Below are 144179 nucleotides of genomic sequence, written 5' to 3' on the forward strand. Positions count from 1 at the left end.
TGATTTTGGGATGTTTAAAAATGTAAAATTGTTATGTTAATTTGCAAAATATTTACATGGGCTGATAGTTAAACCCACAAAATGTATTCAAGCTTAGCTTCTACCACTATATAATCTATTTTATCATTTCTATATTCATAGGTAACCTTTGCTTTTTATTTAGTTTTTTTAGGTTATACTTCATATTTCCAGTTTTATTGAGATATAATTGATGAATTAAAATTAAATATATTTTCCTTGTACAACATAATGCTTAAATATATACATATATTTAGAGAGAGAGAGAGAGAGTGAGATTGTTACTACAATCAATTTAATTAACATGTTTATCACCTCACATTTTATCTTCTTTTGTGGTAAGAATGTTTCTTATCTACACTTGTAGCCAGTTTCACGAATAGAGTACAGTATCATTAACTAGAGTTATCACCCTGTACAGATCTTCAAACTTATTCATCTTTCACAATTGAAACTTTCTCCCCTTTGACCAACATCTCATTTTCCAACTTCCAGCCCCTGCCAACTACCAATATACTCCCTACTTTCATGATTTCAGTTTTGTAACATCTTCTTTTCAGCCTTATGTTACTTTCCATTTTTAAATGCCTCTTCCTTACATAAATAGGGTGTGATATGGTCAGGTTTATATATTTTTTTAAATTACTCTAATTCCATGAATTAAATACTTTAGTAGGGCACATGTGGACATTAGGATACAAGTTAGGAGACTGTTGCATGAATTCAGGTCATGGTAGCCTGTGTTTGATTCTTGAAATTTTAGAACCCTTTGTCCTTTGTGATGTTCTGATATTTTTGGCACTTCTATATTTTGATTCTGTGTTATGGATCTGAATTTTTATTACCCTATAATATGATTTGGCTCTGTGTCCCCACCCAAATCTCATCTTGAATTTTAATCCCCATGTGTGGATGCAGTGACCTGTAATCCTCAGATGTGGAGAAAGGGAGATGATTGGATCTTAGGGGCAGTTTTCCCCATTCTGTTCTCGTGATAATGAGTAAGTTCTCACAAGACCTGATGGTATTATTAAGTGTTTGACAGTGCCTTCTATATGCACACACTCTCTTTCTCTTTCTCTCTGACCTGCTGCCATGTAAGAATGTCTGCTTCCCTTTCCCCCATGATTGTAAGTTTTCTGAGGCCTCCCCAGCCATGCAATACTGTGAGTCAATTAAACCTCTTTTCTTTATAAATTACCCAGTTTTGGGTAGTATATTTATAGCAGTTTGAAAATGGACTAATACAACCTATTACTTAACATCATGTAAACTCTTCATGCATTCAAATGTTTTAAGCTTCATTTATTTATTGTCAATAAAATTTAATTTGGCAACTCTAAAATGAATTATCCTTTGTTTTCCAATTTGCCCAATGGCTGTCATTTCCTTGATTGAGTGGAACAATGTAAGAAAACAGGATCAAGTTTCTTTAGGTTGCAAAATCAAATGAGTGTAACCTAGACTGAAGTTCCAAACTGAAAAAGAAATTGCCAGTCAAGACTGCCATATTTAAGTATATTGAGCAGCATTAATGTTAATTTGGCCCTCTCAATACTAAATATCAGCAAGACTATTTTCAAAAGCATAAACTTCTGATTTTTAATTTACTATATAACTATTTTATTTGCACTGATATATTCTGAATGTGATCTGAGCAGCTTGATTAACGTACCATTCAGCTTGATAGGCTTAGGATGACTATTTAGGCTTGAGCATATACCAGGGGGTGGGGAGGTCAGGATAAAGAAGAAATAATCATGTTATATTAAGTATATAACTTAAAAATTACTTTTCTGCAAATATAATCTCATGTTTGAAAATTCTTAATCAAGTAACAGAAATTCCTAAATTCAGGAAGAATAGTTTCCATCCGCCTTAGGGATATTTTAGCCATGTCACTTGATTGAATTGATATCTGAAATCTGTAAAAATTGTAGGCCCTTCTCTCTCTTGATGATTCTTGATTAACTATGGATGAGTAAGAAAAGAATACAAACATTACTTTCAGTTTGGCAAAGGGAAACCAATGATTGAGGACACCAATTCAAATAATTTCTTTGAGAATCAATGAATAAAATATGTGAACAAGCATGTATCCTATAAAGTGCTGAAATGATTAATAAAAATGCTCATAGTAAAAGTAGTCTCTTTTTTTTGACTTTTTTATTTCACATTTACTCCTCAGTTCTTCAACTCACTTGTCATTGAATGTTATAATTCCTTTTTAGGATTACATCATTGTCAAATATAGTAAATAATTTTTTGTTTTGATTCTCATTAAATTATTTATTACATATGATGTTGCTGGCCACAACTTCTTTTTTTGAAATCCTCTTATCCTGATTTTTGTGGTAAGCATAGCACCTTCTGACCCCCAGCTTCTGTCACTCAGAATAATTATTTTGAAATTCTTTCGTGTAGTTGTGTGTGCTGATGATTAATGATTTTTATTTTTGATAATATTCTATTGTAGAAATATATTATATTTGGTTTATCCATTCACTTGTTGATGGATGTTTAGATTGTTTTTAGTTTTAAATACTACAAATAAAATCATTTTTTTCAAAGAGTGGACCATAATTTTGATGAAGTGTTTTTATTGTTTGTTTTACATTTTACTTTTAATTAAAAATAATTATATATATTTATGGGTACAATGGATGTTTTGGATAGGAACACACCGGGAAATGGTTAAATTCATGTTTATTAATCCATCTATAACTTCATCTATTTATCATTTTTTGTGGTAAAACCTTTAAAATTCTACTCTTTTAGAAATTTCTATGAATTATGGTTTTGGTATATACTTGGAAGTCTATGCTTAACTCACACAACAAAGATTTTCCTATGTTTTACTGGTTTTAAATTAAACTGTATAATTGTGAGTATTATAAATTAGATCCTATTGTGGTTTTAATTTTCATGTATCTAAGGACTAATCATGTTAAAGTTTTATAGTTTTAGGTTTTGCATTTAGACAACGTGTTGAATTAGTAATGTTGAAAATCAACTGACTATGTATGTGTGGGTATATTCTAAACTCTATATCACTGCTACATTATTTGTTTGGATGCCAATATTATTCTGTCTTAATTGTTACAGCTTAATATTAGGTCTTGAAGTCAATTAGTTGACATCGTTAAATAATTTTGATAATACATTCAATGGTATTTCTACTTTATTTAAATTTCTCTAGTTTATTTTGAGGATATTGGTATAATATAGTAAATGGTGTTAATCCTCTCTCTCTCTCTCCTGTTATCTATACCCACAAAGAATACAATTAATTTTTTTATCTTTACCTTAAATCCTGCCATTTTGCTAAACTTACATATTATTTTTAGTAGTTTGTAGATTTAAATTGATTTTCTATGTTAATAATCATGTTATCTGTGCCTAAACAGTTTTACTTCTTCATTTCTAATTTTGATAACTTTCATTTGTTTGTTCTTTATTGCACTGGTTACTGGTAGGAGTATACATCCTTGTCTTATTCCTGATCTTAAGAGAAATATTTCAGTTTTTTTAAAATTATACTTTAAGTTCTGAGGTACATGTGTAGAATGTGCAGGTTTATTACATAGTTATGCACATGCCTTGGTGGTTTGCTGCATCCATCACCCTGTCATCTACATTAGATATTTCTCCTAATGCTATCTGTCCCCTAGCTCCCTACTCCCTGACAGGCCTCTGTTTGTGATGTTCCCCTCCCTGTGTCCATGTGTTCGCATTGTTCAACACTCACTTATAAGTGAGAACATGCGGTGTTTGGTTTTCTCTTCTTGTGTTAGTTTGCTGAGAATGTTGGTTTCCAGCTTCATCCATGTCCCTGCAAAGGACATAAGCTCATCCTTTTTTATTGCTGCATAGTATTCCATGGTGTATATGTGCCACATTTTCTTTATCCAGTCTATCACTGATGGGCATTTGGGTTGGTTCTTTTCTATTGTGAATAGTGCTGAAATAAACATATGTGTGCATGTGTCTTTATAACAGAATTATTTATAATTCTTTGGGTACATAGCCAGTAATGGGATTGCTGGATCAAATGGTATTTATAGTTCTAGATCCTTGAGGAATCACCACACTGTCTTCCACAATGGTTGAACTAATTTACACTCCCACCAACAGCGTAAAAGTGTTCCTATGTCTCCACATCCTTTCCCGCATCTCTTGTTTTTTGACTTTTAATGATGCCCATTCTAACTGGCATGAGACAGTATCTCATTTTGGTTTTGATTGGCTTTTCTCTAATGACAGTGATGATGAGCTTTTCTCATGTTTGTTGGCTGCATATGTCTTCTTTTGAGAAGTGTCTGTTCATATCCTTCACTCACTTTTTCATAGGGTTGTTTGTTTTTTTCTTGTAAATGTGTTTAAGAGGCCTCAGATAATGCCACGTATCTACAACCATCCGATCTTTGACAAACCTGACAAAAACAAGCAATGGGGAAACGATTCCCTATTTAATAAATGGTGTTGGGAAAACTGGCTAGTCGTACACAGAAAGCTGAAACTGGATCCCTTCCTTACACCTTATACAGAAATTAACTCCAGATAGATTAAAGATTTAAATGTAAGACCTAAAACCATTAAAGTCCTAGAAGAAAACTTTGGCAATACCATTCAGGATATAGGCATAGGCAATGACTTCATGACTAAAACACCAAAAGCAATGGCAACAAAAGCCAAATAGACAAATAGAATCTAATTAAACTAAAGAGCTTCTGCACAGCAAAATAAACTGTCATTAGAGTGAACAGGCAACCTACAGAATGGAAGAAAATTTTTGCACTCTACCCATCTGACAAAGGGCTAATATCCAGAATATTTCAGTTTTTAAAAATTAAGTTTGATGGTCACTGTAGTCTTATTTATAGACAACTCTTATTGCATTAAGACACTACTTTCTATTTATACTTTGGTGGGTATGTTTAAGGATACATATATACTAAATTTTGTAAAACACATTTTCTACATTTATTGAGAAAATAATATGGCTTTTAAATTTCTGTTAATATGGTGAATTATTTTTTTATTTTTGAATGATAAAGTATCCTTATCCTTGCCTTCCTGATATAAACCTAACTTCATCAAGATATACAGTCATACATCACTTAACAATGGGGATACATTCTGAGAAATGCATCATAGAGTATTTGAACCTGGGTAGTATAGCTACTACATGCATAGGCTGTATGGTATAGCCTATTGCTTCTAGGCTACAAAGTGTTACAGCATGTTACTGCCTACAGTTAATACGCAGTTATAACACAAAGATAAGTATTTGTGTATGTAAACATATTTAAACATAATAAAAGTGTAATAAAAGTATGATATAAGAGATACAAACTGGTATATTTGTATAGGGCACTTATGATAAATGAAGTTTATAGGACTGGAAGTTTCCCTGTGTGATTCAGTGAGTTAATGAAGAGTAAATGTGAAGGCCTAGGACATTACTGTACCCTACTGAAGACTTGATAAACACTGCAAACTTAGACTATACAAAATTTATAAAAAATAAATTTTTTGATAATAAATCACTCAGATTACTGTAAGATTTTACTTTATAACCTTTTAAAATTTAAAATGATTGTTGACTCGTTGTAATAACACTTAGCTTGAAACACAAACATATTGTACACTTAGACTAAAATACTTTTTTTCTTTAAATTCTTATATTATGGGATGTTTTTCCTATTTTTTTTTTTTTTTTTTTTTACTTTTTAAACACATTAATGATGCTAACACATTAGCCTAGACCTGCACAGGGTTCACATCATCAATATCACTGTCTTTCTCCCCCACATCTTGTCCTATTGAAAGATTTTCAGTGGCAGTAACACACATGGAGCTATCATCTATGATAATATTTTTTCTGAAATACTTCCTAAAACATTTGCCTAAGGCCATTTTACAATTAACTTTTTATCTTTAAAAGGAGTACACAGAAAATAACAATAGAATGTATAGTAAATATATAAACCAACAACATAGTAATACATTATCATTATCAAGTATTATGCACTGCACATAATTGTATGTGCTATACTTTTATGCCACTGGCAGTGTAGTATGTCTACTTATGTCAACCTCATCACAATCATTTGCATTTTGTGCTGATTGTTATGATGCTGTATTTTTTTTATTGCATTTTAGGTTTTGGGATACATGTGAAGAACATGCAAGATTGTTACATTGGTGCACATGTGGCAGTGTGATTTGCTGCCTTCCTCCCCTTCACCTATACGTGGCATTTCTCCCCATGCTCTCTCTCCCCAACTCCCCACCCCCGACTGTCCCTCCCCTATTTCCCCCCAACAGACCGCAGTGTATAGTGCTCTCCTCCCTGTGTCCATGTGTTCGCATTGTTCAACACCCGTCTATCAGTGAGAACATGTGGTGTTTGATTTTGTGTTCTTGTGTCAGTTTGCTGAGAATGATGGTTTCCAGGTTAATCCATGTCCCTACAAAGGACGCGAACTCATCGTTTTTGATGGCTGCATAATATTCCATGGTGTATATGTGCCACATTTTCCCTGTCCAGTCTATCATCGATGGGCATTTTGGTTGGTTACAGGTCTTTGCTATTGCAAACAGTGCTGCAGTGAACATTCGTGTGCATGTGTCCTTATAGTAGAATGATTGATAATCCTTTGGATATATACCCAGTAATGGAATTGCGGGGTCAAATGGAATTTCTATTTCTAGGTCCTTGAGGAATCGCCACACTGTCTTCCACAATGGTTGAACTAATTTACACTCCCATCAACAGTGTAAAAGTGTTCCTATTTCTCCACATCCTCTCTAGCATCTGTTGTCTCCAGATTTTTTAATGATCGCCATTCTAACTGGCGTCAAGTGGTATCTCAATGTAGTTTTGATTTGCATTTCTCTAATGACCAGTGATGATGAGCATTTTTTCATGTGTTTGTTGGCCTCATGTATGTCTTCTTTTGTAAAGTATCTGTTCATATCCTTTGCCCACTTTTGAATGGGCTTGTTTGTTTTTTTCTTGTAAATCTGTTTTAGTTCATTGTAAATTCTGGATATCAGCCCTTTGTCAGATGGGTAAGCTCCAAAATTTTTTTCCCATTCTGTTGGTTGCCGATTCACTCTAATGACTGGTTCTTTTGCCATGCAGAAGCTGTGGAGTTTGATTAGGTCCCATTTGTTTATTTTGGCTTTTGTTGCCAATCCTTTTGGTGTTTTGGTCATGAAGTCCTTGCCTGTGCCTATGTCCTGAATGGTTTTGCCTAGGTTTTCTTCTAGGGTTTTTATGCTGTTAGGTCTTATGTTTAAGTCTTTAATCCATCTGGAGTTAATTTTAGTGTAAGGTGTCAGGAAGGGGTCCAGTTTCTGCTTTCTGCATATGGCTAGCCTGTTTTCCCAACACCACTTATTAAACAGGGAATCCTTTCCCCATTGCTTGTTTTTGTCAGGTTTGTCAAAGATTGGATGGTTGTAGATATGTTGTGTTGCCTCCGACACCTCTGTTCTGTTCTATTGGTCTATATCTCTGTTTTAGTACCAGTACCATGCTGTTTTGATTACTGTAGCCTTGTAGTATAGTTTGATGTCTGGTAGTGTGATGCCTCCTGCTTTGTTCTTTTTGCTTAGAATTGACTTGGCTATGCGGGCTCTCTTTTGGTTCCATATGAAGTTTAAGGTCACTGCTATAGAGAACTAACTAAAAGTGGGAAACTTATGAAGAAAAGAGGTTTAATTGACTCACAGTTCCACAGGCTGTACAGGAAGCATGGTGGGGAAGTTTCAAAAAACTTAAATCATGGCAGAGGGAGAAAGGAAAACAAGCACCTTCTTCATATGGCAGAGCAGGAGAGAGCAAGCAAACTGGGAAGTACTGCACACTTTCAAATAACCAGATCTCATGAGAACTCACTATCTGAACAGCAAGGGGAGAATCCATCCCCATGATCCAATCAACTACCACCATGTCCCTCCTCCAACATTAGGGATTAAAATTCAATATGAGATTTGGATGGGGACACAGAGCCAAACCATATAAGATAGCAAAAATGTCACTAAGTGATAAGAACTTTTTATTTTAATTATAATATTATGGGACCACTGCAACATATGCAATCTGTCAATGACCAAAATGTCTCATGGTGCATGACTGAATCTAGATAGTTCATGGGCATTATTGACCCGTATTTTTAATCCTTTCAACACAATTTATTTTACCCCTATGTATGGGTGTTAGTGTATTGTGCATTGTATAAACAATTTTTTTGTCCTTATTGGGAGAAATATAAGAAACCCCATAACCAAAGTTCATTAGAAGCAGCTGTTGTTGCTACTACTGCTCTCATTTCATTCCATCTAAAACCTTCGTCTTGTTCCAAAAGCCCTTATTAAGTGAGAATTAGATTCAGAAGCAGGGTTCTGGGATATATACTATTCTCACTCCCTTCCATTCTCACATCTTATCTCTTTTTTTCTGTTATTCAATTCCTTTCTTTTTCACAAATATTTAATAAACAGTGTTAGTTTAGTTTGCCCTCTGAGTGTTAGCTCATCAAAAATTCTACCTATTGTTTAATGAAGTTTATAGTTTAGTTAGGGAGGCTTATAAAAATCAACATGCAGAGAATTAGTATAAAATGATTCTATGGTAGGAAAATGCAAGATATGATTATTTATGATTTAGTTCTATGACAAATGTTTTTATGTTTAAATGATAAAGGCCCTGGAGTTAAACTATCTGCATTCCAATCCCGGCTGTACAATTTAACAGTGTTGGGAGGGTGGGTCAGTGGCTCACGTCTGTAATCCCAGCATTTTGGAAGGCCAAGGCAGTAGGATCACTTGAAGTCAGGAGTTTCAGACCAGCCTGACTAACATGTTGAAAACCCGTCTCTACTAAAAATGCAAATATTAGCTGGGCGTGATGGCAGGTGCCTGTAATCTCAACTACTCGAGAGGCTGAGGCAGGAGAATTACTTGAACCTGGGAGGCGAAGGTTGCAGGGAGCCAAGATTGCACCATTGTACTCCAGCCTAAGTGACAAGAGCTAAACTCGATCTCATAAGAAAAAAAATAGTTTGGGGAAGTGCAAGATATTTAACCCCATGTATTTTTCTTCATAGTTGTAAAATGAAGATAGTATCTATCCCAAACATCATTGTGAGAAATGCAATGGGATAAAACATGTAGTATCAGAAAAGTTTATGGCATGAAAAATTCTCAATAAATGTTAATTATTAATATTATTTCATTTCTATACTTAATACCTGCTCTTAGACTTTTCTGATAAAAGATACAAAGGCTCCAATTATTTTGATATTTAATTAGTGCCTGCTCTGTGTATCTTCACCTGGCTCCTCTATGCTTAGATATTTGGTTATATTCTATAAACATGGACCTCAATTTTGATCTTGGTTAATAGTTCTGGCCGCTATTTTAATTTGGGGCTTACTATAAATACTTGTCTATAACTCAATCTTTAGTTGACTTCAATAATTTTACATAATACCTATTCCATAAATCTGAGCCTTTACTAATATACTACCGTAAAAGTCTTCATTACGAAAACTGCATGTCTATTAATACGTTTATTTTTAAACCAGTTTCATTACTTTTATATATGTGATAAAAAGATATTTTTTCTCATTTCTTGGTGTTTCTAGTACATACATATGGACACTTCTTCTCAGTTCTTTTTCCCTGATAATCATCCTTTCCATTCAGATAAATTTTGGCTTAAGCCATGATCATGTTTTGTTTGTATATTCCCAGCTTTCTGGTTATATCTACACAAAAGTTGACAGCTGTCTCCAGTTTGTCCAACTGGATCTCTTTTTATGCATAAAACTGTAAATTGGAAACTAAGTCATGTTACTCATAGTGAAATCAATCACAGGTTCTTGAGTTCTATAAGTATTTACTGTTGTAAATGTTGGTCAAATATAGAAAAATTGTCCATCAAGTAGAAAAGGGAAGTCATAATCATAATTTGTAACCTTGTGATCAGTTCAGAGATGAAGGTTGCTGTCTCCAGTGATATTCCCTGTTTTCTGCTACTGATGTGTATATCACTTCTAATACACAGACACACAGAGAGAGAGAGAGAGAGTGAGAAACACATCATTTCCTCTTTTCTTTACCTCACTATGGAGAATAGAGAAAGTTTATAGTGGTTAGTATGCTCAGTCTAGTAGTGGAATAACAGTGGAAATAGAGACAGATTGAAAGTATAGTAACATCTTGAAACTAATGATAATGGCCCTGTGATATTTCTGAATGCAGAAGTTGGATGTGACTTCTAGTTGTCTCCATTTGGGGAGATATTGAGTGCATTTATAGTTGTATATGGGCTAACGAATGCATGTCAGGTGGAGAAAGTTCTTCAATTATGTATAGAAATATATGTAGATGGAACAACTAAGATGAAATACTGTGTGGAGTAATTAAAACTTCCCAACTTATCTAACAAAATATCTCCTAAACAGTCGTGTTTTTACTTGTTCACTAGACAAGTGTTGAATAATGAACATAAATTGTCATAATTAAATTTATCCTCTCTTTCTTTGTCTTTACTTATCCCTACCATTAGCAGCAGATATTTAAAGTGAGAGACAAAGAGAGAGAAGTTTGTCAGAGGACTTGAGATAAGTTCTGTCTCTTGTTTGCTGACATTATTAACATTTCACTACTTTTAGTCCTTACTGAGCTTTAATTGTTCATCTATTCTGTGAAATGTATGAATTATTTCTTCATCCCTACATTACTATTAAATTACCCTTCATGTGTAGTCCAATACAAATTTGCATCTGATACATGCAAGAAAACTAGCATATTCTGTTTCTGGTGTTAATGCTGATATTGAGGTGTACAATATTGGGTAAGTTGATCCTGGTATTGGAATAGCCATTTCCTAAACTCCTGTAGATTAATCTTACACATTAATCTTATATATTAACACATTAGAATGCAATGGAGGGTTTTATCTATCTTATTGAGATATATCTATTATTATGTAGGGAAAATCAGGGAGAGAGTAAAATAATAAAGGAATAAGAAAATTTTCAGAAGTAATGCAGTTATTATCAGGCATTTATGTCTGTTTTATCAATGGTGACTTATACATGTATTTGAGACAGAAGCTTTTAATAATAAAAGCCAAGTTTCCCTAGGGTTGATGCCCTGATGGAGCTTAACAGCCACCTTAGATACAGTCCTGCAGCACCTATGCTCTTTAAATCAGTGAGCTGCTTTTATTATTTTTATTTTGAATTTTTTTTTTCTTTTTTTTCCCTTCTCCTTCAAGTTTTCCTATCACTCCAATAAAGGAAACAATTACATACACTCCTTTTTTTGGCAGAGTAACATTTGAAAATAGAAGTTTTTATAAGGCATTCCTAACAGCACTGGCCATCCTCCCTCATGCACATTCCATCCACTCCTCAACAAAAGAATTTTTTTTATTATCCCGTTTGCTATATGTTTTCAGATAATAATGTAAATATAAGTATACACGCATTACAGAAAATTTGGAATTTATAAGAAAGGAGAGAATTAAGAACTATTTATTTTTCTCCATCTAGAAATAACTAGTCTTAACACATTATGTTTACTTTTTCCTGTACATGTTTAGCTATGCATAGCTATTTAGAAATTTGAGATTATAATATATATATTTACTTATATTATCTGTTTCTTCTTACAATAGATTGTAAATATTTCTTATAACATAATAAATTAAATAAATCATTTAATTTATCCCATATCATTGAACATTTGCAATACAAAGTGCTTAAAAGGAAACTATGACTGAATTTCCCATCCAGAGAAGATCGTATAGGCCCCTTTTCCCCTACTCTTCCCCAAGCACAATAACATATTCTGAAAATAGTAAAAGAGCCTACCAAAGGAAAACTCTAATAAGTAGTAAGAAGAAAGTGAGCTGGTTTGAAATCCCGAGACTAGAACAACACAAACAGCACAGCAGCGATGTTTTATCTTACTACCAAGACACTGAAAGTTAAACTGACCCTGGAACCACATCCTAAAAATGTACGTCAGTTCCCACATGCTAAATCTAAATAAGGTGGATTGCCTTCTAAAATAAAATTTTAAATAGGAATCAGAGGACCTAACATAATAGAAAATATATCCAGGATGCAATAAAACATCACTATTGTACCAAAATCCAGAAAGTCACAACTTGAATAAGAAAAGACAATCAATTGATGTTAATACTTAGATGATTTAAATGTTTTAAATAACTGTTGGGATTTTAAAGGCACAGTTATAAAAATGCTTCAGGAATCAGCTATAAATTTTCTTGTAGTAGATCAAGTACTAGAAAATTCTGCAAAGAATTAGAAGTTGTAAAATACAACCAATGGGAATAATAAAACTGAAAGATCCAGTGAGATCTGTTTAAAAACTCACCAGAAAGGCTCAATAGTAGTTTGGTGATGACAGGGAATGCAATAAGGAAAACTGAGAATATATTTATATGTTTAATACAATATGACAAAACAGAAAGAAAACCATCTTAAAAATTAGCACAATTCAGGGAGCTGTTGGGCAATAACAAACAATACTTGTATTATCTGAGATACAGGAAAAGAGGAAAATAAGAACAGGATTCCAAGATATTCACATACAAATCCAATAAACTGAGAATTTCAAATAGAATGAATCCCCAAACTATATGCCAGTACACATAATAATTAAACTTCTAAAACTAAAACAAAGCATCTTAAAAGCAGACAGTGATCAGAAACACATTACCTATATATGGATGCCAATTTGAAGGACAGTGGTTTTCTTTTCTGAAAAAATAGACACCAAAATAGACACCAAGGTCAACATTATTCTGTGATGTAAAAGAAACCTCCACAAATGTAAAATAATTGAAGTCATACAGAGTGGGTTCTCTGACTGTAATAAAATTAAAGTAGAAATTAATAAGAGACAACAGGACTATCTTGAAACATGGAAATTAAATAACATACTTCTGTATACATATGTAAGAGAAAAATTTGAAGATAATAAAAACATACATAGAATTGAACTAAATTGAAAATACAACATATTTAAATATGTGAGATAAAGTCAACATTAGTGTTAAAATGGAAATATGTAACACTAAATGCTTTATGGGGAAATGTGAGAGATCTCAAATTAATAATCTCAGTTTCTATCTCAGGCAACACAAATAATGAGAGTAAAATAAATCTAGAGTAAGAAGAATGAAAGAGATAAAGAAAACAAGTGCAATAATCAATAAAATCAAAAATAGAAAACATTAGACAAAAGTCAGTGATATGAAAAGCTTGTTCTTTGAAAAAAAATAATAAAACTGACAAAACTCTACCAAGACAAAATTACAAAGAGAGAAGACACAAATCACTAACACCAGGAATATAACAGAAGATTTCACTAAAGACTGTACCACTAAAAAAATAATGAGGGAATATTATGAACAGCATTGTACTCAGAACTTTGACAAGTTAAATAACTTAAGCATTTCCTCAAAAAGTACAAACAGCCAAAGCTTAACCAAGATGAAACTGATAATCAAATAGAACTATAATTATAGTGAAATTGACTCATTACTAAAACACTTCTGAAAAATAAATTTCCAGGCCCAAATAATTTCATTAGAGAATTCTAAATATTTTAAGATTAACACCAATTTTGTATAATTTCTTTCATAATAAAAGAATATGTTTCAATTCAATTTATGAGTCTATTATTACTCTGAAACCAAAATCTAACAGAATACAATTAGAAGATACCTACTGATCATTACATCTCATGAACTTAGATAGAAATTTCTCAACATATTTGCAAACTGAATCCAACATTGTGTAAAATATATTCTATAACCTAGTAGAATTTTCACTAGTTATGCAATGTATTAAAATCAGTCTGCCAAAATCCTGAATGCTGACAACCCTAAATGTTGGTGAGAATGTGAAATAGTAGGATCTCTCATGCATTACTGATGGAATGCAAAATTGTACACCCACGTTGAATCAGCTTGGTAGTTTTTTACAAAACTAAACATATTTACTATGTGATCCAGTAATTATAAACCTTGGTGTTTACCCAAATGAGTTGAAAATTGATATCTACACACAAAAACCTGCACACAGATATTTATGGCAGCTTAATTCATAATTGCCAAAATTTGCAAGTAACCAAGATTCTAATTCTTCAGCATGTGGATGAACTGTTGTAATCTAGACAATGGAATAGTATTGAGTGATAACAAGAAATGAACTATTAAGCCATGAAAAGACAAGGAGGAACTTTAAAGGCATATTACTAAGTGAATGAAGCCCATCTGAAAAGGCTATATACTGTATGATTCCTAGTATATGACACTCTGGAAAAGGCAATACTATAAAAACAGAAAAGAGATAAGTGATCACCAAGGATTAGGGAGGAATTAAATTCTAATAATGTAAACCATGGACTTTGGGTGATAATGATATATCAATGTAGATTTATCAATATATATCAATTATAAGAAATGTATCACTCTGGTAGGGATTGATAATAATGAGGAAGGCTGTGCTTACAGGGCTGGAGGCAGGGGCAGGTACTCTGGAAATATCTGTACTCTCTGTTTGATTTTGCTGTGAACATAAACTTGTCCATCAAATAAAACCTTCTGCTTAGGATTGCTTTGGCTATTCAGGCTCTTTTTTCATTCCATGTAAATTTGAGGACTGTTTTTTCTAATTCTATGAAAAATGACATTGATAATTTGATAGAAATTACATTGAATGTATATTGCTTTGGGCAGTATGGTTATTTGAATGGATATTGATTCTTCCCAGAGCATGAGATTTTATTTCCATTTGTTTGTGTCATCTATGAATTCTTTCATCAGTGTTTTGGCATTTTCCTTGAAGATATCTTTCATCTCTTTGATTAAATGTGTTCCTAAGTATTTTATTGCTTTGTGGCTAGTGTAAATGGGATTGAGTTCTTGATTTAATTCTCGGCTTGAACATTATTGGTTTATGGAAATGCTACTAGATTTTATACATTGATTTTGTATCCTGAAACTTTACTGAAGTTATTTATCAGGTCTAGTGGTCTTTGGAGTAGTCTTTAGGGTTTTCTAGATATAAGATCATGTCATCTGTGAACAAAGACAATTTGACTTCCTCTTCTCCAATTTAGTTGCTTTTTATTTTTTTCTTTTGCCGGATTACCTGGCTAGGACTTCCAGTACTATGTTGAGTAGGAGTGATGACAGTGGGTCAATGCAATACTGAGCAAAAATAACAAAGCTGGAGGCATCACATTACCTGACCTCAAATTATACTACAAGGCTACGGCAACCAAAATAGCACACTGCTGGTGCAAAAACAGGTAAATAAAACATAATAAAGAATACAAAATTAAAGTCACATACCTACAAAGAACAAATAGTTGACAAAGTTGACAAAAATATGCAGTTGGGAAAGGACCTGTATTCCATAAATGGTGCTGGGAAAATTGGATAGTCAAATACTGAATGAAATTGTACTCCTATCTCTCACCATATACAACAATTACTTCAAGATGGATTAAATACTTAAATGTAAGAACTCAAACTATAAAAATCCCAGAAGAAAACCCAGGGAAAACTCTTCTGGATATTGGCTTAGACAAAGATATTATGACTAAGACCTTAAAAGCAAATACAACAAAAACAAAAATAGACATATAGGACTTAACTAAATTAAAGAGCTTCTGCACATCAAAAGTAACAACAAACAGCAAACAGACAACCTACAGAATGGGAGAAAATATTTGCCAATCATACGTCTGACAGATAACTAATCTTTAGAACCTATAGGCAACTCAACACAACAAGAAAAAAAAAAGATGGTCTCATTAAAAAGTAGGGAAAGGACATGAACAGACATTTCCCAAAAGAAGTCATACAAGCACCCAACAAACATTAAAAAGAAATGTTCAGTTATCACTAATCACAAGAGAAATGCAAATTAAAACCACAAGAAGACAACATCTCACACCATTTAGAATAGCAATTACTAAAAGCAAAAAACGATAGATGTTGACAAGGATGCAAAGGAAAGAGAATGCTTATGTAGTATTGGTGGAGATGCAAGTTAGTACAACCTTTGTGGAAAACAGTATGGGTATTTCTCAGAGGGCTAAAAAGAGAACTGCCATTAAACCCAAGAATCCCACTACTGAGTGTATACCCAGAGAAAAATACATAATTACAGCAAAAATACGTGTTCACTTGTATGTTTATTGTCCAATATTTAGAATAACAAAGTCATGGAATCTACTGAAATGTCCATTAAAGGCTGGCTGAATAAAGAAAAAGTGGCATATAAACCATGGACTACTATGCAGTCATAAAAATAATGTCTATTGCAGCAACATGAATGGAGCTGGAGTCCATATCATAAGTGAAATAACTTAGAAACGGAAAGTCAAAAACCCTATATTCTCACTTAAAAAAAGGAGCTAAGCATTGGGTACACATAAACATACAGAGGGAAATAATAGGCACTGGGAAATTCAAAAGGGAGGCAAGGGTTGAAAAATTATTTGATACAGTGTTCACTGTTCCAGTGATGAGCACATTAGAAACTCAAATCTTACCGTTATATGATAAAATGTAACAAAACTGCATGTGTACCCCCGGAATCTATAAAAAGATTAATAAAAATCATTAAAAATCAACTTGTTTCATCATCCTATTAATAAATTGAAGAAAAATTATACGGTTATAATGATTGCTGCAAAAAATCTATTTAAAAATTCCAAAATATGTTTACGATAAAAATGACCAAGAAGTTAAAAGTAGAGGGGAATTGCCACAACTTGATTCACTTAATGTGCCCTCAGCTAACATCTTATTTAATGGCAAAATATTGAATGTCTTTCTCTTCTCTAAGATTTGGAATAGGAAAAATCTGTTCAACCACCAGTTTTATTCAACATAGTAGTCCTAGCTACTACAAAAAGGCAGTAAAAAATATAAAAGCATACAGACTAAAAAGTAAGAAAAAAATAGTGAATATTTGCAGATGATATGATTGTCTGCATAGTAAATCCCAAGAAACCTTTGGGGTTTAAGAAAAAACAGCAAGAATGTAAGAGTAAGTAGTTCATCAAAGTCAAATGATAGAAGATCAACAGGTAAAAAAAATCAACTATCTAGCTACTAAAAATAAACATACAAACCAAAATTAAAAACATAATATCAATTGTGAATGGCAGTTCATTCTTGATTTGGCTCTCTTTAAGTCTATTATTGGTGTATAGGAATGCTTGTGATTTTTGCACATTGATTTTGTATCCTGAGACTTTGCTGAAGTTGCTTATCAGTTTCAGGAGATTTTGGGCTGAGATGATAGGGTCTTCTAGATATACAATCATGTCGTCTGCAAATAGAGACAATTTGACTTCCTCCTTTCCTAATTGAATACCCTTTATTTCTTTTTCTTGTCTGATTGCTCTGGCTAGAACTTCCAGTAATATTTGAACAGGAGTGGTGAGAGAGGGCATCCTTGTCTAGTGCCCGATTTCAAAGGGAATGCTTCCAGTTTTTGCCCATTCAGTATGATATTGGCTGTTGGTTTGTCATAAATAGCTTTTATTATTTTGAGGTACGTTCCGTCGATACCTAATAAAATACCTAGGAATACAACTAACAAGGAACGTAAAGGACCTCTTCAAGGAGAACTACAAACCACTGCTCAACGAAATAAGAGAGGACACAAACAGATGGAGAAACATTCCATGTTCATGGTTAGGAAGAATTAATATCGTGAAAATGGCCATACTGCCCAAAGTAATTTACAGATTCAACGCTATCCCCATCAAGCTACCAATGACCTTCTTCACAGAACTGGAAAAAACCACCTTAAACTTCATATGGAACCAAAAGAGAGCCCGCATAGCCAAGTCAATTCTAAGCAAAAAGAACAAAGCGGGAGGCATCACACTACCGGACTTCAAACTCTACTACAAGGCTACGGTAATCAAAACAGCATGGTACTGGTACCAAAACAGAGATTTAGACCAATGGAACAGAACAGAGGCGTCGGAGGCAACACAACATATCTACAACCACCCGATCTTTGACAAACCTGATAAAAACAAGCAATGGGGAAAGGATTCCCTGTTCAATAAGTGGTGTTGGGAAAACTGGCTAACCATATGCAGAAAGCAGAAACTCGACCCCTTCCTGACACCTTACACTAAAATTGACTCCAGATGGATTAAAGACTTAAACATAAGGCCTAACACCATAAAAACATTAGAAGGAAACCTAGGCAAAACCATTCAGGACATAGGCATAGGCAAGGACGTCATGACCAAAACACCAAAAGCATTGGCAACAAAAGCCAAAATAGACAAATGGGACCTAATCAAACTCCACAGCTTCTGCACGGCAAAAGAAACAGTCAATAGAGTGAATCGGCAACCAACAGAATGGGAAAAAATTTTTGCAGCCTACCCATCTGACAAAGGGCTGATATCCAGAATTTACAACGAGCTAAAAAAGATTTACAAGAAAAAAACAAACAAGCCCATTCAAAAATGGGCGAAGGATATGAACAGATACTTTACAAAAGAAGACACACATGAGGCCAACAAACATATGAAAAAATGCTCATCATCACTGGTCATTAGAGAAATGCAAATCAAAACTACATTGAGATACCATCTCACGCCAGTTAGAATGGCGATCATTAAAAAATCTGGAGAAAATAGATGCTGGAGAGGATGTGGAGAAATAGGAACACTTTTACACTGTTGATGGGAGTGTAAATTAGTTCAACCACTGTGGAAAACAGTGTGGCGATTCCTCAAGGACCTAGAAATAGAAATTCCATTTGACCCAGCAATCCCATTACTGGGCATATATCCAAAGGATTATAAATCGTTCTACTATAAGGACACATGCACACGAATGTTCATTGCAGCACAGTTTACAATAGCAAAGACCTGGAACCAACCCAAATGCCCATCGATGATAGACTGGACAGGGAAAATGTGGCACATATACACCATGGAATATTATGCAGCCATTAAAAATGAGGAGTTCGCGTCCTTTGTAGGGACATGGATGAACCTGGAAACCATCATTCTCAGCAAACTGACACAAGAACACAAAACCAAACACCACATGTTCTCACTCATAGGAGGGTGTTGAACAAGGAGAACACATGGACACAGGGAGGGGAGCACTATACACGGGGGTCTGTTGTGGGGGAGTGGGGGGGACAGCCGGGGGGGGAGTTATGGAGGGATAGCATGGGGAGAAATGCCAGATATGGGTGAGGGGGAGGGAGGCAGCAAATCACACTGCCATGAATGCACCTATGCAACAACTTTTCATGTTTTTCACATGTACCCCAAAACCTAAAATGCAATAAAAAAATAAAAAATAAAAAAAATAAAAATAATAAAAAAAAAACATAATATCATTTACAATTGCTCCAAAAAATCAAATATTTATGTGTACACTTAAATAAGTATATATAGAAATTATATGCTCAAAATCAGAAAATGCTAATGATGGAATTAAAAAAAAAACTAAATCAAGAGTGATACTGTGTTTATATGGAAAAGGCTCAATGTAATAAAGATGTCAATTCTCCCAAATTTAATTGCTTCATGGCAATTCTATCTAAATCACAGTAAAGTTATTTTTTTTGTAGACTGACTAGCTTATTCTGCACTGCAAAGGCACAGGCTGTAGAATAGCTAAAACCAATAAAAAATAATAACTACTATAGCTTTGCAGACATAGACAGTAAAATAAGATATAAATAGAAACAAGCCAAGCATGATGGCTCATAGCTGTAATCTCAGCACTTTGGTAGGCTGAGGAGGGCAGATCACTTAAGGTCAGGCATTCAAGACCAGCCTGACCAACACAGTAAAACCCCGTCTCTGCTAGAAACACAAAAATTAGCTAGGCATGGTGGTGCATGCCTGTAGTCCTAGCTACTCAGGTGGATGAGGCAGGAGAATCACTAGAACCTAGGAGGTATAGGTTTCACTGAGCTGAGATCCTACCAATGCACTCCATCCAGGGTGACAGAGCAAGAGTTCATCTCAAGAAAAAAAAAAAAAAAAAGAAAGAAAGAAAAGAAACAATGTAAATAGAAACAAAAAAAAAGTTGAAAAGCAGGGGGATGAAGCTAAAGTTTAGAGTTTTTATTAGTTATTTTTGTTTGTTGGTTGTGTTGTGTTTTATACATGTTAAGTTGTTATTGGGTTAAAATAATGGGTTATAAGATGATATTTGCAAGCCTCATGGTAACCTCAAACCAAAAAAACATAGAATGGGTACACAAAAAATAAAAAGTAAAATACTAAAACATATCACCAGGGAAAATTACCCTCACTAAAAGAAAGGCAGGAAGGAAAGAAAGAAGGAAGAGAAGACCACAAAACAACCAGAAAACAAATAACAAAATGCAGGAGTAAGTCCTTATTTATTAATAATAACATGGAATGTAAATCGACCAAACTCTCCAATCAACAAACAGTTGCTGAATGGATAAACAAACAACACTGAGTCATCTGTTGCCTCTAAGGAACACACCTCCCCTATAAAGACAATTGACTAAAAATAAAAGGATGGAGAAAGATACCCCATGCCAATGGAAATCAAAAAAGAACAGGAGTTTCTATATTTATATCAGACAAAGTAGGTTTCAAGACAAGAACTATAAGAAGAGACAAAGAAGGTTAGTACGTAATGATAAAGGGGTCAATTCAACAAGAGAATATAACAATTTAAAAATATATGCACCCAACACTGGAACACTCTGATAAAAAAAGGCAAATATTATTAGAGCTAGAGAGAGAAATAGATTCCAGTACTGAAACAGATGGAGATTTCAACACCCTACTTTCAGCATTGGACAGATCTTCCAGACAGAAAATCAACAAAGAAACTTTGAACTTTATCTACACTATAGATGAAATGGACCTAATAGATACTTACAGAACATGTCATCCAATGACTGCAGAATACGTATTCTTTATGTCAGCATGTAGATCACTCTCAAAGATAGACCATATGTTATGTCACAAAGCAAGTCTTTAAACATTCAAAAAATTGAAATAATATAAGGCATCTTCTCTGACCACAATGGAATCAAGCTAGAAACTGATAAGAATAGAAATTCTGGAAACTCTGTAAATACATGGAAATTAAACAATAGGTTTCTGAATGACCAGTGGGTTAGTGAAGAAATTAAAAAAGAAATTGAATAATTTCTTGAAACAAATGATAATGAAAACACAACATACCTAAACCTATGGGATACAGCAAAGGCCATACTATGAGGGAAGTTTATAGCTATAAGTGCCTAATCAAAAAAGAAGAAAAAACTTCAAGTAAACAACCTAATGATGCATCTTAAATAACTTGAAAAGAAGCCCAGTGTGGTGGCTCACACCTGTAATTCCAGTACTTTGGGAGGCTGAAGTGAGCAGATCACTTGAAGCCAGAGGTTCGAGACCAGCTGAGCAGCATGGCAAAACCCCATCTCTACTAAAAATACAAAAATTAGCCAGATGTGGTGACATGAACCTGTAATCCCAGCTACTCAGGAAGCTGAGGCATGACAATTGCTTGAATCCAGGAGGCAGAGGTTGCAGTGAGCCAAGATCATACACCTGCACTCCAGCCTTGGTGACAGAATAAAACCTCATCTCAAAAACAAAACAACAACCACCACCACCACAACAACAAAATCCTTGAAAAGGAAGAGCAAACCAAACCCAGGGGAGAAACAAATGAAATTTAAATGAAGAAAACAATGGAGAAGATCAATAAAACAAAAAGTTGTTTTTTTGAAAACCTAAACAAAATTAACAAACCTTTAGCCAAACTAAGAGGAAAAAAAAAGAAGATCCAAATAAATAAATCACAGATTAAAAAGGAGTCATTATAAGTGATACTGCAGAAATTCAAAGATCATCAGTGGCTACTGCAGACAACTATATGCCAATAAATTAGAAAATCTAGAAGGAATGGGCAAATTCCTACACAAATACAACCTACCAAAATTGAACCATGAAGAAATACAAAACCTGAATAGACCAATAACAAGAAGTGAGATCAAAGTTTTAATAAAAACTCTCCCCAGTAAAGAAAAGCTTACGGTCTGATGGCTTCACTGTTGAATTATGCCAAACATTTAAACAAGAGCTAATTCCATTCCACTGAAACCAATCCAAAAAATAGAGGAGAAGGCAATACTTCCAAACTCATTCTATAAGGCCAGTATTACCCTGGTATCAAAACCAGAGACAAATACATCAAAGAATGTACTATAGGCCAATATCTCTCATTAACATTGATGCGGACATCTCAACAAAATACTAGCAAATTGAATTCAACAATACATTTGAAAGATAATTTATCATGACCAAGTGGGATTTATTCCTGGGATCTAAGGATGATTCATCATATACAAATCAATCAATGTGATGCATCATATCAACAGAATATGAAGGACAAAAGCCATATGATCATTTCAATTGATGATGAAAAAGCATGTAATAATATTCAATATTCCTTCATGATGAAATCCTCAAAAAACTGGGTATAGAAGGAAAATACCTCAACATAATAAAAGCCATATATGACAGACCAACAGCTAGTATTATACTGAATGGGGAAAAGCTTAAAGGCCTTTCCTCTAAGATCTGGAACATGACAAGGATTCCCACTTTCACTACTGTTATTCAATGTAATATTGGAAGTCCTAACTAGAGCAATCATACAAGACAAAAGTAAAGGGCATTCAAATTGGAAAGGAGGAAATCAAATTATCCTTGTTTGCAGATAGTATGTTCTTATATTTTGAAAAACCTAAAGACTCCACCAAAATACTATTAGAATTGATCATCAAATTCAGCAAAGTTGCAGGATACAAAATCAACATACAAAAATAATAGCATTTTTATATGCCAACAATGAAAAATCTTAAAAAATAAGTAAAAATGTAATCCCACTTACAATAGCCACAAATAAAACTAAATACCAAGGCATTAACTGAACCTAAGAAGTAAAAGATCTTTATAATTAAAACTATAAAACACTGATGAAAGAAACTGAAGAGGAATCATTTAAAAGGAGCTCTTTCCAATTGAATTATTAAGGAAGATTTTAGAGAAGAACATAATTTGACCTAAAACTTAAAATCTGAATGGGGTTTCAATAGTTTATAGAAGTGAGGAGGATTAAAGGAAAATTTCCAAGACAAGACAAGTGTATCTCAGTAAAAGATGTTCTTAGGGGAAAAATAGGTCATGTAGTGAATGGAATTTAAGGACTGTGAATGGATAGGGTGTAAATTGAAGCTGAGTATAAGACTGAGAAGATCTGGCTCTAGGTTTTCTAACATTTTCAGTCTTGTTCCATATTGTAGGATTGACTTGGGGAAGTGGCTGCTAAAGCAGAAACTTTATTTTTTTTGCCTAGTTTGAATCTAAATGAGGTCACGTAACTGGTTCTTAACAATGGAATTTGAGTGGTGATGTGTGTCACTTCCATCTAGCATGATCACCAGGATGAAAGCTTTCTCTGCTATCTTTTTCCCAGTTCTTGGCCAAAGAGGACAGAATTCTGAAGTCCTAGCAGAAGATAGTGCCAAAAGATGGAAGCCTGTGTTTTGGCTACTCTACCTAGTAATAAAAGCAATTTCAAAATTATTCCGATAGTCTACTGAATGCCTTCTATGAAATAAATTCAAACAGTATTGCAGAAGAAGGCTGATGTTAGGGACAGACTGTTGAGACATTTAACTAAAAGGGAAACTACTAAGGAAGTTATTAAACTAATTCTGATAGAGTTGGGAAGTATAAAATTAGGGAGGTGGCACAAGAAAGGATGGAAGGAGGGAACAGATGCAAAGAAAATTATTGGAGGCAGAACTGATAGGACTGGGTTATTGGACCTGGGGAATGAGTGAGAATGAAGAGTGTGAAAGAAACACTGGCGATGTCTTGTCTCTGTGACAAGCACGTAAAAGGCATAGGCTAGAACATTTTGGCTTAACTTATATTGGCTAATTATAAGTGCTGCGAAAAAAGTGAGTAGCCTCAAGAGGCAATGAGTTCTTCGCCACTCAAATATCCACAAGGATGGTAAATAGCCATTTGCTAAGTATGTTATAAAGGACTTTTTCCATGAGGAACAGATTCTTGTAAAAATCTAACTTCTTAAGTTTCTGACAATTTAAAGTTTCATAATTTCGCAATTATACTGGGTGGTATTTATACTATTTCAGTGATTCATATAAAAATTGAGATAAATTTCAAATAACAGAAATGTATAGATAAGAAATACGTTTTATGTCGTGTTCATGACTGCCCACATCTTCTTTACCTCCAAATGATTCTAGTGACTCATGAGCACGGCAGAATTACGTTGTCCTTAGGCTTAAGGTATTGTCATTATCCTTTATTTTTAGTTCATGAGTGTTCAGGAATTATATTCATATTTCAACTAACATTGGCACTATTTACATAATCTAATAGAACTTTCTTATAATGATGAAAAATTATAAATTTTAGATGTGGCACATATAGTTTCTGTTTTTTCCTAAAGTAACTACCAAAATATGTTTTGTGATTTCTATTCAGTGTACAGATCATATTTTACAGTATAACCTTCAGGGTTCCAAATTTTACTCTTTCTCTCTCTCTTTCTCATTCTTCACACAGTCTTTGATTTATCTACCTGTGAAATTTCATCTGCTGCAGAATAGCATTGTTTCCACCTTATGTAGTGTCAGGAGCTATACAGGTATATACATTATAGCTTCTGTGAGCACATATTTTGTGTCCACTGATGATTTGCATGGAGTCTGCTGTCACTTTGTTCTTCCTTTATACTTTTTTTTTTCATTCTTGGATTGGCCGTGATGAGAAAAAGATACGACATGTTCAGATTCTGATGACACAGCAAACTGCAAATTACCCATTGGCAAAATGAAGTCTATCGCTGGCAAATAGTCTCTGGAATTTTGTAATAGGCAATCTGGGCATTGCTGTACTCCAGCACAGCAGATGCTGTTGTGTGTAACAGTTCCATTTTCTAGTAGTCAGAATGGTAATCAGCCATAGCAAGGTATTCATGACTGCCCACTGTAAACAAACACATCCTTCCCTTACTCCAAGTGACTCTGGTAATTCATGAGCATAGCAAAGTTATGTTGGTTATAGGCTTGAGGTATTTTCATTACCTTTATAAATTCCACATTTATATTTCTCTTAAGCTTCATTAGTTGGTGATTATGGAGTTTCTCTAGTGTTGGCTATACAAGATAAATCACTTCTGAGCCAATAAAAGCATTGATTTTAATGAAATAAAATATTTCAAATTATATAATCTTTCTTTTTTTATTGTACTTTAAGTTCTGGGGTACATGTGCAGATCTTGCAGGATTGTTGCATAGGTACACACATGCCATGGTGGTTTGCTGTCTCCATCCTCCCATCATCTACATAAGGCATTTCTCCCAGTGTTATCCCTTCTTAACCTCTCCATGCCCCCTGTCCCTCCCCTGGCCCCCCACCCCCTAGCAGACCCCAGTGTGTGATGTTCCTCTCCCTGTGCCCATGTGTTCTGGTTGTTCAACACCCGCCTATGAGTGAGAACATGTGGTGTTTGGTTTTCTGTTTCTGTGTCAGTTTGCTGAGAATGATGGTTTCCCGATTCATCCATGTATAATTTTTCTACCAAAGTTTAGCATGACTACAGTTTGCCTCAAAGATTAGAAATCCTTTATAGCAATCAAGATACTGTGTGAGAAAAGTGTTCTTACACCCTTGTATGAGAGCTTTAAAGGCTTGATACAAATAAATTTAAAGACACTTTAATACAAAATGTATAAATATTATTATATCTTCTAAACGTGTGTGGTAAGCTTCTTGAAAGCAAGAGAGGTATCTTGATCACTTGTTTATACGGTAAGTATACAGTATAATACATAGAATATTGATTTCATAGAAAAACTAAATAGTATAAAGACTGCTCTCAACTGTGCCATAACATATCCTGACCTTTGATAATATTCCATTACTAAGTAAAAGAAAAAGGTTTTAAATACATAGTTGTGTTGAACCACAATTACAGGTTTATCCCTTGCTCTAGCCTTCTTTGAAATTAGTACAGACAGGAATAACCACAGTACTATTTGAAAGGGTGAGAATCACAAAATCAACAGAATTTTTCCATTAACAAAACACAGCTTAAAATTTAAGGGCCAGGTTAATTTCTGGTTTTAATGAGTAGTCTTTGCAGGAGGCAAGTTAGAATATTATGCTCTCAATATATGCAAACAGCCTGATGTTTCTTTACCATAAGTAACTAATTTAAAAGAATTTTGAAAATTGACTAGGTTTATACTGAACTACAAAACAAAACTCTTTACTCTGTTTGAAGGTCGGAAACAATGGACTTTGAGTGGTGACGTGTGTCACTTCAGTCTAGCCGTTATACAGAGAGATTTACTTCCTTTTTAGAATTCCCAACATTCAAAATGCCAATTATTTCAGCAAATCAAATTTTGGCCAGAATGGTGTAAATATCAATTAAATTTCAAAATTAAATTTGCAAAGGCAATCTCTTTTGCTGTTCTTGTTTCAAGTGCTAGCCAAATTGCACATTTGTATTTTGGGGTGCTTACCAATAAATTAGTTGGAAAGAAATAAGTATTTCATTGAGAAGAATGTGTTGGAAGGGATAAATATAATTGTTAGAATCAAGTTTGGAAAGTATGATATGAATCCAAGAAAAGAGAATAAGTCCAGGAAAGTGCTGCATTTCTCTTTAGCAAAATTTATAACCCTTACTCCAAAAATTACAAAGATAATCAGGACAATTAATTTGCCTTCTTTGTACCTTTTAAATTTTCATTTATTTATTCATTTTTATCTTTCCATGGTTATTTTGCTTACTGACTTGACTTTTTGTTGTGTTTGGGGTAGTGAATTTAGGAATGAAATGGCTCAATTAATTTGATATATTAGGTCAATGATAACTAAGAAATACCAGGTCAGTCTTTGTTGCTGAATCCATATGAGGTAAAAAGCATTTCAATCAACTCTTTGTGTATCTTGGAAGCATGCTGGCCTGAACTCTAAAGCATCAGGAAAAGAGGAATGTGAGAGGGAAAGGAGATGATCCCTGGTGTTTGTTGACACTGTGCATAGTTGCAGGATTATGGTGAGTAATGGGAGAACTGTGGATTAGAGAAATCTCGGAGATAATGGAAGATTGTAAAATTTAGCTTCATGGTAGAGTGTAAGATAGAAAATTTAATTATTAAATTGATTTTAGTCAGACCTTTTTATTTATAATTTTATATTGGTTTTAGTTTTATTATGTTTGAATCACAGAGATTTTCTGCTTTGGTGAAATAAGAATCCAAAGATAAAAATTAAATAAATTTGATGAATTATAATATATTCAAACAGTAGGAAATATTTATTTAAATTTTATACAATTATAAGTATTTTGAAACCAATTATAACTATTTCTAAAACTAGAATAATTTATTCTTAAAAACCATATGTTAGAAGTGTTTTCATATATGAGACTGTGTCTTCTAGGCTCAGTGAAGGTACAGCTGGTTAACTGCTTTAGATAAAATAAAAACAAAATGAAAGTGAACAGCAACAAGGAAGCAGAATGAGAGTTTTTTAGGCTGCTTAAAAAGAGAGAAACAAACGAGTTACTGCTTTGGCATTCAGAATTTGGAAGTACAATGTGTTTTCCACACTCACTCTTCTGCCTTTTAAAAAAAAAGACCTTTGGAAACAAAGAAAATATTTCTAAATATGCTAGAATATTTAAGAAATAAGTTGTAAGATGAAGTCAGAGTCATGTTTCTTCAGATTACAGCATCCCAAATTCCAGCTCAGAAAAATTGAGGGTATTTATAATAGAATTCTGCCTTGGATTCCAGAGTAATAAACTAGAATGTATTGCTGTGTATTTAGTTGTGAAATTAAATTGTATTTAAAATTGTGACGTTAAGAAACAGAAAGGTATAGATTCAAAACTCTTTGTACAACATATTACCTGTGTAACTTTGAATGAGTAAATTATACTTTTAAACCACAGCTTTCTCAGTGGTGAAATATGAATAGCTATAGAACTTACATTTTAGTTATTGAGTAGATTAAATAATATGATGTGTATAAAACACTTATCATAGTACTGTTGTATAACTATATTTTAAAAACATAACCTATTATTGTTATAGTTTCTAAAATGATTTGCCTAGATTCAAGTAAAATGTACAGCTATATTATATTGCCTTCTACATTCAGTTCCCAGATACATAGAGATCTTGTTCATATTTTGCTTATACAACTGATAATTATAACTAAATTCAATCCTTAGCATTTCAATCTTATAATTCTTAAACTATTACAACTCTTTTATTCTCCTAAAATCATTATTAGCACTAAATTGATCTGATAGATTAACCATTTCTACCCAACAAGCAAATTTTCTATGCCTTAATTGTTAGAAACATTCCATAGAGTTTATAAAGGAAATCTGTGACTTACTACAAATGGGGTTCTCTTTAGATTGACATAACTCTTAATCTGTAAACTTGTTATAACATCAGATAATTGTACTATCTTCTGGTATTTCTATACTTTTAACACAAGTATAAATAAATGGTTATTTTGCCTTTCAAATTGCTGAAATCATCCTTCATGTTCCACTGCCATCTAATCCTGTGAAAACAGAAATGAAGTTACTCCCACGATTTGTTCTCAGTGAACCTTTATTGGTCCTAGTGTCAACCTTTCCATTTTCCTCTCCATATTTTATGTTGATGTGTTTTACAAATATTAATTGATAACTGCTATATTTTAAGCATTTTACTATGTAATGAGAAAAATGTACAAACAAGGAAAACACAGCCATTTTTCTAGAGTTATGAGTCCAGTTAGTATTATGGGAAAGAAAATAATTATAATGTAATAAGTCCAGTTGCAAAAAAAATTCCATGATGTATGTAACCCAAATTGTTTGTGTGGGGGTGGGGATAATGACTTAATGAATATTTTATAGAAAATGTAAAAGTAAATATTCCAGCAAAGATTTGAAGGGTGACCTCAACGGGGAGAAAGAGAGTTTAGTAGAAAGAAAGTAACATTTAAAAAACACACAAGCAAAGGAAATAGGAACTATAACCAGAATGAGTACATTTAGTATAGTTGGAGTGAAGAGAGTATGCAAGTGGGGAAAATAAGAGGCTGAATGATAAACTGAGCACTACATGAAGCACTGTGCAAATCCATGCAGCTCATCCATCTGCAGCTATCGTAATCAATCTTCCAAGTGCCACAAGTTTAGAACAGTATTGGCACATGTGCATGTCACAAGAATACCTGCAAATTCAGTTTTTATTAATTAACTTTCATATAACTCACAAGTTTCATAATTGGAATATAATCAATTGATTACTTCATTTGAAATATCATCTATCCCTCTATCTCTCTATATCTATCTATCTATTTAGCTATCTATCTGTGTCTGTCTGTCTACCTACCTATCACAAGTTGAATTGTGTCTCCAAAATTCCTATGTTGAAGTCCTCATCTCCAGTACCTCAAAATGTGACTGTATTTGGAGATAGGTCCTCTAGAAAGGTTGTTAAGTTAAAATGAGGACTTTAGAATGGATCCTAATCCAAATCATTGATGTTCTTATACGAAAATGAGACTAGAACACACAAAGAAACACCAAGGATGTGCATGCACAGAAGAAAGACCTGTGAGGACACAGTCAGAAGGTGACCAACTGCACACCAAGAAGAGAGTTCTCAGAAGAAACCAAACCTGCCTTATCTTGGACTTCTAGCTTCCAGTACTGTGAGAAAATAAAATTCTGATGCTTAAGCCACCTAATATATGGTATTTTGTTATGGCAGTCCCAGCAAATGAATTCTGTGTGTGTGTGTGTGTGTGTGTGTGTGTGTGTGTGTGTGTATGTATTTAACATGTGTTTTATTCCCTGCACTATTCTGTTGACTAAGGATATAAAGAAGAGAGACATTAATTTTAAATTCTAGGAATTTAAGGATCAAGGTAGAGATATACTAGCAGTAGAAAAATTACAAAATGAGTATGTACAATAATACCTATGGTATGAGGCAACTGCTAGAAAATTATCTCAACACAATATGGGGATTTCTTAGAGGTGATGGTGCTTCAACAAAATCTTTATTCAGCAGAAGAAAATACTGATATAGCAGAAAAAGTGAAATTTGCAAGATGTAAAGGGTGGTTTTTGGTAGAAAAATGGCTTTAGTTTTCTGACTGGTCAATGAGGTGTGAAGGAGCATGGCCGGTTTCATGCCTGGCAATGGCATGGTGCTGCTGGCACAGGCATATATGTGCATGGAGTGGCAGGCAGGAACCCCTTCAGTGATCTTGAAGTGAATTCTAATTATCTCCTATTCAGGGCTTCTCTTCCATGATGACACTTTTTATCATTTTCATATATAGATTGTTGTCCTTTCTGAAAGGAAGCAAGTTGGAAATTAATTAATCTTGTCCAACTCTGTTATCAGTTTCCTTTTTCTGACCTTTCTCCCACTCAATAGTTCTTGCATTTCTTGGTCCACTTTTAATTTGAAAAGCATATTCTAAAATACAGCAATGCTTTTTCAGTTTTTGGTCCTTTTCTTGACTATCAGTTTATGTTAAGGTTCTTCCCTCAGATTTAACCTATTTTAGTCTGGTGAAAGTTAATGATTAATTCCTCCACCAGCTGTTACAGGCTCTCAGTACACACAGGATCACAGAAGCACTCACCAACCCTTAGCCATAACACTGTGGCATATTTACTTCCCTTTCTTCCCATCCTCCACACTTGTTTGCCTTTTGGATCAGTTCCCTTATGATAGATTTTAGCTTTTCCCCCTTGGGCTAATCATTCTTTACTATATATTAAACTCATCAGCAAGGTGTTATTAACAATGCAGTCTCTCAAAATGTCCTAATTGAAACTGAAGGAGTATTACATGAAAGGAGAAATCTTACCTAATTTTAAATCTTTAGGGTGTTTATTAGGACTCCTTAGCAGCAGGTATACTTAAACCCTTTAATGTCAACACTGTGGTACAATGTTTCTTTTCCCCTGTGCTCTTGAGTACATAGTTCATGAACACAAAGCAGCAGGGCACCATTTGTAGAATGATCTGAAGATGCATGAAGGGTATTTAATAGAAAACTCTTGGATTCCTTCTAGTTGTAAACCATGCATGGAATCCTATGGATACCACAAACACTAAATTCTTGTTTACGCACTCTGTTTACTACAATCCATGCTTTGTAGCTGGACAATTTTGATGGCAATCATTAAAACAGCAAATCAATTTTCTATATGAAGCTTAGATTTAAAACTTTTGAAAGTATTATAGTTCTTATAGTATTCAAAATTCTCCCTAGTTACAGAACTAATAGGACATACAGATACAGATAATAAACATATTTATTATACGGAATTGGTTCATGTAATTGTGCAGATTAGAAAGTCCAAAATCCACACAGTCAGTATCTCAGTTCTAGCTGCAAAACTAAAAGCTTCTGTAGAACCAGGAAGAACCAGTGCTGCAATTTGAAGGCCGTGAAACAGGAGAATTCTCTTACTTGGAGAAGGGTCAGCTTTTTCCTCTATTTAGGCTTTCAAATGATTGGAAGGGGACTACACACATTATGGCAATCTTTACTCAATCTATAACTTTAAATGTTAATCTCATCAAAAACACCATCACAGAAATACCCAGACTAATTCAAGGAACTATCTCGAACCCTGTGGCCTAGTCAAGTGGACTCATAAAATTAACTTCCACAGGTTCCATGGGTCTAATCTCAAACTCATGGAAAATTAATCTGAGAATAATTTCTGTATGTGCTCTTTAGTGTGATCTCATTAATTGGTTTTTGTAAACAGATAATGTAGGGAATTTCTTCCTCTATTTTTTTCATATGATATTTTCTCAACACTATTAATTATATTCTGCATCTTTTCCCTATTTGACTTCCAAAACAGACAAACAATTGAACAAAAAATGTAATATTTTAAATTTCAGTATATGGATGATATGTTTTTAGACTTCTGGTTGTGTTTCATTGATCATGTTTTACAGTCTTGTGCCGTAACATTGACGTCTTAATCACTTTCACATAATAATTCTTGATATCTAGAATAAGTCTTCTCACATTTCTCTTTTTCCTTAAGAATCCATAGCTACTCATAACTTTTGATATTCCATATAAAACTTAAAATCAGCATGCTAATTTTTAAGGACAAATATTTTATTTGGATTCTGATTACAATTCATTCGATCAATATATCAGTTTGGGAATAATTGCCTATCTTATGGCATCGAATCTTCTTGTCTATGACTAAACTCAATCTCTCCATTTACATAGGTCTTATTTAATTCCTTTTATTAGTTTAAAAGATTTTCTACATAAAGATCTTCACATATTTGGCTAGATTTATTCCTGGGCATACTTTTTGTTATTATTCAACATATCTTAGAGCATATTTTATAATAATTTTTTAAGAATACATTAAAATGCAATTAATGTTTGCACATTCATCTTTTTTAATGAGGCCCAATTCATTTTTTAATTTTTATTTTTTATACTTTCAGTTGTGGGGTACATGTGCAGAGCATTCAGGTTTGTTACATAGGTATACACGTGCCATGGTGGTTTGCTGTATCCATCACCCTGTCATCTACATTAGGTATTTCTACTAATGCTATCCCTCCCCTATCCCCCACCCCCTGCTATCCCTCCCTTAGCCCCCTACCCGACCACTGGCCTCAACGTGTGATGTTCCCCTCCCTGTGTCCATGTGTTCTCATTGTTCAACACCCACTTATGAGTAAGAACATGCGGTGGTTGGTTTTCTGTTCTTGTGTTAGTTTGCTGAGAATTATCGTTTCCAGATTTGTCCATGTCCCTTCAAAGGACATGAACTCTTCCTTTGTTATGGCTGCATAGTATTCCATGGTGTATATGTGCCACATATTCTTTATCTATTCTATCATTGATGGGCATTTGGGTTGGTCCCAAGTTTTTGGATACATACGTGTGCATGTATCTTTATAATAGAATGATTTATAATCCTTTGGGTATATACCCAGTAATGGGATTGCTGGGTCAAATTGTATTTCTAGTTCTAGATCTTTGAGGAATCACCATACTGACTTCCACAATGGTTGAACTAATTTACACTCCTACCAACAGTGTAAAAGTGTTCCTATTTCCCTACAGCCTCTCCAGCATCTGTGGTCTTCTTACTTTTTAATGATGGCCATTCTAGCTGGCATGGCATGGTATCTTAATGTGGTCTTGAAAAAGAAAAAAAACAAATTTGGAGGCATCATGCTACCTAACTTCAAACTGTACTACAAGGCTATAGTAATCAAAGCAGCATGGTACTGGTACAAAAATAGAGAAATAGACCAATGGAACAGAACAGAGCCCTCAGAAATAACCCCATACATCTACAACCATGTGATCTTTGACAAACCTGACAAAAACAAGCAATGGGGAAAGATTCCCTATTTAATAAATGGTGTTGGGAAAATGGCTAGCCATATGCAGAAAGCTGAAACTGTATCATTTTCTTACACCTTATACAAAGTTAACCCAAAATGGATTAAAGATTTAAACATAAGACCTAACATCATGAAAACCCTAGAAGAAAACCTAGGCAATACCATTCAGGACACAGGCATGGGCAAGGACTTCATGACTAAAACACCAAAAGCAATGGCAACAAAAGGCAAAATTTAAAAATGGGATCTAATTAAACTAAAGAGCTGCTACACAACAAAAGAAGCTATCATTAAAGTGAACTGGAAACCAACAGAATGGGAAAAAATTTTTCCAAGCTACACATCTGACAAAGGGCTAATATCCAGGATCTACAAAGAACTTAAACAAATTTACAAGAAAAAATGCACATTCATCTTATATCCAGCACACATACAACACCCTTTAAGATGCTAGTAATTATTCAGTTTCTTCTTTGGAGTTTTCTATGTTAGTGAACATGTCAATTGTGACAAATGTTTTCTCTTGCTAGTCACAAATTACATGCAGTCTGACAAACACTGCCTTTTCCTTAGAGTCTAGTCACTTACATTTATTATTATAACTGGCATAAATGACTGTTTTGTCATTCTTTTCTAGAAACTTTAAATTTTTTACATCTCTCATAATATTGCAGCATCTGGTTATTTAGTACTTCTTTGGATTGACCACATGGTTCACAAGGTCTTGCACTTAGATTATTGTCCTGAAGGATGAATTTTTTGAACCCAGTTTTTAGACATTGTTTGATCCTACTTTCTTCAACTGACTACTCAGTACCATTTACATTTTACAAAATAATTTAGTGTATCAATTTCTGTTTGCAGAAATTCTTCCAAGTTCTGTTCTATTAACTGGATAACTTGAAACAATTACTTCTTGTCTTCTCCTTCAACATGCCACTTTTCTATTCTACGTCTCTCTCACCTCTGGAATTTGAGTGGCTTGGGGACACGACAACCTTTTCTCAAATACACAATATAAATGTTTAATATAGCCAAGAAGTTAGCCTACATCCTGGCCATAATCTCTTCGTTTTAAGATATGTGGCTCCTTTTTTTTTTTTATTTTATTGTGTTTTAGGTTTTGGGATACATGTGAAGAACATGCAGGATTGTTGCATAGGTACATACATGGCAATGTGGTTTGCTGCCTTCCTCCACATCACCTATATCTGGCATTTCTCCCCATGTTATCTCTCCCCAACTCCCCAGCCCCTGCTGTCCCTCCCCTAGATCAACCCCTCAACAGACCTCAGTATGCGATGCTCCCATCCCTGTGTCCATGTGTTCTCATTGTTCAATACCCGCCTATGAGTGAGAACATGTGGTGTTTGATTTTCTGTTCTTGTGTCAGTTTGCTGAGAATGATGATTTCCAGGTTTATCCATGTCCCTATAAAGGACACAAACTCATCGTTTTTTATGGCTGCATAGTATTCCATGGTGTATATGTGCCATATTTTCCCTGTCCAGTCTATCATCGATGGGCATTTGGGTTGGTTCCATGTCTTTGCTATTGTAAACAGTGCTGCAATGAACATTCATGTGCATGTATCCTTATAATAGAATGATTGATAATCCTTTGGATATATACCCAGTAATGGGATTGCTGGGTCAAATGGAATTACTATTTCTAGGTCCTTGAGGAATCGCCACACTGTCTTCCACAGTGGTTGAACTAATTTACACTCCCACCAACAGTGTAAAAGTGTTCCTATTTCTCCACTTCCTCTCCAGCATCTGTTGTCTCCAGATTTTTTGATGATCGCCGTTCTAACTGGCGTGAGATGGTATCTCAATGTAGTTTTGATTTGCATTTCTCTAATGACCAGTGATAATGAGCATTTTTTCCTATGTTTGTTGGCCTCATATATGTCTTATTTTGAAAAGCATCTGTTCATATTCTTCGCCCACTTTTGAATGGGTTTGTTTTGTTCTTGTAAATCTGTTTTAGTTCTTTGTAGATTCTGAATATTATCCCTTTGTCAAATGGGGTAGATTGCAAAAATTTTTTCCCATTTTGTTGGTTGCTAGTTCACTCTAATGATTGTTTCCTTTGCTGTGCAGCAGCTCTGGAGTTTAATTAGATCCCATGTGTCTGTTTTGGCTTTTGTTGCCAATGCTTTTGGTGTTTTAGTCATAAAGTCCTTGCCTATGTCTATGTCCTGAATTGTTTTGCCTAGGTTTTCTTCTAGGGTTTTTATGGTGTTAGATCTTATGTTTAAGTCTTTAATCCATCTGGAGTGAATTTTAGTGTAAGGTGTCTGGAAGGGGTCCAATTTCTGCTTTCTGCACATGGCTAGCCAGTTTTCCCAACACCATTTATTAAACAGGGAATCCTTTCCCCATTGCTTTTTTTTGGTCAAAGATCAGATGTTTGCAGATGTATGGTGTTGCCTCTGAAGCTTCTGTTCTGTTCCATTAGTCTGTATCTCTGTTTTGGTATGAGTACCATGCTGTTTTGATTACTGTAGCCTTGTAGTATAGTTTGAAGTTAGGTAGCATGATGCCTCTAGCTTTGTTCTTTTCGCTTAGAATTAACTTGGCTATGTGGGATCTCTTTTGGTTCCATATGAAGTTTAAGGTGTTTTTTTCCAGATCTGTGAAGAAGGTCTTTGGTAGCTTGTTGGGCATAGCATAGAATCTATAAACTACTTTGGGCAGTCTGGCCATTTTCATGATATTGATTGTTCCTAACCATGAGCATGGAATGTTTCTCTATCTGTTTATGTCCTCTCTTATTTCATTGAGCAGTGGTTTGTAGATCTCCTTGAAGAGGTCCTTTACATCCTTTGTTAATTGTATTCCTATGTATTTTATTCTCTTTGTAGTAGTTGTGAATGGCAGTTCATTCTTGATGTGGCTCTCTTTAAGTCTGTTATTAGTGTATAGGAATGCTTGTGATGTTTGCACATTGATTTTGTATTCTGAGACTTTGCTGAAGTTGCTATCAGTTTCAAGAGATTTTGGGCTGAGATGATGGGGTCTTCTAAATATACAATCATATTGTCTGCACATAGAGACAATTTGACTTCCTCTTTTCCTAATTGAATGTCCTTTATTTCTTTTTCTTGCCTGATTGCTCTGGCTAGAACTTCCAATACTATATTGAATAGGAGTGGTGAGAGAGGGCATCCTTGTGTAGTGCCAGATTGCAAAGGGGCATCCAGTTTTTGCCCGTTAAGTATGACATTGACTGTGGGTTTGTCGTAAATAACTTTTATTATTTTAAGATACGTTCCGTCAATACCTAGTTTATTGAGAGTTTTCAGTATGAAAGGCTGTTGAATTTTGTCAAAGGCCTTCTCTGCATCTATTGAAATAATTATGTGGTTTTTGTCTTTGGTTCTGTTTATATGGTGAATTATGTTTATAGGCTCTTTTTGTGTTTCTGAGCCCCATGCATTAGAGCAGAATCTTTGGGAGGAGATCAGGTTCCCTCCAGCTTCTCTCTCTAAAATGTTGGCCCTTTTAAGGAAGAGAAAAGTATAGTGTAAATTTATTCTCCCAAGGGCTCAGAATGGTTTACTGAGTTTGGCTTTATCCTAGTGACCTAGTGTCTACCCAGTTACAGTCAAGATTCTAACAAGGTATGTCTCTTTGAAATACGTTACCAATGATCATAGTGTAATAAAACAGTCACTCCTGTTTAAGTCTGAAGTTCTGCCCTATAGTTTTATTTAGAGCAGGGAAGCATCTCTTCCATTTTAAGGGGAATCCTTAGCTATCTTTTCTATCCAAGTTCCTGTGTCCCTGGAGACATGAATGTCTGCAGTACAGTTTTATTGTCCCAGACCACCCCTATAGACTGCAGGATTTTTTAAATCACTGTGGTTTAATTGATAGATTGGTCACATCTATTCTGTAATAGTCATTTGATATGTACCAGAAGCAAATTGATGAGACTAGCTAATTCCAATTTCCTAGGATTTTGAGTTGTTAAGGACTTCAACTTACATATTGGAATCATAATCAACTCTATCTCCACTCTTCAAATTTTACCCAAAGCTTTCAGTCTCAACTCTGCTCTACTTTGCTGTTTTGATTTGTTTCCTAAGAACAAATAATGTTAGCTTGCTTTTTTATTTCTTCAAGTTACGTGTACTAACAAGAACAGTTTGGTAAAGTATTTAGTTTCCTTCAGCAGGATATTTCTTTTTCTTAATTTTTTTATTATGTATTAAACTTCTTGTTGGTATATATTAGGTATATATATTCATGGAGTAACTGAGATGTTTTGATACAGGCATGTAATGTGAGATAAGCACATCATGAAAAATGGGGTATCTATCCCCTCAAGCATTTATCCTTTAAGTTGCAAACAATCCAAACACATTCTTTAAGTTACTTTAAAATGTAAAATTAAGTGATTATTGACTATAGTCATCTGTTGTGCTATCAAATAGTAGGCCTTCTTTATTCTTTCTATTTTCTGTATTCATTAATCATCCCACCTCCCCCACAAGCCCCCACTACCCTTATCAGCCTCTGGTAACCATCTTTCTACTCTCTATATCCGAGTTCAATTATTTTGATTTTTAGATTCCACAAATAAGTGAGAACATGCAATATTTGTATTTCTGTTCCTGGCTTATTTCACTTAACATAATGATCTCCAGTTCCATCTGTGTTGTTGTTGCAAATGACTGGATCTCTCTCTCTCTTTCTTTTTTTTTTTTTTTTTGGCTGAATAGTACTCCATTGTGTATAAGTACCAAATTTTTTTTTTTCATTCGTCTGTGAATGGACACTTAGTTTGCTCCCCTCCCAAAATTTAGCTATTGTAAACAGTGCTGCAGCAAACATAGGCATGCACATATCTCTTCTATACGGATTTCCTTTCTTTTGAGTATATGCCAAGCAGTGGATTCTTGATCATATTGTAGCTCAAGTTTTATTTTTTTTTTGAGAAACTCCAAGCTGTTCTCCATAGTGGTTGTACTAATTTACATTCCCACAAACAGTATACAAGGGTTCCCTTTTCTCCACATCCTCACCCACATATGTTATTGCCCAGCAGGATATTTTTTTTTCAGATGAATTTCCCTATAGAGAGTATAACTAATAACTTGTAATACAGTATAACTTTACCAATAATGTCTTTCTGTACTCTTCTTTGAAAAAGACTTTGCAAGTCCTGAAATATTTTCATCTTCTCAAATATCAAAAATTTTATTTATGCTTCCCAACTTATCTTCACTCTTTAATTTATCAATTCAAAAGCTAGATATACACATTAAATAATTTGTGGCTTTTGAAATGATATGTTGAATAGGAGTGGTGAGACAGGGCATCCTTGTGCCAGTTTTCAAAACTGCTTCCAGCTTTTGCTCACTCAGTATGATGTTGGCTATGGGTTTGTCAAATATGACTCATTATTTTGAGGTATGTTCCTTTAATACCTAGTTTATTGAGAGTTTTTAACATGAAAGGATGTTGAATTTTGACAAAAGCCTTTTCTGCCACTATTGATAATCAAGTTGTTTTTGTCTTTGGTTCTCTTTATGTGATGAATCACAGTTATTGATTTGTGTGTGTTGAACTAACCTTGCATCCTGGGAGTGAAGCCTACTTGATCATGGTGGATCAGCTTTTTGATGTGGTGCTGGATTTCATTTTCCAGTATTTCCAGTATTCATTGAGGATTTTTGCATCCATTTTAATCAAGGATATTGGCCTGAAGTTTTCTTCTTTTGTTGTGTTTGCTCAGGTTGTTTTTTTTTTTTTTTTTTTTTTTGAGACGGAGTTTCCCTCTTGTTACCCAGGCTGGAGTGCAATGGCGCGATCTCGGCTCACCGCAACCTCCGCCTCCTGGGTTCAGGCAATTCTTCTGCCTCAGCCTCCTGAGTAGCTGGGATTACAGGCACGCGCCACCATGCCCAGTTAATTTTTTGTATTTTTAGTAGAGTCGGGGTTTCACCATGTTGACCAGGATGTTCTCGATCTCTTGACCTCTTGATCCACCCGCCTCAGCCTCCCAAAATGCTGGGATTATAGTCATGAGCCACCGCACCCAGCCTTGCTCAGGTTTTGAAATTAGGATGATGCTGGCCTCATAGAATGAGTTAGGGAGAAGTCCCTCCTTTTTTATTTTTTGGAATAGTTTCATTAGGAATGTCACCAGCTCTTCTTTATATTCTACACATAGTAGAATTCACCTGTGAATCTGTCTGACCCTGGGCTTTTTTTTTGTTGGTAGGCTATTTATTACACCTCAATTTCAGAACTTATTATTTGAGTGAATTTCTTAATCTTGAGTTCTAATTTGGTTGTGCTGTGGTCTGAAAGTGTTTATTATGATTCAGTCCTTTTGCATTTGGGAAGGAGTGTTTTTCATTGATCATTAGAGAAATGCAAATCAAAACTACAATGAGATACTACGTTACACAAGTTAAAGTGTCTGTTATTGCAAGTTAAGAAATAACATGCTGGCGATGTTGTGGAGACAAATGAACATTTATACACTGTTGATGGGGGTGCAAATTAGTTCAACCATTGTGAAAGACAGTATGGCAATTCCTCAAAGACCTAAAGACAGAAATACCATTTGACTCAGCAATCCCATTACTGTGTATATACCCAAAGGAATGTAAATTATTTGTTATAAAGACACATGCATGCATATGTTCATTGCAGCACTATTCACAATGGTAAAGACATGGAATCAACCTAAATGCTTATCAACGATAGACTGGTTAAAGACAATGTGATACATATATACCATAGAATACTATGCAGTCATAAAAAAGAATGAGATTATGTCCTTTGCAAGGACCTAAATGAACACACATTTACCTATGTAACTAATATGCACATGTACCCCTGAACTCAAAAGTTAAAAAAAGAAAATATATGTAACTCATAATACTCATATAATTTCTAAACTTCTTTTTTTCTTTTCTGGGATCTTATTTTCCATAAAATTTCATGGACCTACTCCTAGTAAAATTCATAAATTCCTCCCTCTTGTTTCAGGCACTGTCCCTCCTGAGTACATTTCTACTTTATTACAGGCTCCAAATGATATAAGGCAAAAGCTATTGACTATTTCAAACATGTATCACTTACTGTCATTTCTCTTCCATAAGAGACTCCAGCCCTGGATTGACTCATAATTTCCAGTGTTGTCACTTCTCATTTTTAACTTGTGTTTTGTTTTTATTTAACAGATCATAATTGTACATATTTATAAAATACAGTGTGATGTTTTGATCATGTATACATTATATTGTGATCAAATCAGAGTAAATAACAGATCTATCACCTCAAACATTTGTCATTTCTTCATGTTGAGAATATTCAAAATCCTCTCTTCTAGCTATTTTGAAACATATAGTAAATTATTTATTGTTAAGTATAGTCACCATACTGTGCTGTAGAACACCAGGACTTGCTCCTTCAATCTAACTGCAACTTTGTACCCGTTGACCAACCTGTTATCATCCTCCACACCCCCTATTCTCCTCAGCCTCTGGTAACCAATATTCTACTCTTTATTTCTATGATATCTTTTTTAGATTCCACATATGAGTGAGATCATGCAGTATTTTTCATTTTGTGCTTGGCTTGCTTCATTTAACATAATGTCCTCTAAGTCCCTCCAGGTGGTCATAATGACAGAATTTCATTCATCTTTATGGTTAAATAGTATTCCATTGTGTGTGTATATATATCACATTTTAAAATTTATTCATCTGTTGATCAACATTTAGGTTGATTTCATGTTTTGCCTGTTGTGAATAGTGCTGCAATGAACATGGTATGCACATATCTGTTCAATGTATTGATTTCATTTTCTCTGGATATATTCTCAGTAGTGGGATTGTCAGGTCAGATGATAGTTCTATTTTTTAATTTTTGAGGAACATTCATACTGTCATCCATAATGGCTGTACTAATTTGCATTTCCAAAAACAGTTTATATGAGCTCACCTTTCTCCACATCCTCAGAAGCATTTATTTTTCTTTTTGATGATAACCATTCTAAGAGGGGTGAGGTGATATTTCACTGTTTTTAATTTGTGTTTCCTGATGATTCGTGATATTGAGCATTTTCTCATATACTTGTTAGCCATTTGTCTACATTTGATAAGTGTCTACTCAAATCTTTTGCTCATTTTTAAATTGGCTTATTTGTTTTGTTTGGAATTGAATTCCTTACATATTCTGGGTATTAATTCTTTGTCAGATGAAAACTGAAATTTTTCTCCCATACTGTAGGTTGTTCCTTCACTTCATTGATTGTTGCCTTTGCTGGGCGGAAGTTTTTAGTTTTATGTAATTCCATTTATCTATTTTGCTTTTGTTGCTTGAGCTTTTGAGGAATTATTCAAAAAATGCTTTCCCACTCAGTAATGATTAGCAAATCTACAAGGCAGATGTTATGCTATACTTTTCTAAGATACAAAATAAGATCTATTGTATTACAACAACAAAATAACAGAAACAAAAAGAAAAAAAATTTTGCCAGGAAAAACGTCATAAAATATTTCCCTTATTTCTAGTAATTTCATAGTTTTAGGTCTTAAATTTAAGTATAATCCATTTTGAGTTGATTTTTGTAAGCAGTAAGAGATAGGGGTCTAGTTTCATGTTTCTGCATATGGATATCCAATTTTTCCAGAAAGTTTTATTGACAAGACTGTTGTTTCTCCAATCTGTGTTCTTGGCACCTTTGACAAAAATCAGTTGGGCATGGATGCATTAAATTATACCTAGGTTCTCTGTTCTTTTCCGTTGTTCTACGTGTCTGTTTTTATGCCAGAACTATGATGCTTTGCTTACTATTGCTTTCAAAAGTCATGTATTGTGATGCCTCCAGTTTTGTTTATTGCTGTATTTTCTATTTTCCTCATGATTGTTTTGCTATTTCAAGTTTTTTTTGTGGTTCCATACACATTTTAGGATTGATTTTTTTTTTATTTCTGTGAAGAATCTTATTGGTGATTTGATAGGGATTTCACTGAATGTATAGATCACTTTGGATAGTATGAACATTTTAATAATATTAATGCTTTCATTCCATGAACATAAGATATCGTTTCATATGTTACTGTTTGTAATTTCTTTCATCAACATTTTACAGTTTTCATTGTAGAAATATTTGACCTCCTTGGTTAAATTTACTTCTAAGTTTTATTTTCTTGGTAGTGACTGTAAATGGGATTGCCTTCTTTTTAAAAAAAACTATTTTGCTGTTGGCATACAGAAATGCTGCCTATTATTGTATGTTGATTTTGTGATTCTGCAACTTTACCGAATTTGTTCATTAGTTCTAACAGTAGAGAGTATAGAATTTTCTATATCAACATGATATAACATCATGCAGTGTACAAACAGGGACAATTTGACTTTCTTCTTTTTACTTTGCATGCACTTTATTTATTTCTCTTGCTCAAATACTTTAGCAAGAACTTCCAGAACTATGTGGAATGAAAGTGCTGAAAGGGAGCATCATTGTCTCATTCCAGATTTCAAAGAAAAAATATTTCAAATGCTCCCTGTTCAGTATGATGTTAGCCGTGGTATATGGTCTTTATTACATTGAGGTATGTTGCTTATATCCCATATCTGTTCACAGGTTTTATCATGAAGCAATATTAACTTTTATCAAGTACTTTTACTCTATTGAGACCGGGTTGTTGCTTTTCTTATATTGTATGAGGGAACTCTAGTAAATGTACAATATCACACCCATCTGCGTTTCTGGATGGATCACCTAGTCTCATTTGCTGAAGCTTTGAATGCTCCTAGGATCTGTTTCTGAGTGGTTTCTAATTTTTTTTTCTCAATATGAGGAGTTATTTTCAGTGCCATCATAGACAGCCATGGCAATTTATACTGTCATATTTCTTGCTCCATCAGTCAATTATTTGGTATTCAGGCTGGGAATGATTCCTGGCTGATGTGTAGGGTATTGATTTAATTCAAGCTGCATCCAGGTCTTGTTCCAGAGTTTAGATAATCCTGAACAACATTTTAAAATAGGATCCAAAATTAACTAGGCCTCGGTTCCTAGAGATCTAAAGAGTACTTGAAACCTATACTTAGTATCTTGTGAACTGTCCTCAAGTTTCTACTAATTTCATGTGAATTCCACTTTCTAAATTCTGCTGGATTCCATTGAGTGTTCTTTTGGCATATAGAATTTCACTGACTTAAATATGTTGTCACTCATTAAACTACACTGAACTACGTGGTTCTCAAACACTTTCCTCGACTGCGTAAAGCACTCACACATATATCTTCAAATAATGTGCTTACTGAAATTTTGAGTAAACAAATCTTTGCCGCAGTACTACAAACCAGGTAAAATCTGAGACAACCCTAACATAAGAAAGAAAAAAAATCCTAGACTTTCTCACAGTTTGCACGTCTGTCTTCTACTATGTTGGCCAGTCCTCCCATTCCATTGAGTTGTACAGAACATTTTGATTTTCCTAGCCTGTATCACATAGTTCATTTTGTGCCTTGTCTTTCCAAATCCATGTAGTGGAATTGCCTCTACTGTCTATGAGCTACCTATTTTCATTGGAAATAAAATGAAATAAAAAGAAGAAAGCATTATGTGAATTTTCACTGATGTAAATTGGGCCACCTATTTCCGTTGGAAATAAAAAGAAGAAAGAATTATGAGAATTTTCACTAATCTACATTATGATACTCCTTTTAGAAAATGCATATAATTGAAGACAGTTTGAGTTTTTTTAATAATTACTTTCATTTGGCCTCCTGATAATTTTAATAATATAGCATTATATTTACATATTAGACTGAAAGCTAGCTTGCCTACTTGTCTTTGACCTTCACTGGCTACTCTCTTCTTTCTATCTTTCCTTCTTTTTTATTAGGTGAAAGGTTTCTTCTGTCCTCTTTTCTTCTCCTCCCATTACTTGCTTTCCTCCATTTATACCGCATCTTACTTTATGACTTTATTCTTCTATATTTTATTCTTCTTCTTTCTCCCTTCTTTCCCACATATCCCCTCTCTGCCTTTTTCATTAGGTTTACAAAAAGAGCCAAATATTATTACTTCTGATAAATTATTTACTATTATATTTTTGGAGATAAAATATTCATCTCCTGAATACAAAAGCTGACATTTCCATTAGTAATCATACAAATGTATACAATTATCTCCATGTGTTTCACAGGTTATAAATCAGATTGGTTCTTCTTTTGGATGTAATTGGACTGCAAAATATTCCAGCATGAGTTGGAGGTGGGAATGGGAATAGCTTTTTGCCACCCTTGTGAATTGCATAAAGACTTTCCTTTCTTGAGTGATCTGCTAGGTCAGAATCCCTCATCAGATTTGTCAATGTGAGTAGGTCTTTACTACATTTATCAGCTTAAATCTCAGCCCTCTCGTCACCATTTAACATTTCTCTGGCATGATTTAAGTGAATTTTGACGGTATTCCAATATCATAGAGCATATTCTGCCAGTCTAAAACATGTTCAGTAGCTACAATCACAAAACATCTAACTTTATCCAACTTCTCTTCTTGGATGCTTTTCTCCCCCTCATCCTACATGCCAGACGAAGCCATTTTTCCTGTGTAGTGGCACAAACAGGCCCCAAACTATCCAACATAAAAATGTTGAGGTGTATTTAAGGCCTCAAATTATCCAAATTAAAATTTTTGAAACTGAGTTAATGATTTTCCCTTTGTTTCTCTTATTCTTGTGACCACATCCTCAAATACTCAAGGTGATATTTCACTAGAAATTGTATGTTGGTTGTGATAGAAAATATTTTTAAAATATTAATACTCATTTATAATAACCATTTTCCAATCATGCAATCTTACAGAGGAAGAAATGTAATGAAGAGACTACAAGAGTTTTACCCTGAACTATACTCCTAGAGAATAGCCAAACTGGTCATAGGAATGTTTCTAGGCTCTGTTAATCACCATTAGTATACAGTGTGGAGTACTGCAAATGTTGTAAATATTTTGGGGTATGAATGTTGGCTATGCATTAGAAAATATTAGATAATTCCTAGAGATTACTTACCAGCTCACAAGCATGTCTTTATAAATACACATTATTGATACTATAAAATCTCTTTGATTGCTATATAATGTATATAATTATTGCCCATTTCACAGGCTTATTAAATACACATTATTTTGGGAGTGCCCTAATTCTAGCTTGAACCATATGAAATCCCTAAACTGTTTTTGACCTAAAAATTATGTCAACATTCTATAACCTAATATTTTGATGAAGTAGTAAATGGTGTTTGAGATTAAAATAATGTCAAAATCTGTAGTATTTTATTCCTAAGTATTAAAGTATAGATTGGGTGGGAGTGGATAAAGGCAAATATGAATCTGGCCAATTGGAATAGGAAAAATAATCCAAAATGAAAAAGTTTCTTTATAAATTTTTCAAGAGAGAATTGCAACCAAGGAGAATAGGCATAAGGAATTAAAACATGAGCATACTAAGTACCTGATAAAGCTTCTTTAATAGCTTCAGATTAATTCGTTTTATCCTTAGTGTACCAGCTTATTCACTTCTTCATATATCACTAGCTTGACTGACTCCCAATTCTTGTTGATGTAGCATGTGGGAACTGGCTTCATAATCTTTAGTTTCCCGGACTATAAAATATCTAATAAACTTAGCAACCAGCAGCCAAGTATATGCACTGCAGCCAGCTGGTAAAGTCTTGCTGTGTATTAAAGTGAAATTCCACTTTCATTTTTACATGAAGCTTTGGAATCCTTTCTTTTATATGTAATGTCACTTAGAGTTTTGGAGTCATTAATCTAAAACTTCTCATCTTAACCAAAGCTTTTCTGTCTGCTGCTACAAACAGAATACAAGTCAATTACAGGCAGTCCTTAATGTTAACATTAAAAAAAATTTTTCCATGAGATAGGAGAGTTTTAAGCCTAAACATTTTTGTGGAATTGCCTTTATCATGTAGGAAATAAGTATCATACAGGTGTGAAGGGACCAAATGAAGAGACTGAAATAAGATCTGTCCCAATATCCCTGATATGTTTTGGAATTTCCAAATAATGAGTAAATATACAGTGATGTAAACTGTACATTCAATTGGAACCCTGATTCCAAAGTTTTTAAAGATGGCTTTAATTAATGTGGCACTTGGGTAGGACTCTAAATAGTAATAAGCATAATTTGTTCTAGAGCTATCACAATCTGAATTCACAAACTGAGACACAACAAGGAGATTTAAAAAGCTGTGACCATGTGAATTAAATACAGGATCTTGAGAATCTGCCTACTGTTTGGGAGAGAGCAAATGAAGAATAGATTCATGGAGAGAAAGGTGTATTTGTGATAACATAGTCCAACTCCTTTCAATTTTTGAAAATAATTATGTGGTAAGGGACATTTTTAAATTCTGGAATTAGTTTGTATAGTCAAATTTTGAATGTATGTTCCCTAATTTCCAGTTGAATTTTCTTCCACTACATCATAGAGAGGTAAAATGATCAAGACAAAATTATTTCTGACTCACTGAAGGCACAAGAGCAAGTGCTATTATTCTCTACAGGAAAAGATAAAGGTCAGTGTAATAGTCAATATTGAGTGTTGATATGGTTTGGCTCTGTATCCCCACCCAAATCCCACCCTGAATTGTAATAATCTGCACATGTCAAGGGTGGGTCCAGATGAAGACAATTGAAACATGGAGATGGTTTCCTCCATACTGTTCTCATGATAGTGAATAAGTCTCATGAATCTTATGGTTTTATAAATGAGAGTCCTACTGCAAAAGCTCTCTTGTCTGCCACCATGTAATATGTGTCTTTCATTCTTCTTTGCCTTCTGCCATGATTGTGAGGCATCCCTAACCCTGTGGAAATATGAATCCATTAAACCTCTTTCCCTTATAAATTACCCATTCTCAGATCTGTCTTTATTAGCAGCTTGAGAATGGACTAATACAATGATACCAGATAGTACCAGATAGTAAGGCATTGCTGTAAAGATAACCCGAAATGTGGAAGCAACTTTGGAACTCAGTAATAGGCAGAGGCTGGAATAGTTTGGAGGGCTCAGAAGAAGATAGGAAAATGTGGGAAAGTTTGGAACTTCCTAGAAACTTGTTGAATTGCTTTGACCAAAATGCTGATAGTGATGTGTACAAAAAGGTCCAGGCTGAGGTGGTCTCAGATGGAGATGAGGAACTTGTTGGGAACTGGAGTAAGGGTCAATCTTGCAATACAAAGAGGCTGGCAGCATTTTGCCCCTGACCAAGAGATCTGTGGAATTTTTAACTTGAGATGTTTTAGGGTATCTGCTGGAAGAAATCTCTAGGCAACAGAGTATTCAAAAGGAAGCAGAGCATAAAAATTCAGAAAGTTTGCTGCTTGATAATGTGATAGAAAGAAAAATCATTTTCTTAGGAGAAATTCAAGCCTGCTGCAAAAATTTGCATAAATATCAAGAAATGGAATATTAATCATGAAGACAATGGGGAAAATGTCTCTAGGGCATGTGAGAGACCTTTGCAGCAGCCCCTCTCATCACAGGCCCCAAGGCCTAGAAGGAGAAAATGGTTTACTCTGGCTAGGCTCAGACTGCCTCTGCTAAGTGCAGCCTCTGGAGTTGGTGCCCTGTGTCCCAGCTGCTCCAGTCACGGCCTAAAGGGGCCAAGGTACAGCTCAGGGCTGTGGCCTCGGAGAGTGCAAGTCCCAAGTCTTGGTAGCTTCCATGTAGTGTTGAGCCTGTGGGTGCACAGAAGTCAAGAATTGAGGGTTGGGAACCTTCACCTAGATTTCAGAGAATGTATGGAAATACCTGAATATCCAAGCAAAAGTTTGCTCCAGGAGAAAAGCCCTCATGGATAACTTCTGCTAGGGCAGTAGAAAAAAGAAATGTGGGCTTCCCATCCAGAGTACCCACTGGGGCACTGCCTAGTGGAGCTGTGAGAAGAGGACCACCACCCTCCAGACCCCAGAAGGGTAGATCCACTGACAGCTTGCACCATGTGCCTGGAAAAGCTGCAGACATTCAATGTCAGCCATAAAACAGGAAGGAGGAGGCTATACCCTGCAAAGCCACAGGGGCGGAGCTGCCTAAGACCATGGGAACCCACCTCTTGTACCAACATGACTGGGATGTGAGACATGGAGTCAAAAAAGATCATTGTGGAGCTTTAAGATGTGACTGCCCCACTGGATTTTGGACTCGCATGGGGCCTGTAGACCCTTCATTTTGGCCAATTTCTTCCATCTGGGATGGGTATATTTACCCAATGCCTGTACCCTCATTGCATCTAGGACATAATTAAATTGATTTTACAGGTTCATAGGTGGAACAGACTTACCTTGTCTCAGATCAGACTATGGACTTGGACTTTTGGATTAATGCTGGAATGAGTTAAGACTTTGGGGACTGTTGGAAGGGCATGATTGTGTTTTGCAATGTGAGGACATTAAATTTGGGAGTGGCCAAGGGTGAAATTATATTATTTGGCTCTGTGTCCTTACCCAAATCTCACCTTAAATTGTAAAAATCCCTGTGTGTCAAGGGCGGGGCCAGTTGGATATAATTGAATCATGGGGACATTTTTCCCTCATACTGTTCTCATGATAGTGAATAACTCAGAAGATCTGATGGTTTTCTAAATGGGAGTTCCCCTGCACAAGCTCTCTTGTCTGCTGCCATGTAAAATGTGCCTTTGCTTTTTCTTTGCCTTCTGCCATGATCGTGAGACCTCCCAGCCATATGGAACTGTAAGTCCATTAAACCTCTTTTGTTTATAAATTACCCAGTCTCAGGTCTGTCTTTATTAGCAGTGTGAGAATAGATTAATACATGCATCAACTCGATTGGATTGAATGATGCAAAATATGTCTTCTGGGTGTGTCTGTGAGGGTGTTGCCAAAGGAGATTAGTATTTGAGTCAGTGGACTTGGAGAGGCAGACCCACCAGTCTGGGCGGGCACCATCTAATCAGCTGCCCATAAGGTTAGAATAAAGCAGGCAGAAGAAAGTAGGTAGGAAGAGCAGACTTGCTGAGTCTTCAGGCCTTCATCTTTTTTTCATGCTGGTGCTTCGTGTTCTAAAACATCAGACTTTTAAACTCTGGGACTTATACCAGTGGTTTCCCAGGGGTCCTCAAACCTTCAGCCACAGACTCATCTGTTGGCTTTCCTACTTTTGAGGTTTTGAGATTCAGACTAGCTTTCTTGCTCCTCAGCTTGCAGATGGCCTCTTGTGAGACTTCACCTTATGATCACGTGAATCCATACTCCTTAATAAACTCCCCTTTGTATATACATCTCTTCTATTAGTTCTGTTCCACTAAAGAACCATGACTAATACAGCTGGAGAAAACTGATTTTTGAAAACAGCATATTATAGCATTTTCTGGGCATCCTAATATCCTCATATAAGGTGCCCAAGAGGGCAGCTGCAGAAATTTCAGCTAGTAAGTGTGTGTCAATGATAAACACGATGTCTATGATAGACTTGTGGTCTATAGAAATAAGGCAATATGATTTCTGTAGTGTGCTTGATGATTTGAACATAGAGCATAGCAAAGAATATTCATTCACTGCAGCTACAAGAATACACCAACATCTTCTTGCTCATTGATATGATTTAAAAATCGATACGATTTTTTAACGAGGTAAATGTTTAAAATGTCTATGTTTTTGTCATGACTATGGACGTTGGATTAATAAACAAACTTTTCCTCGCCATCACAGGCATAATTATTACTTGATGACTACCTAAAATTGCTTTGCCTTAAAACAAAGAAATTTTTTAAAAATCCAGGTCATTGCAGAGCTAAGAATAATGTTTACCTTTTGTTTGGAAAGAAAGAAAGTGATGGCAAGGAATAGTAAAGGTAGGCAACTTTCAAGAAAGAAGAGAGTAAAGGTTATGAGGTGAAATTTAAGATTATTTTTATAAAAGGAAGAAGAGATCATCCTGGTTAGAAAACTGGACATATATACTATGTGGAAGTGGCACTGAGAAACTAGTTGAACGGAAGCTATCCACATTAAGGCTTCTAAAGTTTTTTCTTTTTTTTTAAGAATAGACTGAAAAAAAAGTTGAGGGGTTATTATTTTAAAGTAGATTATGTATGGGCACATGGTGCTACAGGAATTTAAAATGTGACAGAAGGCATGGAACTGAGAACTATTTCAAAAGAAATTTAAGAAGTTTTTAAAGTTCATTGAGTGTATGCTCTGATAAGAATGAAACCCTGCTTGTTTTGGTCTTGCTTGTTTTTCTGACCTATCTTTATAAAAAGAAAACTTTATAGTAAAAGAGTGTTTAAAAATAAATATTTGCAGTTTTATTATTAGATGTTTCTCTGTAAGAACTTTTTCTCCCTCAGTCCTAAAGCTTCTTGGCAAGAGATGTTTGCAGTTCGAGGTTACTTTAAATCAACAGAATTAGGTGGGGGAAAACTTGCACTATTTGCAGATTACAAATAGTAGCCCTTTCTCCAATTATTTCTATATCTTTCTTTTACATCTTATGAAGTAGATCTCACGGGTCCTAAAGAATACAGGAGCATTAGCCACACAGTCTTGCTGCTAGTCCATAGTCTTTAAAGTATACACCCAAATATATGGTAATTTCCTCACACACAAAAAATTACAAACTATAGTTTCCACATGGATATTCGTACACCAGTTGAATCTTCACATCCCCAACCCTAACTTCACCTCTGTGATGATGGGATTTGCACTTATTTTTTTTTCTACTAGCATTTCTCAAGGAATGGATCAAGGCAATTGCCTAGTCTTATCTAGTTCTGAAATCTCATGATTTGAGATTACTCCATATTTTCCCCTGACTGCTACAATTCTACAATATGACCAAAATGTTTGTGGAAATTATTACTGTCATGTATTAGGTATAGAGAAAGCAAAGCTTTTTGACTACTAAGGAAAGAATGGAGCCCATAATATTTGCTGCAAGCAATGGGAGGTACTGGTGACATTAACATAGGATGATATGGAATCTATTTCGTTGGATACAGCCCTTCGAATTTCTATACTTGTGTTATTTTTTTCTAATTTTCAGGGTTATTCTGAATTTTGTAGCTATCAAAACTTGGAACACATTTCAGCAGAGACTATGCAATCATGAACCAGATATCGTTTTGCAATTATCCTAGATTTTTTTCCATCTCTTACTGTTGCTATGCACCACAATTGTTGGTTTGCTTTTTCTTCCTTTTTGTGTCAATACAGTGACAGAATTGCTGTGCAATTTTGTAGGGCTTTATGATTCTAGCTACCCTTTTTGGGAAAGAAGACTCCTCACTATGGGTGGTAGCATTTCTAGCTATTTTATTTATGTTTATCTTCTATTTTAATTTTTGTTTTTTGCCATTCTTGAGAGAAAAGCATCCTTTTTTTAACATGCTTCATTGTCAGGAGTTTAGAAAGTATTTTCATAAGAATGATTAGTTTCAGGGTAATTCTCATCATGTAGCATTTGTATAAGTTTTACATCCAAAGCAATTTATAAATTAGAAATTAACTCATTAATATGCCCACCCTGTGTCCCACAGATAACTGCAGTCTTGCTGTCTAAATATCATAATCCAAAATTTACCTGTAAGTGATATGTTGTTTGATACATTTAACATGTATAGGGATAAGAGATTATAAAAGAACTCTGATAGCTAAACTTGTTCATACTCTTGGACCTGCATTACCCAAAGTGTACCACTAAACACTTATCCTGAATAATGTTACTTTAGGGGAAATAAATTGGCAGAGGACAGCAAGGAAGGCATTCTGTGGAGTGACAAGGCTGAGAAACACTGGGTTACTTAATACAAAACAGACAACTCAGAATCTTGGAAATACTACAGTTTATTTTGGTAATCTCAATGAGTTTATGATATGACATGAATTCCCAAATAAAATCACAGTATGACATTCTTTTATTTAGCAGAACATTCTGTTATACTAATATTCAGAATAATATATTTGTAAAAACAAAATTTTAGACAATTTCCTTACTTAGAAATCATCCCTTGCCTAGATCCTGAACAGGTATCTGAACCCCCTCTACCCCTCACTTATCTCATCACACATTGCCTAGAAATCATCCCCTGCCATCGTATTTTTTTTTAACACTAAAAGGATACTTTTCTTTCTAATCCAACTAAAGCTATCTGTAGACAAAGCTGTGAATATGCTAATTTGTTCCTGGGTTTGTCTTCTTTTAACTTTCCTAGATTTTTATTTGACTCCTCAGGACTCCACACGAGCAAAGCCTGTGACATTCCCTGTACTCTGTTCTTACTTTTGCTCTACTCCCTTGGCTCTGTCTAAATCTGAAATAGGATTTTTTGCCTCAAAACGCAACTCTGTGCTATGATTCTGATAAATTCTAAAGACCTTTATGGAGACTCACAAAGACCTCTATGTTCACCTATGTAATTGATTACCATCAGAAGGCAGTGCAGCCACTTTTGTTTTGTGTGACTCAAGGCAACATTTCGAGTTGGAATTTCAAGTTAAATTCTATGCCAGAATGACTTCTAAAAAAGAAGCTCAAGACATGAGTTCCATTTTAGTCCAGCCAGTAAATATGTTTATTTGGCTATCAGCAAATCAATGCATCTCTTTGAATCATTTTCCCCGATCCTTCTGTATTCAACAAATATATATTGAGTTCCTTTTCGGTGTAATTCCTGAAATAAGTGTTGTGGGTGAAATTACTATGATAATCACTATGGCATCTTGTTAGTGGATTCCTAGGGAACTAGATGTACCTTAGTAGAGGAATAGGGAAAAGATAGGGGGAAAAGATTGGAAATGATTGATCTTAGGACATCTCAAAAATAATTTCTAGTGGGAGAGTACTTAAACTAGAGGGATTTACGTATCATATAGGATTGGTTTTTTTCCTAGTGAACTAAACACAAGATTAGAAAATTATTAAAGACATAACACAGAAAAAGAATGTATTTGATATTTTTAAAGAAGCATTATAATATTCCTCATGGGAAACATTAGAATTTTATTGAGTTTTCAGGTACTTATTTTATCATTCACTATTGTTCCATTTTAAATTGTGTAAGTTTATTTGTTCTCTAGGTCTGCTACAACAAAGTATCACAAACTGAGTGGCTTAAAACAACCGTAACTGATTCTCTTACAGTTCTGCAGTCCAGAAGTCCAAAATCACAGTGTCGGCAAGACCATACTCCCTCTGAGGTTATAGTGAAAAATTGGTTTCATCCCTCTCTCTGAGCTTTTGGTGGCATCTGCAATCCTTAGTTTACATTGGCTTGTAATTTCATCCCTCCAATTTCTGCCTGCATCTTCACTTGACCTCCTGTGTGTTTGTTTGTCTGTGTGTATGTCTGCCTGTGTGCCTGTGTGTCCAAATTTTCCTCTTAGAAGCACAGAGCTGTAATGCATTTAGGGCCCATCTTACTCCAGTATGACCTAATATTAATTTGATTACATGTGTAAATAACCTATTTCCAAATAAGGTCATATTCACAGGTTTCAAGTGAACATAACTTTGAGGTGGGGTAGGGGCACTATTCAACCCACTACAAGTGTGATATATTTAATCAAAGATCAAAAATGCCAGTAAAATAAAGAGCTAACAGAGAGTTAGCAGAAATATTTTGAGTCAATGTAATGATGCTTCTTAAATAACTACATCCATAGTTTTGTTTTTTATAACAATATTGAGGGCATTCTTTTAATAACATCATACAAACACTTTATTTGTATTTAACCTTATTACATTTTGTTCCTACAATTAGAGCTACAAACCAGTAGGGATTTTTTTCTTTTCAAGGAAAAAAACAAAAATCCAGAAAATATTTGGCTCATTATAATGATTAAATAAATATTGGCTGAATGTTACAAAAATAATTACTAAAATTAAAAAATGATATTATAAGTATCATTTCTAACCTTTTATTTTTACTCATATTTTTAAAGAAAAAATGTTAATTTACTTAAATTTTCTTAAATATTTCCAACTATATTTATACATTTAACATATTTGATTTTTTCTTTCATGTACTGCCTAAACAAACAAAATGTTCCCATTTTCTTAGATAAGTTAATAGCTAATAAATTAAACCAATAACATTTCAACTTAAAATCATGAGCTAAATCAGATGCTCAGCTACACACTTAATGATTGAGACTTACAAAGCTAAAATATTACTCTAAAAGGCCAAATTCTCTTAAACATTTCCATATCAAATATGTACAGTTTCTTTAACCCAAAAATATTTATGTATAGGTGTAATTTCTCCTAAACATTCCTATAATTAATGTTTTCTGAGGGTGAAAGATGCTTACTCACCAAGGAAAAAATTTTGTCATTCCATATTCTTTGCAGAACACCGGAGGTTTTAGCCAGGTTGAAGTCCATTTTGTAATTTCTATAGTTTTTTATGCCATAACTTAAAAAGGGCATGGTCACATACAGGGCTGACTTATTCATTAGGCAGAAGGGCATAGTATCTAGAACCTATGATACTTTCAAATGCCCAAAATGTGTTTTAACTTACATTTCTTTTAAAATTGGGACAAAAATTAATAAAATAATGCACATATAACATTGAATCCAGTTGGATTATGTTTATCTATGTATCAATGCAGTGGTAAAATATAATTTCTAATTCATTTTCCCACAAAGGCAAAAGTGCCCAGAACCCATGAGAGTTATAATATGCCCCTAGTGACTTAGCCCACATCCCTGAGTATGAGTCCTATCACAACCTAATTCTTTTTTCACTTTATCTACTTTAGGTTCTGGGGTACATGTGCAGAATGTGCAGGTTTGTTACACAGATATACACATGCTACAGTGGTGGTTTGCTGCATTCATCACCCCATCATCTATACTAGGTATTTTTCCTAATGCTATCCCTCCCCTAGCACCCTAGCCCCCACCCCCCTGCTATCCCTCCCATAGCCCCCTACCCCTAAACATGACCCATTGTATGATGTTCCCCTCCCTGTGTCCATATGTTCTCAATGTTCAACACCCACTTATGAGTGAGAACATGCAGTGTTTGGTTTTCTGTTCTTATGTCAGTTTGCTGAGAATGATGGTTTCCAGCTTAATCCATGTCCTTGCAAAGGATATGAACTCATCCTCTTTTATGACTGCATAGTATTCCATGGTGTATATGTGCCACATTTTCTTTATCCAGTCTAGCATTGATGGGCATTTGGGTTGGTTTCAAGTCTTTGCTATTGTGAATAGTGCTGCAATAAACATACATGTGCATATGTCTTTATGATAGAATGATTTATAATCCTTTGGGTATATACACAGTAATGGGACTGCTGGGTCAAATGGTATTTCTATTTCTAGATCCTTGAGGAATCGCCACACTGTCTTCCACAGTGGTTCAACTAATCTGTGCTCCCACCAACAGTGTAAAAGCATTCCTATTTCTCCATGTCCTCTCCAGAATGTGTTGTCTCCAGATTTTTTAATGATTGCCATTCTAACTGGTGTAAGATGGTATCTCAATGTGGTTTTGATTTGCATTTCTCTAATGACCAGTGATGATGAGCTTTTTTTCATATGTTTTTTGGTTGAATAAATGTCTTTTGAGAAATATCTGTTCATATCCTTAACCTAATTTTTGATGGGGTTGTTTTTTCTTGTAAATTTGTTTAAGTTTTTGTAGATTCCTGATACTAGCCCTTTGTCAGATGGGTAGATTGCAAAAGTTTTTTCCCAGTCTCTTGGTTGCCAATTCACTCTAATGATAATTTCATTTGCTGTGCAGAAGCTCTTTAGTTTAATTAGGTCCCATTTGTCAATTTTGGCTTTTGTTGCCATTGCTTTTGGTGTTTTAGTCATGAAGTCCTTGTCCATACCTATGTCCTGAATGGTATTGTCTAGGTTTTCTTCTAGGTTTTCTTTTTATGGTGTTAGGTCTTAAGTTTAAATCTTTAATCCATCTGGAGTTAATTTTGTAGTAAGGTGCAAGGAAGAGATCCAGTTTCAGCTTTCTGCATATGGCTAGCCAGTTTCCCCAACACCATTTATTGAATAGAGAATGCTTTCCCCATTGCCTGTTTTTGTCAGATTTGTCAAAGATTGGATAGTTGTAGATGTGTGGCATTATTTCTGAAGGTTCTGTTCTGTTCCATTGATATATATATATTTGTTTCCTTAGGATTGTCTTGGCTATGCAGGCTCTTTTTTTGTTCCATATGAAAAGTAAGGAGGTTTTTTTCCAATTCTGTGAAGAAAGTCAATAGTATCTTGATAGGGATAGCATTCACTCTATGAATTACTTTGGGCAGTATGGCCATTTTTACAATATTGTTTCTTCCTAACCATGAGCATGGAATGTTTTCCCATCTGTTTGTGTCCTCTCCTATTTCCTTGAGCAGTGGTTTATAGTTCTCCTTGAAGAGGTCCTTCACATCCCTTGTTAGTTTTATTCCTAGGTATTTTATTCTTTTTGTAGCAATTGTGAATGGGAGTTCACTCATTGTTTGTCTCCTTGTTTGCCTATTACTGATGTATAAAAATGCTTGTGATTTTTGCACACTGATTTTGTATTATGAGACTTTGCTGAAGTTGCTTATCAGCTTAAGGAGTTTGAGGCTGAGACAATGGGGTCTTCTAAATATACAATCATGTCATTACAAATAGAGATAATTTGACCTCCTCTTTTCCTAATTGGATGCCCTTTATTTCTTTTTCTTGCCTGATTGCCCTGGTCAGAACTTCCAATACTGTGTTGAATAGGAGTCGTGAGAGAGGGCATCCTTGTGCCAGTTTTCAAAGGGAATGCTTCCTGTTTTTGACCATTCAGTATGATATTTGCTGTGGGTTTGTCATAAATAGCTCTTATTACTTTGAAATAAGTTCAATTGATACCTTGTTTATTGAGAGTTTTTAGCATAAAGGGCTGTTGAATTTTGTCAAAGGTCTTCTCTGCATCTATTGAGATAATCATGTGCTTTTTGACTTTGGTTCTGTTTATGTGATGGATTATGTTTATAGATTTTGTATGTTGAACCAGCCTTGCATCCCAGGTATGAAGCCGACTTGATAGTGATGGATAAGCTTTTTTATGTTCTGTTGGATTTGGTTTGCCACTATTTTATTGAGGATTTTCACATCAATGTTCATCAGGGATATTGGCCCCAAATTTTCTTTTTCTGTTGTGTTTTTGCCAGGTTTTGGTATAAGGATAATGTTGATGTCATAAAATGAGTTACGGAAGATTCTCTGTTTTTGTATTGTTTGAAATAGTTTCAGAGGGAATGGTACCAGCTCCTTTGTGTGCTTCTGGTAGAATTCAGATGTGAGTCTATCTGGTCCCAGACTTTTTTTGGTTAGTAGGCTAATTACTGCCTCAATTTTAGACTTGTTGTTGGTCTATTCTGGGATTCAACTTCTTCCTGGTTTAGTCTTGGGAGGGTGTAAGTGTCCAGGAATTCATCCATTTCTTCTAGATTTTTCAGGAATTTATCCATTTTTTCTAGATTTACTGGTTTACTTGCATAGAGGTGTTGGTAGTATTCTCTGATGGTAGTTTGTATTTCTGTGGGATCGGTGGTGATATTACCTTTATCATTTTTTATTGCATATATTTGATTCTTCTTGATTTTCTTATTTGTTAGTCTGGCTAATGGTCTATCTGTTTTGTTGATCTTTTAAAAAACCAGCTCCTGGATATTTTGATGTTTTGAAGGGTCTCTTTTGCCTCTATCTCCTTCAGTTATGCTCTGATCTTAGTTATTTCTTGTCTTCTGCTAGCTTTTGAATATGTTTGATCTTGCCCCTCTGGTTCTTTTAATCATGGCATTAGGAGGTCAATTTTAGATGTTTCCTCATTTCTTTTATATTTAGTACTATAAATTTCCCTCTAGACACTGATTTAAATGTGTCCCAGAGATTCTGGTACATTGTATCTTAGTTCTCATTGGTTTCAAAGAACATCTCTATTTCTGCCTTGATTTTATTATTTATCCAGTAGTCATTCAGGAGCAGGTTGTTCAGTTTCCATTTAGTTTTGTGGTTTTTAGTGAGTTTCTTAATCATGAGTTCTAATTTGGTTGCACTGTGGGCTGAGAGACTGTTTATGGTTTCCATTCTTTTGCATTTGCTGAGGAGTGTTTTACTTCCAATTATGTGGTAAATTTTAGAATAAGTGTGATGTGGTGCTGCGAAGAATGTATATTCTGTGGGTTTTGGGTGGCGAGTTCTCTAGATGTCTATTATGTCCACTTAGTCCAGATCTGAATTCAAGTCCTGATTATCCTTGTTAATTTTGTTTTGTTCATCTAATATTGACAGCGAGGTATTAATATTAACAAACAAACTCCAACTATTATTGTGTGGGAGTCTAACTCTCTTTGTAGGTCATTATGAACTTGATTTATGTATCTGGGTACTCCTGTATTGGGTACATATATATTTAGGATAGTTAGCTCTTCTTGTTGCATTGATCCCTTTATCATAATGTAGTACCCTTCTTTATTTCTTTTGATCATTGTTGGTTTAAAATCTGTTTTATCAGAGACTATGATTACAACCCCTGCTTTATTTATTTATTTATTTATTTATTTATTTTGCTTTCTATTTACTTGGTAAATCTTTCTCCATCCCTTTATTTTGAGTCTTTGTGTGTCTTTGCATATGAGGTAAGTCTCCTGAATACAGCACACTGACGGGTCTTGACTCTATCTGATTTGCCAGTCTGTGTCTTTTGATGGAGGCATTTAGCCCATTTACATTTAAGGTTAATATTGTTGTGTGATCCTGCCATTTTGATGCTAGCTGGTTGTTTTGCTAGTTAGTTAATGCAGTTTTTTTACAGTGTTGGTGGTCTTTAAAATTTGCTATGTTTTTCGCAGTGGCTGGTAGTGGTTGTTTCTTTCTATGTTTAGTGCTTTCTTCAGGAGCTCTTGTAAGACAGGCCTGGTGGTGACAAAATATTTCAGCAGTTGCTTGTCTGTAAAGGATTTTAGTTCTCCTTTGCTTATGAAGGTTAGTTTGGCTGGATGTGAAATTCTGGGTTGAAGATTCTTTAAGGATGTTGAATATTGGCCCCCACTCTCTTCTGGCTTGTAGGATTTCTGCTTAGAGATCTGTGAGTCTGATGGACTTCCCTTTGTGAGTAACCCAACCTTTCTTTCTGGCTGCCCTTAGCATTTTTTCTTTCATTCCATTTCTGGTGAATCTGACAATTATGTGTCTTGGGGTTTCTCTTCTCAAGAAATATCTTTGTGGTGTTCTCTGTATTTCCTTAATTTGAATGTTGGCCTGCCTTGCTAGGTTGGAGAAGTTCTTCTGGATAATATCCTGAAGACTGTTTTCCCACTTGGTTTCATTCTCCCCGTCACTTTCAGGTACACCGATCAAACATAGATTTGGTCTTTTCACATAATCCCATATTTCTTGGAGGCTTTGTTTATTTCTTTTCAATCTTTTTTCTGTATTTCATCTTCTCCCTTTATTTCATTGAGTTGATCTTCAATCTCTGATATCCTTTATTCCGGATGATTGATTCAGCTATTGAAACTTGTGCATGCTTCATGAAGTTCTCATGCTGTTTTTTTCAGCTTCATCATATTGTTTATGTTTTTCTCTACACTGGTTATTCTAGTTATCATTTCCTCTAACCTTTGTTCAAGGTTCTTAGCTTACTTGTATTGAGTTAGAACATGTCCCTTTACCTTCAAGAAGTTTGTTATTATCCACCTTCTGAAGCCTGCTTCTGTCAATTCTTCGAAATTATTCTCCATCAGTTTGGTTCCCTTGCTGTGAGGAGTTGTGATCCCTTGCAGGAGATGAGGCATTCTAGTTTTTGGAGAATTCAGCCTCTTTGTGCTGTTTGCTTCCTAGCTTCATGAATTTATCTATCTTTGGTCTTTGAAGTTGGCGACATTTGGATGGGGTCTCTGAGTGGATGTCCTTTGTGTTGATATTGAAACTATTTCTTTCTGTTTGTTAGTTTTCCTTCTAACAGTTAGGCGCCTGTGCACAGTTCTGTTGGAGTTTTGCTGGAGGTTCACTCCAGACCCTGCCCACTGGGAATCACCCACGGGGGCTGCAGAACAGCAAAGATTGCTGCCTGTTTCTTCCTCTGGTAGCTTCGCCCCAGAAGGGTACCCACCAAATGCCAGCCAGAGCTCTCCTATATGGGGTGTCTGTCAGCCACTGCTGGGAGGTGTGTCCCTGTCAGGATACATGGGGGTCAGGGAGCCACTTAAGGAGGCAGTCTGTCCCTTATCAGAGCTCATGCACTGTGCTGGGAGATCCATTGTTCTCTTCAGTGATGCTGGGCAGGGACGTTTAAGTCTGCTGAAGCTGACCCCACAACCGCCCCTTTTCCAAGGGGCTTTGTCCTAGAAAGGTAGGGGCTTTATTTATAAGTCCCTGATGGGCTTCTGCCTTTTTTCAGAGATGCCTTGCCCAGCAATAAGGAAGTCTAGTGACAATTTGCCTGCAGAGGCCTTGCTGAGCTGCCATGGGCTCCAACCAGTTGCTGTGTAAACTTCCCAGTGACTTCGTTTACACAGGTGATATTAAAACTGCCAATTTGAGCCTCAGCAACAGCAGACACCCCTTTTCCCACCGAGCTCGAGCATCCCAGGTCTAGCTCAGACTGCTATGCCAGCTGTGAGAATTTCAAAACAGTAGATCTTAGTTTGCTGGTCTTCATGGGGGTGGGACCTGCTGAGCCAGATCACTTGGCTTTCTGGCTTCAGCTCCCTTTTTTCAGGGGAATGAGCAATTCTGTCTCACTGGTGTTCCAGGCACCACTGGGGTATGAGGGGAAAACAAACTGCTGCAGCTAAAATGGCTGCCCAGTTTTGTGCTGGAAACCCGGGGTGCTGGTGTTGTAGATGCTGGAGGGAATCTCCTGATCTGCAGGTTGTGAAGACCATGGGAAAAGCACAGTATCTGAGCCAAAGTGTCAGGAAAAGTCACTAATGGCTTCCCTTGGCTAGGAGAGGGACTTCTCTGGCTCCTTGCATTTCCCAGATAAGACAACACCCCACCCTGCTCCAGCTCTCCCTCCTTGGGCTGCATCCACTGTCTAATCGGTTCCAACGAGATGAACCTGGTACCTCAGTTGGAAATGTGGAGATCACCCACCTTCTTCACTCTCACTGGGAAATGTGCACCAGAGCTGTTTCTATTCAGCCACCTTGGTGCAAAATCCACTCATATTTCTTTAATGTTGCCTTTGTTTTGTATATTTTGTTATGTGAGACATGTTTTATTTGCTTTCTTTTCTTTTTTTTTTTTTTAAATTTCAATAGCTTTTAGGGTACAAGTGTTTTTGGTTACATGGATAAATTGTATAGTGGCAAGGTCTGAGATTTTAGTTTATCCATCATTCAAGTAGTGTACATTGTACCCAATGTTAAAATGTGTGCTCTGAATGAAGAGACACCCTAAACAGGCTTTGTGTGAGCAGCATGGTTGTTTATTCACCCAGGTGTAGGTGGGCTGAGTCCAAAAAGTGAGTCAGTGGAGGGCAGTGGGATAGGAGTTGGTTTTTCCAGGTTTGGGGTAGGCAGTGGAAATTTATAGAAGTTACAGCTTAGGGCAATTTTTGCAAGCTGGGAGGGGGTTGTAGGATCTGGAGTCAGGAGGCTGACCAATGTTGGTTACAAAATCCAATTGCCTTGTCAGTTGAGGTGGGAATAAGGAACAATAGAAGAATGTCTCAAGTTAATTAGGCACCACAGGGGTTGGTCATTCTTCCCTTTTGTGGTTTTCCAGTTACTTCAGGATTTCTCTTTCCAGAAACTCACCCGGAGGTGTACATGCAGGTCACAGAGGTTACCATGAAGTTCATGGAGCCGTCAGCCTAAAAGACCTTACACCCGATATATATTTTTTATTCCTTAGTCCCCTCCCATTTTCCCTCTTTTGAAGGTCCAAAGTTCATTATATCACTCTGCATCCATTTACATACCCATGGCTTAGTTCCCATTTATGAGAACATATGGTATTCAGTTTTCCATTTCTAATGGCCTCCAGCTCCATCCAAATTGCTGCAAAAGCCATTATTTTAGTTTTTATGGCTGAGTAGTATTCCATGGTGTATATATACCATAATTTCTTTATTTACCTATAGGTTGATGGGCACTTGGATTGGTTCCATATCTTTACAATTGTGAATTGTACTGTGATAAACATGCATTCAGGTCTCTTTGATATAGTAATTTATTTTCCTTTGTTTAGTTACCCAGTAGTAGAATTGCTGGACCAAATGGTAGATCTACTTTTAGTTCTTTGAGAAATCTCCATAATGTTGAACATAAAGGTTGATAATAATTTACATCACTACCTCAGACCCCTAGAATTTTCTTTTCATCACATCCATGAAATCTTTTTTTTTTTTTTTTTTAACATTTTAGTAATGACCATTGTATCAGGAATAGGTGGTATCTCATTGTGGTTTTAATTTGCATTTCTCTGATGATTAGTGATGTTGAGCTTTATATATATATATATATATATATACACACACATATATATACACACACACACACACACACATTTGTTGGCCATTTGTATATATTCTTTTGAGAATTGTCTATTTATATCATTTGCTCCCTTTTTAATGGGATTATTTGTTTTTCTTGCTGATTTGCTTGAGTTTTTTTATTCATTTTGCATTTTAGTCCATTGTCAGATACATAGTTTGAGGATATTTTCTCCCATTCTGTGGGCTGTCTCTGTACTGTGATTATTATTTCTTTTGCTGTGCAGAAGCATTTCAGTTTAATTAGATCTCATTTATTTATTTTTATTGCATTTGCTTTTGGAGTGTTAGTCATAAATTCTTTGCCTGGGCCAAATTCCAGAAGAGTTTTCCCTACATTTGCTTTCAGATTTTTAAGGTTCAGTCTTACCTTTATGTATTTAATCTATCTTGAGCTGTTTTTTTTAATATAGTGAGAAATAGAAATTCAGCTTTATTCTTCTACATCTGGATATTCAGTTTTCCCAGCATCATTTATTATATTGGGTGTACTTCCCCAATTTATGTTTATATATGCTTTGTTGAAAATCAATTGTCTCTATGTGTTTGACTTTATTTCTGGGTTCTCTGTTGTTTTTCACTGGTCTGTGTATGTACTTTTAAACCAGTACTAACCTATTTTGGTAACAATAGCCTTGTAGTATAATTTGAGGTTGAGTATTATGATGCCTCCAGATTTGTTCTTTTTGCTTAGAATTGCTTTGGCTATTTGAGCTCTTTTTGGATTTCATATAAATTTTGGAAATTTTTTTCTAGTTCTGTGAAAAATCATGGTTTTTTGATAGGTATTGCATTGAATCTGCAGATTGCTTTGGGTAGTGTATTAATCCATTCTCTCACTGCTGTAAAGGACTACCTGAGACTGGGCAATTTATGAAGAAAATAAGTTTAATTGACTCACAGTTCCACAGGCTGTATAGGAAGCACGGCTAGGAGACCTCAGAAAACTTGCAATCATGGCAGGAAAAGGGGAAGCAATCACATTTTCAACATGACTAGCAGGATACAGGACAAAGTTGGAAGTGCTACACACTTTTAAACAACCAGATCTTTGAGAACTCACTCACTATTAGGAGAACAGCAAGGGGATAGCCATCCCTATGATCCAATCACCTTCTACCAGATGCCTCTCCCAGCACTGGGAATTACAATTCAACATAAGATTTGGGTGGGGACACAGATCCAAACCATATCATTCTGCCATTGGGCCCTCACAAGTCTCATATCTGTCTTATATTTCAAAACAAGGTTATGCCTTCCTCAAAGTCCTAAATCATTTCAGCATTAACTTAAAAGTCTAAGACCAAAGTCTTATCTGAGAAAGGCAAGTCCCTTCCCCATATGAGCCTGTAAAATGAGAAAAAAAAAAAAAAAAAGCTAGTTACTTCTAAGATATAATGGGAGTACAGGCATTGGATAAATGCTCCCATTTCAAAAGAGAAATTGGCCAAAACAAAGGGGCCCCAGGTCCCTTGCAAGTCTAAAACCCAGCAGGTCAGTCATTAAATCTTAAATCTCCAAAACAATCTTCTTTTCCTCAGTTTCTCACATCCAGGGCAAACTAATGCAAGAAATGGGCAGCTCCAGCCCTGTGGTCCTGAAGCCCCCTTGGCTGCTTTTATTGGCTGGTTTAGACTGCTTGTGGCTTTTCCAGGTGTACAGTGCAAGTTGTCAGTGGATCTAGCATTCCAGGGTCTGGAGGACATTGTCCCTCTTCTCATAGCCCCACTATGCAGTGCCAGTGGGTGCTCTGGGACCTCCAACCCCTCATTTTCCCTCCAAACTGCCACAGTAGAGGTTCTCCATGTGGGCTCTCCCAATGCCTTGCAGCATACTTCGACCTGGACATCCAGGCATTTCCAAATATCCTCTGAAATATGGTGGAAGCTCTTAAATCTGAGCTCTTGCCTTCTATGTATCTGCAGACCCAACACCATGTGAAAGCTAGCAAGGTTTGGGGATTGCATCCTATGAAGCAATGGCCCAAGCTCTACCTTGACCCCTTGTAGTCACAGCTGGGCAGAGCATCTGGGACACATGGCACTATGTCTTGAGACTGCACAGAGCAGCGTGGCCCTGGGCCTGGCCCACAGAACCATTTTTCCCTCCTAGGCTTCCAGGTTTGTGATGGGAGGGGCTGCCATGAAAAGCTCTAAAATGCCTTGAGAATATTTTCCCCATTGTCTTGGCTATCAACGTTTGGCTTTTCTTTACTTATGCAAATCTATGCAGCCTTGATTTCCTCCCCAGAAAATGGGTTTTTCTTTTCTACTTCATGGTCAGGCTGCAGATATTCAAGACTGTTATGCTCTGCTTTTTTGAAAAATATAATTTCTGGTTTCAGGTCATTGATTTGTTTATGCAAATGAGTTTAAGCTTATAGAAGCAGCCAGGCCACATCTGACCTCTGCTGCTTAGAAACGTTTTCCACCAGATACCCTAAATCATCTCTCTTAACCTGAAGTTCCACAGATCTCTAGAGTGGGTATAATGCTGCCAGTATCTTTACTAGAGCATAGCAAGAGTGATCTTTACTCTAGTTCCCAGTAAGGTCCTCATGTCCACCTGAGACCACCTCAGCCTGGACATTTCTATCCATATCACTATCAGCATTTTGGTCACAACCATTCAACAATTCTCTAGGAAGTTCCAAACTTTCCATTATCCTCTCGTCCTCTTCTGATACCTCCAAACTGTTCCCACCTCTACTCATTACTGAGTTCCGAAGTCACTTCTACATTTTCAGATATCTTTATATCAATGCCCCACTTCTCTAGTAATAATTTTCTGTATTAGTCTGTTCTCACACTGCTATAAAGAACTAACTGAGACTGGGTTATTTACGAAGAAAGGAGATTTAATTTACTCATAGTTCCACAGGCTGTACAGGAAGCATAGCTAGAAGGCCTCTGGAAACTCACAATTATGGCAGAATGTGAAGGGGACACAAGCCCATATTCACATGGTCATCAGGAGAGAGAGCAAAGGGGGACATGTTACACACTTTTAAACAACCAGATCCTGTGAGAACTCACACACTATCATGAGAACAGAAAGGGTGATATCTGCCCCTAAGATCCAGTCACCTTCCACCAGTTTGGTCCCTCCTCCAGCATTGGGAATTACAATTTGATAGGAGATTTGAATGAAGACACATACCCAGACCACATCTGGTAGTATGGTCATTTTGATAATATATATCTTCTTCCAAACCATGAGCATGAGCTCTATTTCCAATTGTTTCTGTCATCTATGTTTTCTTTTAGTGGTGTCTCATAGTTCTTTTTGTAGATAACTTAATCACCTCCTTGATTAAGAATATTCCTAGGTATTTTACTATTTTGCAGCTATTGTAAAAGAGACTGAATGCCTGATTTGATTCTCAGCTTAGTTATTGTTAGTGTATATTCATGCTAATGATTTGGCACATTGATTTTGTAAACTGAGACACTGAATTCATTTATCAAATCTGGGAGACTTTTTAGAGGAGTATTTAGGTTCTCTAGTTATATAATTGGTAAAAAGATAGTTTGACTTCCTCTTTTCCAATTTGGAGGCTGTTTATTTTTTTCTCTTGCCTGATCACTCTTACTAGTACTTTTAGTACTTTGTTGAATAGAAGTGGTGAAAATGGGTATCTTTGTGTTGTTCCAGTTCTTAGAAGGAATGATTTCAAGTTTTTCCCGTTTAATATTATTTTGGCTTTTGGTTTGGCATAATGGCTTTTATTATTTTGAGGTATGTTTTTCTATGCCTATTTCATTAGGGTTTTTTATTTATCATAAAGGGATGTTAGATTTTATCAAGTTTTTTTTTCTTTTTTTTTTTTTTTCTGTGTTTATTAAGGCAATCATATGGTTTTGGTTTTTGAGTCGTTTATGTAGTGAATCACATTTGTTGGCTTGCATATATTGAAGCGTCCTTGCATCCCTGGGATGAAAGGATGCTTGATCATAGTAATTTTTTCTTTTTTTTGGACAGGCTGTTAGTTTCAGTTTACTAATATTTTTTTTGTTGTTGTTGTTGTTGTTAGTTTTTGCATATATGTTCATCATGGATATTGGCCTGTAGTCTTCTTTTTTTGTTATGTCCTTTCAGGCTTTAGTTATTAGAGTGAATAAAATGAGTTTCATAAAACTCATTTCATAAAATTAGCTTCATAAAATGAGTTTGGGAAGATTTCTTCTTTCTCAGTCTTTTCAAAAAGTTCCTATGGAATTGATACCAATTCTTTGAGTGTCTGATGTAATCTGGCTGTGAATTCATCTGACCCTAGGCTTTTTTTGTTTGGCAATTTTAAAATTACTGGTTCATTGTCTCTGCTTCTTATTTATCTGTTTAGAGTTTATTTCTTCCTAATCTAGATAGGAAGGTCGTATGTTTCCAGGATTTTATGCATTCCCCATGGATTTTCTAGTTTATGTTTATAGAAGTATTTATAGTAGTCTTGAATGATCTTTTATATTTCTGTGGTGGTTGTAATGTCTCCATTTTCATGTCTAATTGAGCTTATTCAAATCTCTCTTCTTTTCTTGGTTTGCCTAGCTATAGGTGTATTTAATTTTTTTTCAAAAAATCAAATCTTCGTTTTATTGATCTTCTGTATTTTTTTGTTTTAATTTCATTTAGTTCTGCTCTGACCTTTGGTATTTCTTTTTTTCTGCTAGCTTTTGGGTTTTTTCCTTGTTTCTTTAGTTCCCTGGCTTGTGATGTTTTCAATTTGTGATTTTTTAGACTTTTTGATGATGGCATTTATCACTCTAAACTTTCCTCTTAGCACTGTTTTTGCTGTATTTCAGAGGTTTGGATAACTTGTCAACATTAACATTCATTATGAAGAAGTTTAATTTCCATCTTGATATCATTAACTCAAAAATCATTCAGGATCAGATTATTTAATTTCCATGTATTTATCTAGTTTGGGGAATTCCTTTTGGAGCTGATTTCTAGTTTTATTCCACTGTGGTCTGAAGAGATTTTTGAAAATATATATATATATATAAAATACTTTGGATTTGGAGTCATGACACTTTGTATTGAATAACAATTTAAAATCTCCTGGACTGGTGGGAATGCAAAGATCTTTTGTTGTATTTTGAAAAGGAACTTTAAGCTTTCATAATTTTCTACCATGGAAAAGGAAGAATTACTACCCACTACTTCTCCTGAATTTTCAGGCTTTGTTAACTTGTTCTGGGAAAATAAATCTAAATTATTCTTATGATTATGTTAGTAAAATCTAAGAGGTATATGTATTTACATAATTATTTCGGGCTTTTGTATGTTATTTTGATGATTGGTGAGGTGCAGCAATAACTTGTAATCATATCAAAGTAGTTAAATAGAATTAGCACTCAACACTAATTCTTATTCTACAATGCCCCTGCTATCTTGAGTTTTTAATATTTATTTATCACTTGTAGGTATGTCCTTTAATGTTTTATTTAAAACAACACAAGGAATAGATATCCTGTGCTTTATTATATTTTCAGATACCTTTCTATAAACTTCGTATAGTTATTAATGACAATTTGGCTAGGTATAGAATTTTATCTTCACAGTCCTTCCTTAATTCTATTTAAAAATGATTTTATATAAAATCCATTTTTATATGTAAAGTCTAACAGAAGCCTTTTGTGTTTTGTAGCTTTGTAAGTAACTTGTCGCACTTTAGATAATTGGGTATTTTTCCTTTTTTAAGAAATCTTTAAATCGAAAAAATTATCACTAGAATTATGTGTAATTGTGTGTTTTATATTTTTTTAGTAATAGGCTTTAAAAATTTATATTCAGATATTTCATACTATGTTTTCAGTAAAATAACATATATAATTTTTTTCTAATTTATATTTTAATTATCCATCCTCTGTATTTATGTCTATGGCACCCCTGTAATATGCATTTTTATTTTGACATGTTAAAACCACTTTTCTTCTTTCTCAGAACTTAGCTTTAATGTCATTGCTAAAAGAGGCCTTTTCTGTTTATCCTAGTCAAAAATATATGTAAACAAATGTCACCCTTCTTACTAATTTTTGTATTTAAATTACAATTATTTTTACTCAAATGTTATTTATATTAAAATATAGTATTTTATGTTTAAAAATTAATATAGTTTTAAAATGCAAAAAAATTATTTTTCTTAACATATCTGTTTTATTTCAAGAGAATATACATCAATGTTTCTTTATCTTTTTGTTTTTATTGTACTTTAAGTTCTGGGGTACATGTGCAGAGTATGCAGGTTTGTTACATAGGTATACACGTGCTACAGTGGTGGTTTGCTGCATCCATCACCCCATCATCTACATTAGGTATTCCTTCTAATGCTATCCCTCCCCTCACTTCCTACCTAGTGACAGTCCCCGGTGTGTAATGTTTCCCTCCCTGTGTCCATGTGTTCTCATTGTTCAACAGCCACTTGTAAGTGAGAACATACAGTGTTTAGTTTTCTGTTCTTGCATTAGTTTGCTGAGAATTATGGTTTCCAGATTCATCCATGTCCCTGCAAAGGACATGAACTCATCCTTTTTTATGACTGCATAGTGTTCCATGGTGTATATGTGCCACATTTTCTTTATCCAATCTATCTTTGATGGGCATTTGGGTTGGTTCTAAGTCTTTGCTATTATCAACAGTGCTGCAGTAAACATACATGTGCATGCATCTTTATAGTAGAACGATTTATAATTCTTTGGGTAGATACCCAGTAATGGGATTGCTGGGTCCAATGGTATTTCTAGTTCTAGATCCTTGAGAGATTGCCACATTGTCTTCCACAATGGTTGAACTAATTTACACTCCCACTGACAGTGTAAAAGCATTCCTATTCCTCCACATCCTCTCTAGCATCTGTTGTTTCCTGATTTTTTATGATTGCCATTCTAACTGGCATAAGATGATATCTCAATGTGGTTTTAATTTGCATTTATCTAATGACCAGTGATTAGCATTTTTTTCATATGTGTGTTGGCTACATAAATGTCTGCTTTTGAGAAGTGACTGTTCATATCCTTCACCCACTTTTTGATGGGGTTATTTTTTTTCTGTAAATTTGTTTAAGTTCTTTGTAGATTCTGGGTATTTTCCTTTGTCAGATGGGTAGCTTTAAAAAATTTTGTCCCATTCTGTTGGTTGCCTGTTTGCTCTGATGATATTTTCTTTTGCTGTGCAGAAGCTCTTCAGTTTAATTAGATCCCATTTGAAAATTTTGGCTTTTGTTGCCATTATTTTTGGTGTTTTAGTCATGAAGTCTTTGCCCATGCCTATGTCCTCATGGCATTGCCTAAGTTTTCTTCTAGAGTTTTTAAGGTGTTAGGTCTTAAGTTTAAATTTTTAATCCATCTGATGTTAATTTTGTATAAGGTGCAAGGAAGGGATCCATATTCAGCTTTTCGCTTATGGCTAGCCAATTTTCCCAGCACCACTTATTAAATAGGGAATCATTTCCCCATTGCTTGTTTTTGTCAGGTTTGTCAAAGATCACATGGTTGTAGGTGGATGGTGTTATTTCTGAGGACTTTGTTCTGTTCCATTGGTCTGTATATCTGTTTTGGTACCAGTACCATGCTGTTTTGATTACTGCAGTCTTGTAATATAGTTTGAAGTCAGGTAGCATCATGCCATCAGTTTTTTTGTTGTTGTTGTTGTTTGTTTGTTTTTTGCTTATAATTGTCTTGGTTATGTGCTATGTGGTCTCTTTTTTGGTTCCATGTGAAATTTAAGGGTTTTCTTTTTTTCAAGTCTGTGAAGAAAGTCAATTGTAGTTTGATGGGGATAGCACTGTATCTGTAGATTACTTGGGGAAGTATGGACAATTTCACAATATTGATTCTTTCTAACCATGAGCATGGAATGTTTTTCCATTTGTTTGTGTCCTCTTATTTCCTTGAGCAGTGATTTGTAGTTCTGCTTGAAGAGGTCCTTCACATCCCTCATAAGTTGTATTCCTAGGTATTTGATTCTCTTTGCAGCAATTATGAATGGGAGTTCACTCATGATTTGGCTCTCTGTTATTGGTGTATAGGAATGCTTGTGATTCTTGCACATTGATTTTGTATCCTGAGATTTTGCTGAAGTTGCTTATCAGCTTAAGGATATTTTGGGTTGAGACAATGGGGTCTTCTAAATATACAATTATGTCGTCTACAAATAGAGACAATTTGACTTCCTCTTTACCTATTTTAATACCCTTTCTTTCTTTCTGTTGCCTGATTGCCCTGGTCACAACATCCAATACTATGTTGAAGAGGAGAGGTGAGAGAGGGCATCCTTGTCTTGTGCCAGTTTTCAAAGCGAATACTTGCCAGTTTTTGCTGATTCAGTATGGTATTGGCTGTGGTTTGTCATAAATAGCTCTTATTATTTTGAGATGCATTCCATCAATATCTAGTTTACTGAGAGTTTTTAGTATGAAGAGTTGAATTTTGTTAAAGGCCTTCTCTGCATCTATTGAGATAATCATGTGATTTTTTTCATTGTTTCTGTTTATGTGATGAATTACATCTATTGATTTGTATATGTTGAATCACCATTGCATCTCAGGGATGAATCTGACTTGATTAGGATGGATAAGCTTCTTGATGTGCAGTTGGATTCAGTTTGCCAGTATTTTATTGAGAATTTTTGCATCTATGTTCATCAGGGATATTGGCCTGAAATTTTCATTTTAGTTATGTTTTTATTATCTGTTTACATTTTAAAATGTAATCTCAATTTTAAAATGTAGATAGATATTTGATGTATATTCTCTTGACATTCAAAAATAAAGAGAATATACATCAAATTATTTATAATGAATATCTTCTGGTTGAGGTGGGAGTATTGGTAGGCCAGTTAATATTCTTAATATCTTGATGTATCAATTTGTCAAAATTAATAAATCTCAAAAATGCTATTTTCAAATACTGGTGATGAAACTTTATTTTTGATAGATAATAATTACCATTCTCTTGAAATGGCTATTTTTATCTTTCTTATTTTAAAACATATAATTCATATTAAGTGTTACCATATTTAGGTGGCTATAACTCTGTGCTGAGAGAGCAGAGGGAGAAAACTGCTTAGGTCAGAGCAAAGAGGCTCAATGTGCACAGATGTAATGCTCCTCAGGCTGTGCCCAGGACCTCAAGAATAAGCAGTGGGTGCCAGTATTGTTACCTCCCTGAAGGCAGAAGAGACTGTTTAGCTCAGCAATGACAAGTCTAGCATGGATACTAGACCACTCATTTCCAGGAGAGCATCCATACAGTGTCTCTTCATATTAGGAAACCAGAGGAAGGGTTCTGCATTGGACACAACACATTTGCACTATAAAATTTACAAACATAATTAATATACCCAATATAAAAGAAAATCTAACTAGCTAAAAGAGTTGTGTACATGTGTACCAATAAGTAATTTAAATAGCAAAATGACAATCAACACATGTACAATTGCTTAACCACACCAAAATTTAAAGAAATCTAATCAAAAGCATTGAGATGTGTATATATAAAAGGTACAGAAGATAATAAACAACATGAACTGATTTTTGATGATGAACATATATTTTGATAAGGATCTACATATGTCATATTTTAAAATATTAATAAGCCCACAGAAACAATTCTGGAGAAAATTTACAAATCAATTTTGTGATTGTCTTGAGACAGGACACAGTAAGAGGGGAGATACAAGATAATGCCTCTTATAATTATATGTTTCTCCAGTGTTTTTCTTTCTTTTAAATTTTATTTTAGGTTCAGAGTACATATGCAAGTTTGTTACATAGGTAAACATGTGTCATGGGGGTTTGTTGTACAAAATGTTTAATAACCTAGGTATTAAATCTAGGGCTTCAACCCAGTAACCAATAGTTATTTTTTCTGCTCTCCTCCCTCCCACTCTCCCCCCTCAGATAGACTCTGCTGTCTGTTTTCTTCTTCTTTGTGTTCATAAGTTCTTATCATTTAGCTCCCACTTATAAGTGAGAATTTGTGGTATTTGGTTTTCTGTTTCTGCATTAGTTTGCTAAGGATAAGAGTATCCAGTTCCATCCATCTTCCTGTAAAAGACATCTCATTCTTTTTTACAAAGTATTCTATGGTATATAGAATATTCTACACACTATGGCTACATAGTGTTCCATGGTATACATATACTACATTTTTTTTATCCAATCTGGCATTTATGTGCACTTAGGTTGATTCCATATCTGTGCTATTGTAAATAGTGCTGCAGTGAACACTCATGTGCCTTTATGGTATAATAATTTATATTCCTTTGGGTATATATCCAACAATGGGATTGCTGAGTCAAATGAGAGTTCTGCTTTTAGCTTATTGAGGAATCACTGTATTAGTCTGTTCTCATGCTTCTGGTAAAGATATAATTGAGACTTGGAAAATTATGAGGAAATAGCTTTAATTGACTCACAGTTCTATGTGTCTGGGAAGGCCTCACAATCATGGCAGAAGACAATGTGAAGGAAAGTTATGTTTCACATGGTGGCAGTCAAGAGACAGCATGTGCAGGGGAACTCACCTTTATAAAATCATCAGATCTCATTCGACTTATTCACTATCATGAGAACAGCACAGGAAAGACCCATCCCCATGATTCAATTACCTCCCACCAGGTCCCTTTCAAGTGAGGTGGGAATTACAGAAGTTACAATCTCAGGTTTGTGTGGGGACACAGCTAAACCATATTATTCTGCCTCTGGCTCCTCCCATACATTATGTCCTCACATTTCAAAATCAACCATGCCTTCCCAACAGTCCCTTAAATTCTTTCTTTCTTTTCTTTTTTTTTTTTTTTTGTTTTTTGAGACAGAGTTTTACTCTGTTGACCAGCCTGGAGTGCAGTGGCATAATCTAAGCTCACTGCAATCTCCACCTCTCAAGTTCAAGTGATTCTTGTGCCTCAGCCTCCCAAGTAGCTGAGATTACAGGCATGCACCAAACTCATCAGGCTAATTTTTGTATTATTAGTAGTGATGGGGCTTTCCCATGTTGGCCTGGCTGGTCTTGAAATCCTGATCTCAAGTAATCTGCCCACTTTAGCCTCCCAAATTGCTGGAATTACAGGCATGAGCCACCACACCCAGCCATTCCCCCAAAGACTTAACTCGTTTCACCATTAACTCAAAAGTCCACAGTCCAAACTCCCATCTGAGACAAGGCACGTTCCTTTTGCCAACGAGCCTGTAAAATCACAAGAAAATTAGTTACCTCCTCGATACAATGGGGGTACAGGCATTGGGTAAACACACCCATTCCAAATGGGATAAATTGGCCAAAATGATGGGGCTACAGGCCCATGCAAGTCCAAAATCCAGCAGGGCACTCAAACTTTAAAGCTCCAAAATGATCTCCCTTGACTCCATATCTCACATCCATGTCACACTAATTCAAAAGGTAGGTTACCATGGTCTCTGGCAGCCCCAGCCCTGTGACTTTGCAGAATACAGCATCTCTCTGGGCTGCTTTCATGGACTTATGTTGAGTGCCTGCAACTTTTCTAGGTGCACAGTGCAATCTGTCCCAGATCTACCATTCTGAGATCTGGCGTATGCTGGCCCTCTATTTACATCACCACTGGGCAGCGTCCCAGTGTGGACTCTGTGTTGGTGCTCACACTCAACATTTCCCTTCTACACTACCCTAGCAGAGGTTCTCCATGAAGGTTACATCCCTGCAGGAAACCTGCCTGGATATTTAGGCATCTCCATTTGTCTTCTGAAATCTAAGCAGAGGTTCCTAAACTTTAATTCTTGACTTCTGTGCAACCACAGGCTCCACCCCACTAAGAAGCTGCCAAAGTTGGAGGCTTGCACCCTCTGAAGCCAAAGCCTGACCTGCACCTTGGCTTCTTTTAGCCACAGCTGGAATGGCTGGGACGCAGGGCACCAATTCCCTAGGCTGTACACAGCAGGGGGCCCTGTGCCTAGCTCAGGAAATCACTCTTTTCCTCCTAGGCCTCCAGGCTTATGATGGGAGGTGCTACCACGATGGTCTCTGGCATGGCCTGGAGACATTTTCTCCTTGGTCTTGGAGATTAATATTTGGTTCCTCGTTATTTATGCAAATTTCTGTGGCAGACTTCAATTTTACCTCAGAAAATGGATTTTCTTTTCTATTGCAGTATCAGGCTGCATATTTTCAGAATTTTATGCTCCTATTTAAAACGTAAGTTCAAATTTCAAACTATATCTCTGTGCATACATAAAACTACCTGCTTTAATGTTATGTAAGTCACCTCTTAAATACATTGCTGCTTAGAAATTTCTTCTGCCAGATGCCCTAAATCATCTCTCTCAAGTTCAAAGTTCCACAAATCTCTAGGACAGGGACAAAATGCCACTATTCTATTTGCTAAAACACAGCAAGAGTCACCTTTTTTCCACTTCCAACAAGTTCCTCATGTTCATCTGAGACCACCTCAACCTGGATTTCATTGTCCATATCACTATTATTATTTTGGTCAAAGCCATTCATTCTCAAATCTCTAGGAAGTTCCAAACTTTCCTACATCTTTCTGTCTTCTACTGAGCCCTCCAAACTGTTCCAACCTCTGTCTGTTACCCAGTTCCAAAGTCACTTCCACATTGTATCTTTACAGCAGCACTACACTCTACCAGTACCAATTTACTGTATTAGTCTGTTTTCAGGATGCTAATAAAGACATACCTGAGACTGTGTAATTTATTAAGAAGTTTAATTAACTGACATTTCCACATGGCTGAGGAGGTCTTAAAATCATGGCAGTAAACAAATGTGGAGCAAAGTCACATCTTACATGGCAGTAGACAAGAGAGATCATGTGGAGGGGTATTCCCATTTATACAACCATCAGATCTCATAAGACTTATTCCCTATAACAAGAACAGCATGGGAAAGACCTGCCCTCATGATTCAATTACCTCCCACTGAGTCCCTCCCAAAACCCATGGGAATTATGGAAGCTATAATTAAAGATTTGGGTAGGGACACAGCCAACTATGTCAGTTGTCATACTGTTTTCCATAGTGGTTGAACTAATTTGCACTCTCATCAACAGTGTATAAGTGTTCCCTTTCCTCTTCAACCTCACCAGTATTTGTTATTTTTCTTTTTTTTAAACTTTTTAATATATCCATTCTGACTGGTGTAAGGTATCTCATTGTGGTTTTGATTTGCATTTTTCTAATGATCAGTGATGTTGAGCTTTTTTTCATGTGGTTGTTGGCTAGATGTATGTCTTCTTTTGAAAAGTGTCCACTCATATCCTTTGCCCCCTTATTAATGGGATTGATTTTCTCTTGTAAATTTGTTTAAGTTCCTTATAGATGCTGAATATTAGACTTTTGTCAAATGCAAATGTTTTCTCCTATTTTGTAGGTTGTCTGTTTACTCTGTTGATAGTTTCTTCTGCTGTGCAAAAGCTCTTAAATTTAATTAGATTCCATCAATCAATGTTTGCTTTTGATATCTAAAATCTTTGTCATAAAATCTTTGCCTGCTGCTATATCCAGGACTGTATTTCCTAGATTGTCTTCCAGAGTGTTTATAGCTTTGGATTTTACATTTAACTTTCTAATTTATCTTGAGTTGATTTTTGTGTATGATCTAAGAAATGGGTCCAGCTTCATTACTCTGCAAATTGCTGGCCAGTTATCCCAGAAGCATTTATTGAATAGAAAGTCTTTTTCCCATTGCTTGTTTTTGTAAACTTTCTTGAAAATCAGATGGTTGTAAATGTGTAGCCTTATTTTCAGGCTTTCTATTCAATTCTGTTGGTCTATGTGCCTGTTTTTTTTTTTTTTTTTTTTTTTTTTTTTTTTTTTTTTTTTTAACCATACCATGTTGTTTTGGTTACTGTAGCCTTGTAGTATAGTTTGAAGTTGGGTAATGTGATGCTTCTAACTTTGTTCTTCTTGTTTAGGATTGTCTTGGTTATTTGGGTTTTTTTGTTTCATATGAAATTTAAAATATATTTTCTAGTTCTGTGAACAGTGTAATTGGTAGTTTCATAATAATGGCATTGAATCTGTAAACTGCTTTGGGCAGTATAGCCAATTTAATGATATTGATTCTTCCTATCCATGAATGTGGGATGTTTTTCCATTTGTTTGTATCTTCTCTGATTTATTTGACCAGTGTTTTATAATTCTCATTGTAGAGATCTTTCACCTCCCTGGTTGGCTGTATTTCTAGGTATTTTGTTCTTTTTGTGGCAATTTTGAATAGAATTGCCTTTGTGACTTGGCTCTCAATTTTGCTGTTTTGGGCATCTAAGGATAGTAGTAATTTTTGTACATTGCTTTTGTATCCTTCAACTTTGCTGAAGTTGTTTATCAGCTGAAGTAACTTTTGGGCAGAGACTATGGATTTTTCTAGGTATAGAATCATGTCATCTGCAAACAACTAATCTGAATTTATCTCTTCCTATTTGGATGCCCTTCATTTCTTTCTCTTGTCTAATTGCTCTGGCTAAGACTTCCATACTATATTGAATAGAAGTAGTGAGAGTGGGCAGTCTTATGCCAGTTTTCAAGGGCAATGCTGCCAGCTCTTGCCTATTCAGTGTAATGTTGGCTGTGAGTTTGTCATAGATGGCTATTATCCTGAAGTAGGTTCCTTCAATACCTACTTTAATGAGAATTTTAAACATGAAACGCCTTTCTGCATCTATTGAGATAATTATGTGGTTTTTGTCTTTAGTTCTGTTTGTGGGATAAAACATATTTATTTATTTGCATATGTTGAATCAACCTTGCATCCCAAGATGAAGCCTTCTTGAGCATGGTGGATTAGCTTTTGGATGTGCTGCTAAATTTGCTTTGCAAGTATTTTGTTGAGAATTTTTGCTTCAATTTTTACCAAAGTTAGTGGCTTTAAGTTATCTTTATTTGATGTGTTTGCCACATTTTGGTATCAACATGATGCTGGTCTCAGAGAATGAGTTGGGGAGGCATTCTTTCTCTTCTACTTTTTGGAATAGTTGCTGTAGGAATGCTACCCACTCTTCTTTGTACATCTGATGGAATTTGTGTATCCATCAGGTTCCAGGCATTTTTTGACTGGTGGGTTATTTATTGCTGATTCAGTTTTGAAGCTTGTTATTGGTCTGTTCAGGAAATCAACTTGTTCCTGGCTTAGTCTTGGGAGGGTGTCTATGTACAGGAATTTATCCATCTCTTCTAAGCTTTCTAGTTTGTGTGCAAAGAGGTGCTTATACTAGTTTCTGATGGTTGTTTTTATTTCTGTTGGGTCAGTAATAACATTTCCTTTGTCATTTCTAATTGTGTTTTTTGTATCTTCTCTCTTTTCTACTTTATTAGTCTAGCTAGTGACGTATTTTGTCATTTTCTTCAAAAAACCAGCTCCTGGATTCTTTGATCTTTTGAATAATTTTTTATTTCTTGATCTCCTTCAGTTTAGCTTGGATTTTTGTTATTTCTTGTTTTCTGCCAGCTTTGGGGTTGATATGTTCTTCTTTCTTTAATTCTTTCACTTTTGAAGTTAGGATGTTAATTTGAGATTTTTCTAACTTTTTTGTGTGGGCATTTAGTGGTACAAATTTCTCTCTTCATACTGCCTTAGCTGTGTCCCAGAGATTCCAGTATGTTGTATCATTGTTCTCATTATTTTCAAAGAGCTTTTTGATTTCTGTCTTAATTTTATTATTTACCCAAAAGTCATTTGGAAGATTGCTTAATTTCCATGGTTTTGCATGGTTTTCAGTAATTTTCAAACTCTTGGCTTCCTTTTTATTATGTTGTAGTCCAAGAGTGTGTTTGGTACGCTTTTGTTTCTTACACATTTGTTGAAGATTGTGGTCAATTTTAGAGTATGTGCTGTGTAGTAATGAGAAGAATGTTTATTATGTTGTTTTGGGGTGGAGAGTTCTGTAAAGTTCAGTCAGATCGGTTTGGTTCAATGCTGAGTTTAGGTCCTGAAAAACTTGTTAATTCTCTCCCTCAATGATCTGTCTAATATTGTCAATAGAGTGTTGACATCTCTCACTATTATTGTGTGAGAGTTGGTGCCTCTTTGCAAGTCTCTAAGAACTTGCTTTATGTATCTGGATGCTCCTGTGTTGGTTGCATATATATTTAGGATAGTTAGGTCTTCTTGTTGAATTGAACACTTTAGACCAGAACATAATGCCCTTCTTTGTCTTGTTTTGATTTTTGTTGGTTTGTTTTGATTTTTGTTGGTTTGAAATCTTTTTGTCTGAAATTAGAATTGCAGCCCCTGCTTTTACCTGTTTTCCATTTGCTTGGTAAATTTTCTACCAATGCTTTATTTTGAGCCTATAAGTGTCATTACATGTGAGGTGAATCTCTTTAAGACAGAATATCACTGCGTCTTCCTTTTTTATCCAGCTTGCCACTATGTGTCTTTTAAGTGAGGCATTTAGCCCATTTACATTCAAGGTTAGCATTGATATGTGTAGATTTGATACTGTCATTGTGCTGTTAGCTAGTTATTATATTGGCTTGTGTGGCTGCTTTCCAGTGACACTGTTCTGTGTGTTTAATTATGTTTCTCTATTAGCTGGTAGCAGTCTTTCCTTTCTATATTTAATTCTCCTTTCAGGATATTTTGTAAGGCAGGTCTGAAGGTAATGAATTCCCTCAACATTTGCTTACCTGAAAAGGATCTTATTTATTTCTTCTTTACTTAGGAAGCTTAGTTTGGCTGTATATGAAATTCTTGGTTGAAAATTATTTTCTTTAAGAATGTTGAATGTATGCTCCCAATCTCTTCTGGCTTGTAGGGTTTCAGCTGAGAGTTTCACTGTTAGCCTAATAGGGTTCACTTTGTAGGTGACCTGCCCTTTCTCTCTAGCTGCCTTTAACATTTTTTATTTCATTTTGCCCTTAGAAAGTCTGACAATTATGTGTTTTGGGGATGATCCTCTTCTGAAGAATCTTGCAGGAGTTTTCTGTATTTCCTGAATTTGACTGTTGGCCTTTCCAGCAAGGTTGGGGAAAGTTTTCATAGACAATATTCTGCAATATGTTTTCCATGTTGTCTGCTTTCACCCTCTCCCTTTTAGGAAATCAGAGATTTATAGATTTGGCTGCTTTACATAATCCCATCCTGAGAGGTTTTGTTCATTTTTATTCTTTTTTGTCTGACGACTGTCTTATTTCAGCAACTAGTGTTCAAGTTCTCAGATTCTTTCCTTAGCTTGCTTTTTTCTGTTGTTAATACTCGTGATTGCATTGAGAAATTCTTACATTGTGTTATTCAGCTTTGTCAGACACTTTAGGTTTTTTTTTTATATCAGCTATTTCATCCTTTGGCTCCTGCATAGCTTTATTGGATTTTTATTTTCCTTGAATTGAGTTTTGCCATCTCCTGAATCTTGATTATCTTTGTTCCTGAATTCTATTTTTTGTCATTCCAGCCAGTTCATCCTGGTTAGGAATACTTGTTGGAAAACTGGTACAGTCATTTGGAGGACATAAAACACTCTGGCCATTTTGCAACTGGAGTTCTTGCATTGGTTCTTTCTCATCTCTGTGTGAGAGTGTTCCTTTTGCTGCAGTGTAGATTGAGTATAGTCAATAGACTTTTTAATGAATGTTTTTATTAGGCCAGGGCTTTCTGCAGTGTCTGTCTGTATTTACAGCTGTCTCCTTGTGTCTGGTTTTAGAGGAGGATATGTTAGTAAGGTATTTTTGGTGTTGAAGCTTTGGGGTTTGATATAGCAGGTGACATTTAGACTTATTGGTCAGCTGGTGGACCCTTGCTTTGTCAGGTGGCTCTCTTGTTTCTTCACAGTTGCAATTGCATTCCCTCTCAATGCTCTGAAAGTGTGGGTTCTTCTCTTCCTTAAGTGCTGACTGTAGCTCACAGCTTGGCAATACTGAGCTGCTCGCTGCAGCTCTGGGGTGATCTCAGTGTTTATGTTCCTTCCCCAGCTTGGAGGCAGTAGAGAGAGGGACCTCAGTAGTAGTTGCGGCCAAAGGACTTTTGTTTGTCTCCTGGAGGCTCCACCCCAAATAGATGCAGGTCAGCAATTGCTCAGTGCAGTCAGCCCAGGATGGAGGCTCTGTGTTGTGAGCCCAAGCTAGGGGTTCCCTGTTTTGTGATGAGCAGTGGGTGGGCGAGGTGGGACACATGGGAGCTGGACTGGCCTCTTTGGTTTACTGCAGCTTGTTGGAGGTACAAATAAGGCACTTAGGTTCTTTGCTCCTATGTTAGTCTGAGGGCAGCAAGTGCAGCATCACTGCAGAGGCAGTGGCAGAGAGACTTTCAGTTGCCTCCAGAGGCTCTTTCCAGGGAGTTGTCAAGTTGCTACTGGCTTGATAGCTCTGACAGGGGACGGCTGGACCCCCCGGCCTGGAGAACCTGCCCAAGGAGTAAATATGATAACAGGCACCCACGTAACAGACTGATCACTTTTTTTAAAGGCTGCTGTAGTATGCTGGGGGCCTGCTCCAGTCTCTAGTCACCTCAGATTTTCCAGTACCTGGAGGTATCATCAGTGAATGCTGCAAAACAGTAAAGACAGCCAACTGCCCATCCCTCTGGAAGCTTTATTCCAGAGAGATACGAGCCTCTTACTAGCCTGAACACACCGGTAGAAGATGGTTTGAGACCCTGGTTGTGAGGTCCTGCCCAGTGAGGAGGTATGGGATTGGGACCCACTTAAAAAAGCAGTATGGCCACATTTGGATAGAGCAGCTATACTGTGCTGGGGGTTCCACTCTGCCTCCATTCAGCTTCAACTCTTCATAGCCTAAAGACTGGAGCTGCAAAGTTGCCCAAACATTAAAGATGGTGGCTCAGCCCTCCCCCCAAGAACTGAGCCACCACTCCATCTCAGGGAGGTGAAATTGCACTACCAGTGGGTGGCTGGCTGGAATTCAAGCACTGGGCCTTTACTGCAAGGTGTCATGGAAGTGGGGTCTGCAGGCTGTCACTGCTCAGCACCCTGGATTCAACCTCCTTCCTAGAGGTATATACAGGGGTCTAACCTACTACTTTGCCAGAATTAATTACTTTTTCAGAAACCCTGAGTATCTAAGGCTCCTGGGTCTCCACAAGTGCCTGAGTGGCTGCTGTGCTGAGACACCATGTAGCTCTGTTAGACTGAAGGCCCTGGTGGAGTGGGTTCACAAACGGATTGCCTGACCCAAGGGTTGCAAAAACCTATGAGAGAAGCATGAGCTCCCAGGTTTGCACATTCACTTACCACTTCCCTGGGTGGGGGAGGTTCTCCTGGCTCCATGTCATGCCCAGATGGGCTGTTGTCTTGTCTTGCTTTTCTTTATTTTCCATAGGTCAAGTTGTTTCCTTGATCAGTCCCAATGGACGTACCTGGATGTTTCAGTTGAAGGTGCTGTATTCACTCACCCCTTTTGTTCTTCTCCATCAGAGCCATGCATAATAGCTTCTTCTAGTTGACTGCCTTGGCCACCCTAAAAAAATTTTCAATAGGTATAATGCACATAAACCTCTTTGGTACACTCAATGCTTTTTAATATCCTTTTTATTTTGGAATAAGTTTGATTTTTTAAAAAGTTACAAAGATTATATATAATCCCTGTATATTATCTGCTCAGTTTCCCTGTTGTCAATATCTTACATTATCATGGAACATTTGAAAAACCTAAGAAACCAACATTGATATGTTACTGCTGTGTAAATTCCAGACTTTATTTGGATTTTACAATTTTTCTCATTAATGTCCTTTATCTGTTCTACAATCAAGTCCAGGATGCCAAATTGCATTGAGTTTGCATGTTTCCCCAGTGTCTGGTCTATAGTAGTTTCTCTATCATCTTTCCTTGTTTATCAAGACCTTGATAGATTGAGAAATGTTAATTAGGTGTTTGTTAGAATACCTGATTTGGGTTTGTCTTCCTTTTTTTATGATTAAATTGAGCTATACATTTGGAGAGAGAAGAGCACAGAGGTAATGTGTAATTTTAATCACATTATAGCAAAGATACATACTATAAGCATGACTTATCACTGTTGTGGCCAAGATAATGTTTGTCAGGATTATCTACTATAAAGTTATTCCTCCTTTTCCAAATTCTATTATTTTGAGCAAGTCACTAAAACCAGCTCATAAGGAGCAGGAGAAAGAATTGAGTATTAACTATTTCTGATATTTCTGATAATAGAGTAAGTCTCCATTATTAGAAGGGTTTCATTCTTGGTTTAATGCTCTATTGTTTCTATCTATCTTAAAAAATTAATTAAAATAATTTTATCTTGGAACTTGTTTTGCCAGTGAACTGCAATAGGACAATGGACCTTGCATGTGACATTTCATCAGATGGCAGGCAGGTGCTGAGCAATTAGCTTGATTGTTCATCATGCAAGTGCAAGCTTAGTGTAGTCTGGGTAATGATAAGGCCTTAAGAATGCCACACCGAGATCTGGGCCCAGATCGGTGTTAGCAATGACAGCAGTAGCAGACACTGTAGTCGTCATGCAAAAATGGAGAGGCATTGCACAGGGAAGTGCTGAAACCTAGTGCTGATTTTCTCATCTTTTCTTAAGCCTTGTCCTTGCAGCTTCTGCACAAATATGAATGCTCCAGTCTCATCAAAGGTACAGCAACTGCCAATGTTCAGGTAAAGATTCAACAAATTATTACAAAATAAAAGCTTAATATGAATATTGCAAAGACATATCTTAAAGAGTTAAAGAATTTTTAAAAGCATTTACAGTCTCTGGTTTTTAAAACTGCAACATTGCAAAGCAATATTGAAAGGCTTCAAAATAAAAATTAAATTTAAAGATCATTATATAAGATGAAAAAGAATACGATCTTCATATGAAACTTCAAATGAACTAATTAGGAGAAAAAAAATTTCAAAATTAATTTTTTTACAATTAAAGATACAGCAATCAGATGCATACCAGGGCATTGTGAATTAGATATAAATCACGAAGCCACTTTTGTTGTCCTCTACAAACTCCAATAGTTATAAGAAATGCCAGAGGAAGTATTAAAAGGCCATTATATAAATTGAATTCAGAATTACATGAAACTGACTTGTGGAAAGAGTTATATCTTTTTAGAAAAAAATATTCTGTGAGAATCATCAGCTCAAGATGTACAAAAATTATATTTAGAAATATCAGGTATTATCCTATTGTTTTAATGAGGAATGAAAACAATATCTGCAGTAACAGTCACAACAGCAGAGGTTCTTTTTCAAAATTAAAAATTGCCAAAAATTATTTCTGATTTGCATTTACCAAGAGCATATAATGGCATTTTCAATTATATTGATTAAAAATAAAGCTACTTGGCCAGGCTAAGTGCCTCACCCCTATAATCCCAGCACTTTGGGAGGCTGAGACAGGAGGATTGTTTGAGATCAGCAGTTCCATACCAGCCTAGGCAACATGGCAAAACCCTGTCTGTCTCTACAAAAAATACAAAAATTAATTAGCAGCCAGAGTGGCATACACCTGTAGTCCCAGCTACCTGGGAGCCTGAGTTGGGAGGACTGTTTGAGCCAGGAGTTTGAGCCTCCAGTGAGCCTGGATCATGCCATTGTACTCCAATCTGGGTGACAGAGCAAGACTCCTCTTGTACAAAAAAATAAAAATAAAAAAATTAAGTTTCTCAAAGTATAAGTGTGTATGACCTAATAATGCATTTTCAGATAAGCAAACCAGAAAACCCTTATGATTAATGAAGTTATGTTAATAAAGTATCAAATGTATTGTACCACATAAAGTTGACACAAAAATAATATTTTTCACAATATATAATTTTACCTTGTTCATGTGTTGTTTTTGCTCTTACTATATAAGTAATAATATATATTTAAAGGAAAAGGCTTATGTTTTAGTATTTTGATGATACTTTTTTCCTCCTAATTTTTGGACTAGGCCCTGTATAATATGTAGCCAGTCCTGGTTACTTAAGTAATGATACATACACACACACACACACACACACACACGTACACGTGCACACTTATATGTTGCAACAATATTCCACAATAATTATAGTAAGTACTTTTTCTCCTAACTGAAGTAACTCTAATAGCTATCCATAACCATTTTCTAGCATGGTAAAATATGATTCTTTTAGCCTCAGAAATGGATGGTTTTTCTTTCTAGTGTGGAAATCAATTGTATATCAGTCAAATCAGCGCCACATGTGACAAGTCCAGTCCAATATGAGTTGCCGAACTATATTACATAATTCTCACAATATCCATACAAAGTGGATTATGTTAGTCTCATTTTTATAGGCAAACAAACTGGTACCCCAAATCAGCAGGTGACGTGCCTGGGTTCAGAATAGTAATGAATCTTGTGATTTGAATTCATGATATTGATTACTAAGGCTGTGCCATTCTCACTATACCTTGAAGTCTCTTACAGTGTCTTTAACACTTAAACACTTCTTGCACTGGAATAAATTTCAGATCTTACCATAAAGTTGACCAGTATAAACATGTTTACAGTATGGATTTCTGCACCTCTCCTTATTATAAATTTTATCCATTTCTTCTAAATTAGAATCATAGAAAAGAAAATTTGAAATAAGGTGATGTTATTTTCCTCATCACTTGCTTCCTATAACCCTGAAAATAGATGTTCAGAAAAATTGCATAACCTGCATTTGCTCTCCTGCTTGCAGCTTAAAATTTCAAAGTGATGACTTTTCCCAAGGTGCAGTACTTACTGATTATCTATTTTCCTTAGCCTGAGTGATTGTATTAGACCAGCCAAAAAGAAAATAGTTTTTACACAATGCTCTCTAAGTCAACATCATCAAGGTCAAGTAATTCTACCTTTTCTTTCAGATTGGAGGACGGTTAAAAAAATATTGAAATGGAGGTTGGAATCATAAAGAAAAATCTGTCTCACTATATATTATCCTTCAAGTAGTTTGTAAGTTTAGCTTCTAGAGATCCTGACATCAATATACAGTACTAGTCTCCATATACGTTTTGCTACAGAACAGTTGGTGGAGTTGGGAGCGAGGAGAAGTAACAGGGACTCCATCTTAACAAAATGATCAATAAAGATATTTGTTTCAGGTCAATAAATAGTAAACTCTAAAATATTAGGAATTTTTAAGATATCCAAACTTTTGTAATAACATCCCATCTTATAAGAAAATAAATTTGTACCAAAAATTTATTAAAAATATAAATTTAGATATGTAAAATGAAAATTTCGGCAGCATATTTGATCAGAAAAATAGTTTTTACAACTGAATGCCTTTTTTTCTTTCTTTAATAAGGATTTTCTTTAGCATTGGAGAAAATATATTCTGATTTAAAAATGCTGAACCTTGAGTACATTTGCTAAGTAAAAAAGCCAGACATAGATAAATACTGTATGATATCACTTACATGTTCAGTCTAAAGAAGTTAAACTCAAAGAAACAGAGTGATTGCCAAGAGCTGGGGGTGGCAGGAAATGGCAGAATCTTGGAAAGAAGGTATAAAAATTCTCAGTTACAAGATAAATAAGATTGGGAGATCTACATATAGTATACTGACTATAGTTAATAACTATGAATTGCATACCTGAAATTTGCTAAGACAGTAGGTCTGAAATGTTCTCACCACACATACACAAATGCTAACTGTAAAGCAATGGATATGTTAATTAGCTTGACTGTAGTAATAATTTCACAATTGATAGGTATATCAAAACATTATTGTATACATCTTGATTATATTCAACTTTTATTTATCAATTACAACTTAGTAAAATGAGGGGAAATGTAGTTGAAAGACAATAACTACATATATTTCTAGGAGTTTCCTCCAAATATGCCTATTTCCTACCTATAATCTTATATTAATATTTATCTTTATGTATGAATCCTTTGTTTTTTTTAAGTTTTTGACTAGTTCTTTATATTCTATAATAAGCAATTCATAACATTGCAGTCCTTGAGTGTCTAAACCTATTTTTGCTATAAAAAACTAATTTAAAAAGAAACTCAAGATATATTGCACATGTTTATTCACATCATTAGCAGACCTGAAACTTTTGAGCAGCAAGTAAAAAGCTGAATATTTTTCTTTTCTCCTTACTGTTGAAACTCTGCCTGAGAAATAACAAATTACCCTCAAAAAGAAAAGAACAGTATTAATTTATTGAGCACTTACTGAATACCAGACACTGCAGTAGAAAATGTGTGTGTGCAAAACCCAAGTCACTTTATGATTGGAAGTATTATTATTATTTTACAAATACAGGAATAAATGAAACCAAAGAAGTTGAATTACTGAATAACAAAGTTCACTTAGCCAGAAAGTTGTAGAACTTAAAAACAGACTCAGGTCTCCCTAAATCCACATCAAACACTTAAACAGAATCCAAAAACAATTTAAAAAAAAAACCTAATGAAGTTACAACCAAAGAAATATGTCTTATAATTTTTGGGGGGTTCTGCTCATAAACATATATAGAAGTTGAAATAGGATTTTCTAACCTTGAATTAAATCTATAAAAATTAGGTCTTGCTTCATTTTTTTTCAAGTAATTACAGCAAAGAAAAAATAAGAATAATAGAAAGAAATGAAGAAAAACCATTAAAAAGTTTTCCAAGAAAATGTTTTTACCCTTGGGTATATGACAATATATAAGAGAAATAGAAAAACGTGATATCAAGCGTTGTTTTGTAATACAAAAGCTCTTCTCTCTTATATAAGGTAGAAATATACATGCTTAATTAAGGTATATAGGAATTAAATTAGATATTAATGCAGCTGCTGAGTAAGAATGTGAAACTTGGGGACTGTATATCTATGATTAAAAAGCTCATATTTTTTAGATATCTTCATTATTTTATCTTTAATTTTCTTATAATTTTCTTAATCTAAAAGTTAGATGGTTTTTACATCTATTAGGGCAATTTTCTGCAGTTGAAAAAAAGTGTCTTGTTTCAAATAGAATAGATGTATATCTCACTGCTATAACAAGAAATTAATATAATAATTTGTTAATCAAAAAATTGATATTTGAACTATTAAATTTTTAAACAAGAAAGTGCCTTTCTATATTAGTATATGGTTTAATATAAAGATATTTTTAAAACAAGAAGAAAAACAAACTTTCATAGATTTTTTAAGTAATGACTAGTTTGTCTGCCAGAATATTAATATTGTGTTCCAAGTTACGTTATGACACAAATTATTACCATTCATAATTATACTATTGTCATTGATAATTTCCAGAGTCAATATTAAATGAAAATAATTTAATTTCACTTTTAAATGAACCACTAATTATATCACAACAATTATGTGATTCCTTTTTATGGAATTTTGTACATTCAAAAACAACTGTGGTTAAAATTAACTGGTATCATTATTTATTACATGTTTTAAACACAGTAGTGAATGGCATGGTAGAAATCTGTTTTGGCAATGAAATTTTTATGTTATTCGAGGTAACCAACTACTGTTTGTATTCAAGTCGATGGGAAAATCAACTTGATTATATTGTCACTAAACCTCAATTTAAGGCAGTATGCAATGTTGTTTTAGAAAGTTTTTATAACATGAATTTCTGTTTTCTTGTAGAATAAAATGACTTTGAGAGTATAAAATAGCATAGGTTTGAAAATATGCACTTTTAAATTTATTCACTCAGTTCTAATTAATTCTTACAATATTTTAAGAAAAATCTGTTTTGTCCCAAAACAGAGATGTAGACCAATGGAACAGAACAGAGGCCTCAGAAATAACACCACACATCTACAACCATTTGATCTTTGACAAACCTGACAAAAACCAGCAATGGGGAAAGGACTCTCTGTTTAATAAATGGTGTTGGGAAAATGGCGAGTCATATACAGAAAGCTGAAACTATATCCCTTCTTTATACCTTATACAAAAATTAATTCTAGATGGATTAAAGATTTAAACATAAGACCTAACACCATAAAAACCCTAGAAGAAAACCTGGGCAATACCATACAGGACATAGGCATGGGCAAGGACTTCATGACTAAAACACCAAAAGCAATGTCAACAAAAGCCAAAATAGACGAATGGGATCTAATTAAAGAGCCTGTAAACATCAAAAGAAACAATCATTAGAGAAAACTGGCAACCAAAAGAATGGGACCAAATTTTTTCAATCTACACATGTGACTGACAAAGAGCTAATATCCAGAATCTACAAAAAACTTAAATTTACAAGAAAAAAACAACCCCATCAAAAAGTGGGCAAAAGATATGAACAGACACTTCTCAAAAGGAGACATTTATGCAGCCAACAAACATATAAGAAAAAGCATCATCACTGGTCATTAGAGAAATGGAAATCAAAAGCACATTGAGATACCATCTCATGCCAGTTAGAATGGCAATCATTAAAAAATCAGGAGACAACAGATGCTGGAGAGGATGTGGAAAAACAGGAATGCTTTCACACTGTTGGTGGGAGTGTAAATTACTTTAGCCATTGTGGAAGACAGTGTGGCGATTCCTCAAGTATCTAGAACTAGAAATACCATTTGACCCAGCAATTCCATTACTGGGTATATACCCAAAGGATTATAAATCATTCTATTATAAAGACACTTGCACACTTATGTTAATTGTGGTACTATTCACAATATCAAAGACTTGGAACCAACCCAAATGCCCATCAATGATAGACTGGATAAAGAAAATATGGTACATATATACCATGGAATACTATGCAGCCATTAAAAAGGATGAGTTCATGTCCTTTGCAGCGACTTGGATTAAGCTGGAAACCATCATTCTCAGCAAACTGACACAAGAACAGAAAACCAAACACTGCATGTTCTCACTCATAAGTGGGTGCTGAACAATGAGAACCCAGGAGGGGAACATCACACACCAGGGCCTGTCAGGGGGTGTGGAGAGCTAGGAGAGAGATAGCAGGGGGTGGGGGATAGAGAAGGGATAGCATTAGAATAAATACCTAGTGTTTATGACAGGGTGATGGGTGCATCAAACAACTATAGCACATGTATACCTATGTAGTAAACTGCATGTTCTGCACATGTACTCCAGAACTTAAAGTATAATTTAAAAAAGAAAATACAAAAAGAAAAAAGAAAATACACACAAAAAAAAATCTCACAGAATTATATGACACAGAGAGAACCTTAAGGCAAACTAGGGGCAACAATTAACAGTGTAGCTATATTTGCTCATCACTCATAACAAGTGTACCCCAATAATGCAAAATTTTAATAATAGAGGAAACTCGATAGAATGAGGGGAAGGTCATTTGAGAACTCTGTATTTTCTGCTCCATTTTGCTATAAACCTAAAAATGAAGTCTATTACTGAAAATCTGAAACCTTTAAATACACACTATTAGTGCCAAATTTTTTTTCAGTTTCTTGATGTTGATATGAATTATCTACTGTGGAAAAGTAAGATTGAAGAAGACTTGTATCAACTGAAAATCTCATAGATCATCTATAATCACAAACTAAATTTTACACTTTTCATATTTTATATTACCAATTTACCTTAAAACAAAGGTTAAGTGTACAGAAAGAAAATAATAAATTTCTAGTGTTTTAGCAACATAAATTGAAGAATTATTTTACATTATTACAATAGTTTAAAAATAAACAAAATCTATCAAAAATGTTATTGATGGAAAATCACATATGAAAAACTAAAACTTTAAGTTATTAAAATTGTGTAAGATTTGCCGTATAGATTACATATATTTTGTTCCAACATGTCCTATGGGATGAATTTTAAATTTTAGATGTCTACCTCATAAAAATAATGTGTATGTAAACTTTGCTGAAAATGTATAATAGAATAGAAAGCAACATGTTGTTGTATAAAAGGATATCATAGAAGAGATAGAGAACTTGAGGGCCAAACCTAAAGGTTAAAGGATTGAATCCAGATGACTTAAGTACAAGAAAATATTGAAGATTGCATATGCTCATAAAAATAGAAATGGATTCATTAGAGCACAAGGGTATTGTAAAGATCAGTAAGAGATTATAGGAAATGGGAACTAAAGGACAAAGACAGATGAAATGTGGAAATTATACTCAATAGGCCACTAGTAATGATGTGTATACATTATTGAGAAACAATGACATAATGTTTCCAAGAAAAATAATATTGCTAAAAGCATGCATAGCCATATTTGATTCTGATCATGCCATAATTAAAGACTGTCAGAGACAGTTGACAATGACTGGGAAAGGCTAAAAAAGAAGGATTTAGCTCAATCTAATGCTATCTAAGAAGAATAGATAGCATTTTCCTCAAAGACTTAAGATAGCTGCAATGTTGAAAAAAATAAATATGTAAAGTGTTCAGAACTGAATTAAGGGAGAAGAGCAGAAAGCTTGATATATCTTGGAAGTTACCCGAGCTAAACTTACTGTATGACTTTTTTAGTTTCTCAAGGGAAATACATGTAAATATGCATAAAAATTTAGAATTGTTTAATAAAATGTTTGGCATCTTATGTGGAGGTATTGGAAATGACACATTCCAAAGTGAAGAGAAAGTTATTGTTTAGTTATACTTGAATACGCATGCAGAAAATTCTAAAAATATTGTCTTGGTTGACTTCATTTACCATTATGAATCTGTAATATATAACATACAGAGGTAATTAGGAAACTAAAGTGTTATATTATCATTTGCACCAAATATGACAAACATCTGTATAGTATATTTAATATAATTTGAATCATACTAACTACTAAAGAGTGTGAGGGTGATGGTTTGACAGGCTTACAAAAGATTATTGAGAGATCTGAATAGAAAGCACATACACAATTGCTTAGAGCTATAATTACATCAGGACTGATTTCTACATAATATCAACTGAAGAATGCTTTTCTACTATAGCATAGATATTACATAAATATATTTAAATCTCTAAATTAACTAAACAAATATCAGCATGGATGAAAAGTGGGTTTTCCTAAACCATACATGTCATCATTAGTACTATTACTATTTCCTGTAAATGGCCACAAGTGATTATAAAATTCTCTCTCTCCAGTCCGAACTAAAAGACTATTCACTGGATATGGAATTCCTGAAGAACTACTAAGTGATAATGGAGCGCAGTTTACATCACGGAAGCTCCAAACCTTTCTTAGCTTAAATGCAGTGAAATACATTCATTTCCCACTACACAAGCTAGCCACTAATGGCCTCGTCCAGCACTTTGGGCAGTTGTTCATGTAAGCACTTTTGCTTAAATGTGAGGAGAATGCACAGTGCAATAGCAGCTGCCTAATGCTCAGTTGTCCTTCTGCTGTGCTGAGATGTTCACTTATCATTAGACAAACTTCCCACTCTGTGACTTCTGGTCAAAGAAAAGCACTCTCTTTTTTGATCTCAGAAAATCAGACATATCAACAAGATGTTTCAGAGCAAGGTAATTTGGAGAAAAAGGCATTAGGAAATAGGCCATAAGAACACATTTTCAAGCTGTTGCTTGGGTATTTCTTATTCCCAATGCCTATGGGAATATATGACTATGTCCTATTATAATGAAAATGAAGAAATAAATGAAGAGGTGCAAAAGAGGTGCAAACAAAAGAAATAACATATTCTCATAATAATGTATATTCACCTTCTTATCTGGTATTTCAAATATCAGTAAACTGTATGCATAGTTTATATTTGAAATATCTTAACATGAGACAGAGGACAAGACTGCAAATGACATTGGAAAAGATTACTTAGAAACAAGAGTTTATAACCCAATAGTGTATATTTTAAATATTTTGAAATAGTATGTATCTTTAAAATTTCAAAAATTTTGTTTTAATTTTTCCTTTGCATGTTTTTGTTTTTTAAACAAAATGCATATACCAACTTAATGTAAGAAATTATGACTGCATTTAAGTTTTAAACAAGTACACATGGATATGTTAAGAAGAAAGACTAATTTAGATTTTTAGTTCTTAGTGCATGAATACCTATGATCTAATACTAGTACTTTCTTTAATTATTCAGTAATCTTTGCCTTATTATTGAATTTGTTGTGCTTCAAATACTTTATTTCCAAAGAAAGAAAAATACATATTTTCTTTGCATGTTTTCTTATGTTTTTATTTTGTTATAAGAGAATAATGATATAGATCATTGAAAGGGTTTTACCTGAGAAATAAATAAAGAGAATTTAAATAGGAAGAGAAGAAATCAAATTGTCTCTGTTTGCAGATGACATAATTGTATATTTAGAAAATCCCATAGTCTCAGCCCAAAAACTTCTTAAGCCGATAAGCAACTTAGGCAAAATCTCAGGATACAAAATCAATGGGCAAAAATCACAAGCATTCCTATACACCAATAATACACAAACAGAGAGCCAAATCATGAGGGAACGCCTATTCCCAATTGCTACAAAGAGAATAAAATACCTAGGAATAAAACTTACAAGGAATGTGAATGACCTCTTCAAGGAGAACTACAAACCACTGCTCAAGGAAATAAGAGAAGACACAAACAAATGGGAAAACATTCCATACTCATGGATAGGAAGAATCAATATCATGAAAATGGTCATACTGTCAGAAGTAAATTATAGATTCAATGCTATTCCCATCATGCTACCATTGATTTTCTTCACAGAATTATAAAAAACTACTTTAAATTTTATATAGAACCAAAAAAGAGCTTGTAGAGTCAAGATGATCCTGAGCAAAAATAACAAAGCTGAAGGCATCACACTACCTGACTTCAAACTATACTACAAGGCTACAGTAACCAAAACAACATGGTACTGGTAACAAAACAGATATATAGACAATTGGCACAGAACAGAGGACTCAGAAATAACACCACACATCTACAACCATCTGATCTTTGACAAACGTGACAAAAACAGGCAATGAGGAAAGAATTCTCTGTTTAATAAATGGTGTTGGGAAAACTGGCCAGACATATGCAGAAAACTGAAACTGGACCCCTTTCTTACACCTTATACAAAAATTAACTCAAGATGGAATAAAAACTTAAATGTAAGACCTAAATCCATACAAACTCTAGAAGAAAACCTTTTCAGGGACATGGATGAAGCTGGAAACCATCATTCTTAGCAAATATGAAGCTAGAAACCATCATTCTCAGCAAACTAACATAGGACCAGAAAACCAAACACTGCATGTTCTTACTCATAAGGGGGAGTTGAACAATGAGAACATATGGGCACATGGAGGGGAACATCACACACTGAGTCCTGTCAGGGAGTGAGGGAAAGGCAAGGAAGGGATAGCATTAGGAGAAATACCTAGTGTAGGTGGCAGGTTGATGGGTGCAGTCAACCACCATGGCATATGTATACCTATGTAAAAAACCTGCACATTCTGCACATGTATCCCAGAACTTTAAAAAGTTATAAGAAATATAAAATAAATATATGTTAATTTTAAATGGGTTTTCTACCTGTATAATGTTGCATTCAGCTTGTATGAGTTAATAATTCATTCTTTTTATTTCTTTTCTTTTTTTTTTTTAATGGAGTCTTGCTCTGTTGCCCAAACTGGAGTGCAGTGGCATGATCTCGACTCACTGCAACCTCTGCCTCAGCCTCCTGAGTAGCTGGGACTACAGGTGTGTGCCACCAAGCCTGGCTAATTTCTTATTTATAGTACAGATGGAGGTTCACCATATTGGCCAGGCTGGTCTGGTACTCCTGGCCTCGTGATTCACCATCCTCAGCCTCCCAAAGTGCTATGATTACAGGTGTAAGCCACCATGCCCAGACTTTTTTATTTCTTTAAAAGAAATTATAAGTCCTTCAATCAACTAAAAAAGAAGTAACATTAGCTGAGGAACACTAACATGATATCACATAGAAGAACAACCTGAGTCAAAGTAAGACAAATGGGAGATTTATTCTAACTTATAAGATAATATTAGTTCTCATGGTTACCAGGCGGAAGACTCTAGTCCCCTAATTAAGCTCAAAGAAGGTAGGCTGACAAAAATATAATAACTAAAATAAGTATTTGTTTTAGAGACATGGCCTCTTAAGTTGATTTTTGATAAAGTGGATAGAATGTTCTACTAATCAGGGTAAGGTAGATCAGGGATATTAGTACATCATGGCTCTTAGCAGAATTGTGAGGAGTAACCAAGTTAAAACATAGATGTTTCAACAGGACATTGACTGTATAAGAATATAAACTTATTGCAAACCTTATAAGTAAGAACAGCCTACTTCTACTTTAGGTTTTCTCTTGTGTTTTGGTTTAATATAAGTTAATTATAATATAACTTTGTCATTGATAAAATGATAAACAGCTTTATCTTTTTAGAAATAAAATTTTGACTGTATAACACTTAGATGGTAATTTTTATACTGTAAATAGTTGTTTGATTCTGAATAACTAGATTGTGGTTGTTCCTCAGTAAAGAGGAGAGTATAGTTACAGAGAAGAAATATGTCCTAGCATTTGATAACACAGTAGAGCAACTACTGTTAATTATTATATATTATATATTTCAAAATAATTACAAGAGAAGCTTTGGAATGTTCCCAGCACAAATAAATGGTAAATGTTTTAGGTGATAAATATCTGAATTTCCCTGATTTAATCATTACACATTATCTGAGTATATCAAAATATCACATATGTCCTATAAGTATGTATAACTATAATTTATCAATAAAACAAACATTTGGATAGAAAAAATGTAGCAGCCCTCTCCCTTTTGATTTTGAAAATAATTTTTAAAGTATGAACAAAAACATTATTAACATGATCAATGACATTCAGATCACTGAAGTTTTACTATCCACTATGTTTGAGACAAAAAGGTTAGGAGTATACAAAAAGGAACAAGACATGTATGAGAAACTTGTTTTGTAAAACAAACCTGGCAACTATTTGAGTTTTTCTTCTTTTTCTATGCCTTGCAATATTTATACAGCATTCGTATTATTTGGTGTTTGAGCATTTTTTTATTATAAACTGACAAATTATAATTTTATATATTGGGGTACATGGTGATATTGTGATATAGGTATACAATGTGGAAGGAATAAATCAAGCAAATTAACATATTAATCACCTCAAATACTTGTCATTTTTGTGGTGAGAAAATATTAAATTTATCTTTTAGTCATTTGAAATATACCACACATTATTATTAAATGTGATCACCAAACTGTGCAATAAATATCAAAAAATTTATCCCTCCTAACTGAAACTCTACCAATATCTTCCCATTTCCACACCTCCTAGCCTCTGGTAACCACCAATCTACTCTCTGCTTCTGACTTTGATAGTTTTAGATTCCACTTAATCTTATGGTATTTGTCCTGTTCCTGGCTTATTTCACTTAGTATTGTAAAATTTTCAAAGAACCAGTACTCAGAAAAACTGGTTTTAGGAGTACATTTGATGAGATGTAATTTTTCTCTATTATTATTATTGAACATATAGTTGATTATAATAAATTCCCCAATATTTGGTCATTAAATCAGTTTCAAATTCTTAGTATCATTTTAAAAAATGAAGTTAATATAATTGATTGAAAGCAAATTATAAATTGAAAAACCATAAATTTATAAGATAAATTAGAAAAATGCAGTTATTAAAAGAAAACCTCAGAGATGCCGTGTCTGATTAATATTTTTACACTTTCAATTTGTGTACACTTTTGTGACAGAGATGCTAATTGTCCTACTGATAGTCATTACACTTTTCTTCTATAGAAATAGCCATTATAATTGAATGTATGGTAACCAACCATGACATTTTCAGTCTCTATTCTTGCCAGGTAGGGTCACAGGACCAATTCTGGCCAATGGTATATGAGAAGAGTTGAAGTGTGCAACCTCTGAATCTTGCTCTCAAAAGAAAAGGAGCATACAATGTATTTTGTTCTTGTTTTACCCTTCCCACAGGCTACAGCCTGTGGATGCTGACTAACTTCAAGCAAGCTGATGAGGTAAGAGCCTAGAGATGGCAGAACAAAAGGAATGAAAGCATTTTGTGTCCCTGACACCTCTAGGACATCTTACCAACCCTAAACCACCTGCCTGAAGACTTTCATCACAAAGAAATGAATGTTTATACTGTTTCAGTCAATATACTTTATAATACCTTGTTACTGTGGCTTACACTACATCCTAATGTAACTTTTGATGAAGATACTCTGGAAAACATAAGAACTCCTTAATTTTCACACTGTGAAGAATGTGATTTCTCATAAAGTTTCTAGGATGTTTGAATATGGTTATTCTTGTGCTTTTTCCACAGTAGCTTAGTAAGGGTCAGCAGCATTTCAGAGCCAGGTTTATTGAGAGTTTGTTTCAGGCTAAAGCTCTGATAACTGAGATATATGCTAAATATAATTATTACTTTGTAAAATATAAGTGATATGATAAAAATAATTTTTATGCTTCTCGAAAAATGTTGGCCACCCGTTAAGATATCAGACAGACAGTACTGACTAAAATTTTGTTAATTCGAAGAAACTTCCATGCATTCCTTCACCCCATTCTCTCTTACATCACTCTCAAGAGCTTGCTGGGAAGTTTTACCATGTATTTGTACATTTACAAAATAAGAACTTTTGACACCACAGGAGTCGCAGACAATGAGGAGTATTCTAAAGGCCTTTGCAGGATGCACAAGCCTCTTAATGGAAGAGCAAGTTTTTTTCACTGTTATTCTACATCAGATCTAGAAACACAGTTGGAAGAAAACAATGTAATGTGATTTATTACTATAAAATAAATTATGACAAAGGTCTGAGAGGTGTTAATGTATTTACATATAAAACTACTTATTTTGCTTCTGCTTTGACTTTTCGATTTCTTATAACGGTGTACTCTATAATTCCTTTCACTACCCCCTTTCTCTTTTAGTGCAGTATTCCATCAAACTTTTAAGTTATCTGTTGTTAAATGAGAAATATTTAGTAGCATGAGAGACAGTCACTGTTTTTCTTCTTTTTTTTGATAACTTTTATGTAAAAAGTATCCTTTTCAAGGTTTTCGTTTATTTTGATTGTAACTTGCCTTTGAAGCTCTTCACTTGCTTAATAATATTAGTTCCTTTTGAGAAATTAAACAAAAAATGTTCAGCAAAGGAGTCTATTTTTTGTTTGTTTCTCTTTTAAATAACTAAGCAGTTTGGTGGCTTTAAAAAACACTATTTAAGTTTCTTAATAGTAAGAATCTTCTAAGCTTCACATATAATTTCCTTTTAGATTTTCCACTGGTACATGTGATGCTGCATAATACAAGAATTTGAACCAGGATTTCTAATGGGTTAGATTGGATTGAAGCATGACAGGGACAGGTGTCGTCTCTCAGAACACTTCTGACAGGCCGCAGGCTCTGAGGCCAATACTGGGAGGGAATCAGGAGGGGGCTGCCCCCTGGTGGATTCCAGCAGAGAATTTCAGATTATGTCTATTATTTCAAAAATAGATCTCTTCAACTCCCTGATGCTTATCAAATTTAAATCCTTGTGTGTTTCCGAAGCTGATAATATTAATTTTAATCTGTAATGCTGGTTCTGGTCCAGACAACTAAGAATTAATTTGAATGTCCCCGCCCAAAGAGGACAGAGGATTTGGCTACAAAAAATTTTCCTTCACTCAGGCAGAAGAAAACACAGGAAAACAAACATAATCTAGCCAAAGCTATCCCTGCCTAGACATAGGTGTGTCTGAGACAAGTAAGCATGTGGTCTCATAAAAGGTTTCCGAATGGAAGTGCTGTGAATCTCATCATACATAAGCGAGTCAGCTAATTCCCCATGGCTCAAGACGTCCTCTCATTGATTTATGATGATTCTGCAGCATCGCCCACTAAATTGCTGAGGATGTGCAGTGAACTCGGAGAGCTTAAAGAATCCGCCTCATAGAAAAACCTTATTTTTTTTTTATAAAAACGTTTTCCACGCTCAAGATTCTACCTTTTTTTACCTGATTTTAAAATATGTACCTGAGTTTCAAGTACAGTTTGAATCATTCAGTATGCACTTTTATTTTCATAAGCATCATTATTTAAAGAAACCACTAATCTTAAGGATGATTTCTTTGGGAAGAATTATTTTCCCATTCCATCCCCTTCTCTTTCCTCCTTGACATTTTCTTTTCTACCCTTCCCCCAACATTCCCCCTTTCTAACTTCCTTTTTTTTCTTTTTAGAGAGCTAGGCTAATTGCCCTCTAGTTTTATATTAAAACAACTTCTGGCCTGGACTGATTTTCTCTATGCCTATAAATGTAAATAGCTTTTAGTGCCAGTATATAAGTCTGTGACTGAATGTTATACAGCATATAATTCTCAAACCCCATACCTGCTCCCCAAATCTGTAGGAAATACACTATTTCACTAATTAAAACAGTCCTACTAAATCAGTTTTTCAATTGTGACATGTTTTTATACATTCAAGGCTGGGAAACCTTACATTTAACTTAAAGAAATAGAACGAACCATTAAAGCCACAGCTAAATTTACAAGTTTAATGATGGCATTTCAAAAATTTGGTAATATGAAATGAAAACATGGACTGAATAAAGAGAGTTTGATGATGAAAAAAAACAATGGACTTCCTATCCCCTAAATTGGCACAAGTTAATATTTTAGCTTTATAAAATTATTCACAGTTTTGCAGCTTACTTCTGTCTCAGCTATTAATTAGTAGGAATAAAAATTACATCTACCTTTTGTACTCTTTCATATGGTGTACTTTATTAGTTTGAATGACTATTAACTAGATAATGAAAATGCAAATTTCATCCTATATAGCATCTTTCAGCCCAGGATCTAAAAGTCCTGGCTGCTTTCTTTCTTTCTCCTCACTTAGCTTTGTGCCTTGAATGGCATCAACATGGATTTGAAAGCATTATTTTTGCCTTTACAAAACCCTGGAATCATCCCTTGCAATCACAGGATGCATACACTCATTCTAAATAAGTCCCTGTTTTCTAAAGGAGATATTGCTTCAGGCTGTAGGATCTTCACATTGAACAAGGCACAAAGAGAAATGGACCCTATGTCTAGGCCATTCTATTCAATCATTCATTTTCGAGAAGGACAGACAAGACAGGAAAAGGAAGAATGAACACATAAGCAAGCAGAGTACACTTGCTTTAGTTTCTGTTTAGGAGAGTACACACAGGATTACTTTCATAACACACACCTTTGTCTGGGACATAGCATTTAAAAACCTTGGTAACAAAAGAATAAGGCTTTTATTGTAAGCTTTTGTCAACATATCACAGTTAACCTGACTTCCAGAAATATAAAGATATATAATCCAACAGGAACATTTTTTTTAACATTTGATATCATTTGTGTAAGATTTGTATTGTTTGTTCAATTTCAAGTATAATATATACACTAAAGACACCAAAACTTTTCATATTATGTAAAAGAAACATTGTTACACAATAGTAGCCTAACCCAGGTGCAGTGGCATGATGCTGCAGTCCTGGCTAAACTGGAGGCTGACATGGGAGTATCACTTGAGGCTAGGAGTTTGAGGCTTGTCTCTAAAATATAAAATGAAACAAACAAAACTCCAAAGACACCAGATATTCTATTAATAGGGCAGAATACACAAAAATCAATGGTGGAAGAAAGTTGTATAAAGTCAAATAATGTTTAATCACTCAAACATTGATATCTATCAAAGCACTCCTATTAACACAATAAAGATTAAATATATAAAATAAATTCTAAGATATTTTTATAAATATCTGTCAATTATATATTAATAACTATATAGCTTAGAACTCAACTAATTCTGCTCTTTAACAACTATATATCTTATAAATCAATTCTGTACCTGACAAGTGGGGTGCCAAAAATTCACCCAAACAAAATAAAATGTCATTTCCACATTTCGTCTGTTTGGGCTATCAAATTGATACCTTTGTGTATTTACATGATTTCCATGTGACAGGCTCTCAGAAATTATATGACTGAGCAAGATGGAGTTCTCATTCAATATAACATCATTAAAGTAAAAAATAAAATCCAGTCCAGAGTATTAGTTATAATTCAAATAATTGTTCCCATTAGAGTATTTATAGATTATATCAAATAGAGATGTATGCAGTTTCATCTAGATGGATCTAACTTTATCATAAATATTACTATTAAATATATAGTACACATTTTGGATTGGGGGAGGGGCAGAGAGAGACAAGAAACACTAAAATACACAAAGCTAATTTTCTTCAAAGTGAGGTCAGATACATTCACTATATATGATCAAACATTGAAATTATATTTAAATATTTAAAGACCACAATAACCTAACATATTAAAATATATAATTTATTTATTTTTTTTTTTTTCGAGACGGAGTTTCACTCTTGTTACCCAGGTTGGAGTGTGATGGCGTGATCTCGGCTCACCGCAACCTCCGCCTCCTGGGTTCAGGCAATTCTCCTGCCTCAGTCTCCCGAGTAGCTGGGATTACAGGTGTGCGCCACCGTGCCCAGCTAATTTTTTGTATTTTTGGTAGAGACGGGGTTTCACCATGTTGACCAGGATGGTCTCGATCTCTTGACCTTGTGATCCACCCGCCTCGGCCTCCCAAAGTGCTGGGATTACAGGCGTGAGCCACCACGCCCAGCCTCTATAATTTAATTTTTAAAAGAAGATTTACATGTCATTCTTCAGGACTGTGTCTGTGAAGTCCATTCTTCTACTATGTTAAGAAAATCCTCACCAAATTTCTATGAAAGCACTAGACAAGTACTGTATTCACAAGTGGGCTTCTAGCAGATACCAAAAAGATACTTAAATTCATTTTAGCACATTAACAACAGGAAGTTGATTGTATGGAGTATCATTAAGCAGCCACTAAAGAAATTTTGGATGCCCTGCCCATTACGAGTGGTGTTTGCACTACAAAAAAGAGGGAGAAGATGAGGATAGGATAGCAATCAGATCAACCTTTGCTCTGATAGGGAAGGGAAGGAAAAGGTAGAAAAGGAAAGAAGCGTTCCTCCTTGGAGGGCTAGTTCTAGAGCAGAATGGGATGTTCAATGTCCTAGAAGTCTCACTGTTCATCATCAATACCAGCAAGGTAAGTCTCACTGTTCACCAGCAATAATAGCAAGGTAGCCCTTTGCTTCATTCTCCTCCTCCTGGCAGAAGAGATTGTGAAAACCTATCTTCCTTACTAGTTCCATTCTCAGTCACACTAATTGCATAACATCACATTTATCTTGGTGATTTGTCTTTAATATGTTTAAATTGTAGGACTTCACTACCTATCTTACTCTTCTACCTTCCATTCTAAATATATGTGAAAAACAATGTGTTAAAATTAAAATACCTAGGTTGACATTTATTTTAGATCATAATCTAATGAAAAGAACTAAATTTACCTTTCTGTCTGAAACAGCCAAAACCCATAAAAAATATATAATTAATAGTTTACAATGCTTTGGACATCAGAAAATGAAGGATGGTGATTCTTGAATGGTGATCATTCAATTAGACACAAATGATCTGAGACATACAAAGTGTACCAGCTTAATGTCTTAGAGAGTTTCCAAACCATGGCACAAGGTGGCGGAACTGAGGTGAAGTCCAGAGCACACCTTGAGTTGAGGAGATGGACTTAAAATTCTGAAAGAACAAAGTGCTTAGAGTTTATAGGATGGAATACTAGAAAGAAAAAAAAAACTGTACACAGAAAGAAATCCAGAGATTTGTAGACGGGCCTACTGACATCAGCCGTGTACTGATCAGCACATACGTTTAAGGACACTACCTCAGTTTAGGGAAAGAACCACCAGAGGTTATTAGATGTAACAGTGCCCAGCTCACACACAGAGAGGGGAATAGTGCCTGCTGTCATTGGTCTGATTGGAAAATTTTAAAATAGGTAAGGCAAGATACAGAGGATCTTGTCTCAGAAGTGGAGAATAGACCCAGTCTGAGCTTTGCTCCACTCCCAACTACCAAAGCATAAATGCAAGACTCAAAAAATGCTTGAATTGTTTCTAAGTAATTGAACAAAGGTCAAGAATATTTATAAAAATAAAACTTATCCAGTATCTTAAAAGGAAAACTTGACAATGTCTGCTGTTCAATCAAAGATCACTGGGCGTACAAAGAAAAAGGGAAGTAAGAGTCATGGAGAAGAAGAAAAATCAATCAATTGAAACTGTCTTAGAACTAACAGATATGAAAAGTATTATACAAAGACATAAAAACTTATTATAACTATCCCATATGTTCAAAAATTGAAGCAGAGACATTGACATTGAAGATATAACAAAAAAAAAAAAAAACAAATAGAAATTTTAGAGCTGTCTACAATGTCTGGAATGAGAAATACACTTGATGTGATGCCAGATTTTGAAGACTTAAATTAGATTTTCTGCTCTAATATTCATAAGCTATAACAATTTTTTTTAAACCTTAGTTTGCTTCTCTGTAAAAGAGGGCTAATAAGTCATAGTTAAATATATTGCTGTAAAGATTGAAATGATACGATGATAGAATTAGATGTTAAGGTATAATATTTGGCAAGGTTTCTGGCACACTGTACGCATACAATAATTTTGAATGTATTATGTTGCTTCTCTTCTCAGATTCATTTCTGGTTTCCTAATACTTGAGGAATAAAATCCAAACTCTCCATTTTGACATTCAAGATCTATACAATCTGGCTTTAGTCTTTTGTCCAGTCTGTTTTCTATGTTAATGTAGCTAAATTCTAGTCAAACTAAAATTTACAATTCTTTTTATATATCTATTACAATTCTCTGCCTCTGCCTCACTGTCTGTTACGTGCTGGCTTGCGGTCCGCCCACTCTTATGTTGACATGCTAACCCCTTGTATCTCACAATGAGAGCATATTTGGAGACAAATATAACTGAGTTAAAACAAGGCCATTAGTGTTTGCTCTAATCCAAGATAACTGGTGTTCCTATTAGAATCGTAAAAATGTGGACATAGGCATCTACGAAGGGAAGGCAATGTGAAGACAATCTTCTACAAGCCAAAGAGGGGCCTGGAATAGGTCTCTCCCTCATGGCCATCAGAAGGAACCAATCGTGCCAACACCTTGTTCTCAAAATTCTAACCTCCAGAACCGTGAGAAAGTAAACTTCTATTGCGTAAGCCACTCTTTCTGTAGAGTTTGGTTATGACAGTGCCAGCGATATAATACACTGCCTATTCACCCCTCGCCTTTTATCTGCATGACCTTACGCATATATCCAAACTGTGAACTTCCAAAATTTCAGTAGTTTGTCAATTTCTTCATCGGGGTGTATAACTTGTTTCACCAAAATGAAATCTCTTTGTCTTCAGGAATGTTACTGCAGCATAATCTATATTCTTCTGGCACTTAACTTATATGCACGTGAATTACTGGTCCTTAGTTAGATGCCCTATCATTTTTATTGAACCAATAAGAACAATAGGGCATCTAGGTGGTAGATTTCTTAGGTGGTAGAATCTATTTCTAGTTTATTTTTATATTCACTACAGAATATAACTGTTCTATGCATATGATAATGTCTCCATTAAGATATTCTTTATGAGTTTAAGCTTAAGTCATATGTCAACAGACAACTCAGAAAGGCCTATCTGTGTATATGTTCGTATAATTTTTAATTGTGTCTCCTTTACTATGGAGTTCATAGTAAACTCTGTGAACACAGGGGACTTTATCAGTCTGATGAAAGTGTTGGTTCAGCTTTTGAAAAAGTCCATACTCTTCTTAGGCCATAAAGGGTTGTTTCCTATATATATTATAGATAATATTTTTTTCTAATAACTTTGAAAGGAAAATAATTAGCAATTTTGTATTCTGGTCCTAATTGCACTTCTGTTAACAAGACTAACAACTTTAGGAATATCTGCTTCTAGTCAGTGACCCTGCCATCTGCTGAGGGGGAACATTCTAGTGCCTTCCCTGCTATACAGTTTATGAGATGATACTTCTCCTCTCAAAAACTCTACGTTTTATCTCCTGAAACACTGCCACCACCCTCATATTTACCTGTTGCTATGCCTTGTTTTTACTTTTTTTAAATTCTAGAGGTGACTTATTTGTATTTCTTCTCCCGGGAATCAACAGAGAAAGCTAACAGTAGCAATCCTTAATTATTTTACGTAAGCAAATCTGAGTGGACAGGAAGAAAGAGATTCAAGATTCACCTTGAATCACCTGCTTAATGAAAACTTTCCCTACCTTGAAACATATAGAATTCTTGTCTTTATTCTTTCACTCTATTCTGCTATGGGCTAAAATATAACTCATGTAACACTTCTTTATAACAGTTAACAGGTAATTTTTCACGTTTCACCTCCCCATATTAACTCAAAACCCAGTAGTAGTGGGAAAAATGTCTCATTATTTTTTTCTATGTGTGTCTCCAGCATATAGAACATTAGCTAACAAAGAATAGGCAGTTTTCACAGAGGTGTCTACTAGCAACTCATAGGTTAAAAGATTCCAACAGATGACAGGACGTTGTGTTACATACTATTTTCTTCCCCTCCTCCTCATTTTTCTTCCTCATTCTCTTCTTTTGCCTTCTTCTCCTCCCTTTTTATTTTTATTACTGTCATTGTTATTTATTTATTCATTTTGGTCTTTTATTTCAAGAAAAGTTTATCTGATGGTGATGGCAGCAGCAGTAGTTTCTTCCTTCCCTTCGCCTTCTCCTCCTCATTCTTTATCAACATATTATGATCATTACAATTAGATTTTGTTGCTATTGTTATTGTCTCATTGCTGTTGTTATTGTCATTATTCTCTATCACAAAATCCAAATGCAACTTTACATCTAAATTTTTCAATTATAAGTAATACCAATGTCTTTAGTGCAGTATGTTAGAAAGTCAAAGATTTATTTTTATGAAACCCATGGTACCTTTCAACAAATCAAAATAAGGCTCACCAGAATTCCCTGCCCTTTATCCAAGATTACTCAGCCTCCGGCAAAAGTCATTTCCTTGTGGTTCATCCAAACCTCAGCTATCTCAGGAGGTGGTTTCTCACTTTCTAATTTACAGATTGTGATTTTATTGACATTCAGGAGGGTTGCAATGGGTAAGTAAAAAGTCCCTGAGGGGATTACAATTTTAGGATTAACCTTCTCTGTATAATTACATACTTTCCATTGCAGAACATTTTATAGTTATTTGGAAAATGTAAATTGGTGTCTTTTTCATAAGAAAGCCACTGTGATCAGGATTCAGGAAAGAAATATGCTGGCATCACTGGAAGCTACTGGCCACAAGACCTGGGGAGCTTGGGCTTAAAGTCAGGCTGATCTGAAGAATTGGGTGATGTCTTTGAGACTAATGATAATACATTATCATGCTCAGGGAGAGAAGCATTCCAGAGGAGATAGTTCAAAGTTGTAAGCACAATTGGGTAAGTTCCACAGTAGAGACATTCAGTAAAAGTTCTAAACAAAAAAAGACAGGTGGACATTCATAGAGCAGACTTAAACTGGAGAACCAACAAGTACAAAACATGGGATAATTCGGGATGTCAGTTACCTTACAATAACAGGAGAGGGGCTTAAGTCCAGTGACTGGTGACTATGACATATGTTCAAAGTAGGACCAATAATAAAATATTACTGTTGATGATAAAGTGGTTACTGTCATAGTGTTTCCTTAACTTCCCTTCACTTCTTTTACTTGATTCACCATTGCTCAAAATGAAAATCCGATACATAAGTTTACCTTAGGAAAATAAGGAAGTGAGGATGTTAGCTGCCAGAGTAAAATGAATGCATGGTAGCCGGTAGAAAAATCAAGATTTGACGCAGGTTTACCAGCTCCCTTTTGATAGTGGCTGTTGGTGCTTTGCCTGGATTCCCTTTATGAAGCCAATACGTCTATCACCTATTGGTTATGAATATGCCCTTGGCTCGCAGAAGTTATCTCACTACAAGATGCTGAGAATGTAAACACTCCCTGGAGAAGACAAAACCCAGCAATTCCTGACTGATTCAGGATAAGATACTCCAGCCTCAAGCCACTTACTTCAAGCCAGGAAAGCTCTGTGGTGCCATTCACACTCCAGAGTCCCAAATGGGATCACCCTTGTCTAGATTCAATGAAACCATATTTTTGCTTAGCTCTTTGGCCCGCCTCATCTTGCTTTGATTTATTTCCTTAAAGGTTTTTACTGTGAGCACTCCAGGAGTGTTTGTACAAAATTACTTATCTCAGGCTCTACCTCTCAGGAAGCTGACCTAAGACCCTGCTCTACAGATGTTTATTTACCAAATTTAAAAATTTAGGTATGCATTGGATTCTGAACTAACTAGCGGATAAAACGAGCCTTTATTCTACCAGTTCTTGCTATGTGACCTCTCTGAGCCTTAGTCTCCTTACCACTAACATGGGAATAATAAGGTTTGGGGGAGGCTTGTTAATTATCTTCATGCTAATGATAATATCCCAAATTCATGCGTTAAAACTACATTCATATATTTTATTCATTTATTTATAGCTCTTTACTAAGTTCCTTCAATTTGTTAGGCATTGTCCTAGATTCCAGAGTACAGAGGATGAACATACAAATGAAAATAACTATTCCGATGAAATATTAACTGAGGATAGCACTCAAATGAGAAAAATAGTAATTTAGATAAATACTTCGGAAAAAATAATGTAGAAAATGGGTGTAGTAATGGGTTTTCAATTCTCACAACAACCTTGTGCATTTTTTACATGAGAAAACTAAGGATTAGAGAGACTTGCTGAGTTAATCAGTATCACACAATCAGTAATAAAATGGAACACAAATCCAGACTGACTTGACATAATGGTTAAGCTGTAGCACCTCACAGAATATGATAAATAAAATATATAATAAAAATAATATTAAATAATTGAACAACCAACCATTTTTCCTACTGAGTCCTCAAGTTATCTGATGTTAGAAAACATATCCAGTTTATTTTTAGAATTTCTTATTATTCATTGCATTAAAAATCTTGGCTATTATGCTAACCTGCAAGCTGCCCACAAAAGAAAGTAGAAGAGACATTAAGATCTAAGAATTAATGTGTATAACTTCTAGGATTAAATGAGATTAAAAGGAGGATTTGAGAAAGAAATGAGGGAAAGAAAATATGACCAACATTCATAGGAGGAATAGCAATATTGCCAGTTCAGATTAAGACATTTGAATAGTCATCCCAGTTTTGTTTCATTGAAAAAAAAATGTTTAAAAGGAAATGAATCTGACTAAGCATGAATGGCGACACTCTAGATGGAACAACTGTTTGCACCACAGGACGTGGAATTGGAGGAAGGAAGGCACAATTATATCATCAGGCTGCTTATCTCTTTATAAATGTTAAGCTCAGCTAATTCAAATGGGGTATATAATTCATTTGTAGGTGAGCTGCATTCTGTAACACCAACTATTATATACTAAATATAAAGAACTCAGTGTTACCTTCTTTGAGAGCTTAGAAAATGTTGGTGTATGTAACTAGTGCTTATACTCAAGTTTTGACATGAATGAAAGCCTGATACACCCACTGTCAGCCCCCACCTTTTATTTATTTATTTTGGTATCTCTTTCTCTCTGTCTCTCTCTCTCTCTCTCTCTCACACACACACACACACACTTATAAATTTGAGATAAAAATTTAAGACCAAAAAAAAAAAAACTAAAACAAAATCTTCTTTAAGAAGTTTTGGAAAACCAAAACGTCAAGAAGATAAAGTGACTTACTTATGTTTTAGTTTTAAGCTGGTAGAGTCAATGTTTGAAGTCTGATTTCTAATAGGAAAAAAAAAAAAAAAAAAAAAAAACTGTGTTACTTGCTTCTTCTTAACAAAATTTTATTTTTAAAAGATTATACACGACAAGCCTTTAGCATTGTATCTGGCATAAAGCATGCATAAAATAAGTGATTTTCCCCTTTAATTTCTAAATCAGATATAAAACTGTGAATGAAACTGGACTTTTTATCTTGAGGTCAGAGAAATAAAAAGACCTATGGACAGAATACTCAGTGCTGGAAGGTTGCCTGGGAAGGTTTAGGGCCAAGGGCCAAATCTGGTGTGTGTGCTGCTCATGTCCTGTACCACCTATGGAAATTCTCCCAGAGATACAACTAGCAATGCTGCTTCCTCGAGAGTAATAATTCACCATTGTTATATGAAAATATTATTCTGTTCTCCAATAAATCAAACGAAACATGAACACATTAGGGTAAAAAGGTATGCATGTTTTATCATCTCAAGACTTCTTAAAGAGTTCAATATATAGTAGGAATCACCAAAGATAGGAAAGGAAAAAGGCAGCTATTACCCCCAAATAATTTGACCAAGAAATGTATCTCCCATCTAAAATAGAACATGTTGTGGAATAAGAGTTTTAAAGAACAGATCTGGGGAAAATTTATTATATTCATTTTTGGCTTCAGATTGACACAGAAGTACGATCACGTTCAAGATACAACTTTATACCACATATTTAAAGATCGGGCAGGATTTTGCAAAAGATCACAATGCTAGACCACTTGCTTGTATGCAAGTAAGTTGAAGATCCATCACCTGATGATTTTTGTTTAAGGCAGAAAACTTAGCCAAAGGGGTTCAAAGTTAGAGCAAAAGTATAACAAGATTGGCTGGATAATTCAGCATCTATCTGCTGACATAAGCATTCTTAAATTACATTTCTCCTTTCTCATAGCCTGGGGTCAAGACTGGTCCCTGGATCTTTATTAAGCTCCCTATAGGTGAGGATTAGGTAGGTCCAGCTGCCAGAGATACAGGAACACAGATGCTGAAGTGGGCAAGGTTATTTGACTTCCAAAAAATAATAAAGAGCCATTAATCCACCTTTTTACGTATGGGAAGACTGATGACAAAATACATTAAACAAAGTAGGTAGAAGAAGGGTAATGATCAATTAAAGTAGCATTTTCCTGTCAGGGTTACATTATATTACTTAATTATTATCCTAGAAGTATTATAATCATATACTACCAGATCTGTTTTTAAAGTTTCTGGAAACCAGTCTCAACGAAGTACCGGCAATTAACAGAAACTGAAATGTGGATCAGCATTACAGGTAAGTGGAACAAGATACAGGGGAATCTTTGTACTGGGAAAAGCACACTGAGTTTGTAATCAAAACTCAAGTGTTGGAACGACCACCAAGTGTGGGACATTGGACATATTTTCCACCTTGTGCACTAAGAGGATTGAACTAAATAATATAAAAAGATCATTTCATCTGCTTTTAAACATTCTACATTATTCGATTTGTGCTACAGGTGCAAAAAAGGTCTTTCTGCAAGAAAAAAAAAAAACTCGATAAGATTGATCCAAGATGGCCGCTTAGGAGGAACTTGGGAATGCAGCTCCAAGAGAAAGCGCAGAGGGTGAGTGGACGCCATTATTTCCAGACTGATTTTTACTGCCCAAAGACCAGGAGATTCACACGCAGAGGAGCCACACAGGTCGCCAGCACCACTGGTTTGAACGGTGCAGCCGCAGGGCTGGCACTCTGAGGCAATGGCTCACTGTACAGAGTGAGAGAGTCTGAGTCCCCTATAAGCCAGCAAGGGGAGCTGAAACGGGGAGCCAGGCCAGCGCCACGAATCTCAGAGCCGCGGCTTTAGCCAACGCAGCGGCTCCGGAGGCAGATCAGATGAGACGGTGTCCCCTCTTACCCAGCAAGAAGACCTGAAACAGGGAGTGAAGACAGGAGATTCCCGAGCAAAAAAAAAAAAAAAAAAAAAAAAAAGGGGCCACTGCAAACACAACTGAAACCGGGACGGTCCAGCTCTGTGGAGGAGGGGCGTTCTCCATAGGCACCCTGCTGTTCCCAGGGCAATCTACCAAGGCAACCCGCCACTACAGAGACTCCGTCACTACAGGGGCGGGCCAACATAGCGGAAGCAGTTCTAACTACACCCAGAAGTTCACACGGAAGCTGGGTGGAGCCCACAGCAGCTTAGCGAAGCCTCTGCAGCCTGAGTGTGACTAGGCTGCCACCTTGTGGGCAGGAAAAACAGCAACCGCACAGGGGAACATCATAAAACCGTAACTCCCTGGGCCAGAACACCTGGGGGGAAGAGCAGGGGGTTTATGAGTTCTGCCACAGCAGACTTAAAATTACCAAAATCAGAAAGACAACAACTACAAAGTCAACAGGTGGATAAATCCACAAAGATGGGAAGAAACCAGTGCAAAAAGGATGAAAACACCCAAAACCAGAACACTTCTCCTCCTACAAGGGATCACAACTCCTCACCAGCAAGGGAACAAGACTGGATGGAGAATGAGTGTGATGAAATGACAGAATCAGCTTTCAGAAAGTGGATAATAAGAAACTTCCATGAGCTAAAAGAACATGTTCTAACCCAATGCAAAGAAACTAAGAACCTTGAAAAAAGACTTGACGAAATGCTAACAAGAATGGACAACTTAGAGAGGAATATGAGCGAATTGATGGAGCTGAAAAACACAACACGAGAACTTCGCGAAGCATGCACAAGTTTCAACAGCCGAATTGACCAAGCAGAAGAAAGGATATCAGAGGTCGAAGATCAACTCAATGAAATAAAACGAGAAGGCAAGATTAGAGAAAACAGGGTAAAAAGGAATGAACAAAGTCAACAAGAAATATGGGACTATGTGAAAAGACCTAATCTACGTTTGATAGGTGTACCTGAATGTGACGAAGAGAATGCATCCAAGCTGGAAAATACTCTTCAGGATATTATCCAGGAAAACTTCCCCAACCTAACAAGGCAGGCCAAGATTCAAGTCCAGGAAATACAGAGAACACCACAGAGATATTCCTCTAGAAGAGCAACCCCAAGACACATAATCATCAGATTCACCAGGGTTGAAATGAAGGAGAAAATACTAAGGGCAGTCAGAGAGAAAGGTCAGGTTACCCACAAAGGGAAGCCCATCAGACTCACTGCAGATCTCTCAGCAGAAACCCTACAGGCCAGAAGAGAGTGGGGGCCGATATTCAACATCATTAAGGAAAAGAACTTTCAACCCAGAATTTTGTATCCAGCCAAACTAAGCTTCATAAGTGAAGGAAAAATAAAATCCTTTGTGAACAAGCAAGAACTCAGAGAGTTCATCACCACCAGACCAGCTCTACAAGAGCTCCTGAAGGAGGCACTACACATAGAAAAGAACAACCAGTACCAGCCACTCCAAAAACACACGAAAAGGTAAAGAGCATCAACACAATGAAGAATCTGCATCAACCAAAGGGCAAAACAGCCACCTAGCACCAAAATGACAGGATCGAATTCACACATAACAATATTAACCCTAAATGTAAACGGACTAAATGCCCCAATCAAAAGACACAGACTGGCAAATTGGATAAAAAGCCAAAACCCATCAGTGTGCTGTATCCAGGAAACCCATCTCGCATGCAAGGATACACAAAGGCTCAAAATAAAGGGATGGAGGAAGATTTACCAAGCAAATGGAGAGCAAAAAAAAGCAGGAGTTGCAATTCTCATCTCTGATAAAATAGACTTTAAAGCAACAAAGATCAAAAGAGACAAAGAAGGACATTACATAATGGTAAAAGGATCAATGCAGCAAGAAGAGCTAATGATCCTAAATATATATGCACCTAATACAGGAGCACCCAGATACATAAGGCAAGTTCTTAAAGACTTACAAAGAGACTTAGACTCCCACACAATAATAGTGGGAGACTTCAACACACCATTGTCAATATTAGACAGATCAACGAGACAGAAAATTAACAAGGATATCCAGGACTTGAACTCAGACCTGGAACAAGCAAACCTAATAGACATTTACAGAACTCTCCACCCCAAATCCACAGAATATACATTCTTCTCAGCACCACATCACACCTACTCTAAAATTGACCACATAATTGGAAGTAAATCACTCCTCAGCAAATGCAAAACAACGGAAACCATAACAAACAGTTTCTCAGACCACAGTGCAATCAAGTTAGAACTCAGAATTCAGAAACCAACCCAGAACCGCACAGCCTCATGGAAAATGAACAACTTTCTCCTGAATGTTGACTGGATAAACAATGAAATGAAGGCAGAAATAAAGACGTTCTTCGAAACCAACGAGAATGAAGACACCACATACCAGAATCTCTGGGACACATTTAAAGCAGTCTCGAGAGGAAAATATATAGCAATAAGTGCCCACATGAGAAGAAAGGAGAGATCTAAAATTGACACCCTATCGTCAAAATTGAAAGAGCTAGAGAAGCAAGATCAAAAAAACTCAAAACCTAGCAGAAGACAAGAAATAACTAAGATCAAAGCAGAACTGAAGGAGATAGAGACACGAAAAACCCTTCAAATAATCAATAAATCCAGGAGCTGGTTTTTTGAAAAGATCAACAAAATAGACAGACCACTAGCCAGACTAATAAAAAAGAAAAGAGAGAATAACCAAATAGATGCAATAAAAAATGACAAAGGGGATATCACCACAGATGCCACAGAAATTCAAACCATCATCAGAGATTATTACAAACAACTCTATGCACATAAACTAGAAAACCTGGAGGAAATGGATAAATTCCTGGACAGATGCCTCCTCCCAAGCCTAAACCAGGAAGAAGTCGAAACCCTGAATAGACCAATAACAAGGTCTGAAGTCGAGGCAGCAATTAAGAGCCTACCACCCAAAAAAAGCCCAGGTCCAGATGGGTTCACAGCAGAATTCTACCAGACATACAAAGAGGAACTGATACCATTCCTACTGAAACTATTCCAAATAATCCAAAAAGAGGGAATCCTTCCCAAATCATTTTATGAGACCAACATCATCCTAATACCAAAACCTGGCAGAGACTCAACAAGAAAAGAAAACTACAGGCCAATATCCATGATGAACATAGATGCAAAAATCTTCAATAAAATACTGGCAAGCTGATTACAACAGCACATCAAAAAGCTTATCCACCATGATCAAGTAGGATTCATCCCAGGGATGCAAGGCTGGTTCAATATACGCAAGTCTATAAATGTAATTCACCACATAAACAGAACCAAAGACAAAAACCACATGATTATCTCAATCGATGCAGAGAAGGCCTTCAACAAAATTCAACAGCCCTTTATGCTAAAAACCCTCAATAAACTAGGTATCGACGGAACGTATCTCAAAATAATAAAAGTTATTTACGACAAACCGACAGCCAATATCATACTGAACGGGCAAAAACTGGAAGCATTCCCTTTGAAATCTGGCACTACACAAGGATGCCCTCTCTCACCACTCCTATTCAATATAGTACTGGAAGTTCTAGCCAGAGCAATCAGGCAAGAAAAAGAAATAAAGGGTATTCAATTAGGAAAGGAGGAAGTCAAATTGTCTCTATTTGCAGACGACATGATTGTATATCTAGAAGACCCCATCATCTCAGCCCAAAATCTCCTGAAACTGATAAGCAACTTCAGCAAAGTCTCAGGATACAAAATCAATGTGCAAAAATCACAAGCATTCCTATACACCAATAACAGACTTAAAGAGAGCCAAATCAAGAACGAACTGCCATTCACAATTGCTACAAAGAGAATAAAATACCTAGGAATACAACTAACAAGGAATGTAAAGGACCTCTTCAAGGAGAACTACAAACCACTACTCAACGAAATAAGAGAGGACACAAACAGATGGAGAAACATTCCATGTTCATGGTTAGGAAGAATTAATATCGTGAAAATGGCCATACTGCCCAAAGTAATTTACAGATTCAATGCTATCCCCATCAAGCTACCAATGACCTTCTTCACAGAACTGGAAAAAACCACCTTAAACTTCATATGGAACCGAAAGAGAGCCCGCATAGCCAAGTCAATTCCAAGCAAAAAGAACAAAGTGGGAGGCATCACACTACCGGACATCAAACTCTACTACAAGGCTACAGTAATCAAAACAGCATGGTACTGGTACCAAAACAGAGATATAGACCAATGGAACAGAACAGAGGCCTCAGAGGCAACACAACATATCTACAACCATCCGATCTTTGACAAACCTGATAAAAACAAGCAATGGGGAAAGGATTCCCTGTTCAATAAGTGGTGTTGGGAAAACTGGCTAGCCATATGCAGAAAGCAGAAACTCGACCCCTTCCTGACACCTTACACTAAAATTAACTCCAGATGGATTAAAGACTTAAACATAAGACCTAACACCATAAAATCACTAAAAGGAAACCTAGGCAAAACCATTCAGGACATAGGCGTAGGCAAGGACTTCATGACCAAAACACCAAAAGCATTGGCAACAAAAGCCAAAATAGACAAATGGGACCTAATCAAACTCCACAGCTTCTGCACAGCAAAAGAAACAGTCAATAGAGTGAATCGGCAACCAACAGAATGGGAAAAAATTTTTGCAGCCTACCCATCTGACAAAGGGCTGATATCCAGAATTTACAACGAGCTAAAAAAGATTTACAAGAAAAAAACAAACAAGCCCATTCAAAAGTGGGCGAAGGATATGAACAGATACTTTACAAAAGAAGACATACATGAGGCCAACAAGCATATGAAAAAATGCTCATCATCACTGGCCATTAGAGAAATGCAAATCAAAACTACATTGAGATACCATCTCACACCAGTTAGAATGGCGATCATTAAAAAATCTGGAGACAACAGATGCTGGAGAGGATGTGGAGAAATAGGAACACTTTTACACTGTTGGTGGGAGTGTAAATTAGTTCAACCATTGTGGAAAACAGTGTGGCGATTCCTCAAGGACCTAGAAATAGAAATTCCATTTGACCCAGCAATCCCATTACTGGGCATATATCCAAAGGATTATAAATCATTCTACTATAAGGACACATGCACACGAATGTTCATAGCAGCACAGTTTACAATAGCAAAGACCTGGAACCAACCCAAATGCCCATCGATGATAGACTGGACAGGAAAAATGTGGGACATATACACCATGGAATATTATGCAGCCATTAAAAACGAGGAGTTCGCGTCCTTTGTAGGGACATGGATGAACCTGGAAACCATCATTCTCAGCAAACTGACACAAGAACACAAAATCAAACACCACATGTTCTCACTCATAGGCGGGTGTTGAACAAGGAGAACACATGGACACAGGGAGGGGAGCACTATACACGGGGGTCTGTTTTGGGGGAGTGGGGGGGACAGCGGGGGGGTGGGGAGTTGGGGAGGGATAGCATGGGGAGAAATGCCAGATATAGGTGAAGGGGAGGAAGGCAGCAAATCACACTGCCACGTATGCACCTATGCAACAACCTTGCATGTTTTTCACATGTACCCCAAAACCTAAAATGCAATAAAAAAAAAAAAAAAAATTTAAGATAAAATGTTAAAAAAAAAAAAAAAAACTCTTATAGGTTGCCTAATTAGACAGCCATTTTGTAGATTGCAGGTTGTAGCCTCAGTATTCTCTGCTAAAATGCCAATATTCTCAGGAGAATAATATAGTTCTTAATTAATCAAGGGTTACATATTAATATCTAACCGAGAATTTGTTTCTCACATCATTTTGCAGTTGCAGAAATTGTCCAGAGAACACTATTGCTATGGAAAAGGATGAGAAAAGTTGAGAGGAAGAGGTGATGTTCAAGGAAGACTAGCATGGATAAGGCAGCACAAGGAAATCTGGTAATTAGCTTGTCGTCTTAGGAGACCAAGTGTCTGGAGGGCAAAGATGTAGGGATGATAATACAACTATGTAAAATTAAGAGCATCAATTTTCATTTATCATATCTTTCAATTAAGGACTATAGTTATTCAGAAAAAATTCTTTTGTGAGCTGAAAAGTCTCTAGTTTAATTATACAGCTATTTTAAATAATATATCATAAAATATTTTGGAAAAACTCAGATAATTTGGTAATGCTACTATTTTACTCTAAAGCTTACCAAACTCCACACCTCTATTCCTTAGCAAAAACAGTTTTAGAGCAAAAAGAATATTTATTTTACTGAAAGACCCTGATAATATTGGTTGATTTTTAGAGTAAATGTTTCAAGTACATACAAGGCAAACTATGAAATATGATATTGAGGAAAGAATATATGATTCAGATTTCACCAAAAAAATCTAGATTTAGATTTCGCCAGATCCACCAGATTCGAATACTGGCGCTTATATTTTATAAACTGCGTAGTGTTGACAAGGCACTTTACCTCTCAAAGCCTTAGAATGCTGTGGGACTGAATGACTTAACATGCTGTGTCTGTCCATATGTGCTCAACAAATCTGAGTTACTTAGACTGCAGTTAAAACTGCCCTTTATTGTTTATTTCAGTAATATATTTTCCTTCCTGTATATGTAACATTTTATTTTTTTAACATAGGAATAATTTTCGGTTTAAAAGGATTAATGAAAAACCACGGGATGAGGAAAGTAAAATAATAGAGAGGTGATATCCAGCCATCATATAGTTGGATGCCAAGTTCTGATATAATGTGCCTCTACCTGCCCCTCTAGGGTACCTTGTAACTATTAGAGGATTATGCCATGAGCCAGTTTGTCTGCTGATAAAATATGTTATCTTCAGAGCCAATTTGCCGCTATAATGAATAATTATCATCTTCCATTGAAAAGATTTTACATCTACACAAGTGGAAAGGAGTTAGAAAATAATCCTCATTTCCTATCATACTAATCAAAGTTTTCTGTCACCAGAATATACAGCTTAAGTATCTAAGGAATGTCTCTTTCTGAAATAAGTAGTAATATCCCAAATAAGTAACAAATAATACCATAGATTTAAAAAATAAAGAAGGAAGAACTATATTTGCTGAGGTATATTCTATTCCAAAATATTCTAATATCTTTACCTGAGATCATTTTCATCACATTTTCTATCACATTTCCTTACTTTAATGGAAAAATATGTTTATCATAAACTCCCATTGCTAATAAAGAAATCAGATTTTAGCTTAGAAATAAACAAATATATGTTACTTGACAGTTGATTTCAATGACTTCCCTGGATTGCTGGATTAGGTAGATTTAAAGGGAAGAAAATGGGACCCAGAAATCAGAAACAAATACCTTATTTTCACAGAGTTCTTCAACAGAAAGTTAAAAAAAAACAGTGCCTAATAAATGAATTAGCTACTGTGTCAAGTAGGTAATATTTCAGTATCTTTATTATAAAATAATTATCTTACATACTTGTGGTAGATACCACATTTTATCAAATAAGAGTAAGATGAGAAATTCTATATGAAGAATCTGTAAAGATACTAAGGTGATTATGTATTGCTGTGTAAAAATATCACCTGAAAACCAGCAGCTACAAATTCTGTGAATCAAGAATCCAGGTGTGGCTTAGATGAGTGTTTTCTGCTTAGAGTCTCTTAGGAGGCTTTGATCATGATGTTACCTGGGGCTGCAGTCATGTTAATTCTCACCTGGAGGGGAAGTCACTTTGAAGTTCACTCAGATGGCTGTTCACAGGTCTCCGGTCCTCACTAGCTGATGGTTGGGGGTTTCAGCTCTTTGCCATGAGACCGTCTTCACAGGGCTACTTGCATCATGGTAGTTGGCTTCCCCCAGAGAGTGAATTTGAAGAGAAAAACCCCAACACAGAAGCACAATCAATTGCAGGACATGATTGTTGAACTGACATCTTGTCACCTCTGCTGTGTTCAATTCACGAAAAGCAAGTCACCAAATCCAGCCACATCAAGGCAAAGGATTACACAAAGGTGTGAATCAAAGGAAGCAGGGATCACTGGAAGCCATCTCAGAGTGCGCCCAGTTAAGACACTCAGCGCTAACGTGTGTGTTTCCCTTTCCCCTTAAACATCTGAAAGCAACAAATTTTCTTCTCTAGTGTTTGGACATAATCCACGAGTGAAAACCACGGGATCTGAGGGTAGAAGATAGGTAACTTTCATATTGTGGTTGTATTTCAAATCTCAGAGCACACTGAATGGGGCATACCCATGCCATCTCAGAATGCATTAATTTCTTAATATATAATAGCAATATGAATGTGTTTCTCTCACTTTTCCAGGTATTTATGAGACTGTGCTTTCTATCCACTGTCCTCCTCCTTCTCCCTCCATCATAGCGTAATCTTGATTCTTTTTTGCTCTCTGAACTTCACTGGAGGTCATTTAACATAAATCATTACTATCTTGGGAGATTAAGCAGACGGAAAGCCTTAGAAAAGTTCTTCTTGTTTTCTGCTAAATGTGGCATTTAATAAAGGAATTGGGGGGTGGGGAGAGATTTGTTTTCTGGCTAATTTTTTTCAGCCTAGGTAAATATAGCCATCACAGTTTTGGGTTTGGTTTTTTAATCTGAGGTGACTAAAATCTTCTACATATTGAATTTTTCTAGCCACAATCTAGTTACACATACTTTAGAAATAAATTTAGCCACAGAAGAACTTATTGTTATTAAAAGACTAAAATATATCATAATTTACTCCACAGAAAAAATAAACAAAATGAAATACTAAAATATATATTTTGTATTTTATTCGGAAGGTTTGGCTGTTCCTATGAACAAGTAGGTTAATACTGGGGCTTGAGTCTTGCTTTTCTCCTGCATTAAAATCCAAATCCTAATGACTAAAGAGTATAAAATTATAAATATAAGCTTTTAAAGGTTAGAATAAGGTTGAAGATGAAAAGTCTATATTAGACTCTATAGTTAAATACAATTATATTACAGCACTCAGTCTGCTTCTAATATCTCATTTGTCAATTGAAGTTCAAATTATGCTGAGGAAAATCAAAATTTTAAATATAGAATTTTAATAGCATGTTTGTTTTTTAATTTTCCTAATTTTTATTCTAAAACGTCAAGTCCTATTTTGCTGCTACATTTTCTTGTTTTTGTGACCTTCATTAAACTCTGAAATTCTTACCCATACTTGTGAAAATGTAATGATAAACCAGTAGCAAAGTTGAGTAGAATCCAGTTTAAAATCCCTTGCGTCACTCAGCTGCTTCTTAGACACCTGAAACGTGCTGCTTAATTTAGAAAGAAAAATTGCAGTGAGGCTGCAATCCTGCATTTCAGAGAAGAAGGAGCAGGAGATGATTTGTAGGTGATTGAAAGGTGATGTTTACACTTAGGATTTCCTGAGCTTACCAATTTTAACCTTGGAGCTTAAGTATCTTTGATTTTAGGAAGAATTAGACTCAACTCATTCTGGATATTTTTCTACTTTAGAGGTGAATCTTGGCTATGAATGAGAAAAGGCAGGCCACATGTTCAGTCCTAAAAGAGGGAAAAGCAAAACAGTCTGTGAAGGAGTTATCTGGAGGGTATAGGTTTAGCTTTCTTCTAAGCCAAGGGCAAGGAGCAAAATTTTTAAATTTAACCTTTGAATGTATTTATGTATACAAAGAAATAAGAAGCTCTAAAGAAGATTTTATTGCATTTGCCACTTCCAAGCAGAAAAATAAAATGACAAAACCACTACATGAGAATACATATTTTTTAAATTCTCATTGAAAAATATTTCAAATAAATATGGTAAAACTGAATGCAACGTATTTATGCATAGATGCTTATTTGTATGTGTAAATGTACATAAAGTGTGAAGTAAGTGTAAATATCATTCTTTTACTAAAGTGTAGAATAATGGATTTGTTTTCCAGGTTAACATGTTTTGTTTTCTAAAAATGAACTTTATGATCCTTTATATAAAAGAACAGTCTGGGAAAATTGGGTCTTTTCCAATGGGCTACTATCAAGAGATCTTAGGCCAGGCACGATGGCCCATCTCTGTAATCCCAGTACTTTGGGAGACCAAGATGGGTGGATCACCTGAGATTGGGAGTTCAAGATCAGCCTGCCGAACACGGAGAAACCTCGCTTCTACTAAAAATACAAAATTAGCCGGGAATGATGGCACAGGCCTGTAGTCCCAGCTATTTGGGAGGCTAAGGCAGGAGAATTACTTGAACCCAGGAGACAGAGTGAGTCGAGATTGCTCCATTGCACTCCAGCCTGGGCAACAAGAGCGAAATTCAGTCCACCCCACGTCCCCACCCCTACCAACCAAAAAAGAGTATTTTTATTGAAGGCCTTCTATATCAGAGACTAGAATGAACTAGTGTAGTGCGCTTATCAGGCTTTCAATAAATGTTTGTTAAATGACTGAATTAAACAATGAAAACAGTAAGGAAGGGGGATAGAAAGAGAGAGACAAGGAGGGAGGGAGGGCAGCAAGAAGGAAGAGAGGAAAGAAAGGACAGAGAAAAGGAAGAGAAGATGAAATTACATGATATAAATCACACAGGAAACATTTTATGCATTGGATACTGCATTTTGAAAAGCTATCTTCACTTGACTTCTAAAAACTATTCTTTTCCCTCCTGCTTCATGGTTGTGCCTTTTTAGTTTCTGTGATGGTTTTGTTTCTCTAATTTCTAAATATTAGAGTGTGTTAGGGCTTAGTCTTCAGATATTGCTTCTTCTCTATAGTCAGTTCCCAAGTAAACTCTTCAATAATCCCACCCACCCATCCACTCAATAATCCTGTCCACCATCCAACATATCTCTAAATGAAGTGCTCTCCTAAACTTTGGGTTTGTATACTTAACTTTCTACTTGGTTCTATATGTGCATATAAAATAGTCATGTCAATGTCAGCTTCTACCAAACAGAACTCTTTTTTTTTTCTTTTTTTTGAGACAGAGTCTTGTTCTGTCGCCAGGCTGGAGTGCAGTGGCACAATCTCGGCTCACTGCAACCTCCACCTCCTGGGTTCAAACGATTCTTCTGCCTCAGACTCCAGAGTACCTGGGACTACAGGCACGTGCCAAACGCCCGGCTAAATTTTGTATTTTTAGTAGAGGCGGGGTTTCACCATGTTGGCCAGGATGGTCTCGAACTGTTGACCTCGTGATCCACCCGCCTCGGCCTCCCAAAGTGCTGGGATCATCTAATCCTTTAACATGCCCTATTGATTCTACATCCAGGAGACCCCAAGTCATGTTGATTTTTACCTTGCCCAATGCTGTTACAGTAACTTGCCCAATTTCCCTCTTCTGTTATTTAGATTACTGCCATGGACCCGTGACAATATCCCTGCTTCTGCTTTTGCCCCTGTTTTGCTCGAGGTCCAACTAGACCAACAGAAATCACTCTAGAGAATTCCTCACTCATAAACCGGAAGTTTAAAGACAGGAAACAACCAGAGCCCGAAACTATACTTGTTGCTGATGTCCAGTGGAAGCAGAGCCACAGTAAGTCTCTCAGGCTCAGAATCAATGAAAAGACAGAAATAAGATAAAACATGGTGTGGCTTCTCTCTTCCATCCACCTGTCAATTTTTTGCCAGCATTTCACCACCCAGCTATTTCTTAAGAGAGGCTGGGAAATGCGGTTTAACTAAAGGTTCATCTTCCTCTAATGACAGACAATAGAACTTGGGAAAGGAGAGGAATGTATGTGAAAGCAGTAAGGCCAAGTCCACTGAGCTCCCCTCCCTCACTCTATTCTGGTCATTGCTAATTTTCCCCAAAGACAAAACAGTAGATGTTGTGAAATATAATATACACCATGCCAAGCACCTAGTCTCAACTTTCCAATGGCTTTACGGCATACTTTAAATAAAATACAAATTCCTTACCATGAACTATAGTCTCTGTGTGATCTAGCCACTGCCTACTATAATTTTTTCTAATTCTTTTATTTTCTTTATTTTTTATATCACATTGTCTTTCTTGCATTTCTTTGAATATACCTAGCAAAGCTTCTTTCCCAAGAGATTTTTTCATCTGTCTAGTAAACCACCTCTCCTATTGTTTATATGGGATTTAATATAAACACAGAGAATTTCCCCCAGAGCAGTTCCCTGATTACACACCTAGGAGATTAATCTATCTCCCTTTACCCTGCTTTATTTTTCTTTTTAGCACCATCACTCTCTTACATTACACAGCATTAATATTCATTTATTGGTTTTCCTTCTCTCTGGAAGATGAGCTTTCATTTGTTTGCTTACACCTCTTTGGTACTTAGATCAGTACCTAACAAACAGAAAATCAGTAGATGCTTTTTAAATAAAAGAAGAATAATAAATTTCTATTATACTTATCTCTACATGAATTGTAATAATCATAGGTTTCAAAAATAGTTATTTAAAAGTTTCTTTTAAAGTAAACTGTTTGGAGCACAACACATTTTCTCAGAGAGCTCTATAGCTGGTAAGGCATTGGGGAGCTTTTCAGACTATTGCACTCAGAGTGTGGGCAATATCATCAATTCAAATAAATAAAAGACCAAACAATTACATACTTGATAAGTAATATAAATTTTTTGAATACTGATAATTATGAAAGATATATTTAATTAAAGAAAACTAAAATAAATTCCCACCAAACCTAAGATTTTGAAGTTAGAAGCCATCTTATACGTCACCTAGTCAAAACTCTAAGCCAAACCAGAAATTTCCTTTCAAAACAGCCCCGTTAGAAGGTCATCCTTTCTATGTGTGAACATTTCCAGCGACAAAAATCTGACTGCATGGTAAGGCACAAACCTTGATATATAAATTTGAGCTAGTTCTGCAATTTACATAGTTCTATTTCAGTATCTCCCATCATCTAATAACTGCTAGTGTTTACCAGTTTGTCTTCTGAATTTATGCTGGGTAAATTTAACCCCCTTTTCCTGACAGCTCATCAATTATGTTGAGAGACCCACCTTGTCCTTCCTAAAATTCCTTCTCCCTATGACAAATATTCTTATCCTTTCAATCCATTCAAACAGCTTGATTTCTGGACCTCTTGCCAGGTCACCAGATCAATCACCCTCCTCTGTGTACTCTCCTGCTTAACACTATCCATCGTTGGATTTCTTATCAGCCACTAGGATGAACAAACCATTTCAGCACTGAGTGTCTTAAAAGAACCACCAGTTTTTAGCACTCAGAAGTCTATGTATGAAGTGGCTCTTTTGATTTCTGCTGGGCTTATTCTTATATCTCTAACCAGCAGTACATTAGATAGCAGCTCTGGTGATGTTGGCTGGGCTCTCTCACACTTCTGAATGTCCACTTATATCTGAGGGACATTTTAAATGTTGAATAAGGGTAAGTACTATCAACATACTTTATGCTGTATTGCAGGAGCACAGGATTTTAAAAAAGAAATTGGTGAGTCACATATACATATTCACATTTAAATGAGGAAGAAATACTCATAGGTACTAAGGCAGAGCTGATGTGTATAATTTGACCCTTCCATATTTTCTTTATTCTCAGCCAGCTCCTTAGTAAGTCATGGTTTCTGGCCTAGGAGGATGACACAAACCTTCATTTCTGAAAGGTCTGGTCTTTAGCAGTCCTGCTTTTATGGAGTTGTATTTATCCATTAACTGTATAGAGAACATGAAAACGTCCAGGGTATCTACTTCATTTCAAGCATATGTCTCTTTATCCCATACTAGCAATTTAATTTCTGCTTAAGAGTCAGGGTCGATTTTCCAAGAGAGTACAGTAGCCCCCTTTTCTGTCGGTGGATTTACTATCATGAGAATCTTAAAGTGGCCAAATGGCAATCTCAACTTCAAGTTTAATGAAATAATTGTCATGCTCCCTGATGGAAATAGTCATTCCCTGGGAGGGAACTAAGACTTATCAAGAAGCAGAGCCCAAAGACATGAAGACAGAAAGTGCAAGTTTCACTTATATTCATTAACTAGGGATAAGAGTGAGAGAATCACCCTCAATTTTAGCCCCTTTCCTCTGAGTTGTAAGTATTTGCTACAAGAGAAACAAAGCCAGTATCAGTTCACTGATTTACAACATGTACTGCATCCTAGGGAACATAGTTCCAGCCCCACCAGGCGATGCATGTAGCTGGCCCGGTAACTCAATCTCCTAAAGGGCTTCTCACTGTTGTATTATGCTATCTCTGTAGGGTGATGCCTAGCATGAAAAATCAATAAATTCTGTAAGTATCATCCCATTTCCAGATACATCAACTATATCGGGAAGTCCTATCTCAACATGTCCTGGACGCTTGGACTGTAGAAATTTCACTGTAGTGGTATATGATAATTTCTGTGTCATTCATCTCCTTCCCTCTGGTGCACATGTATATTGTTAATGTGTCTAGAGAATATGCTCCTTCCTTCTCATCATGTCCAAGGGAAGTATATCTAATTAAATGGTTTAATGATGTTCTGAAAGAAAGACGCCATCAAAGCATATATGGGACAAGTCTTCCAGGGAACCTAAGATGAGTGGAAAGCTGGTTGAACCCCTCAAACTCACTTTTTCCAGCATAGAAGCCATGAGTTGGGGAAATTTTTTCACAAGTTTATTGCAGGAAATTGTAGATGTAGAAGCCAGATTCTACTAACTTCTGCATGGAGTTTGTTTGTTTTTTACTTCTCTGTGGCCCCAAGAACTGTCTCATTTTCATATTTGAGTTCTAGGTTGTTGCTAGTAAAATCTCAGTGCTGTATATTTGTTTTGTGGGGTGTAGAGACAACAGCTTACTTCTATACCACCATCATAGAGCCAAAAGTAGCTACAAAAAAGAATTCTGCCTAAAAAATACAAGGAAAACTTTAGATTAGAAAATAATCATGTGTAGACCTGAATGAAATGATTATTTTTTAAATGTCTGAAGTTAAAATAATCATTAGGGTGAAATATTGATGAGGACATTTACAATGGAATATAAAGCTAAAACAATTTCTAAGTTTAATACACAGAAGTATATATCTTATAAACTCAGGTAGTAGAAAGTACTCATAACTACCTTTATAACTCCCCAAATTTATCTTAAGTCTACTAAAACCTCTGGATATCACTAACCAGTTTAAAGAAACTGTGGGCTAAAATTAGCAGTCAGATAAATATAAAATGAAGGAATCTATAGAGAACAAAAACAAATCAGTGCAGAAATCAAAGTAGGAGGATTCTATTGAATAAAAAATGTTAAAAACAACAATAAAAAAGGGGGGTAATCTTATTATACTAATCTTATTATAGTAATCTACTGTTTAGATTACTCTACTATACCAATCTCTTACAACCTGATAAATGATTTCATCCAGGAATTATGTGAATGAGTTATTTGTATAATTCAGTTAGTGGCATATTTTTATAACAGGTAGATTAACAGACTAAACATACTGTAAATTATTTTTGTAAATTAAATTACAGTATTTAATGTTGACTTATTTCATGCATGAAATCTTATGAATATTCCTGATTGATTTTAAAATATTAGTTACCCCTAAAATTTTAGTTTCAGATTTATCTGCCCCATTATGTCTCAATCCTAGTACTTTTATAGAAATATAAATTACTTTAAAACAATGCTTATGTACAACAGGTGCTGATATTAAAAGAATAATGTTATGTTTGTTAAATCAAAAACTCCCTGCCAGTTAATATAAATAAGTATTATATTCCTGCCTTGTGAGTTTATATAGAATGCAACCTCTAAAGCAAGGACCAACTGAAATTTTTAAAGTTCTTTTTATCCTCAATGGAAATATACTGATGTTCACACTTCAAAAGTAAAAAAGTTCAATGGAGAGAATTTTATATTGCTATATAGTGAATAAAAGACCAAAAAAATTTCTGACAGCATCTCTAAAATCACTTGAGATTTCCTTGAAATTTTATTTCACTCAGATGATAGGAAAATGTTTAGCTTCTGCTATGTGATATTTACACATGCATTCACTTCATTTCTATCAGTAATCCTTTAAAAGCCATTAGTTTTTTCTGTAGATAACCATTCATTGTAAGAAACAATATTTTTAGATATCCATTCCAAGGCAAGATGATACACTAGTCATGACATAAAACACTAGACTTTTATGGCCTAAAATAAATAATGTGCTCTAAATTTAGAAAACAAGGAGATGAAACTAAAATACATATTATTCATCGTTTGACTCTTTATGTATTTACCTATGATTGAAAATGTTCCTGGTAAAGTATTTGTCTAATAACTGTTATCAGGGTAGAGGATTTTTATTTATGTATTTAAGTGTTTGCCTAAAGGTAATGAAAAATAGAAATATGGATGGATGGATGAATATGAAAAGGGAAGAGGTGACTTTTCTAAATTTGCACCAATTTTTAAGTAACAGATCACTATTTTTTTAAAGTAATCAAAAAAGGAGAAAATGAATTTACTTACTCTTAAGGGAAAAAATAAAGGCACTGTGAATTATGGAAGAGAAAATTGGAAAGTGGAATCAATATTGCTGAAAAATCATTTTTCTAGCCTAAACATGAGAAAAAGCAGTTCAGAGCTCATCCATGCCAACCTCCTATATTCAAGTGAACTTTGAATATATAAGACTCAGGGAACGATTAGAGCATTACTCATAATCATTGGTGGGGGCACCAGGGCAAAATATGAACTTCATGCCTTCAGGTAAATGACTGCATCAGGAGGCATGGGAGCAACCCTCAGATCCTCTGTACCAAGAAAAGCAATGAAAAAGTTGATCTGAATATTTGCTGTTGCTTAGAACCTTGTGATTTGCATCTTAGAGTGTGCCATTTACCACAGGCACTGCCCTGTGATCACAGAGGTTACACAAGGAAAAGGACTTTTAACATGCTAAGGTTTGGCATCCAACTAGAGAGTGCAGGAAAAAAGACATTAAAATCCTCTCGTTTTCCTTAATGAGTCATATTTTGAGGCTCCAGGAAATAATGTATGGTTTTTCTGGGAAATGAATATTCTGTGTTCTTCTCTTTCAAAAGAGACTTAAGGCACACTCAACCAATATTTATGAAATTAATATTTATAACAGATAATTTGGGATGTTTATTATCCTAATTTTTTTACAAAGGAACAATTTCAGACTTAGAGAAGTTATAGACTTAACCAGAATCAAACAGCTGGCCTGATCTTAGTTGTAGCTGTCGAGACAAAACAGTTTATAATCTAGAGCAAGCAGGTGGGGAATAGTGAGACAAAATGACCACCTGCCTACCGGCAGATTTTTGCCTTCACCACTTTTATTTTGTTTTCACCATTTATCAGATGCCAACTTGAAGAGAATATAAGAAAAACAAGTACAAAATAACTAATATTGTTTATTATGTACTAGGCACTATGCTAACCACTTTGCATGTCTCATTTCACCTAACACTTGCAACAACCCCATGGGAGATGATGCTATTATTATCACTATTTTACAGATAAGAAAAGTAAGTTCAAACTTTAAACCTTGTGTGGTGAAATATGGACAGTGATGACTCAGTAAAAAACGAAATTCACAAAGCCCAATCTTTTAATGGTTAATATATAAATATCTTAACCAAATTAGTTTGTTTATATTTTTGTTTTATATATATCCACAGCTGTTACTTTTGTAAAACTGTTTAATCCTAAAATTACTATTATAAATACAAAAGTGCAAGTTCTAAGTACTAAGGAAGCACTGTGTTAAACATTAAGGTCAACACCATTTCTTTCTTAGAATGTAAATACTGGTTCAACTTACGATCCATGAATTTTATATTAGACAAAATTTGATACTGGCAATCTACTAAACTCTTAGTGCCTTAACATCAGCACAGAGGAAAATGAATCCAGAAGAAAAAAACAGACGATCATCTGTTATTCTATTTTTTATTTTCTGTAAGTATAATTGGGAGGTTAGCCAAGTTGAATTTTATAAGTCTATAAATTCTAATATTTGAATACACAAAGAATGGCAGTCCGTAAATTAAAAAATTGATAAGAGGCAGAAAAATAAGCATTTGGTTGACAAAGGTAATCATATGACTGTTTCCTTCCACAGGAGAATATGAAACACTGTGAGTGCATGGAGTAAGTCTGGTTGAGCATGGTGTGCTGGGATTCCATGGTCAATACACATCATTTAACTAACTGAATATAAAATCCTGAAGAGTTAACAGTGACATACCATTCTGTTCCAATATTCTTACTCAGTAGCTTGTAAATATTTCTATTCTACTTGTAAAATGTTATTGAATTTATGTGTTTATGGTGTCTAATGCTCCTATCCAACTATAAGTGTATCTGGAAGCAGAACATTTTTATCTTCACATTTTTAAGCCCTAGAATAATGCTAGACATATAGTAATGATTTAGTGAATGTTTGTGGAATTAAACAAAATACTACTTTTTCTTATTTATCTGGTTACAGAACACCCTTCAGAGATTTAGATTTGACAGTACCAAACCAGAGCACAATCTTGAAAGTCTCACATATTAAGTAGCATTGCAGAGGGGTTACAAGCACAAGCTTCGGAGTCAGACATTTTCGGTTAAGTCCTGATGCTCTCTAATTAGCTGGAGAGAACTTGGGCAATGATGCCCTTTCTAAACCTCAATTTAAACTCTATAAAATGAGATAATATCCATTGCCTAAGAATATTCAAAGTTTCAATTAAATGGTACATATAAAACATTTAGCATAATGTCTACTATGTTGTATGCATTCTATAAACCCTGCCTATTAGTGTTAATATTATTGTTATTATCATTAGCCACAGCCCTAAGAGAAAATGAATTCAAATTAGGTGATTCAAATTAAGAGACATTCACGGAGAGCAATTTAGAGGTTTTGGCAGAATTCAGGAAGTCAACAGGAGCTATTGTAGAAAGCTGAGATCAGCAACAGTGGATAAATGCTTCTTTCAGTTCTGAATGGACAAGAGGAGAAAATGGTGTTCTGAAACCCAGTAAGGGCTGGAACCTGGGAGAGGGGCTGGTTGGCAGGATCTGTGGTCATGAAAGAATGCAGATACTGCCCGAAGTGAGGCTCCAAAGTCAAAACAAAACAAACAAACCAAAAAAAAAAAGAAAAAAAAAAGAGTAAGAAATCTCCAAATCTCTTTCTCTTTCCACCTTTCAAGTTGAAATCAGCTGGTGATACGATTCAAAGAGTCAGCCCTCTGGGAAATTAAGCAGGACAGGAGAAAAGATTAATTTAAAGGAACAAGAGTGCCAAGTGAGTACACTCTCCACCACACCCACATTAGAAAATAATAAAAAGGTCTTCATCTGCAAAATATTCCCCCCAAAGCCACCAGCCCCCATGTTAATTTGCATGGTTTCTATGAGAATATATTTTAAAATGTCTCATTACTACAAAGAAGACATTTGATTTAATCTGAAATACTTCAATATGAGGATGCATTTTGAAAATGAAAATGGGAAATAAAGCCATTGACAACCAGCCTCCAATATAGCCCCTCTTACCATCTAACAGCAAATACCTTGATGGTCTTCTAAAGAAAAATGAAATAAAAAAATCCATTGAAGGCTGACTCCAGGGTAAAGAAATAGTTTGTGCTCAGAAATCATGTAACACCTCAAATCACAGCGGAGTAGCCTAAGCTGAACTCATAATGAAAGGTATTTAAGATACTTTGACCTTAGTTAATACCAGATACAAGAGAAAAGTCATTTAGAACAGGATTTAAGGAAGCTTGAAGATAATTTCTTCATCTGTTTTTCTGTAGTTCTCTGAGTTGTTTCTCTTTCTCTCACCTCCCTCCTATAACAAGAGTTTAGAATATTTTCTCTAAGATAGAGAATAAGCCCTGACTTTGGGAAAATTATTTAGAGATTATTACCTGTACAAATTTATGAGAAAAATTGGGTTTAGTGGTACACAAGAATACAGTTAAAGTATTTAACATTTTAATAACTTAAAAAGTATTCTTGTAAATTATTCGAATCAATTATCTGACTTACTCTAGAAATTGATCTTTTTTTCAAAGAGAAATGAACTATCAACCAAATTGCCAAACCAGTGAATGAATATGGAGAAAACTACACAAAGATCCTGACCACATTTCCTCTGGAATCTTCATACTATGAAGCCATCAGAGGTTCTGCACACAGCAGCATACCCTCAGAAGAGCATGATTGGCAGTTTTAGTTGGTGAGAAGCTGTCATTAGAAATCAGGCAAAGTAATCTCCTTCAGGGTGTGAGACTGGGCACATACCTAGTTATCTCATTAGGATGTTAAATTCTCAGAGCTCTCAAGAAAAGGGAAAAATCTAATTAGAATATATAAATATCTTTATGTTAAAATTATTAATCACATATGTCCTCAAAAATCTGTATCATATTGGATTTTGCCTGAAGGAGGGGAATAGAACAAAGTTGCACAATTTTTTTTCTGCCTATTTATTATTTCTGCATCAACAATGCGTTTATTCTAACAGTTGTCAATCTGAACTCTTTCTAGGTCATGATAAATTTCCTGTTTGGAATTCCATTAGGGTGACCAAAAGAGACAATCCAAAATCATTGACGCTATTCTATGAGACAAAGAATTTTGTGATTAATGATCTGAGCACTCTCATGTCACCTTTTACAGGTAAATCTACATTTAATTATATACCTTTCTCTGTCATTCATTTGTGATTTTCCAACACACACTATTTCTCATTTTCACTTATGAAGGACAAAGCATAGTATCAGCCTTTTAGGGAGTTAATAATTCATTGAAATGTTAATAGTCAAGTAAGTGGCCTTGTAATTTCTTCTTTCTATATCTCTGTATATCATATAATGCATCAGATAGTGGTCAGCCAAGATTATGTCCAAATATGGATGTAACTGATTGATTTGTGAGCAACTATTCTGGGATTCTGAGTAATACTCTATGTGTAATACATCAATATGTAATAGAAAACTCCTGATTAATAATTTTTACAATAAGAGACTTTGTGTTGAATGTTTCAAGTCTACATTAATATAAAACTTAAATTCTTTTTAGGTTCTTTCATGGAGCAGAAGAGGAAGAACTCTTGAAACTCCATCTTTTAAGTCAACACTCTCAGTAACTCACATTAGTATCAATGAATAATCTCAGTCTTTTTAAAGTGACAGCCATACTCCATTCTCCATAATATTTATCTTTTACAACCCCAAACATAAACCTATGAGTAATAAAGGAAACTAAAATCTATTGCATGCATATCTACTGCTGAGCCAGTTCTGGTGTATGTGTTTTTATCTGGTTTACTAAATTGACTTAGGCCCTACGGCTACATTGAAAGATGTGTGAAATTCAATTTTTTACTGTTCTGTGAAGTCTCTGTAATAAATAAGAAAACAATAAAATAAGTGAAAATGTTATTTAAAGTTTACCAAGAAACTGTCCACGTAAAGGACAGTTGATAGACTCAAGTTTCATTTCAGCGAATGTATCTTGGTCTCTTAGACTGCCATGCTTACTGAAGACATTTCAAACAGATGCATAAATGTCTACATAGCCCTACCCAGTATATAGTATGAAAATGTTTTTAACCTGTTGATTTCCTATAAAATGTGCCTTTCTGTCTTTTGTCATACAACTAAAAAAAAAAAAAAAAAAAAAAAAACTGTAACTTTCCGATGACAATGTTAAGCAAAAATCAGAGAGCCAGAGAACAAGTGTGTACATATACGCAAACACACACATGCATACCCACCGAATATGGATGGAAAGGCCATGAATTGTTACTGAGTGAATAATTAATACAACACTGCTACGCTACCATTCCATTCATCTGGGTGTATTTACCTGATTTTTTTTTAATCTCCAGAAACTTAAAGCATACAAGGGCAGTTTTGTTACGTGGACATATTGCCTAGTGGTGATGTCTGGGCTTTTGTGTAACCGTCACCCAGATGATGTACCCATTAGGTAATTTATCATCTCTCACCCTCTCCCACACTCCCACCTCTCTGAATCTCCAATGTCTGTGATTCGACACTCTGTCCATGTGTACACATTATTTAGCTATTTTTATAGAGAGTTTTCTCAGGTGAGAAATTAAATTGGTAAAACCTCAACCTGGAAATAGTATATTTGGAACAAATTTCTCAAAGTAAAGAGTGTATGCATTTTTTTTAAAAGAAATAACCACTCACGGAACACACATTGAGATTTAATTTTATGTGTGTTACTATAGTCCCAAAAGTGCTCTTGTGTTTTCTAAATATTAAGTAGTGTTTCTTAGAACTCTAATAAAATATTGTTGGAACTTGGTCCTTGAAAAGAAGATATGCTTTGTAATTTGAGGGGGTCTCAGGAAGTCAATTGGTTGTTGTGACAGCTGCTTTTGGAAAATGATAACAATAAGTAAGTAGCAACTACTTTCCTGAGCTTATTAGTCTTAATTTGGAAGTCTTTTGAATTCAAGTGTCTCTTTCTGACTGCCCTCCTGCTCGCTACTACTGAAACCACACAGGAGTCTTTCCTTTAATTAATTAGGGTATAATTAAACAGCAGGTACCCAAGCAGAAGCTAGAGAGTTGGTTCCATCTGTTCTCCAGGGTCTCTCGATGGGAACAAGAGAGTTCCCTCACATATTTTACCTTAAGCAGTTTTTGTAGTTTAATTTCAAGCTATCTCTTTTATAAATTGCTCTTATGATTTCACTTGATAATTTAACACTTCCAAATTGGAGCCCCTCCAGCATTTACCCTGAAAACATACAAAAAAAGAATTATGAAGGGAAGAGAGAGTGTTCTATAAAATTCAGATCAGCAAACTCAAAACAATATATCATGCACTTATTATGTAAAACGGTGGGCAGACTCCATTCCATGAAAGCAATCAATTTATTTCAAAGATAGAGAAATGTAAAGACATACAGAAGATTGGCAATATTCTAGAATGTAAAAGATGGGACAGAATTTATGGGAGCCCTACATTAGATCTGATTTCTAGTCTGGAGGAGCCCCTGAACATTCAAAACCAGGAATGTAATTTTTGCTAAAAGAATATTCTTGAAAATATTGAGTAAAACTGGCAATATTATGTACTCAAATATTAGAGCTCCTATATCACTTGCTACTCCATATTATAACTTTATGAATCATTCTTGTTTCTTGTAAAATTGTAAGTTTTTTGAGGCGAAGATAACTATTAGATTCATTTCTTCATCCCCACAGGAGATACTGGAGTGTTTGATCACTATTTGATGAACGGCAATCACTCAACCAGGGTAGGGTAAATAAACCCTACCTTGCTCATTGATGGCAGTATGCTCAAATCTAGAAAAGGCTAAGGCTTTGAAAGATTTTCAGAACCACAGCTTGACGCTCTTTGAAAAACTGATCTATTCAAGTTATGGTTTTAGGATGCTTATCACTTAAACACAAAGAATGGTTTTAATGAATATCACGCAGTTTGCGATATTCAGGGTGATGACAAAAATAAAGGAAATCCACAGATTAGATTGTTATATATACTTATTTTGTCCACATATTAGAAAAACAAGTAAACTTATTGCCTACAACAAGTTAAAACACTACCCCACTTAATTTTAACTTTGTCATAAGATTAAGAACCAATATACATATTCATCATACTATCCATTGATCCAATGAATATATATTAACTTTATGTGGTAAGTAAACACTAATCCCCTACCTACATACTTTAAATACTGTTAATCAAATTATAACCAAATATTTTGGGAACAACTATATTGCAAAAAAAAAAAAAAGTAAACAGTGCTACAAGAACATATAGTAGAGGCATTTCACCATATCAAGGAGACCAGGAATTGATCCTTTTTTGAGATGACAGCATTGAGTTGAACTTGACCAGGTGGAAAAAAAAATGAGTTTGGGAGGCCTACGTGGGTGGATCAGGAGGTCAAGAGATCGAGACAATCCTGGCCAACATTTGCAATCATCTAAATGAGGGATGATGGCTGGATGGTGGTTGTAGGGTGGAGTAAAATGAACAGATTCCAGAGATATATGTAACTATTTTCACAGGACAATTTGATGGTTTATACACTACTGTGCGTTTTAATATATACACAAACCATGACTTGTGAAGGGCAAATAAAGTTTAGTATAAATAAGATTTTAGATAGCACGCATAAAAGAATAATTTCTGTCACATATAATATCCTTGTCAGTAAAAGTCAATGCTATAGATTTAATGCAAAGGAAAGGCTAGAAATCTTTAGGCTGCCAGCAGGTGAAGCTTTGTGATAATTAAAGAGATGCCGAAGAAGTTACTGAGGTCAATAGAGATAATATGTGTGTGTGAGCAGTAATAATGTAACAATCTATTTAAATGGATATATTCAATATGGAAGATCTTAACACAAACCTTATAGCAATAACATTCTTGTATATCTAAATTTGCAAATAAAATATCATTTGTCCAATTTAAAGCACAATGTAAATAATCAACTTTGATGTAACATGATTGTCATTTCAAAGACAAACAGCTACAGGATATGACATTGTACATTAAGGATAGACACAGGTCATTAAAGATGATTAACACTATTCATTTGAGATACGAATAAAATAGCAAAATTAATCAGGAAACTTAAAATTAGTATAATACAAAATTCAGACTAAAAAACTATTTGAACTATTTTAACCATCTTACCAATTACATAGGATAAATAGCATTCTAACTTATTCTGAAGTCAAGCATCCTATAGATGCAGAAAATAAATGATTACAAAGGATGTAATAAATCATATACATACCCATATATAGTATAATGGTATTGTAATTTCCATATAGTACTGAATAATCCACAGGTACTACTAAAATTTTGCAGAAAAATAAGGGTTCATATATCATTTATCTATATATCTACTTGCCTGTTATTCAAGACTATAGTCTACATGGAATTGCAGAATTATGGAAATTCATCTGCTGCATTTGAATGTATTTTTTGAAAAAAATGCTATGTTAAAAAACAAATACCTTGGGCCGGGCGCGGTGGCTCACGCCTGTAATCCCAGCACTTTGGGAGGCCGAGGCGGGTGGATCACGAGGTCAAGAGATCGAGACCATCCTGGTCAACATGGTGAAACCCCGTCTCTACTAAAAAAAAATACAAAAAATTAGCTGGACATGGTGGCACGTGCCTGTAATCCCAGCTACTCAGGAGGCTGAGGCAGGAGAATTGCCTGAACCCAGGAGGCGGAGGTTGCGGTGAGCCGAGATCGCGCCATTGCACTCCAGCCTGGGTAACAAGAGCGAAACTCCATCTCAAAAAAAAAAAAAAAAAAAAAAAAATACCTTGACCAACTCATCAGTTATTACATGGTATTTAAATATATTAGAAGATATTGATAATTTTAATATCAATCATCTGTATCCCTATTTTTGCTTTTCAGAGGCCACTTTTAGTTCTTTTAGTTTTTCACTCTATCCCTTTTTAGAACAGCACATTTGTGCTGCTATTTATTGATTTACCATAATATTATCAGTTGACTTCCTTTTAAGATAGAGAACAATTTAGTTTGTTTGCAACATTGAGCCTCCCCTCACTTTCCCTCTATATTGTTATCCAACAATATGTTTAATTAACTCAATATCCAGATTTTATATTGTTCTGACTATGTAAATTTTGCTCACCATTAAATCAAGTAGTGTTTTATGTTATGTCTCATTTGAGAACGTTTTTTTTTCCCAGGGAGCTACTAAATGCTTATGTTCCGTCCACTTATTCATTCATGATCCCACTGACATTTTCTTCTGACTCCAGCAGACTTTTCAAACACCTGTTGAAAATACTTCGTATTTTCAAATGCCTTGACTGTTTCATCAGTTCCACAGGCTTTGTCATCTAGTCTATCAGAAACGATGTCCTTACACATGTCAGATTATTGAATGAGAACATTATTCTTTTGCATGGATCGGTTTTATTTGCCCCACTAAACATCTCTTTTTCTGCAACCTTTTTTATTCCTGCTTTAATCTAGATTATCTGCTGCCTCAAAGCCATCAACCTGAGATTTCTTGTCACCACTTTCACAGCTTAGGTATCTATTTCCTGGGTTCTTAAGTTTTACTGTGTTTTTGTATCTTAGTCTGTTTTGACACATTTTTTTAAAATTTCTTTGTTCAAACTCACAAATGATAAAGAGTTTGAGTATAGAATTCTAGATTTTAAAATATTTTGATTGCCGAATATGTAGGCATTGCTCTACTATTTTCTAGCAAAGTTAAGGATTTTTATTTCTTTTAGATTCTTCAACTTTTGTCTCAGACAAGTCTTCCTTTTATTTGGAGGTCCTTTATTTTATCTCTAATGTTCACAAAATTCACAATAATATAACATTGATGATTGATCTTTTATAATTTGGGACACTAAAGTTTCATGGCTTTCGTTCTGGAAATGTTATTTTTTGATAATTTCTATCTTTCGGCTCTTAGAAAATATGTGACACTTCCTATTCTGGATTGACATTTTAATTTCCTATATATTTTGGATTTTTTTTTCTACCCTCATTTTGTTCTGTTTTACTTTCAGAGTTGTTTGTTCAATTAAATCTTGGAACTTTTCTACTGATTTTTAAAATTTCCGATGTATTTTAATGTCTAAAACATATTCTACTACCCATTTACCTCAGCCTCCTAGATTTTTATTTGATTAACCTAGAAACCTCAGTAATAAGTACATTTTTAAAATCTCATTCTAACACACACATTGCATAGACACAAGGACACATACAACTATACTTAAAAAAAAAAAACTTTCATAAAGCAATATCTGGCTGGACACAGTGTCTCACACCTGTCATCCCAGCACTTTGGGAGGCCGAGGCGGGAAGATCATGAGGTCAAGAGATCAAGACAATCCTGTCCAACATGGTGAAACACTGTTTCTACTAAAAATATGATAATTAGCTGGGTGTGGTGGTACATGCCTGTAGTCCCAGCTACTTGGCAGGCTGAGGCAGGAGAATCACTTGAACCCATAAGGTGGAGATTGCAGTAAGCCCATATTGAGCCACCACACTCCAGTCTGGTGACACAGTGAGACTCCGTCCAAAAAAATCCAAAACAATGTCTAACCTTATACTTGCCGTGAATTTTGATATTTTATAACCTTCTCATTTTTATTGCTAATTTAAGTGATTTTTTTTCTTTATTATAGAGTTGACCATATGTTAGTGTTTGTGGAGTGTACAGGAAATGCACTGCTGTAACATGATAAGCCTATAAGCAGGTCTTTTCATAAAAGCAATTTTTAATATCAGTATCCATACGTCTTTCCTTCAGGCTGGTCAGTCACTACAGAGAATTCTTCAAATCTTTCACTGGCAAATACACATTTGTATGTTTCAGTTTTTCTACTGAGGGGTGGTAGCAGAAGGCATCTTAATTTAGCATAGTATATTTCATATAAACCCTTCATTTCAGTCTTTTAACTTATTACTAACTCTCTGCAGATTTGATAACTCCAAACCTAGAACATTTTAAGTTCAGTTTCTCTGGAGATAAACCTGGGGTTGAGGGTCATTTCCTAGTTGTGCAAAGTGAGGGATGTTTATTCATTCTAAACCTAGATTGTATCAGTCAAGTTACAGTAGGTTTTGCTATAGTAAAAATCAAACCAAAATCTTCAACTTTAAGACAAAAAATTTGATTTCTTAATCATACCATATGCCTATCGCATATTGAGTTTCATTTTTCTTCGTCTCATCCAAGGACTCATTGCAAGGTTCTTTGAACTGACTACACCATGGACTACACCATAGTCAAGCCATGCTGACCCCTGTGACCCGCATGTACACCTCCAGATGGACTCCCAGAGACAGACAGTCTGAGTCAACCTTGTGACACTGGACCCTGTGGCCTGATTAACTGACTTTGCAACATTCCACCACTGTTCCTGCTTCAACAGAAAAAAGATCAACCTTGTGACACCAGACCCTGTGACATCACCACCGCTGGCTTGCAAAAAAACTGCCCTGAACTGTAACTTTCCACTGCCTACTCCAAACCTATAAAAGCAGCTCCTATCCCACCCTACACTGACTCTCCTTTTGACTCAGCCTGACTGCTCCCAGGTGAATAAACAGCCTTGTTGCTCACACATAACCTGTTTAGGTGGTCTCTTCATTCAGAGCGTGCTTAACACTCATGATGATGGAACATCAATCATCTTAAATTTGGCTAGGTAGGAACCATTCTGTAGAGAAGAGAGGTCTCTGGAGGGTCTCACATTGGCTACTGTTTCATCTGACTTGAAGTGACCTAAGTAAGTTACCTCATCCCATATCTAATTAGCCAGGATGAATCTTCTGGTCCCACCTACCCACAGGGGGTTTCAGGAAGTACGATCTTACCTGTGCCCAGGTAAAAAAGGACAGGGAACTATTTGGTCAAACCATAATGTTAATTACATAAACATTTAATTACATCCTCACATCCCTTCCACCTGAGTTCCTTAAGCCTTAGACCTCCCATGGATTTGTGAAGCAGATTGGACACTTCTCATAGATAAGCTTCCATGTAAGCACAAATACTCTAACTTCCGCCTCTTGGATAGGTCTGTATCACTGCTTTCCTCTCTTCAAACCTGCTTCACTTGTGCCAGGCATTGTCATAGTAATCTGGCACAATTTGATTGTCTTATCGTCATTTTAGTAACGTTTTCAAAGAAAACAGGTATGTCTTTTCTATGCAACTGCCATGTTTACATAAATTTTTGACACACCGAAGTTTGTAGGTGAATCTTTACATATCTCTAAAAGAGGGTAGAAGTAGTTGCCAATGTTTTTCTTTTAAGAAGCATTAGAATCATCTTGATCTTTTCTCATTGTCCCTTTACCTAAATCCAAACGAATTATTTCACTTTTGTCTTAACCTTGTCTCTTTCTCTCTCCATTTGCCCTAGTGAAGGTACTATTTGTTTGAAGTTGTATTATTCTAAGAGCTTCCTTCCAGATTCTTCTAACTATACTTTCTCCTGTGTATTATAATCTACCAAAATGTCATGGCTTCATTGCTTAAAATTCCTTACTAGCTGTCGATGGCATAAGTCTAGATTTCTAAAGATGATACTAATGACTCAATTTGATATGGCCCTAGTCTGATTCGTCAATCAATTTTAGCTTTCTCTAATTTACTAACTCACCTCAGTGTTCCTTGTCAACATTTCTCTCTGCCTGGTATTTCCTTAACCTTAATTTCATTTTCTTAAAAGCATGCCCACATTTGAGACTTAACACAAATAACACTCTCTCATGATCCACTAACATAACCCCCACATGGAAGTAGTTTTCCCATTTCAACATTCTAGCAACAAAAATACCATTATCATTTAGAGATATTTGCAATGAAAATCTGACTTCATGTGTTATTTAACATGCAATAGAGGGCGAAGATTATGTCATGTATGTCTCAAAATGCCTAGAAAACATCCTTAAGAAAGATGACCTTTATTTAATTCATTTACATTTTTATTCAACTTACTGACTCACAGAGATGTTCCCACGAGTATCTCCAGGTTCCCCAAACTCTCAACATTAAATCAATTAATTCAGTCTTTTGGTAACATTCTCTTCTGTTGTAACCTGTAACAGATTTGGTAGTTGCTCCATGTAATTGGATGTGCCAAAATGTTCAGTTGTTCTGATTCTCCATGGACAACCTAGACAGATGGTCAACTGGCAGGCACCCAGAAATGCTAGTTCTATTTATTATGTACTATCCAAACAACTAAATCTTACAGATGCTGACAAAGCTATTATATTTTTATTGTGATGATTTGCTGATAGTTACAATTATATGCAAATAACTATTTCTTAAGGACATATTTTTGGATCAATGACAATATTTTAGAACTTGAATGTTGAGAATCAAGTTGTTACCATTTCTTTTTAAACTGCATTTCCTAGCTTTGATTCATAACTTTTACACTGACATTTTGAGTTAACTATTCACTATGTGGGAGGGATGCACCATATCTTGACCTATATCAATTTAGCCATGATTTGAAAAGTACTAAAGTCAAATCCACAATAAAGGACAATTATATCATACTAAAGTTACAATAAGTCAATCAGTTAGCAAAAAAGTGTCCAACTACCAGAGGCAGGTAATACAAGAATCCAAAATAAATTTTATTCTCAGAGATGACAGAGCACTGATTCTCCAGTATGCTTGGAGGAGGCGCTACGTTTAGATCAACTCAGAAGGAATTTCATGTTTTGCTGCATGAAACTTCCATGATAGAAATGGAAGATGGGAGAAGAGAGAGGGAAAAGAATAAAGGCAAACAAAAAATTAAATGGCTTCAATTTCTAGATATAAAGTTTTAAATAGAAATAAGTGAAACTCCATTAACTTTGGATATGTGTTTCAATTTGGATTTTATTTTCACTATAGTGATCATGTTCACAGGTGCATAGAGAAAGATAGAATTGAAGCCAACAATCTGATTCAACCAGACTAAAATGACCATTTATTTCTAAAGTGCAAAGTGTTTGAGATCAAAGACATTTACTAAAATACCTAGATTCTGAAATGTGGCTAGTCTGATAATACCACTTCAATTTATCATGTAAAAACAGTATTACTAGTGTTTCTGCATCTCTATTTAGAAGGAATTATAACGAAAGCTATGCTGTATAAAGAGTTAAAAAGGTTTTTATATTTCGACGCAGGCCTTCTGTTCACTTGTCTTGTGAAGGCAGGCCCTTCTTTATGTCATTCGATCAGAAAACTTCTTTAAACTACACTTTGAATGAGACTGCCTATATTTCTTTAGTTCATCAATTAGGCAGGAAGTCCACAAATTTATAATTTATAGAAAAATATATTTGTATATAAGTCTTAAATTTCTGCTGTAGGAGTTTATAGTTCAAATATCTACTGTATTATTTTCAGGTTCATTTGAGAAATACTTAAACTAATGTAATGATATGGAGTAATTGTCCAATGGCAATTGTGTGTGAGTTTTAATATATTACAATTTAACAAAGAAACAATAATATAAGAAATCACATTCTTCAATGCCTATACTATTTTTTAAGAAATAATATAGAATAGTGGGAGAAACAATATCAAAAAGAAAAAAAAGCACACCACATTTTCCAATAGCAAATTAAAAACCACAGAATAAAAAACTCAAGGCTCTTATTTCTAAAATTTATAAATTAGTGTTACTACAGGTCAGGAGCATTAAACAAAATTTTAAAGAAGGCACTAGATGGGTACTAACTGGCAATACTTAATATCTAGGAGTTAAAAACAAATTCATTTCACTCTTTTTCACCATTGACTATATTACTGGAGTTAGAAAAATATATATTATTTTATTGGTTGCATTCTTCTCTCTGGGTCAACAGTTAACGAATAGTAAAATCATTCATCATTCTCACAGTGGGACTTCATCTAGTAAATACTTGTTAGCTCTCTACATGGATTTCAGGAACCAAATTTTTCTCAAGCCTTATCTGTTCCTGTATTTATATTCCTCACCTCATAATATACTCACATATTTAATTTTTTTAAGGTAGCGTGGCCCTGTTTGTGTTTTATGTGACTTCAAATGCTGCTGAGAATCATGTGGAAAACACCTAGATAGAGAAAAATTTCCAACATGAAAGAGCTCGCAGTAGTATTTGGGAAGGATAGTGGAAAGGCAAAAACAAGCCACCAGACCTTCACGGTCTAGCACTATCAGATGAAAACTTTTCTTGTGTGGCTGAAACTGCTAAATTAAAGCATAGGATAACTATTTTGGTTCACTGTGGCCTGTCATATCAATAGAGTTGCATATGCAACAGTCAAATCAACCATCTAGTGACCTGTATTGATCACGAAGACAGCTGAGATAAACGGTTCTGCTGTGCCATGAATGTCTGTTTGCTTGGCCAGATATAGTCTCAGCAAGATATGCACGGGAATATTAATTATGGAGACAAGCAAGAAGTGAGAGAATGCATGCTGAAACCCCCCCAGAGGGCAGCAGTCTCATTTCCCACAGAGTTCCACAGCATACACAGACGTTCTCTGCTCAATGAGCACAGGCAGAGTTGTTGTCCTGCTGCTTTATGTTAATTAGAGAATAAATAAGTGGCCAACTGTAGTCTGTGGGCATATGTTGGTCAACTGTCTCTGTCTAATTAGGTTGTAAGCCCTCTGGGCAGAGACCTCATTTAAATCTATGTTCTGGAAAGCACTTAGTGCCTTTGTTGAGGCCTAGTGAATGTGAAACACTAGGGCAAATGGCTGAGGTTTAATAAGCAAGAAAAAACTTTCAAGAATTTACGTCTGCGTGTATGCGTATGTGTGTATGTGTGTTTGGTATCTTGCAAAATGCTAACTAAATATTTTGGGCAAAGAATATAATATTACTTTTGATAGACTAACACCCCATATGTTGCTTTTTGTAGCATAATACATATATGTAATTAGCATGAAATTTATATGTAATTTAATAAAATAAATTCTGTATAAATTTATGTGTATATCTTCTAAATTATACAGAATATTTGCAAATGTAATAAGCATAAACATCAAATGGAATAGATACTAGTTTAATTTGAGTGTCTGAGCACTTACACCATATATTGCATAGTTTGCATGTGTGTGTGAATGTGTTGTGGGAAGAAATGAAAACCAACGAAATGAGAAAAGGAAAGGCTATTTATTCTTTACTTGCTATAGCAAGGGAGTCTGCCACTGTCACTCTCATTTTGGCAGGCACTCAAAGGCAGACAGAGGAGTGGGAAAGCTTTATAGTAGAAAAGAAAAAAATCTTTGGATATATCCTGATTGGAGGCTGTTGATCTGTGGAAATTGTAGGCAGGATAACTAGAACCAGGGACTCCTGTGTGATTGGTTAGGAGTACATATTTGGCTTTCTATGGTCGGCCCCAAGTTGAAGTTGGGGACAAAAATTAGGGAAGCTGTCAGTTACTAATCAAGCCTTGGACATTTTGGGCTGATTGTTACAGAAGTTATTGTTTAACTTTTTGGACCGTCACCAGAGAGAGCAATCAAGTTTCCTCGAAGTCTGACCTATAGCAGGTTGGTTTCCTGGGTTGTTTATTGTAAATAAAACATTAGTTTCCTAGGAAAGTTGCTGCAGGTTGTTGGTCTCTGTTTAACTTTTTTTTTTTTTAGAGGAGGGGTCTTGCTATGTTGCCCAGGCCTGCCTCAGACTCAGGGGCTCACTTAATCCTCCTGTCTCAGCCTCCAGAGTTGCTGGGACAGCAGCTGCCCATCTCTAGAGTAGCTGGGACAGCCATGTCCACTGTGCCTGCCTACTCAAAGTTCCGTTTTTTGTATATAATTTGGCCATTGTCTGTTTATATACTCAGTTTCTCAGTGTGTTGTATATATGATTGTGTGTGTGCATGTGTGTTTGTGTTTATTTTTTGCCATAATGTAAGAG

The sequence above is a fragment of the Aotus nancymaae genome, unplaced genomic scaffold, assembly GCF_030222135.1.
Source record: "Aotus nancymaae isolate 86718 unplaced genomic scaffold, 86718_ANA_hifiasm-v0.15.2.pri h1tg000033l, whole genome shotgun sequence".
In the NCBI taxonomy this organism is placed as follows: Eukaryota; Metazoa; Chordata; class Mammalia; order Primates; family Aotidae; genus Aotus; species Aotus nancymaae.